The 122,280-nt window shown below is 42.7% G+C and overlaps 2 protein-coding genes, 1 long non-coding RNA gene and 1 pseudogene across 4 annotated transcripts; 2 read left to right on the forward strand and 2 right to left on the reverse strand.

Moving 5' to 3' along the window:
• Positions 1-3,983: 3,983 nt before the first annotated feature.
• LOC134478336 (uncharacterized) lies at positions 3,984-9,410 on the reverse strand. The gene is made up of 3 exons (XR_010050931.1): positions 8,398-9,410; positions 6,439-6,573; positions 3,984-4,956 (listed from the first exon to the last, which is right to left on the reverse strand). It is a non-coding gene; the product is annotated as an uncharacterized LOC134478336 (long non-coding RNA).
• Gls (glutaminase) lies at positions 7,368-77,499 on the forward strand. 2 transcript variants are annotated; one of them, XM_063259454.1, is made up of 18 exons: positions 7,368-7,946; positions 21,016-21,112; positions 21,438-21,559; positions 25,648-25,777; positions 26,912-26,991; positions 29,279-29,442; positions 32,963-33,021; positions 40,671-40,703; positions 40,786-40,844; positions 43,218-43,284; positions 44,048-44,098; positions 46,521-46,697; positions 48,538-48,669; positions 49,585-49,677; positions 71,587-71,648; positions 72,358-72,434; positions 72,520-72,583; positions 75,005-77,499. In XM_063259454.1, exons 1-18 carry the CDS (start codon positions 7,564-7,566, stop codon positions 75,159-75,161), a joined length of 2,007 nt encoding a protein of 668 aa, XP_063115524.1. In that variant the 5' UTR covers positions 7,368-7,563; the 3' UTR covers positions 75,162-77,499. The 2 variants fall into 2 exon arrangements, with proteins under 2 accessions (XP_063115524.1, XP_063115525.1); XM_063259455.1 differs by lacking the exons at positions 71,587-71,648; positions 72,358-72,434; positions 72,520-72,583; positions 75,005-77,499 and adding an exon at positions 50,670-53,268.
• LOC111754234 (U6 spliceosomal RNA) lies at positions 24,699-24,786 on the forward strand (annotated as a pseudogene).
• Positions 77,500-80,673: 3,174 nt separating the features above from the next.
• Positions 80,674-115,007, reverse strand: Stat1 (signal transducer and activator of transcription 1). The gene is made up of 24 exons (XM_003478777.5): positions 114,743-115,007; positions 111,883-112,011; positions 111,033-111,177; positions 109,422-109,520; positions 105,314-105,403; positions 103,691-103,769; positions 102,600-102,691; positions 102,240-102,391; positions 99,528-99,686; positions 98,074-98,166; positions 96,634-96,693; positions 95,341-95,370; positions 95,164-95,257; positions 94,326-94,367; positions 93,251-93,334; positions 92,968-93,066; positions 92,149-92,284; positions 90,536-90,585; positions 89,930-90,024; positions 88,970-89,115; positions 87,464-87,649; positions 86,593-86,668; positions 85,637-85,739; positions 80,674-82,366 (listed from the first exon to the last, which is right to left on the reverse strand). The coding sequence occupies exons 2-24, from the start codon at positions 112,008-112,010 to the stop codon at positions 82,352-82,354; spliced, it is 2,253 nt and encodes a 750-aa protein (XP_003478825.4). The 5' UTR covers position 112,011; positions 114,743-115,007; the 3' UTR covers positions 80,674-82,351.
• Between the last annotated feature and the right edge of the window lie 7,273 nt (positions 115,008-122,280).

A 122,280-nucleotide genomic window follows, 5' to 3' on the forward strand; every position in this document is an offset into this window, starting at 1 on the left:
GAGTTTCATTTGCATAGATGTTGGATTTGAGAAGGCTAATGTGACTGATTTGTAAATTTAATTGCTCTATGCTAGGATGTTCATGTATGACTAGTACACAAAGCCTGCTTCCCTACCAGAGTCATCATTGTTTAGTGTATTTTTATTTTCACTTATGTATTGATTTTCTATGAGTACACGGCGGCAGCATCTAATCTTTACATCCTTAGTGTGGAGCTGGCACATGTACATCACATATCTTCGTTCCTTTTCTAATCTCCCCCCTTTTTCCTCCATCTCTTGATCGCCTTCCCATTTAAGAAAGATCTACTTTCTTTTACTTTGCTCTTTATTTATAATTTGCGTTTCTCATATAAGAGAAACCATGGGCTGTGTAAGCTTGTGTGTCTGATTTACTTCACTTGGCATTATGGTTTTAAGGGGCATGCATTTTCCTACAGATGACTCAAGTTTATCATTCTTTCTGGTAGAGGAGTACTCCATCATATATAAATGCCAGTTTTCTTAATCCATTCTCTGTTAATGGGCACACAGGCCACTTACAAGATTCAATTATTATGAATTGTGTTGCTATAAACAGAGGAATACATGTATCAGTGTAACATGATGTCTTGAGCTATTTCTGGGATGAAACCTAAAACATAAATAATTGGGTCAAATGGAATTTCTGGTCATGATACTGATTTTCGTAGTGTTTGAACTAGTTTACACTCCCACCAACAATGTAGAAAGGTGTCTTTTTCCCTGCGTGCTAACCAGCTTTTGTTATTATTTGATTTCTTGATGATGACTATTCTTCTTGGAGTCAGATGGAATCTGTCTGTCTTAATTTGCATTTCTCAAATGACCAGCAATGTTGAGCATTTTTTCATGTATTTATTGGTCATTTATTTATACTCCTTCTTCTGTGAAGCGTCTATTAATTTCAGTTGCCTTGTTTTTTGAACGATCCTTTTTTGAGGGGAGATCTAATTTTTTGAGTTCTTTGTATATTCTGGATACTAGTCCTATGTCTGAGGCATAGTTGTAAAAACATTTTTTCCAGTTCTGTAGGGTTTTTTTTTTCACTCTCTTGGTTGTTTCTTTTTCTATACAGAAGCTTTTTAATTTGATATGACCCAATTTGTTGATCTTAGGTACTATTTCCTGTACAGTTGGGGTTCTGTTAGAAAGCCCTTGCCTACCCCTAGGATTTCAAATGTTTTATCTATTTTATCTTTCAGTTGGCTAAGCATTTGTTTTAACATTTATTCTTTGACCCATTGTGATTTTAGTTTAGTACATGGTGAAATATATGGATCTAGATTCAATCTTCTTCATGTGATAAGTTTTTCCACCACCATTTATTAAAAGGCTACCTTTCCACCAGTGGAGTTTTTCAGCCCCATTTTTCAACCAAGATCAAATGGTTGGGGGGTTGGGGATTTAGCTCAGTGGCATAAGCACCTGCCTTGTAAGCAGACGGTCGTGAGTTCGATCCCTGGTACCGATAAAAATGAAAGACAAAAAAAAAAAAAAAAAAAGATCAAATGGTTGAATGTGTTTTGGGGGTTCCCTACATCATCTATTCTGTTACATTGATCCTCAAGTCTGTTTTTGTGCCAGTACCATGCTGTTTTTATCACTATGGCTTTGTAACATAACTTGAAGTCTGGGATTGTGATGTCACCTTCTTTGCTTTTGTTACCAAGATTGCTCATGCTATTCTGGGTCTCTTCTGGTTCTATATAAATTTTAGGATTATTTTGTCCAGTTCTGTGAAGAATGGAGTTGGTATTTTAACCTCAGCTGCAATAAATCTGCATATTGATTTTGGAAATACAGTCATTTTTTACTACATTGGTTCTGTCTATCCAGAAATAGGAACTGTTCTCCATTTTCTGATGTTGCTTCAATTTCTTTTTTCAGAGTACTGTAGTTTTTGTTGTTGAAATCTTTTACTTGCTGAGTTACGCTAATTTGTAAGTATTTACTTTTCCTTGGTGCTATTGTGAATGGCATTTTTTCCTCAGTGGCTTTCTCATTAGCATATTGGTTTTTGTGCTATTGGTTTTTGTATGCTGACCTTGTATACTGCTACATTACAATCTTTTGGTGTTAATAATAATTTTGAAACAAAATAATACTCATTTGTTCATTAATTCTAAGAATCATTTGGTGGATATTTCTGGTCCTTTGAGTATTTGATGGATATTTCTGGGTCCTGCAAATGATGGCTATTTGACTTGTGCCTTTCCTGCACATATCCCCTTTTTTCTTGCCTGTTTTTGCTAATATTTTGAGGACTATGGAAAACAGAAGTGGTGATAATGGACATCCTCATCTTGAGCCTGATTTGAGAGGTAGTTTCAGATGTTCTCCATTTAATATGGTGTTGGCAGTAGGTTTGTCATAAATGGCTTTTATCAGACTGACATCAGGTCCTTCTATATCTATTTTCTTCAGTGTTTTATCATGAAAGCATCTTGGATTTTTCCTATTGAGATGATCATGTGATTTTTGTCATTTCTCTGTTTATGTTGATTTGCATTTGTTGAACTATCCTTGCATCCCTCAAATAAAGCCTACTTAGTCATGATGTATGATATTCTTGATGACTTATTACATTGCGTTTGCTATTATCTTGTTGAGGATTTTTGCATGTATATTAATTAAAGCAATTGGTCTGTATTTCTCTTTTTTGGTTGGGTCTTTGTCTGGTTTGGAAATCAGGAATATGGTAGCTTTCAGGAATAACTGTGAGCACTCTTTCAATTACATTGAAGAGTTGAAGCAATACTGATATTAGATCTTCCTGCAGTTTTTGTGGGATTCAGCATTGAATCTATCCTGACCTGGCATTTTCTTAGTTGGTAGGATTTTTATTACTGCTTCAATTTCATTCCTGTAATTGGATAATTCAGAGTTTTGAAATCATCTTGGTTCAGTTTTGGTACTTCATATGTATCTAGGAATCTATCCATTTCTTCAGAATTCTCCCATTTATTGGCATACCATTTTGTGAAAGTAGTTAATAATCATTTTGAAAAAATAATAATCATTTTTATTTTTGTAGAGTCCACTGTTACCTCACCTTCTCTAACTGCATTGATCTGGGTCCTTTCTTTCCTCTTCTTGATTACATTGGCTAAAGTTCTATTTTGTTTATGCTGATGAAGAACTCTTTGATTCTTGAGTCTATATTTTTTGTCTAAATTTCATTGATTTATGCTGTGAGATTTATAATCTTCTTCCTTACACTAGCTTTGGGTTTGAATCAATCTTGTTTTTATGAGATCCAGAGATGCATCTTTAGATTTGTTACTCTGTCTCGCATTGTGTTTATGAACGTGGGCATACACAGCTGTAAACTTTCCATTTAGGACTGCTTTCATTCTATCCCATAAGTTCTGGTGTGTTGTATTGTGTTGGTACTATAATGTAGTTCAAGAAACTGTTTCATTTTTTCCTTGATTTCTTCTGTAACTCATTGTTTAAGTATGTATTGTTTACTTTCTCTGCATATGTGTAATTTCTGTGATGAGTAACAGAATACAAAACTATAGTAGTGCTCTGTGCATTATAATCAGCAAAAATGATGTATAAATAAGGCATGCGGTACAAAAAAAAAAGGCTTTGAGGCTCTATAGACAGGTCTGCTTCAGGCTTGCCTGCCCACATTGGGGAGGGACCCTAGGGACATGGACTTGCTCCAGGTGGGGAAGAGGTAGAGTACTTTTAAAAAGTTAAACAGCTGACACTTGGGGCATTGAGTGTGTTTGCCATCTGACTTTGCCACAGTCCCTTTCTATTTTACAAAGCTTTTGAAATTATCACATTGTTTTCTAAAAATGCAGTAAATAATCTCACTTGGGTTCCTAGCTACTTTTTGCATGGTTTTGGGTAACGGGATAGTTTAAAATATTTCCCAACTTGGCTTTTGAATAATGGTCACTGTATTACTTACTTTCCTCATTGCTGAGACAAATACCTGACACCTAAGGTTAAAGGAGAAAAGGTTTATTGTGGCTTATGGTTTGCAGAGGTTTCAGTCCAAGATAGTGTATCATGACAGAGAGGCACCACAAATTAGAAGACAAGCAGCAGCAGAAATATGCCACAGGCCACAGTAGCAGCTTCTTCCTGCTCCTTTTATAGTCTACGCCACCTGTTTTAGGGTGGGTATTACACTAATCAATGGACTAACTTAGTAATCACACACCCTTCATCCCAGCATCATATGTTCTAGATCCAGCCACCTCTGAAAAAGCCCCAGCTATAAGTGTATGAGGCTTGGGGGGAGACATCGAACCATAAGTCATAATGATTTGATAACTACTGCCAATTGTTTTGACCACAAAATTCATTTTCCCATGAGACAGTAATAATAGGTAGCACTCTTCTAAGGGCTTGCCTGTATCACTAATCCTCAAAATAACCTTATGAATTAGGCACCGGTATTATCCCATTTTCTAGATGACCATTATATATATATGGCATTATATATGTATTAAACTATTTGTATATATATATTTTTGACACAGGTTCTCAATATGTACTTAGGCTGACCTTAACACCCTATATGACTGAAGCCAGTCTTGAACACATGGTGATCTTGCTGCCTGGGCCGCCCCAGTACTGAGGTTACCACCATGTGTCACCATGTCTAGCTACAAGTGATTTATACATGCTTGCTTTAACATAATCTAAATTCAGCGTTGGAAAAATAACATGTTTTGCAGGCTTTATCAGTAAGGCTCAAGTTAGCTAGTTAAAAGCAGGAAGTGATCAGAAGAAAAGGAAGTAGTAGCAGAAGCCTTTTTTAGAGGTTTCCTGAATCTTGTGAGTCTCTCAATAAATGAATTTCAAATGAAAAAAGGCTTAGGCAATTATTTTAAACTACTGGTCAAAGGAGAACTACTTTCCGTTTACCTCCAAGTCAACAAATAATCTTCCAGTTCTTGCAAGAAGCCAGACCTGAAATGTATATAGGGGTCATGTTATGATCTTAAAACATCAGCCTTTTCTAATTTCCAAAAGAATGTAGATGCTCAAGAACCATTTTTCAAGTCGGAAAAGAAACAAAATGTACAAATCCCAGTATTTCCTCTTGGTGGCTGACTGCCTCACATTAGCTATGGGGCTAGGATAGCTACCCCAATAGTCACCAACAGGAAGCCTAAGAAAGCAGCTCTGACAACACAGCCCCATGTTTAACTGGAAAGTCTTACCCTCTTGTAAGTATTTTGGTGGATTAGTGTATATGTAGAAGATGTCTTGATAGTGATAATTTCTTTCATATCATATGATTAAATTTAACACACTTAAATTCAGGTTCATAGTTCCAAAATTGTATAATTAAAATATCATTAAAAAGTTACATAAGAAAAAAAAAGAATCACGTGAAAGCTTTGAGTCACTTTTTAAATTCTATTTGATAGTTTCAATTTGCTGTAACTTTTTCACTAGCCTTCTTCAAAAAAGGGTCCAAAAAAAAAAAATCAGTGGACTCGTCCTTTCTCTAAATTTAAAAGAGTAACATTTGTCCCTTCTCACCTGTTCACCTTTCAAAATAGAAACTAGAAAATAATCTATTACTGTTTTCTTTCTATATCTGTTAAGTATACTACAGGGCATTAAACATCAGAAGAATTTTATAGGAAAATTAGAAATTAAGAAAACTGGAAGGGAAACCATAACTAGATTACTAGTAGTTATGGTCAAGAATGAGGAGTTAATCAGAATAATAATTAGCTGTGTCCAAGAGACTGAATAAAATCCAGGTGTGTCATCGGTAAGTCAGATGGAAAGGTTATGCAGTAGTATTTACCTCCCTCCCTTCTAAAACTTTATATTCTTTTTCCTGAATATACCATTACTTTCAGCATTTTCGTGCTGAATACCATTAAGCAGTAATAAAAGCCATCCAAGTAATTTTGTAATGATCTAAACTGCCTTTTTAAAAGAAAGGTGATTAAGTGCTTCACACATGATCACTTTTTCCATGTTCTTCCGGTTAAAGAACATAGAAAAAAAAATCTAAACATGGCATGGGTGCCACGTGCCAAAGGTCACACAAACTGTAGGCAGAGCCAGGTTCCCTAGTTACTAATGTAGTGCAATATTTTAAGATTCATTAGGTTACTGAATCTAGCGATAAATCAGTGACTCATTTCCACACACCCTTTCAGCTTCATAAAAGTCATCTTATTAACTTCTGTGCATGAATGCGTTTAAACCTAATTATTTCAAGAAATCATCTGTAAACATTTTCATATTGTAGTGGAATATATGTGTAGGTTCAGGGAATAACTCGAGTTTACACGATCCTTGGTTCTTTTTCTACAGGTGCAAAAATAATAGACCAGTGACATCGGATTGAAAGGATTTAGAGAACCAGTACTTTGATGCTTCTATTTTAAAACGATAGAAGAACTTTCAAATCAGAAAAGCACCTACAATTTTGTTTTCATGGAACCGCTGCTGTTCAAAGACATTTCCAAAGCATCGGTGTATATTCGAAGAGTATTACAAATAAAGGGTAGATGGTAGGAATCGGCAATACTGTAGATCTTTTGCAAATGGCAAGGTGACCTAGAGATGGAGGACAGAGAAATAAAAAGAATTAGGATGTTATGTATGTATACTAATTTCGCACGATGGATGTAATCATTGTATGCTACAAACATGTACTACTAAAAACATTTTAAGTCATTTTTCCTCCGTTTTCTCTTTTCGTCCTCCACAAACGCCAACCCTCTAAATGGCTTAAGTCGCATAGCTGAAAGGATTTTGATCATTTTTTCCAAAACACTTCATATCTGGGTAGCAGCCAGCCATGGAAAGTTTCGAGCACATTTTGAAGAGGGCTGAAGCTGGCCTTCGTGGGGCCCCGATGGGGATCGGAACCCTGGGGAGCAGCTGCGAGCCTCGACCTCGGGTTCGCGACAGCCGGCAACGCGTTAAAGCCGCCACGCGCCGCCCGCCCCAGGCCGCAGGGGCTCGAGCCTGCGCCTGCTCTACACAACGCGAGGCCCCGCAGTTCCCAGGGGACCCTCCTGCATCCCGAAAGGCGAGGATTTCCGAGCCCAAATCCCCGGCCCGCACCTCCGGAAGGACCCAGGGAATGAGGGGGGGGCGCTCGGCTGGCTCCCAAGACTCACGCCTCACACCCGCTGCGTCGCCTGCTGCAGGCCCCAGAGCCCCCGGCACGGAGAGAGAGTTGACTGCTCCCCTAGCCAATCAGAAGCGAGGTAGAGGGTTTGAGCCAATCGGCGCTGGCAGAGGGGACGGGCCGCCGGCGTGTGCCCGCCCTGTAGGGCGAGCGCGGAATGTCTCCAGCCCTCCCCTGCGCTCGGCCTCAGTGCAGAGCCGTCCGCGGTCGGCGTGAGGAGGAGCAGCTGCGGAGTGCGGCCCCAGAGCTGCGGCGGGTGTCGTAGTCGGGACCACCCCCGCGTCGCCGGCCTCTCTTTTCCTTTCCTCTCCTCTCGCCGCATCGCCGGAGACCGCGTTCCGGAGCCAGCGCCGCCTACGCCGAGCATCCTGTGGTTCGGTCCGGCCCGGCGGGCGCGCGGCCTCAGCGGCATGATGCGGCTGCGGGGCGCGGCGGTGCTGTGCGAGCTGCTACGGCGGCCGCCCGTCGCCGTCGGCGCGGCCCTGCGGCGGGCGCAGCCCTTCTTCACGCTGTGCCGGCGCCCCCGGCTCGGGGCCCGGCCGGCTGCGGGCCCGGGGGCCGCGCGGCTGCACCCGTGGTGGGGCGGAGGCGGCGGGCGGCCGGCGGTGCCGCGCGCGGGGGCCCTATCCAGCTCACCCTCGGAGATCCTGCAGGAGCTGGGGGGCAAAGGGGGCACGCAGCCCGGGGCGTCGCCGCCCACCGCCCCGCAGGCGCCCGGCCCCAAGGACGGCCCCGGGGACGCGGACGCGCTGGGCCACGGCGAGGGCAAGGAGCTGGTGGTCGCCGGCGACAAGTGAGTGTCCGCGAGGCGGCGGGGGCCGAACGTGTGCGGGGAGGCTGTGGTCGGGCGGCAGGAGCTGGGTTCCAGAAAGAGAAAGGAAGATGCCGCTGCCTGCGCCGCCCGCGCCACGTGACGAGGCCCCACCCGCTCGCGCGCGCCCGCGGTCCGCACCCTCTTCCCCACCCCGCCGTGCGCGGGGCGCAGGGTGGCGCTCGGGGACCCCCGGAACTACCGTGGGCCCACCCCGACCCCCGATATCCGACGGCGGAACCCTCCGCCTCTCCCTTGCCGCAGCCCCTCCCGGGCCGCCTGGCCCTCTGTGGGTGATGCCACGCGCACGTTGCCAGCGGTGACATTTGGGAGTCTGGCGGGGAGCGAAGCCTAGAGTCTTCGTGACTTGTCGGCGTTCCAGGCTTGAGTTTCGGCCCCGCCCGCCCGCCCTCGGTCCCTGCTTTCGTCTCACTGGAAGTTGCATGTGGCAGGCCGATCTTCGTTAGGGCTTCCAGGGTAGCTCCTCCAGGCGATCGAGTCGGAGAGCGGTCTGCGCCTCCGGAAATAGTGTTTCAGAAATGAGATTAAGAGCAGTAGAAGTCATGTGGCCCAGAAAGAGGAGGCACGCAGCACTGAGCACCTGTGCGGCGTGCCAGGCCTGCCTGCCTGATGTCTTCGCGACAAGGACAGATGTGTCAAAGTCTCGTCGCCGAGATGAGATGTAACACGAAACATAGGGTTTTATTTTTTTTGTTTTTTCACTTGTGATACAACGTTGAATCATCTTGTATGTATGTGTGTAGCACAGTAATCGGTTTGGGCTCCAGATTGATTTTTCTTAAAACTAGAGATAGCTTCATTGCATATACATGAGTGTAAAGCTTTTTTGTTTAAACCGACGCTGGTCTGTCTTTATGCCCTACTACTTTTCTGAGTTTACATTGACACAGTATGACCTGTTTTTGCTTCCTTTGCACTTATCACTGTGTCCAGCCCTAGGGTACTTCAAACTGAAAGTATGAGTTTTATGACATTCTCAGGCCTATTTGATATTTCCTGTAATGGAAGTTGAGACCTTCCTAAAACGTTTCTAAAGTTGTTTTCCCACATTCAAGAACGTCATTGTAAAAAACAAAAATCAGTTGGTAATAGGCAAAATTTGTGATATTCTTTGATACGTGGATGGTTTACGGTGCAAGTTGCCTCACGACCACGGGCATCTTATTTATATGTGGGGTTAGATGGCTCATGTCTCCTTAAGTCTAAGATCCTAGACTTTGGCTAAATTTGCACCTCTTCCTAATGTTTTAGAGACTAGAATTTGAGCTTGATTTCTTCTGGGACTCGTTGCTACCGAAAAGTCATGTGGTTTAACAACCACGTAGTGCGTTTAAGTACACGTACCCAGAGTTAACAGATGCAATTAGAACCACTTGAAAGTTATGGATAAGTGCTGTAGGATGAGACCTACGTCCTATTACAATGTGTGCTTTGGTGGCTGTAGCCCCCCCTCCCCCCCATGTCAACGTGATTTACTTCCAGTTTTTGGTTTTATTGCCTTCTTTAGGCAGTAGCTTTGAAATGCTATTTTTGGCTGATGTCTCATCTTGTTCTCCCTCCTTCCCTGCCCTGCACCCCAAAAAACACCCAATAAAGGTCTAGGGAGGTCATTCTAGATCTCAGATGCCCTGAATTTAAATGGCAATAAGATAACTTTGTTTACCTTAATTCACGGGAGACGTTTAGGGTGTGTGCACATGTGTGTGTCATCAAACTTTGAAGTACAAATAGGTTGAGAATTCAAATAGATGGTAACCCACAGCTGTCACTGGCTAGAAGGAACCCCACAGCTGTCGGTAGCCTACACGCAGTGAATGAGGAGCACTGCCCTCAAGGGTGTGAAGAAGACATTTAAGTGTGGTTAAAGTTTCTGTTTCCCCGACTCACCTGGTTTCTAAATGCAGCTTTCCTCCTGTGACTCCGTCCATTTTGCCATGTGTGACCAGTGTGTCCCCTACGCTGGGAGATAAGCTTCCGCTTGATCCTGTTGTCCTCCCCACGCACAGGTCATCATCGGTCAGTGCCGCCTGCAGGACCCTCCTCACCCTGCGCTCTGACAGCGATGAGCGAATTACTGAAAGAAGTGGGTGTGGGGCAAATTCAGTGCGATGCTCTTTTGTAAAGACCTTGGGACAATGTTTGGCATGTGTTAAAAGCTCTTTATTCCTTAAGTCAGAGTAAAAGGTCTTCATTTATCAAAGCCTGTCAAGGACGTTGGCCTTTGAATTTCGGGCTCATAGACAAGAGCTTTTTAGTCCCCAAGAAAAATTTCTCTTGAGAAATCAGTGTACATTTGTCTTGTGTGAAATTGATTCCTCCTGTTTCCGTTTTTGCTCTGCTGAAAGGTAAGATCAGAGTGAATTTAATGCCCAACCACAACTTCATTAGTTCATGCGCTGAGATGTTCCTGTTTGTTTGCCTTTTCGTGGTGCTGGCTTTATCTCATTTGTAGGAGTCAGAGTATAAATCAGTTAGCTTCCCACGAGCTCTTGGGACCCTTGTCACTCTAGGCTGCACCATCTCCTTTGTGCACCTGCAATCTGATTGACAGACGGATTAGATGATTAACGTCTTAGAGAAGGCATGATGATCTTTCCTCATTTTTCTTTCTAGTAGTCTAATTGAATTTTACCACCGTTCATTCCATCACTTCCTGAAAAACCAACCTTCTTGGCTTTCTTCATTTTGTTTCTGCTTTTCTGGACCCCTTGGGGCTGGCTGTCCTCACTGGGTACACCCTGATGCTGAGGCCTCTGCTTCTTTGCCTTTTAACCTTTCTCGCTTCCCAAGGAAACAACCCTTCTTTTAGCCTCTCTCACCTTAGTGTAGGTAAAATACCTCAACTCTGAATCTGAGCTCTGTTCCATATTCATCTCTCCCAATCTGATGACCTCAAATTTAAAATTTGTGACTCTGTATCTAGCTTTTCTAATTCAGTCTGTTTTATATACTATTATAAGATTGTGGTTTAGAATTTCAATTTAAAGTATCATTCTCTTTGCAGAAAAGAACACAAACTGGGGCAATAACATAGCCATTTCACCAGCTGTTACAGCAGTCAGGAGCCTTGCTTAACTTGACTGCTAATGCTTGCCTGAGTGGACGTTTTTATCTGACCTTTACCTTTTCTGTCAGGCATGCCAAGCTTACTGTATGTCCTGAGTGACGGATCCTAGGGAAAGGGCAGAGGGAGAGGGTCGCAGAAGCATTGTGAAATTACCTTTGTTTGCACATTTTATTTATTTAGAAAGGAAAGATCATATATAACAGGATGCAAGCTGAAAAACACCAGGTTACATATAATCCTTACAAAATAGGTAATTCTATAGGGTACAGTACTAAAAGGATTCTGTTACAAAAGCATTTTTACTTGTGGGATGGGTAGGAGTTAGTATCAGGTAATAGAAAAGAGAGAAAAAGCCAGTATCAATTAGCTCAGCCACTTGGAAGGGCAGTTTAGTAGGATCTGTTGAAAGCTCCCTTCTGTCCCTGACACGATGGTACATGTGTCTCATCCCAGCTACTATGGAGACTTAAGCACGGCAGGAGGATTGAACTTGGAGGCCAGCCTGGGTGACCGTGATGGACACTGTCTCAAAAAAAGAGAGGCCCTGGGTTGATTCTCAGTACGACAAAATAAAGCAGCCTGCCCATTATGCATTATGTATTTGCACGTCAAGGTCAGGAAGCATAATTTAGAATATATTAAAATTTAAAAATGCAAGCTGAATAATTCTGGCTAGCTTCAGATAGTGTGCCTTGATATTTTGGTGGTGAAGGGCAAAGCAAATCATACGTGTTTCAGCAGGCATTGGATTGGGTCCACAGATCAGTATTGATAATGAAGTCAAGACTTTATTTTGGCAGATACAGATAATATATTTTGGGATTGAAAGACACAACCTGTTTGGAAATAGGTGGCAAATGCTTTCATTGTATTCATTCATTATCCTTCTGTATTGTATTGGCCTTAATATTTTAAAGTATATATTTCACTAAAGTCAACATTGAAAGAACATCTAATTTTTTACTTATGCTTCTTAACGCCTCAGTTATCTTATTCGTGTTTACCTCAGTATTAAAACTTTCCTAGATCATGTTTATCAGTGAGATGACTTTTATTGTTTTTTGTAATACTGAGGATCTAACCTAGGTGTAGGGCCTTATACAAGCAAAAACATGCTCTACCACTAATCTCTAGCTCATTAGCTTTGGTAGGGCAAATGACAATACCAATGATTATCATTATAGTTTTTGTAGTCTAATTGCATTGAACCACATGCATTTATTAGCCATTGACACATGCACATGATCTAGAATTAGCAGTGCTACTTTATTACTAAAACAGTGCTATTTTATTAATATTTAGATGAAAGATCAAAAATTTAGTCTTGAGTTTTAGCTTGTTTCCAGACTTTACTGTTTATAGCAATGTTTGCCTTAAAATTAGGTGAGGAAATGACTGCCACATAGAATTTAATGGTTTTTTATGGGGCAACAATATGTAGGCAAAAGAGGAAGCAATACTCTTAATTTGAAAAAGGTAAATGTCACCTTGAAGAGAAAATTTCAGGAGATATTTGTGTGTTTTGAAAAATTGTTTGAAAGAAACCAGGAAAAAGCTGTACTGCTCTTCCATTTGAAGTGAAGAAAAATCATGCCTGTAGAAACTGAAAGTCTAATTATAGTATTTCCATTCTTTAAGGAGCTCATATTAAATCCTATATAACTCCGAGTTCTGTTTTATAGTTACTTGTACCTAATCACCATTTAAGTCACTTGCTTTTAAGAAAAATACTTAAGAAAGTTGAGGGGCCAGATAATATTTATAAAGGTCGTTACTAGTTTCTTGGTATCTCTCAGTGAGGTCCACATAATTTGCACGTAAAGACACTGCTCTTTTGGTTTCACTCTCGAATCACATTTTTAAAATTTAAATTGCTTCAGTTACAAAACAGTGCCTGTGGCTGACCCTGTGCATGGCAATTTTCTGACCTCCAGCAAGGTGGAAGTAAAATGTCCACGTGTGCCTTAGGGTCTTTTGAGAAGTATCTTCTGCTCCCCTCGGCTTGGTGTGTGACACTCACTGCTTACTGAATTCTACAGAAATGTTTATAACCAAAGAGCTACTCTCACAATAGTGCTGCTGGCTTTACATAATGGATAAAAAGTGGAGCGCAGTCAGGATTTGGAAATAGTTTTTTGTCAACTCATGCTAGTGCTGGCTTCTAAGGAACATTTGAAATGTCATAGTGATATTTTGAGTGACAGGTGCTTTGATTTTTGGTAGGAGTTATTAAAAGTACAAATTTCCTGAAGGCCAATTTTTTTAAGTTGCATGAAGTCATAAATTAGTCATACTTTGCTAGGAATCTAGGTTAGCAAAATAAGCTAAAAGTATAGAAAGATTTATTCACTAATATTTTTGGTACAATGTTCCACACATTAGAGAAAAATGGAAAAAAGTGTGTTGAACTTCAGTAGGATGGTTAAGTCAATTATGGTACATTCACATGTGACTCTCTTATTTAGATATTTCAAGTGATACGGTTACTTTTTAGGCATAGAAAAAAGTGGAATGTCAGGCCAAAGGTTAGAATACAAAATTCCGTATGACATATGCTGTCAAGTAATCTTAGGCTTTTCAACAAAGTTTAGAGAAAGTAACAGAAGAAAGCAGGCCAGGATGACAGGAGCAGAAGTGGTTTATGGGAGTGGGTATTGTTTTTCCTGCTTCTCCTTGCATTTCTGATTCCCCATTATAAGTAGCAAACTTGCAAAGCAGTGGAAAATATGTAACTTCTGAAGTCAAAGGAATCTCCTCTGTTAAATTTTCAACTTGCACTTGCTGCTTAGGCTATTACCCTAATACCCAGTTTCTGGTTGTATGAGACTATAATCACTATTAAATTGAAAAATTATGCAAGAAGATCCGGAATCTTTTATAATTCCTATTGTCACTGTTATCCTTAAAGATCAAACTGCTAAAATTCTGCACTATTATTGGTAGAATTCTTCTTAGAAGATGCTGCATGTTTCTCTGCCATAGGAAAATACTATATGATGAAAATTTACATTTTTTGTTTAACTTCTGTTCACCATCAGGAAGTATTACCAAATACGATGCTATAATACAGTAATGCTCTAAGCAGGTGCTGGCAAACTATCTGTGAAAGGCCAAATAATATGCTCAGCTGTTTTTTTTTTTTTTTTTTTTAATCTTTTACCTTTCTTTAAATAGCTATTGAGGTGAGCTGTGGTGCAGAGTGGCCATTAGCCGTAGGTAAGTGAATGCGCCTGTCTTCCAGTGAAACTCCTCTTGGAGAAAGAGGTTGGCCCCTGCCATATAGTTTACTTACCTCTGTGTTAAAGTATATTTCGTTGTGAGTGGTTTTCTTGTACCCTGATGGGTTTAGCTCTTTGAATGAGTTTCTTACATAGATTTTTGTATCTTGCATTAGTTGCTGTATCTTTCTTGTTCCTGGCTTTCATGTGTCTGCTCCAGCAATCCTTTTACCTTGCCTGCTTGCTGTTCCTGACTCTTCTTAGCTTTGTAAAAACAGAGTGGTAAAATTTACATAACATAAAATATACCATTGTAACCTTTTTGTTTGGGATTCAACCAAGGGTTTTGCACATGCTAGGCAAATGCTGTACCACTGGGCCCCATTTTTTAAAAAACACATTTTTTAAGTGTATAGTTCATTCAGCACCATTCCGTAATTGCCTCAGTTTTTGAGTGAAGACTACAGATGACTACTTCTCTGTGAAAAGAAGTATGTAAGTCCTTAGTAAAGTTTACGATCTGGTTATATTGTAGGAATCTGGGAAGACGTTATTTTTAGCAATTCAGAAGAACCAATAATTAGTTGAAAGTGGCTTTTATTAAAAAAATTTACAGCCATCTCCTTTTACATATTTTATAAATGCACAATGATATTAAATTAGTGAAGTTCGTACTTGAAATAGAACTTAATTTTTCTTCTTTACTTATTATTGCCAGTTTAATAAATCACTGTTAGGTTCAGGATTGGAAGAGAACTTAGAAACGTATCTTCCCGCTGCTGTTTTTCCCTCTTGTAATGGTTCCAGTAGGTTTCCTGACAAAAGTTTACTCCTGTAGAAGGCGGCTTGTGTGACTTTCAGAGATGTATCTTTTTTCCAATGTCCAGCTGAAAGCTGCCCTTTTTTGTTGTGGGGTGGTACTGGGAATCGAATTCACAACTTTGTGCTTGCTGCACAGGGGCTTGTGCCTCTGAGCTAAATCCCCAGCCAAACTGCCTTTTATTAACTCGTATGTATATATTTAGTTATTTAAGTCATCTGTGGTGGTATCAAAGTGATTGCAGTGGCAGAATTTCCGTCACACCTATATTTTTCCAATGTAGATGGTTTATTAAAGGGTACATGACTGAGGAACTTTGGTTTTTTGTATTTGGTTTTGTTTTTTTGCTTTTGAGGCACAGTCTCGCTGTGGAGTTCATGCTGGCCTTGATCTCTGCTTGTAGCGCCCAGGCTGGCCTCAAACTTGAGGCGATCCTCTTGCCTTGGCCCCCCAAGTGCTGGGCTGATAGTGGTATGCCACCACGCCCAACCTGTGGACTTTGACATTGGAAAGCCCAGACAGAATTGAACATTGTGGATTTGGTCTGTCAAGGCTCTGGTCCTCCTGCCTGAGACAGGTAGACTGCTCCTGTGTGACACACATCTGGATGTCACATCTGGATGAACTGCCAGCAGCTGATAGGGACATCCGGACAGTTCCCTCACTGGAAAGCTGGCTTCTGTGCTCGCAGCTGTGGCCTGATGATGAATAAATTTCTGCAGTAAAGTCCCACCCTAACAACAGCCTTTGTTTTAAACACATCTTATCTTGCTTTGAACAAGATGAGTTTTCAATAAGGAAGAGTAGGGGCTGGGGATTTAGCTCAGTGGCATAAGTGCCTGCCTTGCAAGCAGGCAGTCGTGAGTTCGATCCCTGGTACCGATAAAAACGAAAAAACCACAAAAAAAAAATAAAAATAAAAATAAGGAAGAGTAGCCGTCTATTTAGTCATGTAACATAAGTAATTCTAGTTTGGATTTTCTTGATGTTTTGGGATAGACATTCTTCACATAGGTGAGGAACCTGTTCTTTCATTATTTTTAATGAACAGGTATTTCTCCCCAGATACAGTGCTTCCAGCTGAGCACAGTTGTGCAGCAGCGCTTGTGGCATTTGGGGCCAGGAACAGAAGACCTGCGCTGAAGCTGCACTTGTGGTCCAGCAGTCTGCTCAGCTGGTCAGCTGCGTGCCACTGACTCATCGTCCTTTGACCGTGAGGCTCCTCCATCTGTACATTAAGGACAGTTAACCTAGCTTAATTGATTTTTGAAGACAATAAATACAAAGTTCTTTTTTTTAAAGTTAAAACTTCAAATGATTTTTAAAAAAAATTCCAAGAGTGATTAGCTCAGGTTAAAGTGATTTAGTAGAATTTGTCACTTTGTCACACTTACATTTATTCTAATATAGTATTCATGATATAGTCAGCCACCATCAATTCAGCTTTAAACCTGACAGGTTTAATTGCTACTTTGGTAGATGTTGATGGTTTTGTTACTAATCAAATCATTCTAAATGATACAAATGATTTTAAAACTACCTCAGAGGCTTTTTAAGAACCACATTTTTATTTATTTTTTAAATTTTATGTTACTAATATTTTTGAGACTGAGTCTCAGCTGACCTTGAACTTGCCTTGAGCCTGGCCCAGGCTGGCTTCAAATTTGAGATCTTCCTGCATTTTCCTGCATCAGCGTCATTATTGCTAGGATTATAGGTGTGGGCTATCAAGTGTAGCCGGTATTATAATCTTAAAATGAAGACAAATAAAAAGATCCAGCACATTCTTTTGTCTTCTTTTGGTAGATGTAATTTTAAAATTCTAGTTGGGAAAAAAAAAGTTTTTTGCTTACATGCAAATTATGTATTTTAAGAGTTACACAGGCCAAAAAAAAAAAGGTAAAGTACCCTTGAAGATTTATAGTACAGTTGATCTCAACTTTTTACCTTTGTTCCTTTTGTAGTTTTTAGGAAAGATTCATTTTTCATTTTCCTTCTTTCATTGATTTTTTTTAATTTATGAGATCTCAAATTGATGGTGAATTAGCAGTATTGTTCCTAATTATAAATGAGGAACTTTCTAGACAGTCCCCTCCCATTAAGTCAGAATTCAGTGCTTCACCTGCACTTTCTGATCCTTTTACAACATTCCTACCACAGTATTTGTCACATCATTGTAGTCTTTTTCTCTAGACAGCAGCCTTTATTCATGTTTATATCCCCAGTCTTTAGCACATAATAAACTATGTAATAAAAGTACAGTACTTTTTGAAATCAAGGACTGAATGCAAAGAGTATTGAGACTCTAGTTAGGGTAAGTCCTGTGAAACAATTGGAGTGATGATTAACACCTGAAAGGGTTAGAGAGCGGAAAGTTGTAAACAGAAGACTTTTCAGATTGAGGGGAAAAAACCCTAAATGAGACGGCAGAACTTATTTTCAGGTCAATAGGTCTGGTCACTTGCATTGAGAAATTCTAAGTGGGGAGATAGATAGTCTGGAGCTGAATGACAGAGAACAGTACCAGCCCGAGAGTGAATTCTTCTTTGTAATTGGGAAGTGGTGAGTGGTAGTAACAGCAGCGTCTGCATGCTGCAGAAGTTGGCCTTGAATTTACACTCCTATGCCTATCTAGCATCTTATCAGCCCTTCTAGAAAGCTTATAGGTAAACATCGGCACTTTCACTGGCACATCTGGTGATTCACTGTTCTTGGTGGACACCTCTATGTGGGGGTCCCCTTTACCTGGAGTCCTGCACCCCACTGTAGTGTTTCCAGTGCCCAGCTTTCAGTTCTAGCTCAAGTGTCACCCCTTCTGAAAGGGCCAGAGGGAAGTGATCTTCCAGGGGTTGGGTCTCGCCTCTCCTTTCTTGTAATTTCCCATCACGTCAGTAGCTATCTCTTACTCCCTGCTAGACTGTGAACAGTGCCTGCTGTGGTGCGCTGCACATACCAGAGTTAAATAAACGGGACTTCTCACTTCCTTTTTTTGCAAAAAGAGATTTTTAGGAAAGTTTTTATGTGAAGCTAATGAAGATGAAAGTGTTGTTAAAAAAATAAAATGGTAGGATCTTAAAAGAAATTAGAAAGCAAGGAAGAACCAACATTAGGAAAGGGGTAAAAAGGTGAAACACGGATTTCTTTGGGTTATCTTCTGTGAATGTCCTATTTTAGCAGCTGAGTGACCCATTTTATGCTATGAAAAATGGAGTCCTGTGGGCGTATTTGAATTTGTCAGTGATTAGTGATAGTGTAGTTTGGGACTGCTATAATCTTTTTTGACACTGAAATTTAAATGTCTCAGATTTCCTATTGTACAGTATTTGAGAACTGTAGCTTTTAGCTTTTGAATTTTTGTAGCAAAATTCTTAATTGTGAAGACAAAGACATTAAACTAGGGGAGAGGCACAAGGCTGAGATTAAAAAGATCTTGGGAGTAATTTGTGCCTCTTTGAAAGGTCGGGTGAATATTTGTATTCTACTTACCAGACTGTTGAAGCTGACTCTCAGATCAGTGTTGACTTTTAAATGATGAGATGGGTAATTTTTTTTTTTTTATGAATTTGACAGTTGGTGAGCATACTTTCAAAGCACAGCTTAAATTCTTTTTCCTGTGGATAAAAATTAGTTACTTGTCCAAAGGCAAGTAAATATTTACCCTTTTGCTAGCTATGGCAATAGCACAGCCATTTTAATTTTTTTGCACTGTGTACCATAAGCTAAAGATGTGTATATTTTGTTATTTACATAGCTTTTAGGCAAAGCAAATACCATTTAATGGAGTGATAAATATGTAGAAAGCTTATTCTGCAGTTTTTAACAAGATAAACTACTATCTGAAGTTTACCTGGTAAATCATCTTCTGTAAATAATTGCTGTGTTATTACCCACTCACTGATTTTTTTTTTTTTTTTTTGGACACCTGGCTCAATTTTTCTTTAAAAATTGGGTCAACAGTGTTACTAAGCTCGGCTCACTGGTATCAGATCAGAGTAAGACCCAGATAACTTGTTTGTACCTTGTGAAAGTAACAGTAAGTTAGAGGACCAGTGTACTGTAGGCGTAGTTTGGACTCTGGATTTAGATTTGTCCCTCCCGACTTTGGGAAGTTTTCTAACCTGCCTGAGCTGCTGATTGCCTGTCTTTGAAATGGAAATAAAATTATTCACTTTATTAAGTTTAACATACAGGAGCTGGACTGGATTTGTGTAATAAATAGTATGTCTGTTATAAGCTGATTGGAGGATCTTAAAGATGAATTAGAAATAAAAGAGAAAGGTGAGAAATATGGGTTTATATAGTCACATATTTGAAAAAGCTGGAAGTTGGTAAATGTAAATATCAATGCCAGTATTGGGGTTTTTTTAGGAGAAATTATATATGCATGTGTGTGTGAGCATACATGCTTTATGAGCCAACCCTGTATCCCGTTATCTTTGAAGACAAATGCATGGCCCACTAATAGTAGTTTGAGAAGTGCTTGTGTTAGAAAATATTTACATACGGCATTATTAATGTGTGGAGCTCTTATATAATTTTTAAATAATCCAGGAAATTTTTAGGTATCTAGAAAATCTCTTCAAAAACACACTATTAAACAGACTTACACTTGTGACTTTTAAACAAAAGCAGTATACATAATTTCCCAATGAAATTTGCTGGTATACCTATGAGTAGCCCAGAATTGATTGTATTAATTTGAAAATTTAAGAAAACATGGTATTCTCTCAATCCTTTTTTTCTTAAAATATAGGTCTAGTCCTTTCTTGAATGTTTCATATATTTCTACATGTATACATCCAAATAATGCATGCTTACTGTTCTCTTAGACATTTAAAAAAATAACAATACATGAGATTGGTGTACTTTAGACCTATTATCCTTATAATATTACTGTGAGATTTTTGATGGTTGTTGGTGTTCAGAGTAATGAAATAGTTTCCCATTTTTGAGCCAAGAAGAGTCATTACTAAGGTATATTAGATTTATTTTTCCTTAAAGCTTTATAGGAAATAAGAAAAATTGCTTTGCTGTTTAAAAGTTTGGTTAGTCTTAGCATTTTACGCAAGTTTAAGATTTTAGTGGTGACATATCTGCAATCCTACCACTCAGGAAGCTGAGGCAGGAAGATTGTCATGAATTCAAGGCCAGCCTGAACTACAGGTGAGACATTGTCTCAAAAGTAAAAATAAAAAAAGGATTTTAATGGTAGAATTTTTGTTCTGAGACTCTCATGTGATTGGTGGAATTGCTCTATATATGTAAAACACACTGCTTTAGGAAAACAGCTGCAGCTGTCGTCAGTTGGAGTACTCACTCTGCCGGGAATGTCCAAAAGATATTGAATATAGTGAGTCAACTGATACTTTAGTTGATATGGGCACTGTTATCCCCTTTCTCAGATGAGGAAACTGAGTCACAGAAAAGTTAACTTAAGGCTACACAGTTAGTGTTAGCCAAACGTCAACAATTTGTGTATTTGATTTTTGTGTGTGTGTGTGTTTTAACTGATGTCCAGTAATTACTGTCGCTCCCAGATTTTATAATCAGTTACACTATTTGAATAATACATAGATATAGTTATCATATCACAAGAAAATACTGTATAAATCCCAGTAACCAAAATTGGCTCCTACCTGGACACTTACTGAATTTTGTACTAAGTGTAATAGTTCTGTGTAGCAAGTGTCTTTAACAGATGCTTAGTGTTAACATACTAGAGTTTGTGATGAAAATTTTGTAGCCTGGGATTAAAATCGTCTGTGTTAATGAAACATTATTTAGTTGTTTTCAACATGGTTTGCGGCTTTTAGTACATTGGTGATGGCTGTGGTCCAGCTCATAGATTATTTAACAGTGGGTTGAGTTAGCGGCCATTGGAATGTACTTACAAGGATTAATTTTGTATTTTTTCCTCTCCTCTAGTAAAATAAAACAGGGTCTGTTGCCTAGCTTGGAAGATTTGCTGTTTTATACCATTGCAGAAGGACAAGAAAAAATACCTGTTCATAAATTTATTACAGTAAGTTTTGTATTTTCCTAACTTAACTCTTAAGAAGTTAGTTCTACTAAATCAGTAGTATTGTCAAAATGTAGTCTTAAAAGTTATCTGACATGTAGATTCTGACTGACACTGTGTTTTCAGAATTTTATCATGCTCATTTCAAGGTAAACAGTGAAAGAAACAGGGTGCAGCGTACCCCAGAAAGTGGGTCATAGAGACACAATGCCACATGTTCAGGTTTCGGGTAGAAGTGTTTATATACAGGAATGAAAACTTGTAGTTGGAATAAGCATATACATTATTTGCACTATATATTTACAGACTCTTATTTTTTTAAAAACAGGCACTCAAATCTACAGGATTGCGAACGTCTGACCCCAGGTTGAAAGAGTGTATGGATATGTTAAGATTAACTCTTCAAACAACGTCAGATGGTGTCACGCTAGACAAAGATCTTTTTAAAAAGTAAAAAATTTCTGCCAAACCTTTAATGGTGATTTGCTCTGCTATATGATGATTTGCTTTTAAAACAAAATTGCATCTTTGAAGCCCAGTGCTTCCTATGTAAATGAAAAAAGGGATTTAAAGCATCATTTGAATAACGATGATGTACTTCAATGATGATACACACTGACTTAAGCGTGCTTTAAATCTGTTATAAGGAAATTTAGCTCTGGATGTTTCTCAAGTTTCTCTTACCCAGAAATTGCATTGGGTTTGAATAGAGCAGATCTTTTGTTCTGAGCACACCTTTGTTCTGTCCTTGCTTTTATTGATCTCCAGTCTGCCTGTCTTTCAGGCCTTCTCAGCAGTGTCACCTTTCTCTCAGGTGATTTGAATGACATGTGAGTGGACCAAGGCAGCCCTGTGTCCCTTAGATTTGCATTTGTGCATTGTCCCCTTCTCTCCACTCCCCAGACATATTAATGCCTAGGTTCTGGGCTATTTTCATTTCTCTTAGAGCAGTTTTGAACTGAAGAGAACCTTAGAGAATAAAAAGGCTTCATTTGTTTGAAAAAGGGATGTTTTGACTTCCTTATATTTATGTATCTGTTTACCATTTATCTTCATTATTGTGTTCCAATTAGCTTGATTAATTAAAAATATGGATGACATGTTTGTAATGGAACTCAAAAGACTCAAGTAGGTGTTTTGTTTTCTATGGTAGTAGGGGGTGGATCCAGGGCCCTCTTACTGATCTGTATCCCCAGCCTTCTTTTTAATTTTGAGACAGTCTTGCTGATTTGTCCAGGCTGGGCTTGAATTAGTGATCCTCCTGCGTTAGCCTCCCAGAGTGCTGGGGTTAGCTTACCTGGATCAAATAGTATTTTAAACTACTAATAGTTAAGTGAAAACTAGCATAAAACTATAATACCTGTTCATAAATTTATTACAGTAAGTTTTGTATTTTCCTAACTTAACTCTTAAGAAGTTAGTTCTACTAACTAAGTTAAGTTAGTTTTCCTAACTTAACTCTTAAGAAGTTAGTTCTACTAAATCAGTAGTATTGTCAAAATGTAGTCTTAAAAGTTATCTGACATGTGAAGATCTGCGGCTGGTAGCAGCTGTGGGGGCTGGTTTGGAGCTCTAGCTGGAAGCAGAGTTACAGACATGTGTTACACCATTCAGGGGGGTTTTGGTGCTTCGTGAACATGTTGTTATGCTTAAATGTGAGATTAAAAGCATTTTACTCTGATTTTTAAGCTAGAGAATCACAATCATAAACTTTTCTATGTGTAAATATGAGATAATTACCACTAATCCAGGTTTTTAAAAAATCTGTAATATAGGCAGTTTCCCGACTTGACAAATGCTTAGTGGTCTGTATGATCAGACTGTAGACAGATTTTTCGTTTCATTCCTAGAATGAATTTAGAATCTTATTTTCTTATTTGTGAAGTGGGGACTCAGAACCTTGGATTATTAAAGCCATCTGTAAAGTGGATTACTGCACAGAAATTCCTTCTCTGTTTTTTAAGTGTAAGGAATTGTGTGTTAATACTGCCAGGAGTACACTCACCTCCAAGCATCTCCAGGAGGTGATAAAACCCATGAAAGCTGGTAGGTTTAGTTGAAGTCAGTGTGTTGGTATTGTACATAAAACGCATTCTTAATGTGTTTAGCCCTCGAAGGTCACCTGAGAAACAGGTGTTGTATATGATTCCCCAGCCCACAGTGGGAAAATGAGTTCTGATCTACCTGTTAGAGAATAACCTATTTGAAAGTTGGAGACTGCCTGTACTCATTAGTCAGTTGTTTTTAGTGCTAGTAATTCTTAAAACTACTAGAAGTAGAAATAATTGTGTTAAAATTAATCCTTTATTTATTCATACATATTTTAATCTTACAGGTATTAGAAATGTTTTTATGTGTGATCATAGTTTCTTGGTCTTTTTTGGTCTTGAAGAAAGTGAATGGTTTTTTATGTTTGTATATTTCTTGAGTTTTCTTAAAAATTCTTACCTATTATGTTGTTTTACTAATGAAAATTATGTGTGTGAAATATTTTGTAAAACCCTGATGAACATTACAATTGTTTGACTTAAGCATTTAAGAAGGAAGGAAAAGGATTTTTCCCAGTTTACAGATAAGAAAAATTGAACAGAGCACAGAGAAAGATGATACTTGCTGAAAAGTGTAAGCACTTCTTCGGTGTTCATTTTATCTGACTTAAAAGTTAGACTGATATTTATATTAAAATAATTCTCAAGAAAGATTTCAGTATTTGGAATACATGCCTGTATGCTGTTAGACACACTTTAGGATGATAAAAATGATGTTGTCCATTGTAGTAATTTACCAGTAAAAGCCCTTGCCATGATTTTGCCAGGAAGTTGCACTAAAGAAAAGCAAAACAGAAACTCAGGAGTTTTCCTTTGTTTTTTCTTTTGAGTCAATAAATGCCATATTTACTTATTGAAGTTTCCACAAATCTCTTCATGTTGGACATAATTAACTCTGAGAGGAAACCCTCTCTAATGCCCAAAGTTGTTCTGACTACACAATTGTAAGTCCTAATTGGTTTATAATAATAGGTTAATAATTTAAATTTGCTTAGTACATTTCATTTTATTTGTAACTTACAGGAAAATGAAGTATATTTGAACTAATAAAGGGGTAAATATTAATGATAGATAATTACCTTTTTATTTTACCATGAACTTAGAAAATAAATATTGGGAGTGTTACTTTTTCCATTTATGATTAGTGCATTATTTAACTTCTTAGAATCTCATTTTCTTATCTGTGAAGTGGGGAAATATTTAAGTACTTGTAAGTTGTTACTTTTTTTAAATGCCTGTTTTTTTCTCCTTCAAAGAAGCTGCTAATGTACTATATCACATCATTTACCTGTGAAGAACCCAGTTATACAAATAACTTATCATAGTCTTTGACTTTAATATTTCAACTGTAGCATTTGATTTTTTAATTTATTAAGGGTCACCCTGAAGATTTATTATAGTTGGAATTAGCTTGATGCCTGTGCATCTGCTGTCTATAAATTAGATAATCCATTACTGAGGTTTTGAGACTCAGAAAATTTGTCTTAAGCTTGAAGTATAAAGTTGCTTATAATCTACTACAAAACTGTAGTAGATTATGCTCGCTTAGGCAGCGCACATACTAAAATGGAAACGATACAGAGAAGACTGTACAAGGATGACACGCAAATAAATTCATTCCATATTTTAAAAAGTATTCTTTAAAGTTACATTACTACACTGATTTCTTGTTCTAACTTTTCTAAACAAAGCAGACTATTCAGATCACTAGATTTTATTGCCTCTCACCTACATGGTTTACCATATCCTTAAAGTAGTTTTTGACAGTGAAACATTTTTATTGTATAATACATGTATCAAGTTGAATAACACAATTTAATGTTTTTAGTGATTCAAAATACTGTAACATAAAATTACTATGAAGTTTTACTTACATGCATTGTTTTTACAAGTATTTTAAATATTTCATGTTTGAAAATTCATTCATTATTCAGACTAAACTGTTGGTGTAGCTCCCCAAGTTTTAAAGTTAGAAATACAAATTTTTGATATGTAGTTCAGAAAACGTTAAGATGCAACATGTTTATTTTAAAAAATATAAGCATAGTTAGGTGGGAGTGAAGGTAAATGTCTGAAGTGCTTAACGTTAGGAAATCACGGCTGTCCTGTAGCATACTTTAAAGTCTGATTTATTGTTCAGCAGATGTCATCGTGAGTGTTTTATCAGTGTTTGTAGGACAGGGAACGTGTTTCAGATGGCCTTATTATTTCCACTGGGTGGAATGCTCTATTATTTTAATCTCTGATACAGTTTAGTCATATTTTAATTTATTTCTAACCTATTCAGCTTACAGGCCACTACATGAAAGACTACTGGAAGGAAAGAAAATAATGTACAAAGTGTAACTTTGAGAATTTACTTGTGTAAAATGATGCACTGGTTTCTTGTTCACATGTGGGGTCAGTGTTCTCCTAGCTGTAGCGCTGTTATTACTAGGTGCCAATCGTTGGAAAGTACCCAGTCTACTAATTGTTTTCTCACATCCACAGATGTGTTCAAAGCAACATTGTTTTGCTGACACAAGCCTTTAGAAGAAAGTTTGTCATTCCTGACTTTATGTCCTTTACCTCACACATCGATGAGTTATATGAAAGTGCTAAAAAGCAGTCTGGAGGAAAGGTAACGTTTTTGATGTGCGCTATTTTCCTAGCCCGGTCACTTCACCACTTCTAGTCTAGTCACTTAGACACATGAAGACCCACTTGCATATTGGTTTTCTTTACTTTTTGTAGGGTTATAACAGGAAATATAAAAATGACAGTTTTGTCAAATTTATTCAAGAACTGGCTGGTCAGAGTGACCCCTGACTGCGTGGCTCTCACCCTGATGGGTTGCCTGAGTGGAGCTCGGGCTAGACTGTTCAGTGGTTCATAATTCAGCTCAGTATGCGGTATAGTAAGTCAAGTTGTGTAGTTTTATTTAATTGAGCTAACTAAATTTAAATGAAGCAACTGGATTTAGTGGTTTTAAAATGTTTAACTTTGATATTTTGACTCAAAAAGGAAATTAAATTTGAGTTCTTTTTTTAAGTTTTCAAATGATTGTGATGGCTTTTAGCTTTTTATTTAATAAAAAGACGTTATTGGGAATTTTTGCAGATCTAATGTCCTTGAACATAAGATGAACGGTTTCTGGTTTTAACAAACCCTCAGGGTGGGGTGTAACTCAGTGGCAGAGCCCCGGCTGTGATGAGCAAGGCTTGGGTTCAGACTCCCAGGGCACTTCCCCAAGTCCTCCAAATAATGGCAGGGCTCCTCTATTTCATCTTCACAATCAATGCTGTTATTTAATCTCCACTTGGAGAGCTTTGGTTTTCTTTTGTGTCTGGGTAGCTGTATAATACAACCTCTTGGTAATTTCATTGTAAACACATTCTTTTCAGGTATTCAGTTCCTAATGTTTTAGGTGGTGAAAGTACAAGCATCCGTGGCTTGGAGGGAAGTTCTGTGTATTTTTCTTTAGGAAAAATCAAGTTAAGTCTTTCTTAGATTCTCTGCTATATTAAAAAGAAAAAACACATTGGGAAGCTAGAAATAATAGAGGCTAGGAGAAGTCAGTTAATGTCTCCCTAGTCTTGAAGTGTGTTGTGCCCTTAGTTTTCACAAATCTCGTATAAAAGGTGGACTGCAAAGCTCTGGAGTGTTGTAGCTGTTCAGTTATAGAAACTTAAGTTGAAGTGAGACCTTTTCTGGTAGAAGGAAGTGTTATTTGTCTGTATTGTGACTGGTAATTTCTTTCCAATATCTTGGGTAGGTTGCAGATTATATCCCTCAGCTGGCCAAGTTCAGTCCTGACTTGTGGGGTGTGTCTGTCTGTACCGTGGATGGACAGAGGTAAGTTTCTTTTGATCTTTGCCAGCCAACTTTAAGCCCTGTTTTTCATCACAGTAAGTGTGCAGTAGAGAGGACCGTCATTTATAATGGAAGTGACTCAACATCATTGCAAGAAGGTTCAACACATCTCATTTTTAACGTAATTTAAGAAATTGAAGTGATAATTTTATAGGGTTTTTTGAGATACTTTATGCATAGTTGTAGTCTTATTTTATTCACGTCTGAGTGGTTACTTATTTAAGAAAAGCAGTCTTGTCAAAACATGACATTCTCTACAACAAACTGATTACTAATAAAATTAGTTTGCATGTCGCAGCTTATCATTGCTTATTTGCCCTGTCATCTTTATTCTTCATGTTCTTGATATGATTAGCATAAGAGTCAAATCCACATAGGATAACATGTCCATCGATCATTCACAAAGTAAAAAGTAAAAGTCTTATTTGGGAAATGTGTGTACAGTCGGCACATTTGCTGACAAATAAGGAACTTTGTAGAATTACAAGGATAGTGATATAATGAAGACAGTCTAAAGACAGTGATTTAATTTTAAAATTCAGAGACTCTTGGAAAACTGGTGACATTCTAAAATATTTTCTCAAGAATGACCCTTTTTATTTTTCTGAAAGTCAGACATAAAGGGTTATTATCAAGTTATAATTTGGTTTTGTCAGAAAAATTATGTCATAAGAGCCAAATTAATCTTTTTCTTTTTAAAGACTAAGCTCAGAACTATGATCTTTTTGTATTTTGCTTTTTAAATAAAATAATTCTTTTAGACTTAGAGATGTACAGTTTTAAAAAAATAAAACTATTGATGCAAAAATTTGCATACTACACAAATTTGTAAGCTTAAATGTAAAATTCAGTAGACCCCAGCACAAAGTTGTATACAGTTGATAAGTACAGTTTGATGAATTTATATCAGAGGTGTAATTTTAACCTAAATTTTGCTAAGACATCAACTCATGTCACCTTAGAGAGTTTTTCATGATAGTGTCCCAATTGAAGCCTTTTCCCTCTACTTAAGAAACATTGATTTCCTCAGCGTTTTACTTTTCAGTAATTATCTTTAAGTACTTAGAGAGCACATCCATTTATTTTGAAGGAGGGACCCTAAGGCCCACGGTTAAGATAATAATGGGAAAAGGGAAGCAGGTACCGAGGTCTCATAACTGCTAGCCCTCTGTTCTTTCCATTGTTACACACACTTTCCCACTCTTGGACTCATGAAATGTATGAGATACTCACTGTATATTGCATTAAATGTTGAGTGCTTCAGAGGACACAAATAAGATGACATGGCCTTATCCCCTGGAGCAAATTCCAGTAGGAAGTTTTCTATATTACAGAAATAGTTTGTCATATAATGAAAAAGTTTTAGAGGAGATTACTGTCATGTAATTTCTTACAAAGTCTCGGTCGTTTCATAGAAAAATATTATCTACCTCTTATTTATGTGTATGTATTTTTATTCTGTCATAAACCTAGAAGTGAGGAGGTCAGGTGTTCCTGCCTGAAGTTTTGATTCACCTCTGCTTGGAGTGGTTACTAATGATGCCCGTTTCACGATGCATAAGTTGCACTGTTAACGCATGAGTCCCGTGGTGTTCCGGGCATTTGTGTATGGACCAAGGAGTTGAGATGCTGTGCCCTTATGAAGCTTATATTATAATGGAGTTGGCCAGAACTTTATCCTTGCCAAGTCCACTTTTTCATGTATTTCTTAAGTTGGAACATCCAGATCTTTCTTCTCATTCTTTGGTTTAGCTACATGGTTGGTAGTGACTGCCTACTTTAATTTAGTGTTAGCCGAATAAAGGTGGTGAAACTTCTAATGGAGCTGGCATTAAGAAGCGGTTCACGGGGCTGGGATATAACTTAGTGGTACAAGTGCTTGCCTGGTGTTGCAAGCTCCTGCGTTTGATTCCTGGTACCAAAAAAAAGGGTTCCCAGATGAGACCTTTGTAGACCAAGTGCAGAGCGTATACTGAATCTAAGCTCTGTTGAGCTCTTCACTGACCTGGGATAGCTTGGCTGACCCCTTGAACAAAAATTTTCATGTTACTTGACTAATATAGAACTGTTCTGTTACCTTTAAGTACTTTTAAGCTTTTGCTTTTTAAAGAATACTATCTCTTAAACATTTATGCTTTAATATTGAAGTGAATTTTTGTGGTTGAATTATGGGAAAATCTTGGTAAATTGGAATTAACATGTAAAAATAAAAATTCACAATTGCGCAGTTGTTTTGATTGATGTTGTTTTGCGAACCTGTTTTTCCTAGGCATTCTATTGGAGACACCAAAGTTCCCTTCTGTCTTCAGTCCTGTGTGAAACCTCTGAAATATGCCATTGCTGTGAATGATCTCGGAACTGAGTATGTTCATCGCTATGTCGGGAAAGAGCCCAGTGGCTTAAGATTCAACAAACTATTTCTAAACGAAGACGGTAAGAGCCATCTGAAAGTTGCTTGGAGGGGGGAGAAAAGCACATTTTTCAATGTCTATTTAGTTTTAAAGTATTTATTTTTTTGGATTTTTTTGAGATAGTCTTCCTATGTAGTTCAGGCTGGTCTTGAACTCACTGTGTATGTAGATCAGGCTGGCCTTGAACTCATGGCGATCCTTGTGCTTTAGCCTCCTGAATGCTGGAATTAAAGGTGGCTACCATCATGCCTGGCTAAAATGTTTGGGTTTTTTTGTTTGTTTGTTTGTTGGTTGGTACTGGGGATTGAACTCTCGACCTCATGCTTGCCAGGCAGGCACTTATGCTGCTGAGCTAAAAACCCAGCCTAAACATGTATTTTTGAATCAAATGAGAACTGTTCCACTTTTTAATAATTTTCATGAGATTTCTGCAAAATCTATTGCGATAATCACTTTTAAAAATGATTATTTTGGGCATCTCTGACAACTAGGTATAGAGGAGAGGGCAAGGAATAAGAAGTTTACTCTGTAGCCACCAGTAAGGAAGCATCTTGTAAATCTCAGGATGTTTGGCATTTACCGCCATGCAGGAAGGCAGGTGTGAGTTGGGTGCCATGATTAGTATGCTGGTAACATTGCTACTAAATGATTCTCTTTGGCAAAGGTGAAGCAAGCACTTAGTCTTTTCTAGTTATTTTCTTTGCATTGTTACAGGCTCTTATCCTCATTTGGGCCCATAAAAATGTATGCAGATGTGTTGAATTAAATGTTTGGTACTGTGAAAGAAGGCAGAGAAATGGATGACATGTTTTTGTCTGATGGAACAGATTCTAGTAGGAAGTGGTATTTCTACTTCAGCACATTTATAATTTACATGTGTGTTCTGTGCAGCCACTGGGGACCAGGGCTGTCCAGCAGGATACATAAATTAGTATCCTTAGCTTTTTGTAAGCTTGAGACAATACTATCCATCCTGAAGCTACTGGAAAAATGAAGATACCACTATACCTCTCCTGCCTAGATTCTGAACCAACTGTGTACTTTTGAGCCTTGGTTTGGACCAAACCCAGCAGAAAATGGTGTGAAGATCATTTTCACATTTTAAATTTCAAGGGTAGATTTTTGATGAAACTATATACCCTGTAGATGTAGCTGTGTCATTACAGAATTTTTAAAAATAAATTTGTTAATATTACCCTACCTTAAGTCTATAATGATAAATTAAAATTAACATGAGTATAATGAATAAATATAGAAATTATTGCAGTTATGCTCAGTAACAGTAGTTTGATGCTATGATGGATGTGACTGATACTTCCTATTACAAATGAGTAGACACAGTGTTTTATGGAGATGTCAGTTTTGGAAACCATCATCTACCATACAGTGGTTAGATTAATCAGTAAGTAATATCTTTGGTATCTGTTTTTACCAGATGTGGAGGGTAGAGAGCATTGGTCATCCAGAGTTTCTTACCTAGCTGATACAACAGAATAGAGAGGACAGTCCTCTGAAACACAATAGAGAAGACGAGTTAAGCATTGCATTCTGCTTAATGACATCGTCTTACAAGTGTGTGATCGACAGGTGCCAAAGGGTATTTGTCGGTTGTAGATTGTAGATGGCTGAGGAGGAGTGGGGTTAATCCATGTGAGGAAGACGGGACTGACCTTGTTTAGAAAGGATAACATTTCTAAACTTACAAGAGTTGGAGAACATACTGCACACATGTCACTGTGGGGGTAATTAAATGTGGACACTTAAAATTGTTTCCTGGCAGTTTTAACCCTTATAATACACTGGTAACTAATGTACAGTGCTTGGCTCACCCAGTAGGTGCTTATTCCTCTTGTTGAAGTGAAATTTCATACCCTTTGACCACCCTCCCCTCCCCACAGGCCTGGGGAGTGCAGTGTTTTATATTCCTCATGGGAAGTCAACAGATAGGGTTTTTAAATGTGCTGGCTTATTTCACATAGCATAATGTCCTCCTGGCTTGTCTAGATTGTTTTTGTTTGTTTGTTTTTGTCCAGATTATTATAAAATGACATTATTTCCTTGTTCTTCAAGGCTGAGGAGTATTCTCCATTGTATCTGGTAACACTTTTCATTCATCCATTGATGGACACTTAGGTTGATTTCCTCTCTCACCTGTTGTGAATAATGGTTGTAATGCAGGTGAGAATATGGATCCCACCCCAATACTATTCAGTAATTTCATTTCCAGAAGTAGGATTGTTGAATCCAATATAAACAGTTTTAAACCATAGGCTTTAAGTTACATTGTTGGTCTTCCCTTGAAGGAAGCTGGTAGACTAGTTTACCCAGCCAGTTTTTTTGAGTGTCTAAATTATCTTTTTAATTGCAAGGAAATTTTAGCAGCTTTAATGACACATAGTTCACATTCCATATGACTAACCCACTTAAAGGGTACAGCTCAGTACTTTTTACTACATTCAGGTAGGCAGCCGTCACCATGCTGCAACTTAGAACACCTTCACCCCCTTGCAAGACCTCCCGTGCCCATCGACGGCTCCTCTGCGCTCCTCCAATCCCTGAACACTGCTAATGCACTTTCTGTCTCTAGAGATTTGTCTGTTGGGGGAAAATTTCATGTTTCTGGAATAATACAATACTCGACTTTTTTTTTGTACCAGGGATTGAACTCACAATCTCGCACTTATTTGGCCTTTTTGATGGCTTTATATTTACTACTTCATGGTTTTAAGGGTTTGTCCATGTAGTGTTACTCATTTTTGTATTAGTTTGTTGATACCATGGCTTACCTACTTTGCAGCTTAAGGGACAGTAGAATTATTTCCATTTTTAGGCTTTTATCAGCAATGGTGCTGTGCACATTTGTGTGCAAGTGTTTGTGTGAGTGTGTTTTTCTTCTGGTTCTATCCCTAGGAGTGGAATTGCTGGGTTACATGATAATGCTGTTTAATGTTTTGAGGAGCTGCTCCTGTTTTCTAGTGCATGGGGTTGTTAGATACAAGCCTGTCTCAGTATAGGACACAGGTAGAATTTTTGATGAGTTTAAATTGTAAGTTGTGAAATTATATAATTGGCAATAAATATAGAAAGCACAGGATATATGCATATCACTGGTCAGTGTTTTCTTGTATGTTTATACATAAGCATAAAAATAATAAAACATTATTTAAAAAGCAAAAATGCGGTCACATCAGATAGGGGTGTCCAATATTATTTCTAAGATGGTAGCGTTACTTGAACAGTTGAGTAGTGGAGAGCGCATTGGCTGCTGCTGCACAGGCAGCTCTCCTGCCCTGCACAGAAGCGGTACAGCAAAGCTCAGTGGCTCCAGGGGCCCAGCTACCCTAGGAAACTTAACATTGTTTCACTCACACCCTAATGCTAGCTTAGTAACTAATTTACTTCAAAAAGAGTTAAAAAGCTACCATGATAATGGCTTACATTTTTTTAACAGCTCATGTTTATGAGAAGTATTTCTGCATCCAAAAAAAAAAAAAAATGGTACCAAGTATTTGAAGCAATTCTGTTGCTTTTATATTTTACAGATAAACCACACAACCCTATGGTAAATGCTGGAGCCATTGTTGTAACTTCGTTAATAAAGGTAAAATATTGGCATTTTCTTTAACCTAGTGAAGTTTTTATAATACCAAAGACAAAAATGAATCTTGCCTTGTTTATGTAGGATTGTGAAATGCTTTATCTTGATTTAAAAAAAACTAATTTTGGTGTATAGATTTAGGATTTTTATGTATTACAAAATAAAATGTCAATAGTTTCAAGGCCAAATTTTAAAACCAATGACTCCATTCAGTGTAAATCCCAACAGTAAATGTCAGTCTCTTTCTTGACAAAGATTTAAGAAGTCTGCCAAACAGTAGGTTAAGGAGATTAAAGTTTTAAGTTTTTTTCTATTTAAATTTTTCATATATTTTTGTTTCTCTTCCTGTTGGCTTTTGTGCAATGAGCAGATGTTAACAGAATTAAAAGCATTTTACTCTATATTGTTATTTACATATGTAGCAATAAATATTAAAAGTAGTTCATGTTTAAGGTAAAGTACATTTACTGTTATCTGTCTCAAGTCTTTTATACTTTCATGACTCAAACCACAATTTTAATTTGAACTTGTTTCATACGCTTTACTTAAACCATGCCATAATTAAGTAAGGCTTATTCCAATTGAGTTGTATTTCCCATGTTTTGTTGTTTACATTGTATGTTGTTGATTTTTTTTGTTGTTGTTAGCGTTTGGTTTACCTTGTCAGCTCTGATGCTGTTTCATGTTTTCTAAAATGATTCTGTCGTGATAAATTTCAGTATCACACAGTTTCAGACTTCATAATTTTTAATTTATATTTTAAATTCTTAATTATGTTTTGTTTGTATTAAAATAAATGTCATTTGTATTTAGAACATTCAGTGATTTGTTCCTGTCTATTCCAAGTTAGACTGAAACCTAACTCATAGCATTGAAAATGCATGACTAGATTTTCAGTACTGGTTACACAAAGGATATTCACAAATTAATGACCCTGTTGGCCCAATTCACCAAGATTCATGTAGTTTAAATACAGAAATCCTGCCTTAACTTTTACAAGCTTTATATCCTCATGAGAAAAAGCTTTTAACATGAGGAATACTACCTTAAGAATATGTTTGGTTGTTATTTTGGGGCGTAAAGCTGTGGCCCAAATTCTTAGTGTAATGAAGTATATATTTACACAAGTATTTGAAAATATAACTTAATTTTAATAAGCAGTGGAGATTTTCACTTTCTTCACTGTAACATCTAGTTAGTTGTGGCTATTTTACCAAGGAGAAGCTATTCTGAGGTGAAAGAAACCTACAAAAAAATGACAATGCATTTATGTGCAAACTACAGTTCTGCCTTTAGGTAATTATGTAGTATAGCATATTATATAGTATAGTAAACGTGCCCTTATAATTAAATTGAATAAGTGATGTGCTGAAAGTTTCATTAATAATTAAGATCTGAACAAGTAACAATTTAGAAAGAAAGTTACTATATAGTGTGTAAGTGCTTGATTTTAAAAATACTAGAATGATTCAGTACCGTTTTGGGGTTTTCCAGAACAATCCACATACCATGATTTTAAATTTTAAGGGGTTCATAGGCCATTTAAAAATTCCAGCACAGGAACTTTTATGCTGGAAAGATAACATCAGCAGTGTTTTCAGGAAGAGGCCTATCTGAGTGTTAGTGGGAGACTTCCTTACAGTCACATATTAGGTATCATTTTGTCTAATGATTTGTGGGTTTAATCAACTGCATTGAAATGCCACATGTGGGAATTACATGTCTGGTCATCACACATCACTTCATTAGTTTCATTTACCATTTTTGGTCATAGTGCATAACTACATTGAACCACATTAGTGTGAGTATTTAGAAACAGAATTTTAAAACAGGTACCTTGTAAGTGTGGCTCAGTGCCCAATAGTGCAAAAATTTAACTGAGCCCTATCAGCAGATTTGACCAGTAGTTTTAAATTTACAAAAATTTCATATTCAGTAGCAAACTTGGAAATGAGACTTTGGGGATATGACTTATATTTAAGGTCACTTTCTTTGAATTCTTGTTTTGTTTTTTACAAGCAGTATTTTGCAAGTGTTGTTTACAAGTGATTTTTTTTTTAAACTTGTTTGTACAAGTCTTGGAGGGGGAAGCCTGACACAACCCTCATTAAATTGACTCCCCAGAATGTAAAACTTCTTAGAATCTTTCAAAGAAAGAAAGAAAAACTCGTATAGATATCTGATGCAGTCTTTGCAAATTGTGTGATAACAATATTCATGAATGTTTGATGGTTTCAAATTGAATGAAACTAGCCAGAAGGAGTCACAGAAGTTGCTAAACGTGGTCCTCTTACTCTTGTATGCCATAGGGAATGAGACTGAGTAGGCTGTTGTAACAGCAGCAGAATTGGGCTTTGAGCAAATTCTCCTGGTATTTTGTGTTCTGGAATTAACTGTGCCGCATTTAACCTAGTGTTTACTATTTCACTTGATGACATCTTCAACTTAACTAGCATAGTTAAGTTGTCCAGAAAAAGCAAAATAGTACTTCCAAATTTTTAACTTGTACAAAACATACTGATTTATTGGCTTAAAAATTGGAACCATTTTTCAGTGCACTTATGTAGACATTCTTGGACATCAGTTGGTGTTCGTGACCTGGAAGGGAACAGGTCCTTTTTCCAAGGAGCTTGTGTTTGAGTGGCCAAAGCGTGGCTATTTTCTCATAGCAACTAGATGGATATGAGTTCTGTTGTTTAGGTTTTCTTTTGACCTTAAGGCTGTTTGTAATTTTTTTTTATTAAAGATGCAGGGCCTATTACGATATCTTTTAAACAAATTTCCTCATGTTATTCCCCTCCCAAAAAAATTGAGTAGAGTCTTTAGTAAGACTCTTTATTTCATAATTTTGTAGTATTGATATTTTTTCCTTGTAGGATTGGTGGTGATCCTCAGGAAATGGGGGAAGAGGCAGAGCAAGTATTCAAAAGGATTAGCAGATTGTGGAAAAAGGAGGATTTGGACAGAAGGAACCTGTTGCATAAATTCTTAACTACTAAGCTTATAGGAAAACTTCAATATTTAAAATTTTAAACAAAGCTATATAGGTAAATACCTTTTTAAAAACAAATGTCGTTGTATACTAAAATTGCACATAATTAAAAAAACATAAGGGTTACTATACTTCCTCACTTTCTAAATGATGGCTACTAACTTTAAAGGAATATTTTTTGTTGCAGTCTGTTTTGTGATGGTAATGTGTAATTGTTTGATTTAAAGGAAAGAATAAAAGCATATTTGAAAGGAACTCAGTTATGATTAGATGAAATAGTAATCTTTATGTACATTTTTTCTTTTCAAAGGTAAAAGTTTCACCTAGTTTTAATTTTAAAATTGGGAGTCTGATGATTTAAAGTTAGAGGTAGGAAAATGGGGCAACATACTGCAAAATAATCGCGACTTCTGCTTTTTTTGTTTTAGAAGTAGAGCAAGCTACATGACCTTTTATGCTTTATGCCTTTTTAGTGTAGTGATAGTTTCCAGCTTATCATTTGAAGATTTTTTTTTTATGTCACAAGTAGTTTTGAATTTTAAAAAAATGAAGGTTTCTTTTTTCTTAAAACAATTAAATCATGGTCCATTAAAATCCAAGATAAATTTAGTTAATGTATATGTAATGCTCCACTGGGTCACGTAAGCAGTAGCCTGTTAAATCTTTTAAGACATGTTTTCAAGGCAGTTTGTTACTCTGGAGGGACTTTGGATTGAAGATTATATAGTGTTGTGCATTTATGTTTAGTGATACATTTGAGTTTTTTTTAATGATAAGTTTTTGCCAACTGAATTCACTGTTGTGTTTATTTCTAGGGTTAACCTTTGAAAAAAACTAGATTCAGAACATTACTTTTTACCTGTAATATCTGTTTCTAATTGCCCTACCACTGTTTAGCTTTAAAATATCTTCTGTGGCAAGATTAAAACAAGACTTCCTGGGGCTGGAGATTTGGCTCAGCGGCATAAGTGCCTGCTTTGCAAGCTCACGGTCATGAGTTTGATCCTCCATACTGATTAAAAAAAAGACTACCTACTTTTATAAAATCATTTTAGTTACCTCTTTTTGCCTCTTTGCTCTGTGGTCTCTAACTTTGATTGGCTGTAGCTCTGTATTTCTTAAAGGAATCCAGTAGGTTCCAAGATAGCTGAGTCATGTATCAACTTTTTTTTTTGTCTTTTTTTTTTTTTTTTTTTTTCCGGTACCAGGGATCGAACTCAGGACTGCCTGCTTGCAAGGCAGGCGCTTATGCCGCTGAGCTAAATCCCCAGCCCTGTCATGTATTAACTTTAAATGAGCCATTTTTATATTAAAAATTTTGACAGATGTCATTAACAGTGATGGGAATAATTTATGAGTGTTGTAAAAGCAGCAAAGACAGTGCAACGTAGATGCGTGATTTCTTTTAATAGGCAGTGTTGTGACTCAGCGCCTCTATTTTCATTCATAGCTCTTTTCAAAGAATGTAAATTCTGAAACTTAATAGTCATGCTTATAGAATGAAAAATTAGTATAATTTTCTAGCATCAGAACCTGGCTACCTTTTCAAACAAATCACATGATTTGCTTTTTAAAGTCATTTGGTGAATGAATTAAAATTTTTGGTAAATACATTTTGCCTAGTTCAGTTTCTTTCAAAAATATCCCTTCTGTGTTTACTTCAAAAAACTGTTCCAAAATTTAAAGTAATACAGTATTTAATAATGCTTGTACCGTGACCGTCAAACTGGACCAGACCTGTTCTGAGTATATGAAGAGTTAGAGGGACGCTGATGAGAGTTTAAGACACTTTTCAGATGTTTCCCTATGGGCCCTTCTCAGAATACATCTGCCCTTGGGTCTAGTGTCTCTCCATCTTCCCAAAGAAAGGAGTACTTCTTGTGTGTCCCAAAATTTATTACAGTGTATGGTTTAGGTAATAAAAACTACTTGGGCACCCGCAAAAGAGAACATTCTCAAGTACATAGTCAGTAATAGTGAGGGTGCGAATCAGCAACTACTGGTCGTTAAGCCCTGTTGTATTTCAGTCTTTGGTTTCAGCAGATTTGAAAGGATCAGTGTGCTGTCATTCATAAGAGCATTGTCGTTTTTGAGGATAGATTACTGTGACTTTTGACATGTAATGAGGTTGAGAGGAACGTAAAGAACTGCATGACCTTGATGTAGTAAGATTTTTTGCTATATGTCTCTGTTTTTGTATTATAAAGCAGGATTTCATAGCTCACATGTCTGTAAAAATTAAAAGTAGGAAGACAAGTAGTTGCTATTTCATTCTGTCAGTAGAAAATACTCACTGATGCATGAACTAAAAATCAGTCTACAAGGGAAAGAATAAAGGGAACAGTCTCGTAAACGAGCATGGACAATATTAATGTCACTATTTTTCCTTTAACTTTACGGTGAAAAAATTCAGACATATATCCAGTAAATGGAATGACTAGCCCCATTTTAACTTCAGTTTTAGTTTTTGTAAACATTTACCCATCATGAGGTAATGATAAGTTTTTATTTTCAGTTTAGCTTTCCTGGATAAAGAGGATTTATGCTGTCACTTACTTTGTATATGTGTGTGTGTGTGTTTTCCTAAGAGTTGTGCAGAGGAGCTTTTTACTGTAACTTTTTCAAAATTAAAATAACATCTTAATAGTCAATTCCATATATTCCCAAGGTTCATGTAATCTTTCTAAGAGATAGAGGTGAATATGTGTTATTGAATTCAGTGACATTTCCAGGGTAGATAATAAAAACAGGCATTAATGTAATGCCTTTACATTGAAATGGGAGCATTTGAGATGAGACATTCTCTAGTCTACGTTTTTGTCCTATTTATATACTCTGCCTAGGGCATTTTGAGCAGCTTACCCAAAATAGGTTATATTGATAGATATTGATAAATATCAGTTGTTTCTTAAAAACAACATAAGAGCATAATTTAAGCGTTTTAATTTTGTAAAGCCACAAAAAGACCAGATAAGCAACCACAGTCTAGAATTGAAATGGTTTTTATTTTAAACATGATAGCTCAGTAAGAAAAACTGGTATTAGTTTTACAGTATGCAGTCTAGGTCAGAGAATAAAAGTTCAGTATTACTTGTATATTTTACATTGATTAATTGTATAACCAGTACTTATTTATGTGACATCCAGTGCAAATACTGCCATCCTTTTCCAAAAGGTTTTTTTTTTTTTTTTTTTTTTAATGCTTTTTCCAAGGTTGAAAAGGTTTTTGTGGCTTAAATGTTGTTACATATTTTACAGCATTAGGATCTATGGAATATTTTGACAACTGCAACAGTTCAATGAAGTTGGTAATTTCTTCTTTTAATTATTTTTCATTGAACAGCTTTGGAGTTACATTTCTACATTTTGATTTTTAATATAAGAAAACAAAACTTAAAGTATGTCAAAGGATGCTTTAGTGAAATATATAGAAATTGCAATCTGGCTGGTACTAAATTACCTTATTTTTGTTAATTCCTCATTTTGATGAAATAGTGTGGTGGCCTCCAGTTACTGATTTTCATCTGGGCCTGCACTTGTTAAATAAGTTAATTTGTAAGGTTTCACCTGATACCACCCATACCCTGATCTTCTCATAAGTGGAGAACAAACCTAGCTTTATTCAGTTAAGTAATAATCTGGAACAAGTTCCCCTTCCCCCTATGCCTGCACCTATAGTAACATTTTAAATTGGAACATTTTAGATTTTTTTTAAGGTAAATTACTGTTTTTAAAGACTAGTTATCAAAATTATTTTAAGCCTGTTTTTAGAAATTAGAGATGTATTGTTTCTGTTGGGTGCATATCACCAATTAATACGTTTGATTTCAGATCTACAACTTTACTGCTTTGTAAACTTCGCCGAGGTAAAATGAAACCATTTGGCTACTTGAACTGATCTACATACATTACATAGGTTTTTTTCCTAATGACATTTGAAGTAGATAACATGTCAGAAATAGAAGTGATGAAACAATACATCGTCTGCACTCTGAATTGGCATAATGCTAAATGTAATTATAGTTAATTTCTTAGAGACTATGAAATACAACATTTTTTAGTTGAAGCCTTGTTGTACAAGGAGAGATATTAAGGGTAGAGCTTTCTCCACACTAAAATGTATCCAGAATGCTTGCCTATTGTAAAATTACAAAAAATTAGTCAATTTTGCATTGTAACTCATTTTTCTAACTCGATTAATATTGGCTTATGAGTTTTCTAAAAACTATAGATTGTTGAGAATCATGGCACATATATATATAATTTTTTAAGGGTGAAACTTTATTTTAAGTTTTTATAATACGAACTAAATACCATTCGTATTAGCAGATTATGTGCTGGCATGAATCATACGAGGATTTCGGGGTTACTTATATTTAAAATTATGTCATTTTGGGTTGAGTAAAATTTTACTTAAAATAAAGCATTCCCTTTGTAATTTTGATTTTTTTTTTTTGTCCCTCAATATGTGGATGTTAAACAACATGTAAAAAAGTTTAAATAGTAAATTAAATAGTAATAGTAAATAGTAAATACTGCCTAGATTTAAAAGTACTAATGCAATAATGGTAGCAGTTTGAGATCTTGTTATTATATTAGCTTTAAACTTAACTGTGATAGCATATACATTAACATATTTATGTCTCTGATTTCTTTGCAGCAAGGAGTAAATAATGCTGAGAAATTTGACTATGTAAGTGCAGCACAGATTTCTGTTTTGCTGTTGCTTCTGTATTTGCTTTATGTGTACTAATGTGCCCTTTTTTGGCTCATAGGTGATGCAGTTTCTGAATAAGATGGCTGGTAATGAGTATGTCGGATTCAGTAATGCCACGTGAGTCTTGTTTATAACAGCCTTTTTCAGTTGGTCAAAACTCTTCACAAGAATTTTAGATCGTACAATTTTGTTTTCACTCTTGATTTTTTACTTCTCATGTGTATACATGTGTATACGTACTGCTTTTAGAATTAATGTACTCTCCCTTGTTGGTCCTAACACTGACTTCTGTGAATAAATAATTACCTCAAATCTGGTCCTTAGAGAAAAATGATTTCTTAGTTACCCAACAGGAACATTTAAAAATGTTAGTTTTAATAAATTATTCAAAGAAATCCCAAGTTTGCCTCAAATCACAGGGGCTCAGTTTTCTAGCCTGTCGTATACTTCTCTTGTCTCTGTCCCTGGCTAAAACGATTTTTGCCCCTGGTCTTAATTTTGAAATTTGCAAACTACAGAAAATTTGAAAGACTAAACAATGAATATGTGGTATCTTCCGTTTAGGTTATTTTCTGGTTAATATTTTGTGTTATTTGTTTTTTCTCAGTCTTCCTTTTTAGATAAAAATGTATGTGTATGTTTTTCCATGCACATACTGTACTCTGCATGTATTTAGATGAATTTTTTGCTGAGTCATTTGAAGCTCAGTTTTAGATACCATGACACTTCCCTCGAATCACCAACATGCATGTCCTGGGAATGAGGTCATCACCCACATAACCCAGTACCAGGGGCACATCTAAGAATGATAATTTTAAAATATGGTAAATGTTTGTAAATGTGGTAGAAGTATGTAAATGTTCCCAGCTGTCTGCTTATTTAGTGGGTTTTGCAGCTTTTGTTTGTCTTTAATTCATGAAGTAATGAAGATTTATGCTTTACGTTTGTTATTGTGTAGTAATTCCCCCTTAGATCTTTGCTGTTGAGAAATTCTGTTAAAGGGGTTCTTGTTTGGTTTTGGTTTAAGAGTACAGGTCACTTGTTTCACAGAGCAAGATTGACTTGGCTTTTCTTCGTGGGACCACAGTAAATATTTTAGACCTGTGGGCCACCTGGTCTTTGTTGGAACTGCATAGCTCCGCTTATCGCCTTGAGTGTCTGAGTGTTTTCAGGAATCTGTGCAGCTTTCTGTGCTCTCAGTAAGATAAATTCTGTATTTTATTGAGCTTATTTTGCCCTGTCCCCATCAGTTCCTTGAGAATGGGGTCATATCTCCCACTCACTCCCATGTCCCTGTTACCTGGCACATAACTGGCACCTGAACTAGTGTTGGATGAGCTGAACTGTGCACAAAGCACTGCTAATTGTGAGTAGTTAATCCTCTGAATGCACGAGGCTGATGCTTCTTAGAGCCTGGCGAGTCAGCAGGACTTTTTCCACACCCACTGTACCCTGTCCTATCGTCAGAGTGTCCAAGTGCAGGTAGAAGGGGCTGTGCGTGTCACTAATGCAGAGCGTCCTCCTCCAGTCCCCTGCTGCCCGCAGTCTTTGGACTCGTGTAATCTGTCTGCATCCAAGTACCCCTCTTCGTGCACTGCTGCTTGCTGCAGGGATCCCGTATCAACTCTGGATCCTCTCAGTAAGCCGTGCTGGGAGCCAGGCGTGGTCCCAAACCGTACCCTGCCTCTCAGCCCGGACCACTGAGCCAGCCGCTTGCTTGTTTGCTTGTCCCCCTTCCCTGCCTGTCACCTCCGCCTGTTTCCAGCTTCTGCAGCACTCATTTCTGTAGTAGCATCCAAATGGAACACGCATTTTTCCTTTTTCCACTTTCAAAACTGATGTCAGTGTTGCTCTTCTAAAATGTAGATCTGGCAAGTAACTTTGTGCAGTCAGGCTGTTTTTTTGGCATTCACTGGCCTTGACTGGGTCCCAGTCTTCTTTGCCAGTTTGATGTTTCTCCCTTCTTCTCTGTGGACTTTTCCCAGATAGCTCAGATCGTGTACCATCTTACAGTGAAATTCTCTCTTCTTCCTTTCGTAACTTTGTTCTTGATGCATGGAACCTGCCACTGCAGGTTTCCCCAAAAATTTCTTCATCTAGTGAGTCGCCAATATCTAAGATGCGGGTCCCTGCCCCCGAAAGTTCCACAGGGTCCCTGAATTTAAATTAACTGTTTAGTGTACTTTTGGGGAGGCCAGAGGGTTCCATAAATATTCAGTGTATTTTAATGGCGAAATACTTGAGAATTTTAAAATTGGCTACTTGGTTTATAAAATGTGACTTGGTTTCACTTTATTCCTTCTGTAGCTGAGAAAATTCATACTGGGGAACTAACATTGAAATGACTTACCCAAGAGCACGCGAGCGGCCCAGTGACAGAGCAGCGTGTAGCACTCTGCAGTCCGTACTCCGCGTACTGCCCTGTGCTGTACAAGTTAAGGAAACATGCTGCTTCTGCAGAAAGTAACCGGCACGTGTTGTTTCTTCCAGGTTTCAGTCTGAAAGAGAAAGCGGAGATCGAAATTTTGCAATAGGATACTACTTGAAAGAAAAGAAGGTCTTTCAGTTTTTGTTTCTATTTCAAATTATTCCTTGTTTAATAAAATACAATGGTATACACAGTGATACCTCATGTCAAACAGCTCAAAGCTCAAACTTTCCACTACTTAGACAGCAGAGTTAAACTCTGCTCCTCATTGTAACTGTGCTCCAAAGTCGGGCGAGAATCCAACTGGCAGCTCTGCACAGCCGGCCTCACCCTGATCCCGCCTCCGACCCCCAGAGGGGCACCTGTGGATTTTGGGCCTCAGAATCAGTTATCTGATTATTCATTATTCCTTATGGGAAAAAGACATTCAGTTCTCAAATTCTCCAGTGTTTAAACCCAAATTTGGAGTGAATTGCATCTGACAACTGAGGTATCACTGAGAATTCAACAATGGTTTCAGGTAGTTAAGTGGCTAATCCAGGCTAGGGATTTAGCTCAGCGGCATAAGCGCCTGCCTTGCAAGCAGGCAGTCGTGAGTTCGATCCTCGGTACCGATAAAAAAGAAAAAGACAAAAAATAAAATAAAGTGGCTAATCCAGTAATTTGATTTATGAGTTATGAATTAGTTTATCATATTCACTTAAATTAGTATTGGGAAAGGCAAATAAATAATGTGATGTAATTTTACTTATTTAATTTCATGTTAGCACTCTTACACATTAAACTGTTATAAACTGAAATGCTGTATACTTTCAAAACTTAATCTTATTCTTCTGTTTATGAATTTTTTTCCTATGTGCTTATATTTTAAATCGCTTTTGTACTTTTTCAGTGTTTTCCGGAAGGCACAGACATGGTGGGCATCCTAGACTTCTATTTCCAGGTAATTTACTTTAATTGTCTGAGCTGTGCATAACTCAATGCATCACATTTGCAAAATATCAATGTCTCTCAAATTTTGACCCTAAGCAATTGATTTTTTAAAAAAAAAGTTTTGAAGGCTGTTTCATGTCTGTATTTTCTGAAAATTGAAGCCTCAGAATAGAATAGGAAAAGTTTTCTGAAAAATATGGGAAGTGATGTACAGTACCAGAAACACTCTTTTCCTGATTATAAACCGAACTGTTGTAGACTATTTGGGAGAAGCCGCTTCTTTATCAGAGTGGTCATCGTCAGCACTTTGAAGTGTCAGTTTCTTGGCTGACTTGCTGTCTTCTGTAATCTTTGTGACTGTTGTATCCTGGCTTCATTGGTGGTAGGAGAATAATTGCTTGCAGTGTATTTCCATCTGTGTTAAGAGTAGTTGTTAGTGTACCATGGAGCATGGGACAGACTGTGCCTAAGCTCTTGTGTATACACCACCATTCGGAGACCAGGGCCAACCCCGTATTTTCAATTTGGTTTCTTTGTACATATTTAATACCTTTGGTGCCGTTGCTTGCACTGTAATAAGAAGCTGCATAGTAGGCTACTTATTTTTCAATACCTGGTTCACCATAGATTTTCCTGCCTTTTCTTTTGAATTTAATTTTAAACTTTTAGTAACTCTATAGAATATACAAGAGATGTTGATAGTGGCATAGTTCATGGTGCAGTACTACACGGGTCTTCTGCCTAGTGTGCGTTAAGAATCCAGACAGACTGTCAGGCCTGGCCTGCAGTTCTTGTTTACCAGCCATGCGATCTCGTTTTTTAGCTGCAGAGCCCCAGCTTCCTTAGCTAGCATTAGCTTCCCCTTGGCTTGCTTTATCATGCTGAAGATCACTGAGACGGTATGTGTGCAATTCCTTTGCAATGTATGAAGTCTCACATAAATTGTACCATTTTTGTTTTTATCAGTAACCTTTTTTTCTTCCTAACCTATATATAGTTCTTTTCCTCAACTGTCAATTACATTTAGATGTTACTAATCTGTGAAATTTCTGTACTTCAGGACAAAAACCAGGAGAGTCATTTTGGAGAAGGGTTGCATCTAATCAGTGACTGTCCACCGTGTTGTTGGGAGAGTATTCCCAAGATGGCATTTGTCAGATTTGAACAGTGTTGCTTTAGGATAAACAAAATTTCAGTTACTCCTACATGTGAATTTGAAATGGTCACTGAAATTTTAATTTTTAGGGGGCTGGGGTTTTAGCTCAGCAGCATAAGCTGGTACCAAAAAAAAAAACCAAAACAATGTTCTTTCTTTTGGAAAGCTTTTCATTTTAAAGCTTTTGCTTGCCATACTGAACAGTGTAACAAGTAGATTCCATGGTTCTGGAGAAATAGGGAAGAGCTTTTTTTTTTTTTTCCAAGACCGGGGATTGAACTCATGGCCTCACACTTGCCCGGCAAGCGCGTACGCCATTGAGCTAAATCCCGGCGCCTTTTTTTTTTAAGTATCAAAAGGGAAAAGGGAAAAGTAATCAGAAATGACTCCCAATCAGTTATAAATTATACTGTTATAATTCACAGTAAGTTCCTTTGTAGATCTAGAAGTATGACAGGAAAGTGCACAATTTGAGGACCTAGTTTTCTCTTCCTTCTTCCTCTCCCTCCCTGATTTTTTGTTTACTGTTAATTAAAAATGAAACATGAAACAATTTATTTCTTGAGTTTTATGGGTAAATTCGGGTTTGGTGTGATAAAACTATATCTGTTAGTTAAATGCAAAAATTTCATCCTAGTGTACCTGGGCTTTCTCTGTTTTCATTCAAAATGGTTTAGCCAGTCATAGTAAATATCAAATAAATATAAGTAAAGGTCTGAAAGGTAACACAGTTTGGGCTGACCAAGCAAGCATCCTTGGTAGAGCTGTCTTAGATTTTCCTTCTTCTCCTTGTGTGTTGTTAAATAAACATGGATGCTGAGCTTTGTTATGAGTGAAATGCTAGGAATTTTAGCATTTTTTCCCCTAAGGTGGTGATTTCTCATGGAGATGTTTATAATGATGCTGATGTATGTTGCTCTGAAAAATATGTCATGGCTTTTTCCTGGTGTGTTAAAAATAATTATGCTTATGCATTTCAAGAAAGCATTAGGCAGTAACAAGTCCTAGTACTTAAGAGCTGGTTCATGCTAACCCAGTTCTCATTAAAACACCAAATAACTTGAAACAAATCATAATAAATCCTAACGAGGCAAAGAACTTTGGTCTCTTAAAGTGGTTGGCATACTATCAAATTACAGTGAAATCATCCCTGTGGAAGAAATCTTTCATAGCTGTATGAAATACCAGATAAAATAAATGATCTTTGAAGCTGTCTGTAACTTGAAAAGGATGTGAGCCCAGTCTCAGTGCTGACTGACTGTTTTCCCCACCTCAGCTCTGCTCCATCGAGGTGACCTGCGAATCTGCCAGCGTGATGGCGGCAACCCTGGCCAATGGTGGCTTCTGCCCCATCACCGGCGAGAGAGTGCTGAGCCCTGAAGCCGTGCGGAACACGCTGAGTCTGATGCATTCCTGTGGCATGTATGACTTCTCAGGGCAGTTTGCTTTCCACGTAAGTGCTGACCAGTCTTAACTTTCTCCAGCACGAAACTAGTCTGGACCAGTTCTTTTCAAAATGCAGTTTGAACTTGAACTTTGCTCTTCAAGCTGTTATGAATTCTTGAAAGAGAGGCTTATTTTAAAGTTAATTTGTTACAAATTGGTAGGAATAGAGTTAAATTGTCTATCAGATGTCCGTGAGAACTTGGAAGTCTGAATTATATGGAAACTGTTGTTGAGGCTTTCAGCGTTCAAGATGAGTATAGACTGCTTTTACAAAGTGTGAATATTCAGCATTATGGGGGTTGCATACTTCAAAAATCCTTCTGGATCTGAAAGAGGGCATAGTTTCAAAAGACTGTAAAGTTTAGTTAATACTTAAAAAGGTACATCTAGTTCGGGCATGCATTTGTGGCTTGTTGCGTGAACAATCTCGGTCTGTTTTCCTTTTAGCCTGTTCGTGCCGTATCATGATGCCCCTTAAAACTTGTCTCACGTTAGAAATTTTCAAGCATAGTGAACTTGGAAATAATTACAGATTTATGACAAACCTTGTTTTGTCTGTGTACACACTTAACAGTGTACCATTGTTATATAAAACTGACATAAAACACTTGAATTTTTGTTTTATTTAAAACACTAATCATTAATATCAGCATTACATTTAATATCAACATATTTAACATATCTCCTGGATTATTTTATAAATTATGGTTATTTTATAGCTTTATGATTCAGGGTGCTATAAAAACGTACATTGTGATTGGTGTCTCTTTTAATCTCCAACTCTTCCCTCAACCTATTTTTCTTCCTGAAAACACTATGACTTCTATCTCGTTTAATTTCTTTTGCTGATTACATAGGATTTTGTTGTTCTTTGAATTTTTCCTGTAAATTGTTAGATCCAAATCAAGTGGGATTTTTTTGTTTGTTTGCTTACGAAGTTTTGTGCAATACTGCATCATTGGCTTACATTTGTCAGGAAGTACCTCAGAGCCATGCTGAGTTGGTGCATACCTGTAATCTCAGCACTCCAGAAGGCTGAGGCAGGAGGATTGCAAATTTGAGCCCTATCTAGGCTGTTTAGCAAGATACTGCCTCAAAATTTAAAAAAGGGAGGGAGGGAGAGAGAGAGAGAGAGAGAGAGCGCACACGAGAGCGAGAGCGAGCAAGCACGCGCGTGCTCATGTCTGAATGTCAGCCACTAATGAACACCAGCCATCCCGAGGGTACTGACTGCCTTTCATCATAGTTGCCAAGGTCTGCATAATGTAATCTCGTTTAAAGCGTGTTGACTTGAATTACTATTTGTCTTACTGCTGAGAGCCTTTTCAGATAGTACAGTATGCCTAGGAAATCTTTTAAGAACATGTAGTTTCTCATTGTTTACTAGTTGGAAATATTTTTGAAAAATCACTTTATATATAAAAGCAGTACTTTGGTGTAAGTACCTGCCTGGCACGCACAAGGTCATGAGTTCTATCCCTGGTCCCCCAGCCCCACCCCAAAAAAAGGCAATACGTGCATATTTTTAGAACAGTTAGAAAATTATTCAAGAATAAGATGATAAAAATCCACAGCCACACAGTTTAAATGTAACTACTTTAACAGCTTAAGACTGTGTCTTTCAAACTTTTTTTCTATATTCTAATATATCCAAAAACTGTTTTATAGCTTGTCCTTTGTGTTTATATTAAAAACAAGTTGATAAATATTTACCTACTTTTTTTTTTGGCTGAAATTCTCTTGTATATATTGTCATGATCTTTTTAGCCAATTCTCTGATGATTGAACGTGACAGTCTGTATTTTAAAATGTTGACACGAATCTCCATTTTACCGAATTATTTTTAGGTTGGTCTTCCTGCAAAATCTGGAGTTGCTGGAGGCATTCTTTTAGTTGTCCCCAATGTCATGGGCATGATGTGCTGGTCTCCTCCCCTGGACAAGATGGGCAACAGTGTTAAAGGAATTCACTTCTGTCATGTAAGCATACGATCTTAATGACAGTAAGGACCATAGAAACTGAGGCAGCCACTGATTCTTTGTCACCTATTTTCTGTAGTTCACTGACTTGGTGCTCCCTCTGCCTACAGTGTGCTAGTTACTGGATACCAGGGAGAACCTCACAGAGGAACTATAGGCAGTTCCCGTTTAATTGTTCTCACAAAGTATTCCATTTGCTTGATGTTTATATTTTAATTTTCATGGTTGCAATTAATTTGGTTTTCAAAACCAACAAAAAATAGAGAAATAATATAAAATCAAAGCATTTTAAGAATTATAGTTTATTATATCATCTTTAATATGAATATTTTAATATATTTACTACCTTTAAAAATCTTTAAGGAAATATGCAAATAAAATTTAAAAATTTGTTACTTTTGATTAATTCAGTTGTCATCCCAGTTCTTTAGTATTTCAGCTTCTGATTTTTTTTACATTTATTGCTTCCCAGTGTCTATATTAAGTAGTGCCATAATGTTTCCTGCAGACTTTTTCAATTAAAATTCTGATTTTTTTTTTAATCTTTCGTATTTTACAAAAGTTAGAGAATGACATTGGCTTGTATATAAAGGAAATCATGAAAGATCATAACCACCTTACTTACGTTTTACAGTACTATTTATTTCATAGATGAATTCCGCCATGTAGCTTGTTACTGTAGAGAATTTGAGTGGCTGCGCCTGGAGTCTTGCTCATCAGAAATGTTCTGACAGCTTGCATTTGTACCTTACTCAGATTTCAGTCCTGATGCAGTGTGAGCTTGATGAGCATGCAGTGGTGGTTTCTGTGAGATAATAATTAATCTGGATAGTAATTAGCTTAGTTTATTAAAATGTAAGCACATTGTAACTGAATAGCTAATATCTTACACCTGTTCCCTATAACTTTTTATAGGATCTTGTTTCTTTGTGTAATTTCCATAACTATGATAATTTGAGACACTTTGCAAAAAAACTTGATCCTCGAAGAGAAGGTGGTGATCAAAGGGTAAGCCAAATTCTTTCTTAGTTTATTCTGCAGCTTTCTTTTAAGAGAGTGTTGGGTGTTTAAGTAAAATTTAAGTTTGTTAGTCATCTCATGTTTTTGCCTGTCATGAAAAAGTGTAAACAAACTGATACTTTAATTCTGGATCACTAACACAAAGGTATTAGATACTGTTTTGTTATTTAAATTGGCAATAGATAGCCTAAGGGCAGCAGCTGTTTTCTGCTGCTTTAAGCAAGTTTTAGAATTGATTCTGTTGAAAGAATACATTAGAAAGTGCTACATGTTAAATTACAAAGAAAGCCTTATTTTTACTCATAATATTTGTAGTGACAGTTTTTACTTGAAATGTGTTTAAACATATTGCCACTTCGTAGATGGATGAGTATATAAATGGGAAGGTATTCCCATATTAACGACAAACTTTATGAAGCCCCCAAAGAAGTTTTATAGGCTATTGAAGATGAAATACGTTTTCTAAATAAGTGTCTAATGCAACATTCCTCATACTCTTAAAATACTCTATTATATTATCCCTGTGTTTGGCTTCATATTATTATACCTACATATGCATACATTTATATGTATTTTGGGAGCTATTTTCACCGGACCAGGGGGCTTGTGTTAAGAATGTTAATTCCTTTCTATCCATGTGGAAACTTTTTATACTAAGATTACTTGTTTAAGCTCTGATGCACTTGTAAGTAGTGAATACTTTGAATACATACTGAGTAAATTTTTGTTAGTGCCAAACTAAAAGTTTTATGTTTGGTCAATGAAAGTAACTCATGGTAACATCAGAGGATTTTGCAAAGCTAGCAGAGTAGAAACTGTGGTGGGCATCAGCCTGAGTAACGCGGAGCAAGATACCAGACCACAGTGGGTGAAAATGTTACCGGATTGTAATAACGTTCATTGACAAATACCATGTTGTAGCTTGGACCTTTCTTCACACAAGTGCACTAATAAATTGTGTATGTTGCTTGAACAACTAGCATTCCTTTGGACCATTGGACTATGAAAGTCTCCAACAAGAACTTGCTTTAAAAGAGACAGTATGGAAAAAAGTGTCACCTGAGTCAAACGAGGACATCTCTACAACTGTAGTGTATAGAATGGAAAGTCTGGGAGAAAAAAGCTAAAGAAATGGCCCTAGTTTCAGATGCTCTTCATTTAACCTTCCAGCAATCATCTGAGCTTTTTTGAAGTATTTATTTGATTTTTTGTGTGTGTGTACGCGTGTGTTTTCAACTGCAGGTGCTGGAACCACAAAACTTTTTTTTCCCTTATAATTTTGTATGAAGATAATAGATTTAAAATGGATTTGTTGGTATTTAAAAGAGTATTTACAAGTTATGACACAAGTTTATTTTTTAAAAATGCTAAAAGAAAAATCAGAAAAATTTCTTCATGTAATTAAAATTTTAAGTGTATAGTCACATAATCCCATCGCCAAAACTTCTTCACAAATTGAATTTATAAGTTTTGTTGCAATTTTTTTCCACTTTTAACACCAACATGATGTTGATAGTGACAATAGACAGTGCTTATATGCTAAATACAGAACTAGAAAGGGGCAAAATACAGTGGTTCCTTGGTTCATGAACGCTTTTGTTTGCAAACGGTTTGGTTCTCAAACAAGTGTTGAGTGCTGCAGTTTGGGTTTTGTTTGGGAACTTCAGGTCAGGTGACATATACAGATGGCCATCTTTCCCAGGACCATGGGACAGATTAAGTTCATCCACCAAGGTACCACTGCATTGAATCTCAAATTATTTTATTTAAAATAGCTGATTATAAGTTTAGCTTAAGTTAACATGTATGTCATTTTTAGTGATAGAATGGCTTTAAATGTTTAAAAATTTATTTAAAATGTTATCAAACTTTGAAGTAGGTCTTCTTGCTTCTTCATGGTGCACCTCTAGTTCTGTTGGAATTACTGTGCACAGGAATATCAACGTGACTGAAACATTCCAGCCAGAGAGTTTCAGGTGCGAGACAATGGAACGTCTCCTTGTTAAACAGCTATCATGGTTAGTTAACCATTGGTTAGGAGAGACAGGGAGTATCTGAAGTATGGGTTTTCTTTTCATATTACCCACATGGCTTTTTCTGTTATATTTAAGTATGAATGGGAAATTTTGATTTTTTTTTAGGTTTTAATAATTTTATTACCCTAATAATTTCATAAATACTAATGAATATTTCTTTTGTGATAAATTATAACAACATTTCTTCTATTTAAACTTAATAGAGAATTTAGGAAATGAGTTTAGTATACTCCCTAAAATATCTGTTAGATCTGATTCCTTTTGCTTGGTTATAAAAATGCAATATTGAGAATCAAAACTTGTTTTTAAAAGGAGAACCATAGGTTCTACATAATCTTATTTCAAGTAATTATGCACAGTATTTTGAAAATCTGTCTTGGCAAAGTGATTGTAAAGTCCTGTAGGACCTATTCACACTTCTTCCTCCATGTGGCCCCTCCTGGGGTCTGGCCCCCCCCCCCATACTGGTGTGTATGTGGGAGGCCACTTCTGTAGGGGAAAGGCCAGAGTGGCAGGGGAGACCTTGCGGCCTGTGTTCTAGGCCAGTGCAGATGGAGATGGGAGAACCTTATTCACGTGCTGTCTTGAGTTGGTGGACTATTAAGGAAAAGTTCCCTCCCACAGGTGCGGGTCAGCCGCCTCTGGGGCTGACTCTTGTGTTAAATTTAAATACTTAAGCCATTAACTTTTAGAAGATTTTACCAGGGACCTTATTTTTATCAGCCATCCCTGATGGTCAGTTGCATGTCCTACCCTCGTGGTCTCAAGGATTTGCCACCTCTGCACCTGTGAATGGTGTCACTTTCCCTTGGTTCCTCCAGAGCCATTTGCCAATCACTTACTTGAATGCCTTGAGAAAAGACCTTATCTCCCCCATGCTCACACTTGTTGTATTTTGCTATTTCATTCAGAGATGGGACTGTCTTTATAAAATAAAGATTTTCACATTGTGTGCGTATTAGTACAGATTTCAAAAGTAGATTACTTGTGACACTTCATGTCATACACAGCTGTGACAGCTGAGTTGCACACTTGGAAGGAAGGGTGGTTACCAGCTGCTGTGTTTAGAGAATGTTGTTAAGAACAAGCATCTAGAAATTTCTATAGAAAGGTGTAAACAGGAGGAGAGGTAAGATTGTGAATAGGCCTGCAACAAGAAAAAACTTTGCCACTTTTAAGGACATATTTTGATTCCGTCAGTATTCCTAACTCTTTTCAAATAAAGTTATTGAAAAGTACCCAGTATTGTTGGGTTTGATGTTGTGTGCCATTACTGATTCTTGATATTCAAGCATTTACAAGATAGCATATTTGTTTTTCTTTTTTTTCTTTTTTTCCCACATCATTAACATTTCATTTGAAATGCATATTCTTCCTAAAATACTTCGTTTCTAGCATAAATGTTGTGCATTTTATCTTAGTGTTTGCATTGAAACATTGTGTTGTTTAGCTTTCTTTCATTTGCTTTGTATATTTAATAATGTACCTTTATTTTCCAGTTTGCCTACTTTTTGTATTGTACAATAAATTTATTTTAAGCTGATTTCATTGTTTTTTGTTTTTATAAAAGCAACTCTAGCCTTTTAAGTATGTAGTTGAGATTTTAACTTAGAAATTTATTTTTCTTGAAGATACTTTTCAGTGTTTTATTTGTAGGTTTTCTCAAAGCGAAACTAGAAATACTGGAAAGGGATTCATTTGATTGATTGTTTGTTTGTTGTATTTATTTATTTATTTTGGCATGGTGCAGCATTGGTGGATTTTTTAGGGGGAAAGTTGTTTCCTATCGGTTATAGCATTATTTGAATAAAAAGACTTTTTCCAATTATTAGTTTTCTACTTGATAACTTACAAAAAGGCAGTTCTGTTTTGTGAGGGAGAATATGATTGATATTCACTGTGTGACTCTTAACTGTTGTTGCCCTAACAGTAGGAAAACATGATTAAATTGAATGTCATAGCAATGATTTAGCATAAAATTTTCTCAATTTATATTGAGTGGAACGATAAAAAGTCACCTTCATTGCTTTCTTAAGGGATTTAATTTTCAGAAGAAACTTGGTTTTTTTTTCCTGCAACCTTGTCCTACAGTTCTCTATTTGATTAAATCTACCATTCGCATTCTAGAGATTTCTCAAATATACTGTTTTAAACTTTGAAAGGGGAAATACTATTATGTAGATTACTAGGGAGTGTCAGCATATATTCTGAAATATTTCAGCACATGTATAACAGTGTGTGATCACTTACGTTTTTCTTAAAACGTCTTGGAAGCAAAGAGAAAGCCTTAAGTGCTTGGTGCTCTGTATCTGACAGTGGCATTTCACAGACGTGTGTGTATGGGAACTGCGGACACACTGATGGCTGTGTAATGCATGTGAAGGTGCCTGCATATTTATTTTACCCCTCTACTAAATCTAGCCATGCTTTCCGCATAGTATATTATGTGCAGGTGGTTCCAGGCTTTGCCGTAAAGAACTTGAAAATTTTTTTGCTGTCCCAAAATACATATTAAAAAATTCTACTTAAACTTGACTTAGAGGATTCGTTGTTGCTGTTCCCGTTCCTTTTTTTTTTTTTTTTTTGCTACTGGGGATCAAACTCAAAAACCTTACTCTTGCTGGGCAGGCGAGGCAGGCACTCGTGCTGCTGAGCTAAATCCCAGCCCTCCCATTTTACTCTTGCAGCACTGTCAGGGTAAAAAAGTACTTAGTGTTACAGAGGAGCGCCCAAAAAGAAAAGACAGTGATACCTGGTTGCATGTAAGGCCTGATTTTAAAACATTTCCCAGTATTTATTATAAAGAATTATGTTCAGTTTAAAGCAAGTAATGTATTTCTCAGATTGGGAATTTACTTTGTGGAATGTTTTCCCCACAGTGCTAGGGATTGCCGCCAACACCTTTGCACTGAGTAACATCCTCAGCAACACCTGTGTTTATTTTTCATGTTGAGCGGAGGTCTCCCTGTGTTGCCTAGACTGGGCTCAAACTTGGAATCTCCTGTCTCAGCCTACCAGAGTGCCATCAGGCCGGCTGTAGAATGGTTTCATTTTGTTCACTGTGTACAATGTAGTTCATGGAGTCTGCTTTACTATTGTAAGAATTTTTTTCCCTGGATGACTTCAAAGATACCAGAATATATAAAGTTTCTGATCAGCCTGTTTCGCACGTGATTTCATCTTTCTTTACTATTTTATATTAAATGTTATATTTGCATTGTGTAATAAAACCAAAACTAGATGTAGAAGGTGCAGTAAAAATGTCGATTATCACCATTTATCATGACTAGACACCTAGATTTTCATTTAAATTTATTCAGAATGGGCTTTTCCTTAGTCTGTGCTCTGGCATGTAGTCCAAGAACAAAATCGTATGTGAACATTCCTTCAGGTATATCCAAGTTCATCCTCTTTCCTTTTATTTTAAATTATAATAGTTAAAAAATTTGTTTCTTACATTGCTGAGAAATGAAATTTAGTTGGTTTATGACAGGTTCTTTTTTAAGCCAGTAATTTATTAATATCGTAAAATGTATAAGACAAGTTTAGAAAACTACTATAAGAACATCTGAAGCAAAATACCTGAGCTGTAAAAATAATAAAACAAGATATAATGTTTCTTAAAATTCTTAGCAATAGAAAAGGAACTTATTTTTAAAACAGGAAGATTCCTGTTTTAACATTCTATTACTGTCCTCGCCAGACTGTCTTTTCAATTTACATTTCTGAGCATATAAAAGAAAGGAAATTTAAGATTGACTGTTTACTGTTTCTGGTTTAGAAATTATATTTCTACTTTAGTAATTTTTACAAGTTGTGGCAAAGGGAGATTTTAAAAGTACGGTGTGCCATGTATGTGAAGTGATTGAAACTTTTGTAATAACTTCTTAATTCGTTGACCTTGAACTGAAAGTAGACTCTAATTAGCACTGAGGTGTGATGCTTTTTGGGTGCTGTCTGGTATTTTTATATATATTACTTCCAATAGTAAGTTATAAACACTGAAAATGTCATAGTTAGTTAAATCATTGAGAAAACACACAAGCTCGGTGTATTTTCTAAATACACAGTTAAAATAATAGCCTTTTGTTATACTGGATGTTGATCTTGCTAAAGTACTTTAAGTCTACACACTGAGATGATTAAAATGATTTTTTTAGAAGGAAGAATTACCTGAAATAGTTTTGAGAATTCTGTTTTAACTTTGCATTTCTGGTGACTTTTTTGTTTACATGATGAAAATCTCTGTCCCAAATTTGTACTCTTATACTACAATTAATTAAATTTGTGTTCTGAAACTAAAGGGTTTAATTTGAAAACAGTGCAGCCTTTTTGAATCTTTGTTGATATACTTTTATTTGTCATAATCTTATATTTAAGCCCACAGAATGGAGCTCCCATCCTGTCTCTTTTCTGTTTTTCTTACCATGTTTACAGTTTTTTTTAAAATTTATTTATTTATGTATTCCCCCCCACCCCCCGTACCGGGGATTGAACTCAGGACCTTGCCTTGGCCAGGCAGGTGCTTATGCTACCGAGCTAAATGCCGGCCCGAGTTTTTTGTTTTTTGATGGGGTTGGTGAGTTACATGTTTTGTTGGGACAGATTTTTGGTTTATTTTTAGTAAGAAGTGTAATCGACAGTAATTAATATGACTGTAGGGTATTTGGCAGACTGGTTGTACCTTCAGCATTTATTAAATTACTTAATTATACTTTCTGGTAAGTGGTGGTGTGTTGTAGTTGATAAAGCTAGAAGTGAATGTTACAGTTACACAGTTGTTGAAAAGATAAAGCATTCCCCTAGAACCTTTGAAAGAAAGTAAAGTATAGTGAAAATGTGACATTAAAAATAAATGCTGTACCATTGGCTTTTTAAAATAGATTCCCCAGGAAAAGAAAAACCTGTCTATTTTAATGCTACACGTATTGAGATACCATGAGATTCATAGCAGTGCTGGCCATCAGCTTCTCGACCGTTATGAGTGTGACCTGCTGCTGCCTGGGTACCTTGGTCATTGAGGGTGCTAGACATGCGTTTTAAATCTCCCTTCTAAAGGCAGCAGTGGAGTGGGGTTTCTGTGATACACAGCATCCAGTGGGGTCCCCCAAGACTACCTGTTGAAGAAACACTATTTTTTTCCCCTGAAGTGTGTGTGCATTTTTTGGACACACTGTATGTAAGTAAAAAGACTTTAAAATAAGCAAAACTATTCAAGTTCTAAGGATGTTGATCAAAGAAAACAATACTCTTTTTTTTTGCATGTTGCATTGTAGACATATGCAAAATAGGTTTAGCTACTTCCCTTGTTTTTATTTTAGACAACTAGGTCCACTTAGAGACCTCAGAACAGAGCTGCTGGTTTGTTTATTATGTGTGTAGTATACTTTGTCTTTAAGTGTTAATCTCTATTTCATAGGTGAGGTTTTTATTTTTTATTTATGGGGGAAAACTATTACGTTCTTTTCTGACAATGCACTAATTTTTTAAAGTCTTGCTACTTGTAAACTGGTACTCTCCAAAGAGCTTTGGTTTCTGGATTAGGGTGGGTAGCATAGTGGTAGAAAGTTTGAACAGTCAGAATATATGAGACCCTGGGCCTAATACTCAGCACTTTAAAAAAAATTACTTTTTCCTCAAAATTTAGATTTGCCTGTTCAGGGCTTTTCTCCTTACAAGCTTGTAGAAGTGAGAATCTCAACTTTGAAGAGACACTTAATTTATTATAAATTGTGTGCTTTCAAAATGTACTTGTTAAAACATGATTGATGCTGAAATAGTAATACCAGTTTTGCAGGTGTAACTAAATACTCATAATTGAACCATACCTTTGTAAAAAAAAAAAAAATTTAAGTCAAAATCTTGATCTTGAGTCTCTTGCTAAACTTCTCTTTAATCCTAAATTAGAATGAATAGTTTTCATTATTTTGGATGTATCTTTCACAGATAATTATTAAAGACTAATGTATAAAATGGGTTTCATAGGAATAGCATGTAATCTTAATCCTAGATTTTGGCCAGATGTGGTGGCACACACTTGCAGTCCCAGCACTTGGGAGGCTGAGGCAGGGAGATCACTGAGTGTAAAGGCCACTTGGGCTATACGGTGAGTTCAAGGCCCGCCTGAACTACACAGAAAGAACCTGTCTCACAAAAAAGGGGGAAAAAATCCTAAATCTTGCCTTTCATTCATTAAATGAGAGTGATGTTATATAAAATCATGGTATAAATTACTAATTGAACTCCACCAAAGTTCTGTTGGTTCTTTTTTCCTAGTCACTCGGAATTAAAGATCCTAATTGCAAAACTTAAATTATATTCTCTGAAGTATTACACTTTTTCATCCTTTCATATCACCATATTTGGTAGAAAATAGGTAATTTTTACAATTACATCAGAATCACTCAGGGGTTTTCATTTCCAAATCTTCATGTTGTTTGTATTTTCACTTCCAAGTGTTTTTAGTATTGTCGACATCTACCATTCTAGTTTTCTTTCAAATAGAATTTTTAAAATACGCCACGCCACTCGTGGTGGCACATACCTGTAACCCCAGCCTTCTTGGAGGCTGAGGCGGCAAGAAGATTTCAAGTTCAAACTCAGCCTAGGACTTCATAGGGCCCTGTCTCAGAATTTTAAAGGAACAAAAACCTGGGACGCAGCTCAGGGCTGAGGGCCCTGGGTTCAGGCCCCAGCGTGGTAAGAGGCAGAGTTCTTCAACGTCACTGCTTATTTATTACACAGGGCCTTGAGTGTATGCATCTTGGGTCCAGATCTTTGCACGCAACTTATAATTTAAATAAAGAAATAAACCAAATCATACTGTTTGAAGTGTTTGTTTGAACTGAGGTGAACATTTTCTGTACAGTGTAATTCCATTGACATCTTAAAGAAATTACAGGACAGTTGATTTTGTTAAAATTCTGTGGGAACTGATACCATAAACCCTCTAGTAAGACGAAAGATCCGTGCCTCAGTATTTCTGCCTGAAAGAAGCTTCAACGGGTGGTCTTAGGAAGTGTGAGGCTGACTTACACTACTTACCTGTTTGTGAAGTGTTTCAGCTAAAACATTTCAACAGAACTTAAAGAGTTACTTTTTCCACTTGTAGAGTGATGGAGAAAAAAATGGTTGACTGTCTTCAGTAAAGTAATAAAACCTTGTGAAGTCGTCTTACTTGCTCTGCCATGCAGGTGTACTTTTCTGTCCATCACAGAATAAGCAGTGTGGTATACTTGGTGTCCCTTGCAGGTTGGGCTTTGTCATGTTGTCATGGGCTTACTCATGCATGTGTCAGTACATTGGCACTGTATTTGGGGACCCTGGATAGAGACTCACCAATCAGTTGCATATTGTGTTTTATAACGTTCTGCAAACCCCCCCCCCCCCCATGTAGTTCAGGCTGACCTTGAACTCACTGTGTAGCGCAGCCTGGCCTCAAACTCAGCGATCTCCTGCCTCAGCCTCCGGAGTGCCAGTATTACAGGCTCGTGCTAGCATGTCTAGCTGCAAAGTTTTACTGGGTGCCATGGTGAGGCATGGAGTGTTTTTGTTTAAAAATACATAAAGATAAATGGATTCCCTTAGCTTACCTTGTAGTCCAGTGACTTCTCTGGCGTCATTGAGTGCTCTGTGGGTATTTTAGGATCTCAGTGGGTATGATGTAGGCATGAACTTCCATGTATGGTTTCTACTGAAAAAAATGGATGTAAAGTTTGTTCTGTTTCACAGTACCTGATGTAGCATTCTTAAAGACTTCCTGGTTCTGTGAGTAATTGCCCCAGGCTCCATGAAGTGGGACCACCTTCATCATCATCATCCACACTGAGTTTCGGTCACAGGTTTGCAGGGACCCTATGTACCTAAAGTCTACAGCAATTTAAAGTGGAGGAAAGGTCCCTGCTGTGCCTAGAGGCTGTGGCACAGCCTTTGTCCAGCCCCTCCCAAGCTTAGCGTGTGCAGACTCGGTGCCCAGACCTAGCCCGAGTTTGTTTAGCCCAGTGGCCTGCCCTTGACATTTCACCATGCTATAGATTTTCTCTTTGTTTCTTGGACTAACAGTTTCACTGGAGAAAGAAGACGTGCATACATAACAGTACACAAACAATCCTGGTGATGTCAAATTTTGAATAGTGGCTTCTAGGATTATTGGTAGTAACTGACATTTATTGATCTACCACAGTGTGAAGCATGGTTTGAGAGTTCTTTAATCCTCATTAAAGCTATAAAGTATGTAAGTACTGTGAAGTGATATTTTATTACCCCTGTAGGTTGTGATAGGTTGTGTACAGTCCCTCGGGTCTCAACTTTTAGCTGTATAGAGTCAGGATCTGTACACTGATGGTGTTTCTTAAGCTGTAAAGTCCAATGAGAACTTTGCATGTCACCTTACTAATGAAATTGGGATATGTCATGGAAGTGGAAAGACAGTAATAGTTTCAAAGTTCCTTAGGGAAAATGAGGTTATCCTGTGAAGTTTGTTTTTCACTATGCTTCACATAAAGCAAGAAGTGTCTACATCCCATGTCACCAGTGTTCTTTGGTTTTAATGTACACACATATGTGCATTCAATTTACAGAAAAGAAATTCCCATCCCCAAAGATCCTTTTAATGAAAATTATCCCCACTGGGGAGTTTTGAGCAGATAGAATCAGACATGATCTGTTTTATGTTCTAAAGGTTTTAGCTCAGCCAAGTAAGCGCCTGCTTGGCAAACATGAGGTCAGGAGTTCAATCCTCAGTACAAAATAATAATAAAATAAAATAGGAAATTTCAGTCCAATAGTACTTGATTATAGAAGATTAAAAGTTCAGAATCTTAATGTTAGAATCATTCTTTAGCTTTATTATTGCTGTGAATGCTTTTCATGACTTAGAGTATATTCTTGTTACATACTCTACAGCATTCAATACAAATTAGTATGTTAGCATTGAAAATAGATGTTGGGGGCTGGGGATTTAGCTCAGTGGCATAAGCACCTGCCTTGCAAGCAGGCAGTCGTGAGTTCGATCCCTGGTACCGATAAAAGTGAAAAAGACAAAAAAAGAAAAGTAGAAGTTTGTTGAAACTCTCAAACTATTTTAGAAATACATTTGCCTTCTCTGAATGCCCATAAGAGTAAAAATCTTTTAGATCCAGTTTTTGAAGAAGGGACTAAGATTACAAGTCTGTCAGCAGTGGAATTTCTATGTTTTCTGCAAGCATTTATGATGGGCCTAATCTATGTATTTTAGTTTTAATGACTTAAATATAATCACAGTCTTCCTAAAGAGATATGCTGTATTTACTGTACCATGAGGTTATCCTGTGGTGAGCCTACTTTTGCAGTAGCTCTCACAGAAGTCCCAGCTGTCCCCCCACCTTTACTCGGTTGATGAGCCCACTTTCCATTTCGGCTGCTCTGTCCATACGGCTTTTGTAATAAGCACAGTGTATGGAGTGGTTGGGTAGCTCGCTGCCTTTGTGAAATGCCTTCTCCCCTGTGAGGCTACAGAGTGGCTCCAGGAGGCTGGGGCTCCTCCGTGTCCGGCTCAGGGTTCTGCATCCTCACTTTATTTATCACAGTTTCTCCTTCCTGTCTACCAGGAATGCTGTTTTGCTTTCATGTTCTCTTTTAAAGTACATACATGTCCCTCCCTAATGTCCAAAGTTAGATTCCTTAATATATAATGAAAATACTTCATCTTTAAATTCTTTTACTTCGTTTTTCTACCAAGTATGAACCAGAAGAGGATTGAGAGAGCGTTGTTATTCACCTGAACATTCTATTAGTTTTTGTTTATATCACCCTCAGACATAATTAGCCTAAGAGGCTTGGCTAATTTGATAGAGTAGTTCAGATCTATGTAAATCAACTGTTTTTCATTCATTCAGTGTTTACTGCTTGTCTGTTAAGTGCTAGAAACTGCAGGGTGCACAGGATATGCAGAGAGGAATTGAGTGGGACAGTCCAGCTACTGAAGTGTGTAATTTACAAGATACTGAATAATGACATAATCGAGATGGAAAGTGGTTGAATGCCAGTGCATGGAGATCTGCTTGATTTTAACTTGGGGAGCAGGCTGCAAAGTGGTACTTCCCATGTCCGTTAACACGCTTGATGAGACACGAGTAACAATACAGTTAGAAGTGTAAAAATAGGGACACTGATCTTCAAACAGCAATTTTCAGACAGCTTCTTAGAGGAAGAGGAGTCCATGCAGGGAAAAATAGCTACCTATAATTTTAATGATATTTCTTTAAAAAATGGCAATTTTTAAGTGAGTGGTAGGAAAACAAAGTGTGTGGGAGAGGTTATAACAGTATGTTGTTTAGTCTGGGTACTTCGGTGTAGGTGGTTTTCCCACTAATGGTAATGTTTAGAAGGAACCGGAGGGGAGGAGCTATAGGACCAAAGGGTACAATGGCTTGGAGGTCTCAGACTCCACGCCCAAACCCCACAAACCTTTCATGCTTTCAGAGTAGTGGTAGCTCCCAGACACTCCCCACCCCCAGCTGTCAGTGCACCTGCCTCTGCTCTTCACGCCCTCCTCTGTGAAGGAAGTGGGGGGTGCTTTGTGTTTTGTGTTGGGGCCCCAGAACCTGAAGGGGTGCAGCACAGCTGAGGAGGTAAGGGACAGCACTGAAAGCAGTGACGGGAACAGACAGTCGGCTGTGAGTGAGCTCGCCACCACGTTATGCAGCAAGAGTTCCAGACCTCACAATGCATCGTGGAATCTAAGCTTTTCTGAAGGAGGATGACGTAATTTGGGTTTTGAATGCTGCCTGTTCAGTGAGGTGGTGGGAAAGTGGCGGACAGGTGATGGCAGGGCTGGAGGTGAGGGGTAGGGGCAGGCAGGCAGATTGGGTAGGGATGCAAGCAGCATAGTACTTGGTGGGTGTAAAAGATGAGATAGGAGTTTGCCTACCGGGTTTTAAGAGTAACGAGTCTGGGCTGGGGATTTAGCTCAGTGGCATAAGCACCTGCCTTGCAAGTGAGATGGGGAGAACAGGAAGCAAACTTGGAGAGTATGGCAGGGGGCTGAATTTTAGCCTTGATAACAAAGATCAGGACAACCATAAAGGAGTTAAATGATAGTGGGATTTTCTTTCCTTTTTTTTTACTTTTTCAACAATAAGCTAAAGACCAGAACTAGTAACATCTTAAGATAAACAGTCACAGCTCCTGCCAGCCTAGGGATTGGCTGGTGCTGGTGCTGGTCCTAGGCCTCATAAACCATCACCAGATGTTGCGAGCTGGCTGTTTCCCTGTTAGCCCCACTCAATGACAAACATGGAAAAAGAAAGGAGAGAAAAGACCAGAACCTGCACCGGGGCAAAGCTTCTCCAGACACCTGTCTTCCACTGCTCTGACTGGCTACAGGACCGCAGTGCAGGGCTCTAACCTGGCAGAGATGCTGTTGGTGTGTGAGGGGAGGAGGGGTTGGCTCTCGGGAGCAGAAGCTAACTGGTGTGGAGGGTCCAGTTCTGAGCTGCCCGGTGGGGATAGGGAGCGGTGTGAGCAGAGATGCAGTCTGAGTGTCAGCGTGTGGAGATTGTGAGGCTGCCCAAGAGGCGGCTGGTCAGGGACAAGGGAAGAAGTCAAAGAGAACCCAGGGAACAGAATAGAAGGGCCTCGTGGGGCAGAGTACAGGGAGACAACCATGGAGCGTAGCGGTGCTGTGGGGAGTCAAGGGTAAGAGTATTTCAAGAAGTTTGGAATGTTGGACTGTACCAGATAGAGGAGGCATTGATGTGTTACTCTTCCTATTTTTTTATTTTGAAACTAAAATATGTTACTTGAAAATGTTTATATTATGTAGTTTGGTCATTTTTTATTGTTTGGTCACCTACCTCTCCCCTTTTCAAAAAAATCAGGTTTGGGTCCAGTAGCATAGAGCGTGTTTGACCCTGGAGATGGTCCAGTGAAGAAAGAGCTGGAAGTATACACCAAAAAGACACACCACACCTTACCCTTATTTTTAATTTGAGGACAGAAATGTCTTTCCCCTGAAGCTTTTTGCATAATGTGCTAGAGAAGGCAGGTGCTGTAAGTTGAATAATGACCAGATTAGTTTGGCCTAGAAAATGCTGTGAAAAGCACAAGAGAACACATTGTGATTACGCCTGTATGTGTGCGTGCGTGCATGTGCGTGTATGCAGCATCCATAAAGCACACATGGTGGACTTCTACAGTAGAACTGTGACATAAACATTAAAGTATAGAATTAAGCCAGGTGCAGTCCCAGCTACTCAGGAAGCTGGGGGAAGAGGGTCACAAGTTCAAGGCCAGCCTGGGCAACTTACACCCACTCCCAAAATTAAAAATGGGGGTTGGAGTATAGTGCTTGCCTGTCATGTGTATACAAGGCCTGGGGTCAATGCCTAGTACTGCCATAAGTATACATGGGTATGTGTTTATGTGTGTGTGCGCAACTACAAATACATAAACACATGTATGTATGCAGATACTCTGTATATTCAGAGAGAACACAGTGAAGTATGGTTACTTGGAGACCGATGCAAGTGTTTTTCCCCTAACAGGCAGTCGGTGAGGCCGTGTCGTATTTGGAACAGTGATAAAAGTCCATGTGCCTGCTTGGTTCCAATAGCTGGAACTAGGACAGTGGTGATGAACCCGCAGCACATGTGCTGCAGTGGGCTGTTTGCGTCATCGAAAGCTCTAGAAGGTGACCCTTGCTGGTCCGGTGCATGCTGGGAGGCAGAGGTCCTTAAACTCCAGACTGAGCTCACAGCTCCCATGTCCCTGCTGGAGGTTTGTTGTCTTTCTCAGCAGGACCAGAGCTTCAACTCTGTTTCGGGGCCTTGTGTGTGTGTTTTTCCCACTGGTTGGTTCGTCACTGCTCGTTTCTGATCTCCTGCTACAGCGTATCTTCATCAGTACTGTGCTGAGGAAGGCCAGGCGCCCAGAGGAAATCTGCTGCTGCAGTAGCTGGGCAGTGCTGTGGGTCCCTGCACTGGGCAGGCTGGGCCTGGGTCCCCTGCTGCCACTTAGCAGCCCAGAAACAAGGCCCGTTACTTAGCCGGCCTGGCTCCAGGCAGCTGTTGCTTTGCACCCTTTTGTCAAAAATAATATATACTCAGTTTTTTTGGTTTTGTTTTTTTTTTTTTTTGTCTTTTTGAGTTGTCGGACTGTTGGGATGCTCATGACTCCTTAGTTTACCAACAAATAAAATTATCTCTGATTAATGTTTGCTCACTGAGAGATGTTGGAAATGGTATGCTGAAGTGTATGTTAGCTACCTCAGAAGCAGACTGCAGTGTCTGCAAGTGCCATTTTGACCTTGTACTGTGAACATAAAATTCCTATAATCCCTAAATTTCCTTTAGTGTAAAACTATTGATTGACCTTTCTCTCTTGAAATTACCATATGAGAACTCCTGTAATTGTGTAGAAATGTGGAAATACGGCCTTTAGATTGCTGCTTTCCGCTTCCCAGAGAAGGGTGTTTCTAATCCCCTGATCTGGTCACTTTGGATTAGTTTTGTCTATATATAGCATATTAATTTCGGTGCCTGAATAAACCACTGGGAAGCTTAGAGCATGTGGCCTCGTCCTCAGCTTAGCTGTCTCATCAGAAAAGCCGGATAAAGCCAGCAGGAGGGTGCACACCTGTAATCCCTGTGCTCTGGGAAGCTGAGGCAGGAGGACTGTGAGCTTGAACCTAGCCTGGGCAACTTAGTGAGACCTCGTCTCAAGTGAAAAAAGCAGTAAGGGTGGGGGAAAGTAGTTCAGTACCAAAGCCCTGGGTTTAAAGCCCAGTTCTTGTGAGGGGAAGGGAAGAGAAAGAAAGAAGTATAATTTCATTGTATGCAGCCTTTCTAATGCTACACTCAGTAGCGAAGGAAAGAGGGAATACATTTGATTACACATGCCACGAACAGGTTTATTCTTCTACCCTTTGTCAGCAAGGAATTTGACTTACATAGTTGGGAACGGCAGTTTTTCTTTTATGCTACAATGAGTTCTGTGTTTTAACCTGCCTGTGAGGGAAACATTAGGAAGGAGTTTGAAACCTTGTTTTCATTTCAAAACCTCCAGCGGCCGCGTTGGAATGAAGCTTTTAGAACAACATTGGATCTGCAGTCACGATGGTTTATTTAGCAGATGCAGGGGAGGATCCTTTCCGTGACACAGATCCTGTAGCAACCTGGAAACGGGAGACGAGCGTGCGTCAGACTCCAGGGGACAGAAACAGAGGGGGCTCTTCAGTTCCTTGCTTTTATTGATCTTTTTTGCTTTAAAGCCATCACAAAAGAGCTGAATTAGTCTTTGTATGAGGACAGAAACTAAGGATGAAAAGCAAGGGACAGCTCAGCTTTGCAGTTGGTGGTACAGTGGGAAATAAAGTAGCTCAAACAAAACCAGTGACCCCTTTTCCACCTCCCCTCCCAGTATTTAGCAAAGGACTTGGAATTAGAGCCAGACTGCTACGTAATCTTTTGATTTCCTTCTGTCCTTTGGATAAGGTTGAGCTCTGTGAAGAACTCACATCATCAAGGTCAAATTCTACGGAAATAGGAATCCAGTTACCTGAGTTCCATCCCAGCGACATCACTAATTCATGTTTGTGACTTGAGCCAACACATTAATCTCAGTGGTAGAAACAAAATACATCCATCAGTATATTTTACCTGCAGCCTGCCAAGGATTTAAAACAAAAACAATTACAACTTTAGAATACTGGGTGGTGTAGGATCAGTCACTGTGTAAATACAAACTGATATAATGATACAGCTAATAAGTGCAAGTCACACAAGTCAGCATCTTACACAAGCTCCCCATAGGACTTGCAAAATTGGTAGGATCTCTGCCTGATTCTAGCTGGAGAAAAATGAGATTCCAGTACGGCAGGCATGCCAGTGCTAAATGAACTCTGCACTGTAATGTTTCTGTCCTACTGTTTTATGATTTGTACAAATAAACTAAGGTAAGGCTGTCTGGCTCCGGCAGGCTCTGACAAACAGATTTAGTAAGCAAAGCACAGTAGTACTGGAAAATCAGCAAAATGAAGGGAGAACTCTGGACGTTTAATTAATAACTGTTTGATGGCTAGCTACCCAAGTGGAGCTGCTCTTTCCTAGGGGCGGGCCTCCACTGGATGTCAGAGCCCTCCTAGAGGCCACATGAGCGCCCAGTGTGGCCGGCCTCTTGGTTATTGAGGAATGAGTCATCAGCACCCAGGCCTCCTGTGTTTACATGCCTGACGGTTGCTGTTAGCTATTATTTTTGGACCTTGGCTTTCTCTTGATGGATATTCTAAAACTAACTGAAGTAGCCAGCGGGGGCTCTGGTTAGCGTTTAGATTGTCACGGAGTGTCTCCAAGGTGGAGGAGTGGACTTGGGCAGGGGCCCCCCCTTGGGGTGTTGCCTTGACAGGCATTGCAGACTGTGTGTCCTCCTACTTGGGAATGTTTGCAGAATGCTTTCACAGAGCAGGAAGTGAACTGTCCCTGAAACAATTTACCACTCCATCTGTCACCTCCCAGCTGTTAATCCATTTCATTTTCTTCCTCAGCATTCTACCCATAGCTCCTTTCAAGACTTACACACTTTAGGATCTCAGTAGCTGCTTGCTGGCGTGAAGGGCATTTGCACCTTTGGTTTTAAATGCTGCCTTCTAGTGCTTTCCTGTCTGGAGAGAGGAACGCTTGTTTTGTGGAGGGTAGGAGACTGGTCACAAATGAGGGTTCTTCTTGCCCAGGTGGAAAAGTGCTGGGCGGCAGCTTTTGCTTCAGGAGTGGGGGAGTTGGGGCACACAGATGTTACAAGGCATTTGTGGTGGGTAGGTGAGTGTGGCAGGATCTCACTTGGAAAACCATCCACAGAACAGAACAGCATTTCAGTGAGAGGTGGGCGGAGTCAAGGTGCTCTCCAGAGGTGGGAATGCAGTGGCTGGAAGGTGCCAGGGTGGATTCAGGGTGGAGAGAGGAGGCATCTCAAGGATAGCTGTCCCTGGTACCTGGTACGGGCTGTCACAGGGCGCCGTGTGGGTGAAAGGCAGCAAGTAATGCCGATGAGGGATAGCTGGGGTGGCTTCCCTGTGGCAGTGTGGCAGCGAGGAAGCATTTCAGGCTGGCCTGGAGGCAGGGAAGGGTTGACCGGGAATCTGGGTTTCTGAGACACCAAACCAAACAAGAGCAGCAGAAAAGGCTCCTTTTTTCTTCTCGAGGTTGAGAGAGAAAAAATAAGGCAGACTGAAGAGCCTCAGAGGAAAGCTGAGGAATTTACGTTTATCACTGATGATTCTGGAGTTTCTCGACACCCTCACTTAGAAACTGTGATTGAAGCAGCATTTGGAGAAGATGATGAGGGGAGTGTGGCACATTCGGGGCCGCGGGGTGGAAGGAATCCAAGCAGGTGTAGCAGGCAGGAGAGTGAATAAAGCCAGACTCCAGCTCTGAAGGTGTAGACAGACGTGAAGGGAGGGAAAGCAACGAGTGGTGATTGTAATTGAATTCCCGAATGGCAGTGAAAATGGGGTATCTGACACTTGGGCAGAGAATAGTCAATAGCTCTTCAGTGGCTACCAATTACGTATGTTGTAGGCAGTCAGCTACAGAAGGGGAAGAAGGGACATGGGGCCTCTGCCTCATGAAATTCATATTTAATGCGACAAAGACAGTTTTGTAGACATGCATGCAGGTACATACATATGTGGGTGGTAATTATGAGCGACAATAGCCTGGAAAGAAAAAGCAAGGGAAGGGACGAGGAGTGCTGGAAGAGGAGTGTTTTAGTTTGGGTGATGACCTGTAAATAAACTCACGGAGCTGGCTGCACACAGGGCAAGTGAGACCAGCGTGACCGCTGCTGGGTATGGCTAGGGACAGGGTGGTGGGCCTGGGATATATAGGTGTCGGGAGGCTGAGGCAGGAGCATCCCTGAGTTCAAGACCAGCCTGAACTACACAGCGAGACCCTGTCTCAAAACTTAAAAAAAAGCACTGGGGTGAGAAATGCAGAGCTCTTGTCGAGGCATTAGGTGTGGATTGTGAGAGCACAGAATCAAGGATATGATCCCGTATGATGGGTTCCTGTGGATTAGTAACTCTGCTCCTGGGAAGATGCAGTTCCTGTCTGCACCTTTGGTGAAGAAGGTGCCTTCCTCCCAGCAGATGCACTAGCGCTAGGACACCTTCCCTTGGTGGGAAGAGGCTGGGCTGGGCTGGGTGCCCTTGTGGAGGACCCAAGCTGCTGGAGCAAACACAGCCACCCTGAGTGATGCTGCAGGTTGTAGGGTGAACAAGGGGAGCTGTCACATCATCCCCAGACCGGGAGAGCCAAGGCTGTCACTAGTTTGGACCTCGGTGTGAGATGCCTGATATGCCCCTGGAGGTGACATCTGGTAGGCAGGTGAACATGGACTTCAGGGTGGGCTCTCAGGGCCATTGCTGATTTTGAGTCTAAAATGCCAGGGTGACAGATAAGTGGAACCTCAGAGTTGGAGATTAGGAACAGTGACTTGGATGAAAGGTCTAGATTGGGAACCATTCAACCGAGAGGAGGACAGGAAACTGGGGGACGTCATGTTAAAAATCGAGGGCTGGTTGGCAACAGATGGGGTGATGCACCCACCAACCAGCCAACAGGGTGTTGGGGTTCTGGGATGAGGGGGTGGCAGTCAAGATGGGCTTGAGGAAGTATCGGGCAAGGTGGACTCGGGTACGGGAAGGCTGCTGGGCTTCTGAGTGCTTTAGAGGAGACTGTGGTGTGAAGGTGATTTTCACAGGATCCTTGGGAAAATAGGAAGGGGAGAAAAGTGGGGTCAAGCAGTTTTTCAAAATGGGACACATTTGTGACCGTGGTAGGCAGGCCTGGGGAGCCTGTGAAGGAGGGGGAAGCTGATGGTGGATCAGGAGAAGGACGTTTGGAGGGCTTAGGGGAAGAAGTGGGTCTTGGGAAGGAGGAGGGGGCTTTTGCATTCCAGGCGAGGTGGGAAGGAAAAAAAGTATTAGAAGCAAATATTTGTAGGAGAGAGGGGAGAGATGAGAACACCGTTTCCTCTTTCAGTAACATTTTGGTGAGTATAGTCTGTTTCAAGGGTCACTCTTGGTGTTAAAGGTGGAAAGAAAGTTTGAGGGGAGCAAGCACGGGAAGAGAAGTCGTCAGGCAGGGAGGAGACTGTGGGAATTCGAATATTCTCTAACAGCAAGTCAGTGTTCCTGGCATGAGGAGCACTGAGAATCTGGAAGTGATCCCGATAAAAAGGAAATAAATGGAAGGCATCTGGGGTAGAGGTCGCTCACCAAGGAACAAAAGAGTCACCTAGGGGCAAAAACGACAAACAAAAACCCCACATCTGCTTGTGTTTAGCTCCTTTGTCTAAAATGTGTAGGTTTGAGATGCAGGGGTCCAACAACTAGAAACAGGAGAGATGCTGACAAATGCTTTGGAACGTTCTGGGTGACACTGTCTCTCCTCTTGGACAGTGTTCTGGACTTGTTAGGAGGGGCTGGCTTCAGGGTGCATCCCCGGGTAGGAAGGGAAGCCAGTGGACCAGAGGGACAGAGGTCATGTGGTCTTGAAGAAATTTCTGACACGTAGAGTAAGTAGTGGCATTTTGTGGGTATACAGCTCTGCAAGTTAGACGGGCTCTCCCATGCTCATGGACTGCCAGGAAAGAGATTCTGCATCCAACAGGACACATCCAACCACAGAAGCCTTACTTTTGCAGAGCATCTTGTGACCCGTTTCTACAAAACACTTGAAAATGCTGAATTAGAGAAGCCCAGCAGTCATAAGTTCCAGTTAGTTTACCATTCTCCAGTTGTGAGAGAGGGAAATTGTCATGCAAAGGGAGGATCCTAGTTTTCAGATGTTTTTTCTTTTTTACAACACTAGAGATTGAAGCCAGGACCTTTGCACTGAGCTGCATTCTCAGCCCTTTTATTTTTGATTTTCGAGACAAAGTCTTACTAAGTTACCCAGGTGGGGCTTGAACTTGCAGTCCTTCTGAATCAGTCCTCCTCAGTGCTGGGATTACAGGCGTATACCAGTATACCCAGCTCTGGTTTCAGATGCTGAAGCCACAGCTTTCTTAGTGGGGAGTGAAGTTACTTTCTACCCCTCCAATTAATATTCTGCTTTCTACCAATGAGACCAGCATTAGTTTTGTGTGAATGCTGAAGTGCAGAGTGTGAGATGAAATTGGGATATGTAGAGTGGAATTTTTCATAAGCTGTCTTTATGACATCAAACCAAAAGTGAACGAATGACCTTGAAGATAAAGATACTCGCCATGAGTCGACGCACTGCGACAGTGACTGGATATTTTGAGCAGTGTCGTAGGCTCTGAGAAGGCTCTGGTTTGTACCATCTGGGCACAGAACTGGATTTTCTTCCCAAGAAAGCACAGTGCAGCCCCAGAGTCTTGTTTACAATGCTAAGCACTGAATTTTTCTCTTGAATTACAAGAAAGCCCATGATTGGTGAAGAAAGTGATGGCGGATGAGGTTATGCATGTATCTAGCATGATTTTGTTTTTAATAAGGGTGTGATGTGAACTTTATCAGAATACAGACTTGCTAAGACTCACCAAGCCAAACCTTGCTAAAGGAGAAGAGTTCTAAAGACTTTTCAGTACCCCAAGTACAGACACCTCCAGGCTGTGAGGACCCATTCTTCTGTCCCGCAGACACCATCGTTCCATCCCTTCCCCTGTGTACCATACCTTATTCCTGAATCTTCCCTCACCGTCCTGCTAAAAGAAAGACCAGGTGTGTTCTTTTCATTAGTGTGCACTTGGGATGACTTTATGGGCGATTGGCTAGAGCATTCAAAGTGCGTGGAAATACTTCCCAGGAAACCTGGACATTGTGTGTTTGCCCATGGAGCTCTGAGCTTTCTTTTCTTCACAGGTAAAGTCCGTGATAAACCTTCTGTTTGCTGCATACACTGGAGATGTGTCTGCCCTTCGAAGGTAAGTTAACAGAGGAGGTCAGCGTGCACTGCACCTGGTGCCCACCAAATCTTTCTAGGACAAGTACACAGTAAGGATTCACTGCCATTCCCTCCGGTAGAAATTATCTAACAGTGTACACTCAATCCTCGTCTGTAACGCGGAAGGCCTGCTAGCCAGTCTTACCTTTTTCTGTCTGCTAGAAAAGCCCAGATCTGTTTCCCCAGTGGGAAGTGGCCAACTCATAGTAATGGTTTGCTAACATTTCACTAACATAAGGTGCTCGCATAGGACTGCACCTCACCTTTCAAGTGGAAAGTGTCCAGGCTGTTTCCATGCTTCTTTCATATCTCCTTAGTACATGCAAACTGTAAAGTGTCTGTTACACAACAGAAGTCTTAGTGAAAATATCACTTAAGATGCTAGTTCTTTGCCCTTTGAGACACAGCCTCTAAACTTGGGCACAGCGGTGTCATGTTGAGTTTGAGTGTCATGTTTGAGATGGTTAGTATTTCATCTTACCCCAAAATAGCCAAGCTAAGGAAGAGGCAAAGTAGCCTTTGCCCAGGCAGGACATCTGTGTCCTAGGTGGGTTGGGCTTTTACCGTTACTGAATCAGGTGAGGATTGGCACCTCAGACGCCCTTAGCTGGACCCATCGGGTAAATGCTGTAGGTGTGAATTCAGCGTATTTCGTGCAGAACGAATAGCTACGCTTATGAATCTTTCAGGTTTGCGTTGTCAGCCATGGACATGGAGCAGCGGGACTACGATTCTAGAACAGCACTCCACGTAGCTGCTGCAGAGGGTAATACATGAGCCACTCCTCATTTCCCCCCAGACTTCATTTCTACCCCAAACTAAAATCTCGTTTCTGTTTTGGGTGGCTCTAGGTCACGTTGAAGTTGTTAAATTTTTGCTGGAAGCTTGCAAAGTGAACCCTTTCCCCAAAGACAGGTGAGCATATATGTTCCTGTCTAACGTGATTGGCAGGTCAGGTGTTTCTGGCGCAGGACTGGAGTGTTCTGGAATGGCATGCGCACCCCTGTGGCCTTCTTGAATCTATCTCGTTGTCTTGTACAGACAGCGTAATTATTCCCTCTCCTGTATCCTGTTTCATATCTTACCCTTTCTTAATTCAGTTGTAGCTCATTGAGAAATTTTCAGCTTTTCCTATCAGTCGATACAGTCTGAAGAGTTTTTTTGTGTTTGGAAAGGGAACGCAGGGTTTCTGTCCTCTTGGGGCTTTTAACTGCACACACGGCTGATAAGATGAGCATTTATAGAAACGTGTAGCGGTACCCGTGTAAGAAACCTAGTGGTACAGAGCTCAAAGTGAGTATCTTGGGTTTTGTTGAAATCCTGGATTTCAGTGGGATCTGTCTGAGGTGGCTTTGTGAAGGCTGTTTCAGTGAGGGCTTTGGGGAGCATGAGGCTGGAGGCGGGGAAGGTGGAGAAAGGCGTTCCGTCAGCAGGGGAATAGTCTGTGCCTTTCTCTCCCTCTCCTCGGGGCTCACCTGCAAACTGCTATTCCGGCGCAGCAAATACTGTCTGCCCAGGGGCTGGGCAGCGGTACTGGGGCCACTGAGGTCTGCACTGTCTGAGAGTGACCTCTGTCCTCATGTGCTTGGACATTGTGGAGTGGATGAACCAGCCAGGATGGGAACAGAGATTTTGAAGAATTTACAAGGAAAAAGTGTTTGGTGGAGAAATCTAGCTGGTGGCAGGCAGGCATTTGGGGTTGTGTTTGAGAAATGGGAGCTGTTTTAAGTTTGGGGCAGGGAGATTAGATCTGTTTACAGCTGTCACTGCTGAGGCCTGGGTCTTAATGGTTCACCTTACAACAACTAAGAAAAGGTACAACGCCAATGCCTAAAAACTTGTTAGGCATTTTGTAAGTGTGGTAACAATTCAATTATCTAGTAGTAGCCCTATATTATTAAAAAAGACCTGACTCCAAAGGCTCAGCAAGGTGTCATGCCACTTGTAATGCCCATCCCAGCTCTATCTAGAGCAAGAAAGTATAAAGTGTTTCTTTGTATTTTCAATTCTGATTGAAGCAGTATTTAATACTCCCTGGAGTATTAAATCTGCATTACTGTATTTTGGATACTTGAAATCCCCGTCCCCAAAAGTAGCCTCTATGATTGTGAAAGTAACAATACCATTTTACAGGCAAAGCTAGCTTAGTAGCTCACTGGTAGCTCACTGCACAGGGGAAGCTGGAAACCCAAGGTAATCCCTTTTCTTAATTCATGGAAAGGGTTAACTTGCACTTGGCACTGTTTACAAAAACTCACATGTATCACCTGCTGTTGAAAACGACTGCAAAGTTCCTGTGTAAAACCACTGACTCCCAAACTAATGCAGGCGTTAGGGAAGCAAAGCACCAGGGATTCTGCTCCGAGGAAGACGAAGACACACATAAAAAGTGCTACTTACCTGATTTTAAAAATTAAGGTTACCAAAAAGGTTAAGAATTTTAGCACCTGATGGTTGTACCCTGTGACCCCTCTGAGAGGCTAAAAGGTTGAGGAGATGGAAAAAGGAGGAGACAAAAAGGGGCTTCAGGGAAGAGTGCAGTGGGGGCGGGGATGAGCCCAGCCGCCACAGGGAGGAGCAGAAAGCGGGTGTCACCCTTAGCAAAGTGTGAGGGCACCTGGGCTGCACCCTCCTTTCCTGAAGCCCCGCGCTGTGCGGTGCTGTCTGCGAAAGGCTTAGCTGGAGCCACCGCTGATGACTCTTTCTTCTCCGCACTCTGCTTCCTCCCTCAGCTGCTCTGCTGAGCACACTGAGGCCTGAGGGCAAGTTAGTCCTCCAGTCAGCTGGGGTCCAGGCCGGGCCTCCTTCCCATCCAGGCTGGAGCCGATGAAGACCTCACTTTCAGTGGGCCAGTCCTGCCCCTCCGCTGTGTATTTTAAACTCTCATGAATGATCATCGCCAGACTTCTGAGATTTAATGTGATCTTTGAATTGATGCGATCATCAACTTTTTGTCAAAGGCTAGGATGGTGCATGATATTTACCTGAAAAAAATTTTTTTACCATTTTTTTTTCAAAGGAGATCTATTGGGCTTTCCATGAAGCTGTAATTCCAGAAATCTAGGTGTGTCTATTTTATCTGTCAACAATAGGACTTCGCTCACAGAGATCCCCAATAAACAGCTGGGTGTGCAAACGGGATCCTTTTCCTCACATCCCAGCTTGTTTCTGAGACCACTTTTTGGATTATAAATCCCTTTCTACGTCTCCCTATTAATTTATACTTGAGTAGGAAGTTTGAATGGTGAGGTAGCCTGCCCTGAGAAGGTCAGAATTCGGGGTGGTCACCTTTATATAGAACCCCCTCCCACCTGTCATCTGTGTCACTTGTTCTAGATGGAATAACACTCCCATGGATGAAGCACTGCACTTTGGACACCACGACGTATTTAAAATCCTCCAGGAATACCAAACCCAGTACACGCCTCAAGGAGATTCTGACAATGGGAAGGAAAATCAAACGGTCCACAAGAATCTTGATGGACTATTATAATGGTCCTCAACCCCAAGGTTTAAGTCACTTACCTATTTAATTGTGGAAAATGATTATGAAGAACGTGTGTATTTCTACCTGGTAGTGATGTATATTTTTACAACATTTGTTCATTTCAGTGTTACTGGAGTTTCCTTCATTGTGCGCACAAGACAAATCTGATCTTTTTGGGGAAAAAATAGAAATAAAATAGTCTCCCTCCATAATGTGAGCAATATTTACCTCGTGCATTGTATAATTCGATGTAAAAGAAACAGTTACCACTGCTAGCTTAAACGTGTGGTCTTCATGATGTATGTGTGTGTGTGTGTGTGTTGTGAACCTGCCATTTACGGTGATGACCTGCTGGTGCACATTTACCACCTGAGCTCTGTTGTACAGTCTGTCCCACGGGGTTCAGGCTGTCTGTAGAAGCAAACCGTGTAATTTTCAAGACTTCAAATTTAGATTTAGTTCGAGTGTTTGAACATCAACATGCACTTACAGTTGAGTGTTATTGTCTCCTATCACCCTCAATTCATTATGTGACCCTTTAAAAACTGTAATAGTTAACAACTGTTGGTAGGATAGGGAAATTCAGATTAGACTTTATCAGGGAATTTGTTTAAGATATGTTTGGTGACCAAAATACATGTGAGAATATAGTTATACTTTTGAAAAAAAAAAAAAAAACAAAACCTTCCTTTTTCTACGTCCCCGTAGTCCAGCCTCTGCCCTCAGGCATTAGCTATCTGCCTCTTCCCTCTGGCTGGCTCAGGGAGTGCTGGCAAACTATGCAGTTTTCGTGTTTCCACAGTCAGAAAACGCCTCGCATTTCTGGCATCAGAACCAGAACTTCACCATTTGTCTGTAGAGGTTGGACCGGAGACGACTCCGTATGTCTACAACGCAGGCATGTGCTTCTCCAGCTCTCAAAGACATCACAGACACATTTAGACATGTGTACACTCCCAAAGTCGTTCAGGTGATATGGGAACCACACACACCACTTGTTTCTAGGAACCTGTCATTAAAAGTCTGCACCAAGATATTTGTGCTCTTTAGGGAACCACTGGCCCCCCCCCCCCCGCCAGATGTCTTCTGATTTTCTATTGTATAATTTTCGGTGGGCTCTGTAGCTCAATAATAAGAAAAGGCCATTTCATTTTAAATCAAGATGCATCATGTCTCTAAGGGACGTAATTCATGATTTAAAAAGCAGGTAAAAGGGACCTTCGGAGTGGAAATAACTTTCTAGGAATTGCACATGCATTTTATCGTTACGCTTCAGAGAGCTACAGGGGTAAGTGAGGATTTCTGATCCTGAGCATGTGTTATCCCCTACCTCCCATAGACCTTTCTGAAGCTGTGTTTAGCAAAATGAACCAAATTCGCAACTACCCAAATCTAGCTGTTACCACACCGGCCACTGCCCTCCTCTGCATGACCTGCTGCTCTGAGATTTATCAGCCCGCCAGCACACACGCACTCACCCCAGCAGCCTCGTGCTCTGACCTCCGCTTCATTCCGGGACAGCACCTCTCCTAGGTGACACCTGGGCCTGGCGAGCCCTGCACGCGCACATGGCCACCCAGCTGTGGGCAAAAACCCATAACTGCACAGAGGGCGGCTCTGCCGGCCCAGCCTGCCTGAAAGGTGGTTCCACAGGGTGGTTTCAAAACTACCAGTGATTCTGAGGCTTTTCTCTAATAACAAGAGGTTCAGCTATCTGGGAACAAAGAGAGCTTTCATCTTTTTTTTCAGATCAAAACTGTTTTGTACAGTCTTTGTGATGTAGCCCAGTGTGCCCACATTAACCCTGTTATTTCTGACCACATGCCCGTCTGCTCTGGATTTTTGCTACTGGCTAGTAATAATAAGTACATTTGAGGTCAATGCTGTTTGAATGTGCTGTTAATTGCTGCCGTCAGTAAGCTCCAAAGAGTTTAGTTGTGGCTCCAGATCTCCTGGGCTTTTTGTGTATCATGAGAGCTTTACATGGTCCTGTTGATTTAAAGCTTTGTATACACTGCTGTTTTGGTTGGTCTCGGCTCTGATCAGTGCATCCCGTGGATCTGCTGTGTTTTCCCGCCCCACCCCTACTGCCCAGCAGGACTCACTGTTCACGAGGTTGTCTGTCCTGCAGGGGACCAGTGACCTACCTTGGCTGTTGGACTTAAGATTCTCCCCGGGGATTACACAGCTATGAATGTATTTGCTTCCAACTTCTCCCAAAGTGACTCTAATCTTGAAACTATAAATTGTAAGTATTCTGAAATTGGGAAACATTTATTTTAAATGAAATCAGGTAGTGTTGCTTTTTACAGCATAATAAATACATGTATCAAAAAATAGAAAACTTGTGTGGAAAATGAATCTTTTTAAAACAAACGTCTTCTCTTTGACACTGGGTTGGGAATCTGCTGAACACAGCTAGCATATACAGCTGGTTTGAATAATATTTTTTAATGACACAGAGGGTCAAACCCAGGGTCACTCAACCAAAGCTAGAGTGCCAGTCCTTTTAATTATTTTGAGGCAGGGTGCCACTGCATTGCAAAGGCTTGCCTGAAACTTGCAATCCTCCTGCTTCAGCCTTAAGAGTGGCTGGGATTGCAGCCCCGCACCCATCCCCACCTCTCAGATCCATTTGTTTACTGTGTCCCAGGCAGCATGCAAGGTGTTAGTTCATCCTAAAGAGAAGGGGATGGGAGATGTTTCCAGTCCTCTTTCCTCTTACAGTTTTGAGGTTTTTACAGAGTAGCTAAGTGCTTGTGAAGCCACTCCTGGGTATGTTCTTTAAAGAAACGAAAGGCAGTTTTCACCGAGCCTTGAAATCTGCATGGAGAGCTAAACCAGCTGCCACGCTGGGCCCTGTGCTGGGCCACGTGGTGTGCCCAAGCTCCTGCCTTGCTCCTGCATGGGAACCTCAGGTAACCTTTCAGGGGTGTGTGGGGGGTCTCCAACCTCAAAGAAGGGGTGAGCCCCGTCAACACCAGGCCCTCCATTATCAAGCTTCTCTGTCACAGACTGAGCTGCTCAGCTGTAGGAGCCACTGCTCTGCCATCCTTATAGGAAACAATTTGAGCGACTCCCCTTGAATGCAGAACAGCTGCTGTAACACTGGTTAAATGGAGATGTGCTTCCATATACTGGTATGTACAGCGCTGATACGGTATTTCCTTCTCTCTCCAATTGGCTCTAAGCATTGCAAATAAGGCTAGTGAGGTACTGGTACTGATGCCTAATCTCTAAAGCCATCACAGTCTCCTGTTTCCTCACACAGTGTTCTCTGTAAAAGATGAGCCCAGCATAGGGGTGGCAGAGCCACTCAGCTCTGGGAATGTCTGCTGGGTAGAGGCCTCAAACCAAAAGGCTATGACTTCCCAGGGCACAGAAGTTTACATGTCAGAAACTGAAGCAACAGCTTCCTAAAACCATTCAAGTGTCATCTTAATTGGATTACACAGGGTCTGCATATTGTAGGAATGGAAGAGATACCAGAATCCCTCACATCCCTGGCCCACTCACCATACAGAACTCTCAAGCCAGGCCTGACCCTGCCCATTGAATGCACAGTGACTTAGGCTTCTCCTCCACCAAGGTGGTTTTGATGCTTTTTCTTTTTTTTGTAATACTGAGAACCTAGAGCTTTTACACTGACCTAGTTCCTCAGCCCTTTTTAACAATTTTAAAATTTTAGGCTAAGGTCTTGCTGAATTGTTAAGCAGCTCAGGCTGGGCTCGAACTTGGCAGCCTCCTGCCTCGGGCTCCCGCATGCTGCGATTACAGGTGTGTGCCACTGAGCCTGGCTCTGCTGAGCTGCAGGGACAGGTGTAAGTCCTGCGACATTCCCTCCTGGTGCGTGATTAACTCCAGCTGAGTACGAAGACGCCCACCGAGGGTCACGGGAGGGCAGCCTGGAGAGCGGAGACCAGGTGACCTGGCCCTGAAGACTTGCATTTGCTGCTGTACAACATGATCATTTTATTTTTGCGGGACTTTCTGAGGGTGAGGATAAACTTCTTAGTTTTACTAATCCTCACAATAAAATTTGTAAGTCACAGTAGATGCATAAATCATAGAGCAGGGTTCAGGGAAGCAGCCCACTGCTGTATTAGGTAGCCATTAGAACATGGCTTTGGGGGAAAGGTGATTTTTACAGTTATGTCCCGAAAGGAAGTGATTTACCCAATTAGCTGAGGTATGTATGTTTTGGGATGAGATAACTTGGAAAATTAAGCAAGCTGTTTAAAACAGGAATGAGATCATGGGATGGGAGGCATGAAAGGGGTTCTATTTATGTTCCTAACCCTGAGCCCAGCTCCAGGACAGCGTGTGGGCAGCCAGACCCCTTGCTGCCTCTCTGAATGGTCAATGAAAAGCCCGCTCTGAGGTCAGTGAGGTGAGCCAGGCGAGCACCGCGATAATAATGCATCAAGAAACGGGAAAGGCTGTCGACAGATGCCACGGGAAGGTGTCACAGAGGCATCAGAAGAACCCAGTAGTGTGACGAGAGGTTCTCTACAGCACCCTACATTTCAGGCAGCCTTGGCTTCTTGTATATTCACATAACTATGGTTCCTTTTTGGACAATAAATCAAGAAAAGCATTTCTTAGTGACTATAATAAATATCACCTGAACTCAGCTCACCAAACCTTGGAAGGGATCAGGATGAGCTCAATTAACTTCTCTGAGAAGGCTCTAAAGACAATACTGATTTATCTTGAGCCTTCCAAAAATGGATTTAAGTGTCATTTCTTTGAAACAGTAATTTTTACATATTACATTTACCATATTTGTAATTTTTGGCTATGTTTGCATTAATAAGCAAGGTGACTGCACTAGAAGATCTGATGGAGGCTCTTATGGTATCTTAGGATTGTCACCAGCATTTCCCAAACATCTCACCAGTGCCTGGCTCATGGCAGCTCGATGTATGTATCTTTGATGGACTAATAAATTAATGAATCTTAACCAAAGAACACCACCACTCCGGTAAATAGGCTTTACTGTGCGAGCAGCACCCAAGTTTCAGTGACAGCTACAAGAATTTTTAAAACGTTCTCTAGTTTTTTCCTGTCCTTCCCTTGGGACAATTGGATGTCACCAAGAACTGCTTTGTTCCTTAAGACTTGCCTTCAGATTACGCTTTAGTTTGCAGGCAAATACATTTTGCTTAGTTGATGCCTCTCAGAAAATTCTTTGCTTAAAAATGAGAGGTTTATCCCAAGTGGTACATAGGTACTGTATGTGTCCCCTCTCCTGCCACGCACTTTTTTTTCTTAAAGGAAAAAGCAGCAAGGTTTTATTAAGGTGACAGCTTGCTTAGTGAGTGGGCTTGCATCCCCAGAAGGGAGAATGGCCTTAAATACCTTTCAGCCCTGTCACTGCACTCCAAGTACCATGCCAGCCAGTGTCGGAAAAGCAACCGCCCTGCGGCCAGGATCTGGCCAGTGGTTTACGGTGGTCAGTTATACAAGAATACAAACTCTTATTAGAAGCACGGCAAATAAGAATGACAAGTAGAAAAACAGCAGTATGCATCTTATTTTCAAACAAGGACTGATATATAAATGAGGTCAATATTAAACCAATTCACAAGGCCAGCAATTTTAAAAATCTTTGTACTAAATGCTCACAAAAGACTAACATTAAAATTTCAATACTTCTTTCAAGTAAACCAAGCCTCCGTCTTTGGCAGTGGAACAAAAGCATGCTGCATCATTCTCGCAGGATGAAAATACGGCAAACGATTAAATCCCAGCAATTAAAAAAAGTATTGCTTAAAATATAATGTTTCTTATTTCTGTTTAGAAAGTGAACCGAATTCCAGCCAGGTTCATGGTCTCTTAGGTAAAAACAGAGAGGAGGCCTTGATTCTGGTGTAGCTCTAAACGACGCACAGATTGTTTAATGCAATATGGATATTAGCTCAGCTCTTAAAACAGCTTTCAAGAACACTTTATCTCCACCCAAGAAACACAAAGCATTTCTACAACACTGCGGTTACAGAGCTGACGAGGGAGACACCAGGTATTCAGCTGTCGGCGGCGGATCCCTCTTGACAGCCCAGAAGCACTGGGTGTCAGAGGTGAGGAGGAAAGGAAGGGTACACTGCACACGCAGCATGCCACACGCCACCATGCATCCAGAGAGGCATGGAAGCGGCACAGGACTGATCACGGAGCCATTCGCAAGGGTGATGGTCAGGAAAACACATTTATCGCGGAAGAATATGCAGTTCTCAGTGCAGGTACATAGGACATGAATTTTCATTACTGGGTTCTTGCATTATTTCTCATTAATGATTCGAGTTGCCAGCTACTACTTTTCCTGCGCCATTCTCAACTGTATGGCTAAGAGATTACTGAAGAAACATGAGTTCAATTTGTGGGTTTGTCTACATCTATAAATAATTTTAAGTTTTTAAAAAAGGAGATTTCCCTCAAGGGAGATGTTGCTCATGGGCTGGCTCTTGCTAAAATGCCACAGTTTTACTCACTGGTGACCATGACAAAAGCAGAAAAGACTCAGCTTTGGATATTCAAGATTAAGCAGAAAGGAGTACTCATGGACTCTCTTCTACTGCTTATTAGCCAACTGCATTAGCCATAACTGACAAAAACCCTAATTTCCTCAAGACAGAATTTATCTTTAGTTCACAATCTCCTACCCAGACAGGAGACTGGTACCTCTATGATAAAGTGTTCATGTACCATTTAACTGGCTTTGACTTATTCCACAGATAAAATGATGCAAAACTTCTAGCCATACTTAAAGCAGAGAGATCGCATAGAACTTTCGAGAGCAGAAATTCCCCCTCCTACAGCAAGCTCCCCACCTAACCGTATCTATCTGTCTGGCGACTGTCACTCTCAGGCACTGACTTCAAAGCATTTTCAGATGCTGCCAAACTTCTCACCTTTCCCAGAGGACTCTCATTGGAGTCGTGAGATTTCAGGGTCTCTGGGTGTTTTTGCAAATCCCCTCTGTGGAGAGTCTTTCAATGTCACCATCAGCCAGATGCATGAAGTCCTCCAGGATGGCAGTTTTTGAATTAGAAGAATATTCACTGGCAACCACAGGTTGCAGTTTCTTGTCTTTTCTTTCATTTCCCTAGAAACATGGGACGTGAGGGGACAGAGGAGCGTGAGGGGATCGCAGGTGGGAAGGAAAAACGTCGCCAAAGATGAGAAAAATTCACGCTCTAGACTGCATTCATCTGTAAGAAAGATAAAACGTGGTTAAAATCAGGGCACCAATCCTGCAACCTGCAGGTTCACATATTTAACATTACTGTCCGCTCTGGAACAGGGCGGCAGGAGGACACTTCCAACAACAGCAAGCAAACACCCACCGTGGCATCAGAGGGCCCTCAGCACATCCTGTGCATTTTCCTGGAGTAATCAAGACCATTCATATCACCTAAGCCGGTGGATTATTACTCTATAGCCAGCTGGCTTAGCTCAGTGAATCCACCCAGACGGCAGAAAACTTTCTGCTGTTCTGCAAGTCTGGAGACAGAGCAGTGTGACAGACCTGCTCATGTAAAACAAGGGTGAAGAAATGCTGATCTGTATGCCAGAGGAGAGGGATGAGAGGGCAACGATGACTTTCACTTAAAGGTCACTCAGCGGGACAAATAAACAAATGTATCTGAGCCAGGGAAGCAGAATCCCTAAGACCCTCCACCCCCCACAGTGCCTCTGCCCAGCTGCCCCAAGAGGGTGACTTGTGGTCCATTTGCTGCCTCCAGTTCCCTGACTGCTGCACTCATCCTTCCCCAGACCAGAAGACCTCAGAGCCTATTCTGTCCCCTTTGATGTCAAAGACTCTGCTGTTTGTCATGACAGTGTGTGTGTGTGTGTGTGTGTGGGGGTGCTGCTGTCTATCACGTAGGCAGAGGCCAGGGACACCACTGAACAGACAATGCACAGAACAGCTCCCCAGCAAAGAACGCTCCAGCCCTGGTGCCAGGAGCACAAGACCGTCACCTCTGCAAGAGTCTCCCTGTTCCTAGGGCCCAGCCACGGGTGGCACGCAGTGGGTCTGAAGGCTGCCTGTATTGCAGCCTCTTCAACCATACAAAGCTGGAGTTGGGTGGTGGATTTCAGGTGTGGGGAGAGAAAAGGAAGGAGCCTAGATTCAGATCCTTCACTGCGTGACTGTAAGATGCTGCTTAACGTCTTGAAATTGCAAGGTCTTTGTCTATTAAGTGGGCTGCCAGGGCCTAGCAGGCAGAGTTGTGCTCCTGTGACCCCGAACTCTGCCCCAAGGACTGTCAGAAAGTAGCCTGGCTCTGATGCAGTCCAGAGGGAAAATCTGTTGTACTGAAATCTTGGCTAAGTGGACACTCAAGTCCCGCTGCAGAGAACACTGATGTTCTGCCCTCCTGAACAGCTTCCTAGGCGGCTTGTGGTCCTCTTGTGGCCAAGGCTGACTGGTGCCACCTTGACCCAGAGCTGTGACCTCCAGACTTAGGGTCTCTGGCACCCTCCTGTGGGAGGGCTGAAGATCACAAGGTCAGGGAAACCACAGTGGGAGGGGGAGTGTCACCCCGACTCAGAGGCCAATCTGGTTTTTATTTTGTCTAACGAAGACAGCTCCTGTGTGATAGCCTCTTTTTTTTTTTTTCATTTTCTTTTTTGTCTTTTTCGTTTCTATTGGTACCAGGGATCGAACTCACGACTGCCTGCTTGCAAGGCAGGCGCTTATGCCGTTGAGCTAAATCCCCAGCTCCTGTGATAGCCTCTTTTAGCTCTGTAGGTGGTCTGTGTGTGAGAGAAAGACGAGAGGGACACAGAGAGGGGGACAGAGAGGGCGGAGCTAACCCCCCTTCTCTTGGCAAGGTCACAGGGCATCAGGGAGATGACAGCTTTGGAACTCTGCTGCGAAATGCCACTGGCAGGCGTCTCAGCCAGCGGCCACACTGCCACCCTCTTCAGATGAGCATGAAACAGACAACAGGATGCAGATACGTCCATGAGGAGTTGGGAATGCAGCCACATCTGCAGTCCGTGGGCTTAGTAGGTGCCCTGTCCATTGGCGGCGGTGGTGGTGGTCATGACACAACTTCAAGTTTCTGTTCCACTGATGTAGCTTATGTTCTCCATTTTTTCTTTTTGCACCAGGCTTATAAAGCACTATCTACAGCAGTTGGGGTGCTGCCATACACTGAGAAGAGCTGCATTTGTCAACAGACCCCAACTAAGCATCTTTTTAAGTGACCTTTTCATCCTCAGGACTCAGCACAGTGTAAGAAAGTAGGCTTCTGGGGCTGGGGATTTAGCTCAGTGGCATAAGCGCCTGTCTTGCAAGCAGGCAGTCGTGAGTTCGATCCCTGGTACCGATAAAAATGAAAAAGACGAAAAAGACAAAAAAAAAAGTAGGCTTCCCAGGGGTTTTAGCCTGCACTGCGTAAGGCTAGGAAAGTGGATGGAGACAGCTGTGCAGGGGAAACTGAGTCGGAGCAGGTTTCACTGGGGCTGCACAAACACAGCCCCTGAGCACACCAGTAACAGCCCCGGGTCTGCGAAGACGTGGGAGACACCCTGGCCCTCTCTCCTCTACCCCCTCGCCCTCTCTCCCCCCTGTCCCTGACTTCCTTGTTCATTACTGAGCGCTTATTCTTGCCAGACACCAGGTAGGAAAGGTCAGTAGTGACTCGGAAAGGGCTTTTTTTTTTTTTTTCCATAAAGCATTAAATAAACTTAAAAAATGAACTGGAAGAGGTCCATGTGGAAAAGAGCTTTGAATTAAATAGCATCAGCAAATCTCCAGCCAACCCAACACAACCTTCAAGAGGAAGGATTTCAGGCTGAAAGGCAAACAGTACTGTTTGACATACTGAAAGCATTCCCCCAGAGGGAGAGCTCTGTTTTGCAAACAATCAGGTTCCCATTTCTACCTCAAAACTCGCTGACTCTTTCACTCTCTGAACTGTGTCCTGGGCAAGCCATAGGTTTTGCAGCCAGCACTCCAAGCTTGCTCTCAACAAATTATAATATACATATATATATATATATATATATCAAGTGAGTGTTTCACTCCTGCGAACTAAACGTATCTCGAATTGTTGTAGCCATCGGCCATCGCATTACAGCCTGCAAGAAGGCTCCTTCCTATGGATAACACACCTTCACTCAGACACCAGGATGAAATAACTGGCCAAATTAAAACATCACCTTCTCAGGAAAGGACACATCCCCTCACGTGTGACCTTCCGACAAGGACAGAACTTTCTACTTGAGGGGCGGCGGGCAGCGAAGTATCTGAAGTGTCACCTGCTTCCTCAGGGATGGCAGGAATCACGAGTGCTGCTGAGGAAAGAGGCTGCTGAAACAGCAGCTCCAACTTATCCCGGCTCATCTAGCAAATGCCCTTTCTGCGGCTCTGCCACAGTTGCTCCTGGCACGCTTGGGGTGTGCATGGGGTCTGCCGGCCTCTGAGAGCACCGGTCACAGCGGGTGGACGCCCCTGCTGCTGTACTCACCATGCTGTCAAATTCCACGGGAACCATGAACCGAGACACTTCATCGAACTCCTCGGGAGACATGGGGAGCAGGTTGTCCGTGGTCTGAAGTCTGGAAGGGTGACTGGAAAGGAGAGAGGAGAGGGGAGTGTCAACACTCGCACTGTGGAAGCGGGGTGCAGATCTAGACAGTTTTATCCTCTCTGGGATCGACCGCTTTGCACTTTTATGTAGGGAAGTCCACGCACTCTTGAGACACATCTGTGAGAGTAGAGATGGTGGGTGGGAGGTTAGTGTCCCCAGCCCGGCCCCTTGGGAGTATGCGGAACAAGAGCCAGAGGGATCTGTGCACTTCTGCCTGGTGACGCCTCCTGTGAGCGCCACCCTGGGTGATAGCATCTTGTAGCTGCCCCTGGACAGAGAGCACCTGAGAAGTGCCCAGGGAGTCCCTCGTCCCTACCTTGAGGTCTGCATGCAGATAAAGCGGATCCACAGAGGGTTTTTACATGAAGGCTACATCCATTCACCCCAAGACAGTGCTGCGGGCCAAATAACTGACAATGACTTCCCAAAACTCTACCTTTTATGAAATGAAACGACAAAATAAAAGCAAGTGGAGAAAATGGATCTCAATCATTCTCTGGCCTTTCTTCAATTGAAAAGAACTACTTTCCCACTGAAAAACAGTTTATTTTTATTTTGACTTTTTCCAAGTTTCAGATTGGGGAGAATTTATATATCTTACAATACAACTTTGGCTTTTGGTTGTGTTTTGCGTTTTGCTTTTTTAAAGGCAGTAAAATGCTGGCAGGCAGGGACACCAGACCCTAATTGGGCTCTCTCCTGGAAGTCCGGCTGTGACAGCTGAGCGGTTACAAGGGGGAAAGCAAAATGCAAATACAAAATACAGTGGAGAGGCCCCTGCCAGGCGAGAGGCGGCTGAGGCTCTGAACATGCATTCTTCTGTGTTCACTTACACTTCGGACACCGAAATCAGCTCGGTCTTGATGTATCCAGTTCCCTTCGGGCCGTCGAGCTCCATGGGCTCCGGGGCTGGAAGGAAGCACAGGGCACACATGTGCTGTTAGCAGAAACCACAAGTGACAGCTCAGTCACGCTGGGGATGAAGCTTCTCCGGTTGCCCCTGACAGCTTAGGAGTCCTGCGACTCTGAAGAGGTCCAAACCCTGCTCTCTGCCCGGGACACCTGACATTCCTGCGGGGATACAGAAGTGATGAGGTGGGGAGAGGTGACTGCAGCAGGTGTCTGGCTGGGCACCTTCTCCTGCACAGTCTGCGAGGTGCTCTCTGTGTGCTGATGGTGACACACAGTAGGCTGAGGGCCTCTCCACACCAGTGTCACCATCCTCCTAGTGAGGCTTCTGGCGTGAAAAGCAATCAGCTGTGCTGGTGTTGGTGTGTTCCGGGCACAGATGGTTGTAAGCTGAACTTTTTAAAATGAGGCTCAGGGACAAGCCAGAAGGAGAAAGACCCAGAAAGACTCACATTCTAAGACGAGGCCTCCTCCTGTAATAAATCACTAATAACATGTGCTCTAACGTGGGTGGGGGCTCCCTTCTCCTGGCCTCAGTTTCCCAGTTTTAACATGAGCTGCCTGGCAGACACTGGGCAGCCATGGTTCTTAACCCTGGCCCCTTTCCTGGGGAATAAGTGATACTGTAATGAGACCAGAAGTGGAGTGTCCAGGCTGCTAACCTCCGAATTAGGTTTCACTGCAGCCCAGACCCCTGGATGGGAAGCCCATGGCTGGTTACCAGCCAGGCGCACCTGTGTCACCACCCCCAGCGCTGTCTCATCCCTGCGGGGGCCGTGCCCACTCCCCACTCACCCTCCTTCGGCCTGGAGTAGTACTTTCCGAACGCGTGGTCTTTGTCAATGTTTGGGTAGAGGTACTTGAGGGGGTTCTCTGGAATGTTCTCCGCTGCCATGACTTTGTAATTGCGGATGATGTCAGGGAAAGTGACGGCGGAAAGCTCCTTCTTGGTATAGGGCTCAACCGAGTGGAACTCAGGTTCTACAGGGCGGAAAAGCTGGGTGAGCCCCACAGAACGGCCTGAGGCGACACCCTGCAGAGGTTAGGGATGCCAGGAGCCCAGGAGGAGGAGGTCTGACATGGAGGAGAAGCAGCCATCCACAGGGCAGGCCGCCTCATTCCTAATTCTAATCCAGCCTTAGGAAGAGGGGCAGAGAGGAAGCCTCCACCCTCACAAAAATGCACCTGTCATTCGCTACTTAAGATTTATAGATCTGGCCCCAAGTAGCTGAGGAATCCCTTAAATGCCCACATCTTCACCAAGCAGAGCAGTAACGAACTACAACCTGGGTCATGGTACTCCAGGCGTAAACAGGGTTACTGAGAGACGACCTCATTTTCTTTTCATATTGAACAACACAGTTCTTAATTAAAACAAGTGATACTAAATACAGAAAACAACTTTTGAGATAAGAAAACCCCACATCTTGCTTTTCCTTCTAACCTTCAATGTCGTAAGTTTAATTCCCTGATGTTCTTATTCCCAGACCTAAACCAGAGCTGTTTCTGAACAGACCCAGAATCTAGTGCTCCAGAGCTCAGGACAACTGCTGACCACACTGTGCGCCCACTTCGTAGCTGGTGCCTCCCGCCCCCAAACTCTCCTGGTTGCCAAGTGCTTTCCTCTCTTGGTTTGCTAACTCCGCCTCTCAGTGGGCTCAGGAAATGGCCTTCCAGGAAAAGGGGGAAGTGGGCAGGCTCACAGCGACTGCCAGTCCCAGGCTCGGACTCAGCCCGCCTGCTTTTTCAACAGAAGAAAAACAAACAAGAAAGCATCCCATCCTTTTGCAGCTCCCTCCTGAAATTTGGGGAAAATCAGCTTTTCCTCCAGTCCTCTAAGCAAACTGTGAGCATCCCTCTAAAGCAATCGGCTTGCCACGATCACCTCCTCATCTGCACCATGCAACAGTCTGTGAGCCGTGGAGTACAACACAAATGCCTAACAGAGAAACCTGTGGCTGCTCTGAAAAGGGGGTGCTGGTGGAGGAAACCCACAGGAGTCCTCAGCTGTGCCCAGGCACTGTGGGAAGTGGGACCCCATCCAAGATCTGCAAGGACACTCACTCACATCCTTGATTCGCAGTAACAGGGTGGACACAAAGGAAACAGGTTGGCCTTGTCTTTCAAAGTCACTGTGTCCACAACGCGCTCCAGGCAGCGACTCCCAACATCAGTGATGCCTCCCCAAGCCCTACCTAGGGGCTCAGCTAGGGCAAGGACGGGCGCCTCGAGCGCATGACCAAAGCTCCCAGTGCCACACGAGGTGGGAGGGCTGCACGTGTGCCCCGGTCGGCCACTCACCGCCTCCGTTCTGTGACCGCTCCACCCAGGTGAAGGTGATGGCACCCTCGCGGGAGCTCTCGCTGAACCGCAGCAGGAAGGTGCCGGGCTGCTGGTCCTTGAGCAGTATGCGCTCCCGTTCCTTGCTGATGAAGCCCATGATGCACCTGGGCGGGGACAGGACGTAGGGTTTCAGTCTCCGTAGCCCCTTACAATGCAGGGGCCTCAGCGCGGACTGCAGGGTGAGGACCTGCACACTGTTTTAAAGTATATTTAACGGGCACTTAAGGACGCCTTCTACTTAGGTGTGGGTGTGCTAACATTAAGGGAAAACACACACACACACACACACACACACACACACACACACACGAGTATGGGGTCCACAGGACGGCACAGAGACTCAGGAAGCACGTGCAGCATTCCAAGCCCCGTGCGGGCCATGAAAATGGCTGGAAGTGTGCATTTCTTCTACTGAACTCCAAAACTCGGACAATGTATTTTCATATTCATGCACTTCTAGTCAATTTAAAAGCCTCTTAGGGGCTGGGGATTTAGCTCTGCGGCATAAACACCTGGCAAGTGCGAGGTCGTCAGTTCCATTCCCTGTACCAAAAATGAATAAATAAATAAATAAAAGCCTCTGCTAAAATATAAGTTGATCTGGAGACGAGCCAGGCATAATTTACAAGGCAGAAAGGGCTTTTGATTCTTTCCTAGGGACCATGTAAGAGCTCAAGAAACTTCTGTTGAATGAAAGCATGCTTGGGTGGCACCCAGAATCTGTTTTTAAAGCTCAGCTTTATATTAGAAAGTGTTCGTTTAACCTGATGTGCTGCTGTGGAACCTGAACTGCTCCAGGCAGCGTGTCTCTGGGAAGGGACAAAATGATGCGCCTGCGGGCTTTTTCTGGGTTTTGCAGCAAGAGAGGGGCACCAAAAATGTTTCAGAAATACAATCGTCAGTGGCTTTTGCTCTTACCCATCATTCCAGAGAGACAGCAGGTGTTTTTTAATGAGTTCTAAGATGCTTTCGATCCAAAGCCAGAAGGAAAAATTTTTATCGCTAATATTTTCCTGAAATACACAAATGCACACATTAGGAACAGTGACTTCTCACACTGTGCCCTCCCATCAGAGTTTCACTTGCGAAGCACCCCACTATCACAGACAGAAGTCTCCAACACACAGCAGCAGACCGGCCTGGGTCCTCCCAGTGATCCCTCGAGCCAGGCTCTGCTTCCCTCTCCAAACAGCAATGGCAGCCAGGGGACACCTCAGGGTGACACCACCCCGGCCCTCTGGTCAGGCAGAGCTTGAGGTTCACACAGACAGAGCCAAACACTGCCGGGCCAGGGGCCGGGATGGGCAAGGGAAAGAATCTTATCACTCAGCAGGTGCTTCCTGTCAGCCTCTGGCCTGGAGACCCAACTTCTGCGTTAAGGAAAGAAAACAGCTGACCCTCGGGGAAAGAAAGCCATGCCAAAACAAGCAAGCAGCTCCCTGCCGCAGCCAGAGGAGCAGGCGGGAGCCCTGAAGCCAGGCGGCAAGAAGAGCTCAGCGGCTCCCACGCCCGGGCAGGACCCACCTTACAAAACCTAGTCCAGGGGATGAGGCCGTCCTGGGCAGCATTGGGACCTAGATAGACACAAGAACACTTTGTTGGCAGACAGCAGTCGCTCTGATGCTTTTGTGGATAAATTTGCTCTCAAAGAAAGACTCCCTATTCGAGAAAGGAAGATCCTGTCTGTGTGGCCCACTTAGCAAGGATCAAATATGCTACGAAAGGACGTAGGTGAAAGAGTCTGCAAGTGTACACATTGGGTTTATTTCCATGGCACGAAGGGGTGGATGGCAGATCCTGGGCACCAGGACCCTGAGGGTTTTTAGAGCACAGGAGCACCACAGAGCCTACCATCAGTCCCCTCTCTCCCTCTCCTCGGGAAAGGGGAGCGATCCCTTAAATCCTGCTCTCCGTACCTCGCCTGCCTGCTGACACTGACTGGGGTTGAACCTGAGCCTCCCCGTGGGCTCTAAGGGTGCTGCGTTTGGGCCTCCCTGCCTGGCACCAGCACTGGCACCAGCACCAGCATGCTCTCCCACTGCTTCATCATCTTCCAAAGATGCCACAGACCTTTTAAAAAGTTCAAATTAAGACCAAGGGCAAGGGATTTAGCTCAGCGGCATAAGCACCTGCCTGGCAAGTGTGAGGTTGTGAGTTCAATCCCTGGTACAAAAAAAAAAAATCTCAGTCTCCTCCAAACTAAGACCAAGATCATGCCCAGGAGATCAACTAAATGGACACTTGAGTCCACCAGCGCATTTCAGAGGTCTGTTCTTCCCATTCCATGGTCCTCCAAATGGTACGTGAGTTCAGGGAGGCTGCAGTCACCGTCAGCCGACAACTTCAGGCACGGCTAGGCACAAGGGGGTGAAGCCTGTGGCCCTTTTGAGAGAACCCTGAAGATCACCTACTGACTCCAAAGGGAGGACTAGGAGAACAGGGATCTTAGACATTGTATTAAGTAGCATAAAAGCCTGCTGAGCCCACAGCGGAGGGCCACCAAGTCAGGAGTGAAATTAATCCAGACGAGAGCTGCCTGTGAAATATTAAGGAAGGATTCAGTTTTGCTCATTCATTCAAGCTGACTTCAACATGAGTGAGTCTTGGATCCATTTAGTATGTAAGACTGGTCAGCCACTGGCCTTGGCCACTGACAGCTGATGACCTGGTGTGCCTCGACTCTGTAATGCGCCGGACAGTGGTCAACGTACGTCCTGTGTGTGGACAGTGACCCCACCACCAGGGCCACCTGAGGCACCGGCCTGGAGACTGAGATGAAAACCCTCACCCATGCATGTCTGGGACTTTTATTTTCCTCCCTCAGAATAATAAGAACTATCTTTCTCATTGAAAACTCATTTCCTCCACAGAAAATGTATTGTACAAAATCCAAAAACCTTCCCCTAGGGCCCTTCTCAGAAGTGTCAGCAGGAAATGAGGGAGGGGTCAGGGAAGCCTCTCCCTGGGTCTCCTTCTTTGCAAAGTAGGGTCTGATTGTCTTTGAGTCCCAAGAAGTGGCAGCTGGGTTTTTATTCTCCTCTACTCTGCCCAAAACAGAGAACAAACAGAGCTGAGAGAACAAACAGAGAGGTTTTGGATTCGATTGACGCAGGCACATGAAGTCCATCTGCTCCTACCTAGAAGCTTCTCTCCCAGCATGCTCAGCTGGTCTACGTTGAGGCCTCTCTTGGTGACAGAGGAAAACTGCCAGCTCAGCACCTCAGAGAGCTGGGCCCAGCGCGCACACGGAGGGTTCAGGAAGAAGGACAGATTCTGGAGACAAAACACACGGGAGCTGGGGGTCACCAGGATGTCCCGACCCACCCCAAAGCTCAGCTCGGCTTCACGTGACACTTCCACTTGTTCACCATCAGGGATGCAAATGTGCATCACTCCCAGATTTGCAGTTGTGAATTCATTTGCATTTACATAAGACTCTGAGGGCGCCTCTGAGGTCACTGAGGATGGGACTGTACACAGAGTGACAAGCAAACAGTCACTCAACACTCCTGCTCTAACCAAGACGGACAACTCAGGGCTGGAGCTCCGTGTTCCAGCATTCATACACACTAGCGTGCTGCAGGGACCAGAGTCGCCCAGGAACCCAACCTGCTTTTCTCCGGGAAGCAGTCCTCAGGGTTGCTGGTGTCTCTGAATAATTAGAATCCACTGGAACTGGGCAGCAGTGAGCAGCCACGCTCTAAGAATGCAGCTTGCTTTTTAGACGTGCACATTTAAAGACAGTGACAGCAAAGGCAGGACCATTGTCCTCACCTCCAGTACACGTACACTGTCACTTTCCCATGGCCACTCTAGTTGGGCAGTGGCCCCACATGAGCCATCACTTCCCTCTCCACACCTGGCTACTGCTCGCTGCTCTGGAGACACAGCACCTAGGACAGGGGCCCCTGGCCACCTCCCTCAGCCCCCATACAAAAGCACTCGTGTTTCCATACCCTGGGTTCCGTCACCAGCATGTTGTACCACAGGATGGAGGCCCAGCCGCTGGGGAGCTGGCTGACGTTGGAGATCACCACAACAGGCAGCGAGGTCGTCTGCAAGGTGACAAAGGCCTTGAGATCCTCCTAACCAGACCACCGCGTACTCTCAGAGGGGAGCAGGGGACTCACTGTAAGTCTGCACAGAGTTACTCTTGAGCAAAGTAACCCTAGGACAGAACTACTCGGAAGAGTTAGACGGAAACACAGACAGGACTCCCAGGGACCCCAGAAGTCTCACCTCGAGGTCAATGACCAAGCCAGGCTGGCACAGCTGGGTTTCAAAGCTTAGGGAGTGAAGCTCTTCAGTAACAACAAGCGGGCCCTTGGAGAGAAGAGAAGAGAAGAACGTAAGGACTCACTTGCGGATCCTGAGACTTTCAGAAGCTAAATAAACAAGGGGCAGAGATCCGGACCACACAGTTACAACTTGGAAAACACCACTGCGTAATAACTGACCCCAGATTTATTTATTCCAAGTGTCCCGGAGCTCTCTCTGAGATAAAAAGTGAACAGTTCAGAGAAAGAAACGCAAGTAGGGAAGCAGTAATACCCGTGAGATTTGCACACAACCCAAGACTTCCTGGTGTAGATGCAGCTCGGGTCTGATTATCCACAGGGAGCTCTGACTCCCAACGCCTAGCAGGTCAGTGCTTCACTTTGGAAAGAAAGGGGTGGCTTTCAAAATGCCTTCGTGCAAACTGCTTCCCATAGGCATCACGACCACTAGAATGAGGGAGGAGGTGCAGCTGCTAGATCATGGGTCACACAGCAGTGACCGCGCAGGCCAGGGCTGCGAGACCAGCAAGTCTGTCTCATTGTTCCAGCGCCCTCCACTGGTTGTGGTGGGAATGACAGTATGCCTTGTGTGCACAGAGGGAAAAAAAAACCTTCCAAACCCAAACTCTAGGCCTTTGTCTTTGCACATTGCTAAATGCATCACAATGCAACTCTTCAAGGGTCTGGATGTGAAAAGGAAGCTGAAAAAAAAAGATAATGCCACTAGGCAGGAGCGCCCGGACCATCTTGTCCTCAGCATGCAGTCACAGACGGGCTCTGTTCCACTGAACGGCAACTGTGCCTAGGGAAGTCCTGCAAACATCCTGGGACTCTGATCCCCCACTCACAAGGTGTGCAGGACACAAAAGCCCACCAGCCCCTCCTCTGAGCTGCCTGTGTAGGGCCAACGAGGCTGTGAGCAGGGCTGCCCAACAACCAGAAAGCAAGCAGCAGAGGGTTTTTCCCATTTGCACGGACACTCCTAGCCCTCCCCAAGGAGATCTGCCTGCCCCCCACCATGGCCCAGGGGCCCTCACCTCATTGGTTCTGTTGCCAGCATTCTTCTGTTCTTTCAGTTGCTAAAAAACAGGAAGTCATCTTAGTAGACCACATGGGAGCTGTCAACTCTGACTCTTACAACCCAGACCACCCTCAGGACCACAGAGAATGAAGACCTGCCATGGTCTCAGGGGTGGAGCAGGAGGCGTGCAGGCCTGCCGTGGGTCTCTGAACTGAGTGCCTCTTGCTCAGTAGGGTGGATGGTGCAGAGTCTGGGGGACCCACCTTCTGGGAACCTCATCCCAAGCTTCCCAGTGAGCACCATGGGGCCAGCTCGGGTCACCTGAGGCCTCCAGGATGGACCCAGATACTAGGTCTACTGGCTTGCAGGACAGTCACCATGGAGCATGGTACACGTGACCTCACTTCAGGCTCAGCACCAACACCCAGCAGCCCCTCTCCAGAGGCGGGAAGGACAGTCATTTAGAGTGGCCTGATAATCCTGCGGGGTAGGATTCCCCGGGAGAGAGACCAGCTGAAGGGTCAGGCCATGCAGGCCAGCAGGGTGGGGCAAGGAGTGTGGGAGCAGTGAGGGTCACCTTGTGGCATGGCGGATGCAGTGTATGTCCATGCAGGCCAGGGAAGCATTTTTATCAAGACCCCTGCAGCCACATAGGAGAGTGAGCTGGGCAACAGACAGAGTGAACAGCTCTGGGTTGTGGCAGGGGAGCTAGGGTGCCCCAGTGCAGTGACGAGAGGTCACCGGCCAGTCTAGAAGGTCTAAAGGGCACCTCTTGGCTTGACAAGTGCCACCCAGCATTGCAAGTCCTGGCAGACCACCCACAGGCAGCTCTAGCAGGGGACCGGCCTCCCTACCAAGTGTCGGAACTCAGCGGCCAGGCTGCCGTTGGTGGACTCCTCCATGTTCATGACCTTGGTGTGCGTGCCCAAGATGTTGAACTTCCGGAACCTGCATAATCACACACAGGCACTTAGTGGCTTCAAACTCAGACAGACAAGGTAGCCAAACATGGTGCAAAGTGTGTCACCTACCCTTTCACTGTATTTCTCTCATTCACATCCCTGCAAAAACAAAAGGATATATTTAACGTTTGCAGTTAACTTTAACAGAAACATAAAACATGTACACTAGTGAAAGATTAAAAAAAAATTCTACGATGCTGGTTTATAGAATGATTTTGGTGCTCTCGCAAAAGTGCCAAAGAGCCAGGTGACTTGGGGGTGGGAAAGATGAAGTCTGAGGCTGAGATCACACAGCGCTTGCCCTGTGCAGAGCCAGTGACTACTCTGTCAGGCTGCAGTCTGGCTATTTGGCTCCTACAGGTCACATGCTAGATACCTGGTCCCTGGTCCCAGGGGTGGGGGAGGGAAGGAGCTCATGCTGAGAGTGACAGGGACACACACCTGCCCAGCAGGCGAGGCTGCACTGGCTGCTCTAACAGCAGAAGGTTGTGACTTTCCAGAGGGCTCTCCTTGCTACTCCTACCCATGATTCCCAGTCAGGCCACAGGGCGCCCCCTACAGGATGTGACAGTGCATAGACACTGCCTCCCCACCCAGAACTTCCCTGCACCCCCCACCCTGAGCTGATTATTAAGTGCTTGGTTTGAAGTATTTTGTTACAGCAACACCAAAGACAGTCACATCAGGGCCTAGATATGGATCAGGGACCACTGCTCAACTAGGAAGGCTCTGTTTTGGGAATAACTGTAAGAGGGATCTATTTTCTCATTGAAAAACCACATTTACAGTAAAAGGAACAGTGTGACAGACGAAAGGCCAGAGCTGGAAGAGACAAAGGGGCACAAACAAACAGACAGCAGGACTGAGCTAAGGCAGCGTGGTAAATGGGCTGCGTGGCCCAGGAGAAATGGGTGACACAGCCCCCCCCCCCACCCCACAGCCCCTAAGCTCCTGGGGAAACCGCCCCGCAGCTGACGGCAGAGCTGCACACCCGACCTTCTGCTGGGCTGGCGCCAGGCCTCCCCTGGGAGCGGGCCTAGGAGTGCCAAGCCCAGCTGTGATCCTGGATGTTCCTCCCTTTGCTCTTTTCACCTGAACAGCCCCAGCTTTAGGGGAAGTTGCTAACATGCAGGCCGGGAGCCACCGCGTTCTACCTGCTGGGTCATTTGTGATGGTCCAGGTGGACCTGACCGGGAGCCGGGCCGGGAGCTGGGCTCAGCCCTGGCCCCAGGAAAGACAATTTCCTCCCTCCCAGGATGCAGCGCGGCCGAGCAACCGGAACACAAGAGTCCACGTCTGACGCACTCACAGAACCAGCATTTCGGGGGCACATTATCTTAGATGATATTAAAAGTATCTTACTTGTCAAATAAGACTTTTACTTTCAAATTATAATTCAGCTCTTGCAATTTCACCAACAGTCTAGAGAGAAAAATAAAAGTTACAACTTTAAAAAAACGATCTATTACAATGCATTTACTATGCCAAGTGTCCCTCTATGGGCGTGAATGGAAACCCTCACCCCTCTAGTTCTTGGTTCTTACAAGCAGTGAAACGCACACGCTAGTCACCTGCTTGGCTTTTTTCTCACTACATGGACCTGCAGGTTCTGTGAAACTGCTGGGGCAGAACCGCAGCATGGAGTTCTGGTGGAACCCAGCACTGACGTCTTGTTCCTACAGGGTCAGTGAGGGTGGCCGGTCCTATATAGGCTGCCAACAGAAAGCACTGTCAGAAGTTCCAGTTCTGGCCTTAGATGGATGGAAAGCGATGAACATTACCCGCTGCAGAACTCACAACTACTTTTCTGTCTTGGTGGGAGGAAAGCGAAACTGTCAACCGTAACTAGAAAAATGAGGCTTGCCGTCCTGCACACCCCGGCAGTGTGTAAGGAAGGGTGGAAGGTGGGGTGCCGGGCTCCTAGGGCTCTGGGTGCCCCTGTTCTGCTAGCTGCAAGGTGGGAGGAAGCCCCAAGTCGTAGGTCAGCAATGGATTCCATCTCCACTCTCCTGCAGCGCTGAGTTCTGGCTTCCACAGACCCTAGAGTTGGCGCTACTGATGGCCCAACAGGGAAGGAGCAGTGTGGACCTGAACCAGCAGCAGCCAGGGAGATAGGCTGTGGCCTTCCCTGGAAGCAAATCCTCCCCTTGGAGTGCAGTGCTCATCTCCAGGCGAGCAGATTCACCAGGACAGAGCAAGGCCGAAAATTCTCACCCAGAAACTTTGCCAACTACGAAGGAAAAAGTGGGCTACATCCTCGTCTAAAAGTGAAATACCTGTCGTATTTCACATGTGTGTGTCCACGTAAGGAATAAGCTGCACCCACGCAGCTTTGCACATCTGTATGGATGTGCATGACCCTATGGGAGGATTAGCACCAGGCCCTTTGGAAATCTCATAAAAGCTCCGGGCCCACCAGAAAAACTCACAGGTGTAACCTAGGTCAGCACATGCTGCTTCCTCCCCAGGGGGTCCTGAGACTGTCATTATGCACCTGCTCTCTGGAGTGGGGAGGCCGCTGGGACTCCTGTGCTCTCTTGCATTTGTGCAGGCAATGCTCAACAACTTTTCATGTAATACATTTGCAATCGGAGGAGAAACAGATGTGGGAACTTACATTTAGATTGGCTGTACTTCAACCAAAGAATCTTAGATATTATAAGAATTCATAAGAATTCTCTACTGGAAAATTATTTCCTCTTGCATCCCGATATAATAGCTTTGTATTACGAAATAAGAAAGGTAAACTCTGCAATGGGCAATGTACAAAGCTGCATTTTTTGTTTTTTGTTTTTAAATTACCTCAACTTTACAGTGAACTGTACTCCAGTCTTCAAGACCAGAGGCCTCTGTGGATGCGTCGGCATGCATGGCTGTCTTTCCACCACGAAAGAGCTGCAAATATCCAGCAAATGCAGACAAGTTAGTGTTTCCATCAAGATTGAGGCAGTGGGGCTGGGGATTTAGCTCAGCGGCATAAACGCCTGCCTTGCAAGTAGGCGGTCGTGAGTTGGATCCCCGGTACTGATAAAAAGGAAAAAAGACAAAAAAAAAAAAAAAAAAAAAAAAAAAAGATTGAGGCAGTAAAAAAAGTACATGACTTTCCCTAAAGAGGAAATGGAGTCAAGAGAGCAAAACCTGAAAACCACTGTGAAAGAGCCCGACAAACTAGATTAACAAAGCAGTGTTTATCAGTGAGTAAAGAAACCTCCACGTCTACTTTACACATAGCACACAGCCAGAAACTGTAACAACCTGTGACATTATACTGCAGTGAGCCCCTGACTTCAGTTCCTTTCATCTGTAAATCTCCATGAACAGTCAGATTTGCACAAAACACACAACCAACGGTCCTTAATTATTTCAAAACCCAGCATGGGAACAGTCATGTCTGTTCAGATGTGAGCCTCAGGGAAACAAAATATTTCTGTGTGTCTTTTCAACTCTGCTCTTCCACTTAGTGGCGTCTGCACACTGATTATGCTTGGGAGCTGCCTGCTGTTTGCATGGGACAGTGCTAGGTCCTGGTGGGGAAAGGACAATGGATGTGACAGGAACTGGTAACCGTGTAGCTAATGAAACGCAGAATGGGATAGAAATCAACGATGAATTGCAAAGTCTGGAAGGCAAAGAACGAGCGTGAACAAATGTCTGGGAACTTGGGGAGTATTCAGGAGGAAATGGAAACTGGATTGGACTGTCTGGACACAGGGGTACAAAGTGGGCCTAATATGGGAGAAACATACTCAGGCGAGGCATGGGGACATCACTGGCAGCCAGGACCTAGAAGACACCAGAGGCCCAGGCTGCCTGGAAGCCGAGGAGGTGTGAGGCGGAGCCGGGGTGGGCTGGCCACATCCAGCTGAGAGCACCCCAAGGCTGGCAGGGGGTGGGGCTGTGGGGCTGCCTGCTAGGAGCTCAGAAAAGACACCACAGCCTGAAATGGAGAGGACAAACATCCTGAGGTTGGCAGGACAGATTGTGTTAGGGGAAGGACAGGAGGAAGAATTAGTGCAGCTCCAGACCAGGGCGCAGAATGGATGACGGGCCGCTGGGATGAGAATGAAGCTAGAAAGAATCAAGTACCATTAAAAAAAACTTAAGCCAGCCTGCCTGCTAGGGATTTTGCTCAGTGGAATAAGCACCTGCCTGGCGAGCGCAAGGTAAGTTCAATCCCCGGTACCAAAAAACAAAATGAACAGAGCCCGCTTGACTCCTCTAATTAAAGAAAAATGCATGTAAGCCCGTGATGTTACCTCTGGATGAGCTGCTGGAACAGGGCCACGGTGCGGTCCCAGAGCCCCTGCTTGCTCTTGGTGATCGGATCGTGCTCATAGGTGAGTTTCTGCTCCAGCTCTTCCAGCTTCTTGAGTTGCTGCCGCACTTGCTGCAGACTCTCTGCGATGCCTGTGAACCTGGAGCGTGACACATGGGAGTCCCGGTGAGCGATCGTCCAGGAGCAGCTGGGGTGAGAGTCACAGGACCAACGCGCTCCCCGAGAGGAACTCAAGCCATTCCGCCAGCCAGCGTGTGGGCAACATAAGCCTTCCCAGCGGTATGGCCCCAGGCTGCAGGGCCCAGCGGGGAGGGGCGGGAGGATTGTGGTTTAAGAAGCTCAGTCATTTGGAAAAAAAGAATCAACCTGCACTGAGATTACAGCCCATATCGAAAGCCTCTGCGGGCACCTGAGACCTATGGGGGTTTCCAGGTCATCCGCACCTTCAGCCGACTTCCCCGAGACTGAGCCCAGGGTCACTCCACACAGAGCCATGTCCCCAGCCCTTTTTGTTATTTTGGGACAGGGTCTCCCTCAGCTGCATGGCTGCCTTGAACTTGTTATCCCCGGGGGCAATGACCAGAGGTTTGTATGAGATGGACAGACAGACAGCCCAAGCCCCACACCTCTGCAGTGCAAGTCACTGGGGTCAAACCCACTGCCTGGTGTAGTGCGTGCTCATCCTCCCCAAGACCCTTCATCATTAGCTAGTCCTGGAGTCTGTCACGTAACTGGCCATCACCACTGTCCCTGCCCCACACGTCTCTGTCCAGATGCCCTTCTTTTTCCTTTGATCCTTGCTTCTTTCAGTAAAAAGCCATAGAGGCTTCAGGTCAGGGCTGTCATTTAAGAGGGGTCTCGGTTCACGGCAGCCCCTCTGAGCCTTCTTGGAGCACAGATTGGAAACTGACCCTGAATAATCTTTCATCCTTTTGTACCCTGCTATAGTCAAGAATTGCAACAGTGACCCTCCTGCCTCAGTCTCCCATGTAACTAGAATTACAGAGATGTGCCACCATGCTAGGCTCAATAGAATTTTAAGGATTTCAAAAGGGCAGAGCATAGGGGTGGACAGAGATGGGAATCAGCAGGCAGATGCCTCGGTGATGGAACAGGCAGTGTGGAGCCGATGGTGTTTTACCCTAAGACAGAACTGAGCGCCAGCTGTGGGATGACATGGGGAGGGGAGAGGAGAGCAAAGCCTGCAGCTCCACTCAGCCTGGAGACGCAACGGGAGCCCTGAAGCCAGCAGTCACTTAGTTCTTCCTTCCTGAGAGTCGGTGCTAACAGCGACAGAGCCACAGCGTTAGGTGACCTGTGGAAGGGCACTCCAACGGCCTGGAGGACACCGGGAGTGTCCTCTCTTTGAGAACTCTTCTGCTTCATTTGGTAGCTGCACTCCCTGACCTTGGCCCCTGGCACTGAGAGGCTTTTGCAGGGGGAACACCAGAGAGCACTGTCCCTGGCACAGGCGCCTGTGGTGACCACTAGGGGTTCCAGTCCCCTGCCAGGGCTCCCGGCCCCCTGGAGGGCTGAGGGGGAGTTGGGGTAGGGGAGTCTTAGGGGTCAGCATCTCCAAGGTCCAAAGCCACATTGGGCCTGGAAACTGCTCTGATCCAAGTGAAACTGAGGTATATACAAGCAACTCCTGGGATGAAAGCAAGCGGCTGAACTGTGGTTTTTCAAAATTTAACAATGCAATCTGACAAATATGCCCTCTGTAGGGCCCTGGTGATCGGGCACTCTGCGATTGTCCCAGGCCACCACCCCTCGGTGACACACTGGAGCCACTTCCAGGCCCCTGGGCCTCTCCTGGCTCCATGAGCAGCCACTGTGTTCCTCGTCTCCACCTCAGCCCCCAGGCTGTGCCAGACCTGCTTTCCAAGCGAACCACAGAAACACACCCTGGCCAGGTCTATGCTGGCCTCTGTGCTCTAGTCCCTACCAGGTGACACATGGTACATATTCCTGCCCATGCCTCCCCGCTTCTCCAGCCACCTGTCCTGCAGCTGAGGTCTCTGCCCTGCTGGACAATGCCATTCCTGGTCGCAGGCCTTGCCAGGGTCACCTTGGGAGGGGAAGGCCACCTCTCTCTTGAAAGTTTTATGGTGATCCCCTTGCCCCATGGAAGCCAGCAGCACCCACCTTCTACCATGCAGCATTATTCCTGCATCTGTCTGTCCATCCACACTAGAATCCAGACAGGCAAGGCCCAAGAATCAACCCTCCCCTTTGCACCCAAGGCCCAGCAAGAGCCCGGCTAAGAGCATCTTTCCAGTAAGTTCTCTGGGTGGTGACTGAATGGTCGCCGTGACAAGCCAGTGCCAAAACCAGATGAGACCTCAAGATGTGCTGTTCTGAGTAAACCATCAAGACTCAGGCTGTAAAAAAAAAATTAAAAAAAAAATAAAAAATAAAAAAACAAAAAGACTCAGGCTGTAAAGCGTGTTGCACAGCAACCACACCCCTGGGGCCTGGGTGAGTATGGTGATGTTACCAGGTCTAAGAAGACTCTGAACCAACCAGACGTGGCTACAGGCATGAGCAACACTGAGCCCTGCTGGTGTCTCTAGGCCTCAAGAAGCCACACTGTGTCAAGCTACCATCGGAAGCCCTGGCAGGGCCAGCAGTGGTGCCCCAGTGCCCAGCACGGTTCCAGGGTGCCCAGCACGGTTCCAGGGCTGCACCTTACCAGCCCTGCAGCTGGTCCAGGCAGGCGTTGGGCGGCCCCCCGATGCAGGAGCTCTGCTGCCGCCGCTTCCACTCCACCAGCTCGTCGTTGATCAGCGTGTTCTGGGTCAGCTCCGTGGCGTTCAACAGCTCTCGGATTTTGTGAATTATTTCCTGAAGAAATAGGAAGAAGCAAGATGAAATCAATTCATTTTTCATTGCTGAATTTTTAAAGTCATTTTTTAAAAAAGCAAAGTAAGTGTCCCTTTACTCTCAACTAGGACATTAAGCCAAGAAAGTGGTTACAAAAATAATTCTCCCGCCGTCCCAAACTTCAAGTCTGCATCAAAAGCAACGTGCTCTTCTGGAAGGTAATCACTACCTTTCTCTTACTGTCAAGCATCAAATACATCTGATGGAGTAACAGCTGCTCTTGTTTCTGGTCATTCTTTGCCACACCATTGGTTTCATGTTCTGTGAATTAATAAGAGAGCATAAGAATAAAAATGTGTAAGAAGTGAAATCCAATGAAAACCAAGATTCACAAAAGTTTAGGAGCGATATGACACAAATGCAGTCCGTCCTTCAATCCTTACTGAACCATCAAGAAAAAAAATGTCCTAAGTAGAAAAACTGAACACGTTGAAACCAAGTACTAGTTTTCGGTGACCCGTGGAAACAGCAGGTACTACTGTTTACTGTTTAAATTGCTGCCAGACTTTTACTTAAATGAATACAAACGACCAAGTTCAGAACTTCAGGTAGAATGTATCCGAAACACATCCACGGCTCTGAAGGAGAAGCGGACAATGAGGAACCAGCAGCTGAGGTTCTTCTCTCTCGTACTTTTTATCCAAATCCTATCGATAACCCAGACACAGTGACCAAACGGTTACTAGGCTAAAAGCAGCCGCGCTGGCACTGACCGTGCAGGGTCCATTCTGCAGTGCTTAGTTGCTGCTGTCACTGAAAACGGGCAGCAACAACAAAACAGAGTGAAACTGCTTGGCAATGCGAGGAAAGTGCTGAGGGGACACGGAGCACACACACGCGGACTCGGGGCAGGGCGTGTCAGGTGCCAGGGCAGGGAAACCCCGCATACCTGGCACGAGAAACACAGACAGCACTGCCCAACCTGTGGTTACCACCCGGGGGTGGCTCAGCCCTCCCCCCAAGGTCATCGGGCAATGTTAGCTGACCCTCGGGTTGTCACCATGGGAGCAGAGAGGGCAGTGCCCCTGGCACCCAGCACTACCACCGAGAAGTCAGGGACACTGCTGAATATCCCACAAGGCATGCGACACAAGTGATCTGGTCCAAAATGTCAATGGAAGCGAGCTGATTGTCAGGGAGCCAAGCCTGGTAAATCAGCCATAAAATACTTGGCAAAGTATTGCCAAGCGACCGCCCTTGTTATTTTGCATAGATGGAAGAAACCTACCAGCTGACGGGCACTGCTTTGTTAACTCTTACCTCTGTTCTGTGAGGTTTTGCATTTGAAGTCATATTCGTCTTGTAAATCTTCTAGGGTTTTGATCTCCTGCTCTATACTCTATAGAGACAGAAACAGGTTTTTCACTGATCATCAGCTTCTGAAGACTTCAGGAAACAGACTATTGCTTCTACGGAACCCAGAAACAACTGGTAACAATTTAAGCTTGCTCAGAGACTGATCACACTTACAAAACTCTCTCATACACACAAAGTAATTTAATTTCTGTTTCATCAGTAAGTATGTAGTTAGATTTTGTAAGAAAAGAGAACATGTTATGTTAACACATGGGTTTGGGGCCTAAATTCTGACACTTCCTCATCATTTCTGGGACCACCTCAGGATCTAACCACTTCACTGTGATGTGTGCAGCGGGGAACACCAAGCCCGTGGAAAGTGCCCTTGGTCCCTGCAGTGAGGAGGGTGACCACACATTCCTGTCTACCTGCAACAGCCCTGCTTTAATGTCCACTGTCCCCGGTGTGACTTTAAACAGAATCCTTTCCCACACTCAGACAGAGCTGGACAACAAATGCTACGTGCACCCACAGGCAAGCCGCGTCTGTCTTGGATTTCATCACGTTTCTACATGTTTTTCTCTGGACTTCTCCGGCTATTTCCAGAGCAAGGGGACTTGGTGCTAATTTAATGGCGAGTCCTCCAAGGAGACCGCAGGACTAAGCTGCTCCGAGGAATCCAGGTCTGCAAAGACACCAGGAGTCCAGGCCATGCTGTCACCACCAGGCACGTGGCAGGACAAGGGCCGCAGCGATGCTCTGCTTCCATAGCCTGCCTACCAAGTTTTAGCTGAAAGCTGCTGTGGATCTCTTACTCTGATCAGAAAGGAATCAGAACTTCTGTTAATGAAATGTCTTTTGTTCCTCCTGCAAGTCTGAGATTAAAACAGGTAATTGAGGCAGATGGGCCATGCTTGGCTTGACCCCAGGAACACTCTGGGTTAAGGATTATGGAATTAAAGGGCCATTTAGAGAAGCGACAATGCCTTTGTTGGACAATGGGGGCAAGGTCAACAATGTACTGCGTGATCTTGGAAGGAAGAAAATGGTAAATTCAGTGTCTGGAAGTTACAACAAGGGTCATCGGAAGTCTAGCTGATCACTGGTTTCACCAATCTGTTTACTTCTGGTTTGGAACTGTAGCATAATTTTTCTTTTCAATGACTTAAAATACCAATCGCTAGGTTTACACTCGGGTAACTGAAACTGTTACGGTTTAGATTTCAAATGTTTCCCGTGTTGGGAAGGGGACTGCATCACACAGGAGCCATACTCTTCAGTAACTAAATGTGCTGCTAAGACCTGGGCTGGCTGGAGAAGGGTCACTGGGGGTGCCTTCTCATCCCAGCTCCCCGCTTCCCTCTCTGCTTCCTGGACGCCATGGTGCGGGCTTTCCTTTCCGTTCCCCCTTGACATTCTGTTTCTGCCTTGGAGCCAACCATGGACTCGATTCCTTGAAACCATGAGCCAAATAAAGAGGTGTGGGTGTCAGGTACTATGGGAAGCTGTGGGTTGCTAGCGATAGGGAAGCGACTATACAGGAGCCTTGTTCCCACTGTGGAAATTACAGAATAATTCCGTGCTCACCATGACTTGGTCCTTCACGTTTCTGACCTTGCAGTCAAGCTCCTTCTGCTTGTCCAGCATCACAGTGTTCTGAATACTCCCCGCCTGTGCCTGTCACGAGAGGTGCGTGGTTAACAGCCGTCCTCCTTCCCCGACACTACAAAGTCAAGTCTGTTCTTCGTGTCCTCCCTGCCTCTGAGAACTTCCAAAATTTCCTACAAGCTTCCCACAAACGTCAATAAAAAACAGCTTAGTCCCTGAAGCCCTGAAAAAATGCTGGCCAACTGGTAAAAGGCTGCAGACTCTCAGTTCAGTCCATGCCTGAAATGCATTTCTAGAACGTTTCACCATTCATTCACACAGCTGAAAGGTACCACACAGGTACTAGGTCAGAGTTCCTCAAACTGTACATGAACTGATGCACAGTAACTGCTATGGTCTGAATCAAGACTGTCCCCTAAGGCCTCATGAGCTCACAGGCAGGGTGTGCTGGGAAGGTCACTGAACCATGTAGACAGGACAGCTGGGTGCACAGTTAGGGTCCTGCAGGAATGGACGGGTCCCTGCGGGCATGACCTGGAAGGGTTCCTCAGCTCCTCCCTCTCTCTCTGTTTTTTGATCACTAAAACATGAGCAGCTTTTCTGCTATGTCCTTCGGCCAGCTGCCCATGCACTGTAACTGGGAGCCAAAATAAACCCCTCCATCTTTTAGGTGGTAGGTGTCAGGCATTTGCCCCAGGAAGGAGAAGACTTTGACACGGTAGTGTCTTATCACATTTGGGGGACCTTGACTTGGTCATTCAGTACCCACCTTCCCAAGACAGAAGACAAGGCAGACAACACCCCACAGCCAGGCATCAGAGACAAACAGGACAGTCCCTGTTTTCATAGAACTGAGCTCTAGATGGATGTTATCTTTTGCTTCGAATAATGCCCCCACCCAGCAAAATCTCTGTGCAGACCTTTCTTACTTTACTTAAGTAAAGGTGCTTCTTTCTTCAAAGTTCAGATTCTATGTGGGAGTCTGTAATGCCTTCAAACTTAGCAGTCTTCTATTTTTTTTATATCTAGATTTACCTTACAGTCTTTTCCTACTACAAGTTTGTGAGTGCATTTCTTCCCCAAGTCTTGTGAGATTTCCTTTTTTGCTTAATTTTTACACTTAGAAATAGTTCATTTTTAAAACAGATACATAAAAACTGTATATAAATAAAGAAGTTCTACATAGCGGTTTAATTTTTGTATACACCATATACGGTTCAGGGCCAGCATGTCTACCCCTTGAATCATCCGTCATTTCCACAGGGCGAACACTTGGACTACCTTTTCACCCAGCTGTGGAGACCCGGTACGTAATTGTTGTCTATAGTTAGCCTGCTGTGCGGTGCCACCCCAGGGCTTCCGTTTCACTTCTGCATCTCTGAAATATCTGCAGCTTACTCTTGTGTACAAGTCCAGTTTTAACTTCCTCTGCTTGCCATCCACCTGTCTTAATTACTGTCAGTGCCAGTGCTCTGGGTGGCAACCCCTTCTCACAGATTTCCACATGCATCTGGGTCTACCTGCGGAATACTTTTTTCTCCCTCTCGCTGTCTAGTCATAAACCTGAGCTGTTGAATCACGCTTACTATAGAAAATACACAGTGTAGCAAGTAGCATCCGTCTCCTTTCATTTTTCTACGGCTTCAGGACATGCCTTGCTATTCTTGCATATTTATTTTCCACATGAATTTTAGTATCAATTTATTCACACACAGAAAATGACTTGTTGCTATTTTTATTGGGATCACATTATAGTCATGAATTAACTCAGGGAGAGCTCATCCTTTAAAAATTTTAAATTCTCTTCTTTTTTTTTGGTACCAGGGATCAAACTCATGACCTTGCACTTGCCAGGCAGGTGCTTATGCCACTGAGCTAAATCCCCAGCCTAAAATTTTAAATTCTTATGCTTCTGATGGTTTTCTCTGGTCTAAATGCACTGACCAATAACTACCAATATACTAAGTAGCAGTGGAAGCGGTGGGCATCCTGGCCATGTTTTTCTGATTCGCCAGTTTCCCAGCTGAGTGAAATGCCCTCTCTAGAAGTGAGACATGTTATTTTAGCACACTAAAGAGATGCTCGTTAATTCCTATCTTATAGGATGTCTTTTCTGGTTTTAATCAGGAAATGAGTGAGGATCCTTTTAGTACCCATGAAGAGAAGTCAAAGCTTTTTCTCCTTGTATCTACTAAGACACTGATGACACTCACGCACTTCCCCGTTAGGGTCTACCCTGTAAACTGTAATAATAAATCCTACCTCTTCATAATATCTGATCCCTGATATTCTAGTAGGTTTTTTACACTGATAGTCCTAAGTAACCTGGCTTATAACTTGCTTTTCTGTTCTACCTTTATCAAACTTAGGTATTGTCTATGCACTGAAGGCTTTCCTTTGATACGCTGTGGAGTAGCAGAAGTTCAAAGCTTCTGAACTACAGATATCAGGATTAGGACTGGGTGACCATGGTTGGTGCAAATCCTCAGTCCCAGGCATCAGACAGCACCAAGGGATCAAAGGGGCTTCTCTGGCCACACAGAAAGGGCAGACCTACAAGACCTTCTGTCCGTGTAGGTGGATCACTGCTGGGTCCACTTCCGAGCCACCAGGCACCCAGCCAGGTCACAGTGGTCTCAGTCACAACAACTCGTGCCACACGGTTTCATAATCACCCGCCCCTGGGTTGTTCTCGCCACTTAATTGCTCAAGAAGGCAGCAGCAAATGCCACAATGACTTCAAAAAACTGCTGCTCCCTGTCAGGAAGGTGTGCAGCAGGGCGGGAAGACCAGGACAAAAACCCTCAGGGTCTTTGGTAAGAGCACAGTTTCGACTCCTTCACTGTTTGGAAACCTTGAATATTTAATAGGTGCCTCAACCTTGACGAAAACAAAGCCCCTGGCTCTCTTGTTTTCCTTTTCTATTAGAGTGTGTTTGCAGTAACGTTTACACTGCTTGTGTGGAGTTGGTACACACATAACACATTGCCATCCCTTTTGTCCTTCCCTTTCCCGTCCCTTCCTCTTCCCTCCGACCCTCCATCCCCTTCCCTTTTGCAAAAGATCAATTTCCCGTGTCCCATTATCGATCTGTTATTTCACTACTTATTTATACTTTTTGTATTCTCATTTAAAAGAAACCATACAATATTTAACCCTGTGTGTCCAATTTATTTCACTTAATGTTATGGTCTCAAGGTGCATGTACTTTCCTACAAATGACTCAAGTCTACTCTTTACGGCAGAGTAACAGTCCTGTGTGTAAATCCCATATACCAATCCACTCAGCTGTTAATGGACATACAGGCTGCTTCCAAGACTGAGCTGTTATGAGCTGTGCTGCTACAACGTGGGCATGCATGGACGGCTGTAACATGATGCCTCCAATTCTTTTGGGAAGACACCTAGAGGTGATAAAGCTTAGTCACACGGAATCTCTGAGTTGTCTGAGGAATCTCCCTGCTGGTCTCCATGGCAGTCATACTTGTTCACATTCCAATCACAGTGTAGAAGGACTCCCTTTCCCCTGCAGCCTCTCCAGCACTTGTTATGTGATTTCTTGATGGCAGTCATTCTTTCCAGGGTTAGATGGAATCTTGGGGTTGCTTTCTTTGCATTTCTCTAATGGCCAGCGTGCTCAGTACTCTTTCATATATTTTTCTGGTCACTTGTACTTTGGAGAAGTGTCTGTTCATCTCACTTGCCCACTCCAAAGCCCGTGGTTTTCCTGTCAACATCTCCCCAAAACTACTTCTTCCCCTGCTACTGACCCAGAAGAGATTCCCTGGATGGCTGCACAAACGCTCTCGCTGGCCTCCTGATTCCATTCCTGGGTCAGCAGCTCAGAGAAGTTCCCAACCCTGATCCAGTTCCTGCCTGCCCGCACTGCAGTTCTCATCAGAACTTAATGCCATTAGACAGGGCTCATTCTGAAAACCTGGTCATTAGGCTCTCCCTGCTTCTGATGCCTGTAACATCACATGGACACTCACCACTGCCATGGCCCAGGACTCGGTGCTATGCAGGGATGAACGAATGGATGAATTGTTGCTTTAACCTTTAGGGTTTGGTTATAAAAAAAAGGTACCTGATTGAATCTTCTGGCATTTTCCAGAATCTTCCGCTCCTCCTTTAGACAGTTAAAGATGATCATAGACATCTGTACTGGGTCTTCTTGGAAACTATCCTAGGTAGAAGAATTTAGTGGTCAGAACAAAATTGACTGGTTAGGTTAGATAATTGGGTAGTCAGAATAAAAACAAACTGAAGTTCAGAATGTTTAAGCTGCTGCCTATTATAAATAAATATGAACTTGTTTATATGTCCTGAGAAACCTTGTTTCTCATCTATCGAATTCCACATAAGCTGCTTCAGTTAAATCAAAACACACCTTCCTCAAACTGGGACAAAAACGGTTTTAACTTACCAGTGAAGTGCAGGTCTACAGTACTTCTTGATTTAAAAACAAAGTTTTTATATTTGTCCATATAAATATATTTTTCCAAATTGGGGATTTAAACAGAAGTGTGCTCTACCACTGAGCCACACCCCCAGCCCTTTCTAAACTATTTCCATTTTGATATTTTTTCTGTATTGACATTCCTCTGTTAGGATCCTGAGGCAACGAAAGTTATACAAGAATTATCTGTGATATGCCTCAAAGCATATTTTGACTTCTGCCTTGAATTACACAGAAGCTACCCCTCAGTCTTTCTGTTCCCACTGTCAAAGCCTGTTTGCCAAACAAAGGCAAGCGTGGCTCTTTATCATGGGTACATTCAGGTCAAGTCTAAGGAAGTAAAGTTCATCTGATTTCCCCACTCACTGCAGATACATTCATAAAGAAAAAAGCAAGCTTCCGATTATCTAAAGTGAAAGATTTTTGTTGTGCTCCATGAAAACAAGAAAACGATAGTTTTTGCCTCCCATAAAGCAGAAGTCCCATCAATAAAAAATAAATATGGACACTAGGCTCATGGCAGGCTGGGAAGATGATGAACCCCTAAAACACCGCAGCTTGCTCTCGGGTCTGGGTCACCCTTTGGTCTTTTCTTCTACCACTCTATTATATCTTTTCGAGGCAGGGTCTTTTTTTCCAAGTTGGTCTAAAAGTCAATGTGCAGCCTAGGCCAGTCTAGAACACACAGCAACCCTCCTGCCTCAGCCTCCCGAGCGCTGGGATGACAGTGTGCACTATCACGAGTGGTCTCACTTCCACTCTTCCAGGGGAGGCGACTCCATCAGACCCAAGGCAAGGTGGAGTCTGCTCCAAGTCACCAACGCACTAAGGGGCTCAGAGGAGTCACGCTTCCCTGACTTACTCCTCACCAGTGCCCAGAGGACTCACTAAGGTCCTCTGATCACCAAAGTCCCCTGAATGAGTTACTACAGCTCACCCTCCTAAAACCGAGGCCCTTCTCTGATTCAAATATCAACAATACTTGGTGAAACAAGGTTTTACATTTCTCCCGCTGTTACTGACACCTGACTGTGACCCAACTAACCCTGACAATTCCCGTGTGCTTCTACAACGAATGGGATTTGACGTAACTCGCGCTGTAGGAGGTGAGGGTTTAGGGACAGCTCTGAAACCTCCCTAATGTCGGGAAACAGCCATGAGCACAGGCTGAGAAAATGCTGATGGATGTGCTGGGCCAGAAGGGAACCCCACGAGGCAGTCACACACCCCGGGCCGTACCTGAAGATTGCGCTTGCTTTTCCTTATGTTGTGCTGCAACAAAAAGTTATTCTCCAAAGAAAAACGACTGTATTGATCATCCAGCTGTGACAGGAGGTCGTGGAAACGGATGGTGGCGAAGGACACATCGGCGGCTGCATGTTCCCTAGGAGACACCAAAGGCACCGTCTCGTCTTGAACGCTACTGAAACATCACAGCTTTCCTTATTGGGCTCACTACAAAGTGCTTTTCAAGCCTTTCTCAGGTTTGATTTTTTAAAAATGTTAATGCCTTTAGCAAATTTATGCAGTATTTTTAGTACATAAAACTGGCACAAAAAACTGTACAACACCTAAAAGATTGTGTGGGAAGTTATTCATAGTGATGAGAAAAAAAATTAACAGGGCCCATCATGTATGTCAAATGGTTTCACAATGTTTAGGAGGATTTTTCTGTCAGCAAAGAATACATTTTAAAGCAGAACACATACCAATTTTAAGAGACAATCCCTTAATTTTCTTACCTTATTTATATTTTTAATCGATGTTTTTATCACAATTTGCCTTTAACTATTTCTTTTAAACTAGTTCTTTCCATAATCTGGATGTCACGGTGGAAAATAACTGGTGTCAGTATTATCCAGCTTGTCCAAAGCATTGTGAACACACAGCACACTTCAGTTTAATAAAACTACTACATAAAGTACCCCGTGGCTAATGAATTTAGCTTCGCAGAGACAGTGCCCTTTCCTGAATCAACAAATTTTCTGCCACAGGCGTTCCCACTGGCTATGGAGAGACTCATCTTTGCTAATAAGTATTTTTAAAGCACAGATAAACTTTTCTCCCCTGTCCAGTGAGTTTTGCTTACCAGTCTTGCTTTTCGAGCCACTGGGCCAGGTACTGCCGGATTTCCATGGGGAAGCTGTCATCATAGAGCTGGTGAACCTGCTCCAGGAATTTGGAGTCCAACTGCTGCAGCTCATACCACTGAGACATCCTAAGGGAAGAAGAACACACTCCTGAACGAAGCCCCATCTCCAACGCGCGTCCCGAGGCGACTACTTTCCTCTCTCACTTAACCAGGGCTAGAACTGCCCTCTGAAATACATTATTTAAATGGAGCCTCTACCTGAATTGAATTTTTGGTCAATGGTTTTTTCTTCTCCAGGAAACACATTTTCAGATCTTTACCTAAATGTCCACATATCAGGCAGCCCCCCATCCGTCCACCTTCTATAGCTACAATCATGTTTCACCTTGGAAAACAGGATCCCTTTTCCCTGAACTGTTTTCAGTCACAGTATTTACACACTTATATTTTAAAATTCTGATTATTGTCTGTTTTAGCCTGATAAAGAGACGTTATTTGGGAGATTTCTGTTCATTGCTGTAGCCCCAGATTAATATCAAGCACAAAGTAACTGTTTAATAAAGATGATTTTGAAATAGCATTGTTCTTTTGTCAAATAAGTAAACAGAAAGCATTACTAAATTTAAGACAAGTCACAAGAACTCCTGAAAACTGATGTTTTACAAATTACAGTACATTTGGAATTTAATCCCAAATACTTTTACTGGTATTTTTATTTTATGATTCACGCGGTAAAGTTAATTATTTTTGAACTCACGACCTCATGCTTGCCAAGTAGGCGCTTAAGCCACTGAGCTAAATTCCCAGCCCAAGAGGTATATTTTTTTATGCCTATTACAAGCAATAAATCTGGCACAAAGAACTCTTAAATTTCCGTAATTATTTTTAAAGGTGAAAACAATGCAAGTGGAAACCTGCAAGGATAAAGTAATGCAACATATCTCTTTGGATAGCTATTAGGTCAGTTTTATATGGTGGTCTTCAAGATTGAACATTACAAATCCCTGATGGAAGAAAGTCCAAAAATCTGTTTGAAAACCGAAGCTCATGCCCATTGCCTGACTCAGGCTCTGTATCAGCGCGGGCCACGGTGTCTGGCTGGCAGCAGTCCTAGTGGCGCTGTGGATTGAGCCTCAGACATGAGGAGGATCTTCAGGTGGGGTGTGTAAGGGAGGGGATGCAAGGCTGTTTGCACACATAGGTGGGAAGTCACACCTACTCCACTAACATCCGTCCAAAGCCTGGAGTTGTGTAGACTCTAAAGCTGGTTACTACCGGGACACCAGTAAAGACGGATGCACCTGCACTGGCTGCCCTGGCACCTCTGCTACAGCAACCTCATTTTTCACTTCAAATTTATTTTATCTGAGAGAAAGCTCCAGATCAATGGTTGTCTCCCTCCTCTCTTCTAGGCACGACTGGCAGTAGAAGGCTACATCCCTACCTACGAGACACGGAAATTCAGTAACTCGCTCCCCTCCCAACACGTTGGGCAAGACTGCACAAGCTAATGCAAACAAGGTACCTGGCACATGCTACCTTGCTCGCTGAATCAATGCATTCCAGTTCACACAACCAGGATCAATCCCCCCTTCTCATTAACCCTGGTAGCAACCCAGCTGGGGGCTCAAACACCTTCCATCACCTCCAAATCAGCATTGACTCCTCTTTCTTCTGCCTTCAACCTCTAGCCTCCTCATCTGGCCTCTTTGAACCACACACCTGTGCAAAATGCCATGATCTGTCCATTCTGAGGCTGACTTCCACCCCACCCCATCTTCATTCAGCAGCCAGACTACTCTTCTCGTGTTTTTTGACAGGATCCAACATGTGTGCTTTTGCCAACTGTCACTAACTCTTGCAAAAACAGCCTTTGCACAAACTTCCGCCTCTCTCAATTTTACCAGCAATCAAAGTGAAGTATAAGGGTCAAAACTGACGTCCCTCACTGCAACCTGTACCTGCAACAATCTTGCTTGTAAAAGCTATGATGGTCTCACTCCAGAGCCCAAAGGGATCACTTTTCAATACATTTTGAGCCTTGCATAGAGGCTCCCTGCATAGAGTATGTGCTCAGTAACAGTGTGTTCAACTGAAATCTTGCATATTTCAAACAGCATCGTAAGCCACCGTGCAGGAGCCTCAAGAGTGGTACAAGTGGATTGTGGCGGCGACTCATGTTTTATTTCTTTTTAAAAAATTTTTTTTCTATCAGTACCGGGGATCGAACTCACCACCACCTGCTTGCAAGGCAGGTACTTATCCCGCTAAGCTAAATCCCCAGCCCCCTCATGTTTTATTTCTATCGCATCAAAATCAACTCCTTTAATCTACAGAAACAATATCCAAAGTACAAACAACTGCACTCTTTGGTACAGCTCCAGAATGTATTTTTAAAAGAGCAATTATACTACTAGTCCTATAGAAACTAAATCTTGCTTTTACATTCCTAGAGAAGAGCAAACTCTTCACCTCAAACAGAAACATAAAAATGGATGCACCTCCATAAAATTAAGTCAAATAAATCAGAAACACACACGCTTATACATCGCATGGCTTCTCTTATATGAGAAACCAAGAGTGTAAATGAACTAAAGAGCAAAACAGAAAATAGGTAACAGGAAACTGTGAGATTGATCCTTGGTGAATGGAACAGGCCCAAGAGATGGAGGAGACTGGGAGGGGAAGGGAGAGGATGAGAAAAGTATTAAGGTGTGTTTTATCCATGTACCAACTCTCCGCAAGACAGAGATGCAATCACTACGTACTGCAAATATGCACCAAAACAGAAAATTAAAATTAAAAATCACAGCAACAAAAGATTGTAAACGCATTGGTCTGCAGGACGCTCACTGACCTGCCGGGGTGCGCCTCTAGGGGCCGGGTTCGTGCAGTCGGACTCGCCCGGCCCGGCCGGGACAGCGAGCAAACTTTCCGCAAAAGGAAGCGGGCAGCGCCGCGAGGAAGGGCACAGACACCGGGAGGATGGATCCGTGGGGCGGGGCAGGCCGCGGGGAAGCTCGATCTCACCGGCGATCGAGAGGCCGGGTCTCGGTCAACGGCGGAAGCCAGGCGTCTGAAACAGGCAGCGCAGGTCACAGACCGGACGCAGGAAAACGAAAGCAGCAGCCCCAGAAAAGACCACGCCGCCGCCACGCCCCCTGTGCTTTCGCCTCCTCGGCCAATCGCCGGGCTCCATGGCCGGCCAATCAGATGCGGCTGTTCCGTGCCTATAGCGCGCCTCCCTCCGCAAACCCAATTGGGGGCGGGGCTCTGGCATCCGCGTGCTGAAGAAAGCGAGAAAGGATTTCTGCGCATGCGTCGGATGCAAAACCGACGTTTGTTGAGTGCCGAGCTGGCAGCCCTGCCCTGTGGTTCAGCACCGATTTCTGGGCTGGCTTTCCTGTTGCTAAACCCAGACCGAGGTCACATGGTGGTAGTCGCTTTATCTGATCGCCCTGAGGCCTTGGGCAGCCTGAGTCACCATGACAACCCACCCCCTCCTGGCTTGTCTGGGCTGCTTTCTGGGGCTGGCTGTTCCCACACTTCTCTTCTGCAGCTTCTGGATCCTTCTAGACAGAAGACTCCTAGATGTGAACCCTGGCCCGGCCCGTTCCACGCTGCACGGGATCTTACCAGGCTAATGTGACATCTGACAGCTAGTAATGGTCGGCAGGCACCAAGCCCTGGAAAAATGCTTAAAAACCACTCAGACTCCATCTTGCCTTGGAGAGAATGGGTCATCTAGAGATCAAATAACAAACGCTGGTGAGGCTGCAGGTGGAGGAGGAGGAAACCTTCATTTTGGATGAGGATGTAAACCAGTACAACCACTATGGAAATCAGTACAGAGACTCCTCAGAAAACTAGAGATAGAAATCTCATTCTCCCCAGCTAGTCCCTAGATATCTTCCCAAAAGAGTTAAAGGATACTACGACAGTCATACATACATACCCACGTTTACAGCTGCACATCCTGTACTTAATCTTGGAAGCAGCCTGTAGGTCCAACCGACTAATGGATAAAGATAATGTATTTATACACAGTGAAGTGCTACTCTCGTAAAGAAGGATAAACTTGAATGATTTGTAAGAAAATAATGTGAAATAGAATAAATCAGACATATGAGCTTGAATATCACATGGTTTCTCTTATACAAGAAATCCAATGTATAAATAATTCAAAGAGCAAGATAAAAATAGCCTATAGGAAAGAGGGAAATAGATCTTTTGTGAATGCTAAGGGGACTCTAGAGGTGAGAGAAAGAGAGGAGGAAGAGCGAAAGTAAAGAGAATCAAGATGTTGTGTGTGTTTCAACTCTCCACCATAAATGTACTGGAAGGCCTAGTGATAAAAAATACCAAAGCTGCCCTGTTTCTCCTTAGGCCCACTCAGTTCTGTTAATGGTACGTGCCCAAATCCTGGAAGTCACCCTCAACCTGTCCTTTTCCCCATCCCTTATACCTGAGACTCACGCCTCAGGGATTCTTTCTCCTAATTAGTTTCCAAGGCTCGATCATTCCCTTGTCTGCCCTCTGCCACCCTCTGCCCCCACCTGGGCTCCCAAATGCCTGCCTTACCTCAACCCTCAGGCCCCGCTCACTTCACTCCCCGCACATCAGTTGGAGTGACTATTTTCTTGCGTGCCGAGGCCAGATCCCAAGCCCTCGCCCATGCTAGGCAAGCAGTACGCTGAACTGCATCTTTGGCCCCAAGTGATATTTTTTAATTACAAATTAAAAAGTTTTTTCAAAATTGCAAAGCAGTTGTCACAGGCCAGCCTGAAAATGTTACAGTGATTTTTCTTGCTCTTCTAAAATTCGAACTTCTTCACGTGGCCTATGGAGCCCTGGTTCCCCTGTCACTCTGTCTCTCCCCATCTGTGTCACTGTCCTTTGCTGACTTAGCACTTCCTGGGATGTGCCAAGCTCTTTCCCACATGCAGTGCCTCCTTACCAGCAGTTCCCTCTTTGGAAAGCCCCATGAGCACCCTCTTCCCAGTCTTCTTCGCCAATCGTCTTTCACATCTTAGCATCAAACCTCAGCTTAAGTGTCACCGCCACAGGCAGGTAACACCAAGGCCCCTGCAACCAACCGCTCCCTTCAGGTGGATGGGATTTGAATAACAGCGACTTTGATGGGCGAAGGGTCTACAGAAACTCCCAGGGATGTGACCTTTGCGTGTATGTTAGAGCTTTTTACTCTTATTTTCTCATCACAAGCTCCTGAGTAGAGCCAGCAGTGAGCTGACTTCAGGTCCGGGTCCTCCACAAAGGTCCCTACCTTTCTCTCCAGGCTTGACCTTCATTGTCCAATGACCCCACCAGACTTCTCCGTGTCCTGCTCTCTCCTTAATGCCTTTAATGTTAATGCTTCCTTGTTACTGTGACTGCTGAAGCATTCAAGTCTTACTCCTGTATGACTCTAAATTATTGGGCAAACTGTGATTACTGAGTGTGTTGATTAAAATAAAATAATATAAAACGCTAGTGACCCATCAGCTGCAAAATCCAAGCTGATGATAGGCCTAGGCTTGAGAAGCTACATCTTTGTATGAACAGTGTCATAGTTGCATAAGACACAGGATCAGAAAAACAGCAGCTCATCCCCTGGCTGGTAAATTGTGTTAGTTCTGAAACTTGCCTTTCCCTTCCTACACGATCATGGGTTCACTGAGGTCAGAGCACCCCTGTCTGTGCTCCGAAGCCTTGCTCTGGCCAGAGGAAGGCCCCACATCTGATCTGGCACTGCGTGGGATCTTTAGGGACTGACTTGTCATTGTGTGCTCCCTGCCTGCGCAGGGAGAGAGTCTGCCCCTTGGTAGCTGCTCCTTGGCCGTGGGACACAGATGGCTGCAGCTGCCCCACAGGCCCCTGAGTGAGAAGTGTGTGTTTGCCATCATGTGTCATCAAGAGGCCCCACCTCTGCATACATAACTGTTTCTCTAATGACAAAAGGAAAACCTGAAATCATCTTAGCAGGCTAGAAAGCTGGAACCATCTGGCCATAATTTAAAGCAATAACTGCAAAGACTTGCATTGGATTTAAAAAGAGAAGAGCAACAAATGATAGACTCCTCTTTGTCACTAGCAGCCAATCAGAAGTAACATGAAATGCATAAGCTTTCATCTCCAGGCTGCAGTGTGGACAGAGGCAAGGGTGATCAGGAGCCTGGAAACCACGTCTTACCACGAGTGAGGCAGGCACATGATGTGTGTGCAGAGGCTCCTAGCAAGCATTGCAGCCCTCCCACTTGGAGGAGGTTTACTTTGCAACAGAAACTGGGCAGTATTACTCCTTTATTCAGCCCTTCTTGTACTCCCTGGTCACCCAGTGTGTTTATGGATTACAACTGCCGTGTTGCACAAAGCATTCTTTTCACTACTAGAAACTGAACCCAGGGTTGTCCTACAGAGCTACCACCCCAGCCTCTCTGTATCTTTTATTGTGAAACAGGGTGTTAGCAAGCTGCTAAAATGCTCCTACTGGGTTCCAACTTGTGATCTTGCTTGGTCAGATTCCCGGAATACAGGGATTACAGGCATGTGCCACCATGTCTGGTGTTGCATAAAGCATTTAAAGCAATTTATAACAGAAATATTTACAGCAACTAGAAATATAAAGACCACAAGCTTATAAGCCCCCGGCTGAAGATCCTATCACTGACACACTCCTCATCATACCAAATCAGGAAGGAGCTACTACTAGATTGTTCCAATGAGCCACATCATTCCCTGTCCCTTATATGATTCTCTTTGCAAAGTTCCTTCCAGCAGGAGTCTCCTTGACCCCTGGAACTGGACTGGCTCATAGCTGGATTTGACCAGCAGTGGACAGGAGATGTGACACTGGGTCATTTGGAGCTTAGGGCTCTCAGAGTCTTGCCCAGATGACAAGCCCAGCTGGCCCTCTGCCGGGTGAGGGGCCACAAGTCATGGCGGGCTCAGAGTCACTGCCCAAGCTTACGCTTTCGACACGGGACAGCCAGGCAGGACTGGACAGGCCAAGCCCCAGTCACTGACCAGCACCTCCCCTAGATTCAAAGCCATTATAAATGGTTGTCTCACCCCGCTCAGTGTGGGAACAGATTGGACTGTCTTGCAGTAGCATGGGCTGTGTATTAGATTGCTGAGAACAAAGCTGGCCACACTGACTCCTGAAATTCTCCAGGTAGGGTCCCTGCTGACCTGCCATCCCCAGTGCTTCTCCTGGGGCACCTCAACCTGCGTGTCTTTATCCCATCCTCACCAGTTCTTGCTTGTTGGGCTCTTTGCAGCCTTGACAAATCTGATGAACAAACCCAAAATCAGTGTTCGGAGATTTCCTTCTTTCCAGCCTCCACACTGTCTTTTAGCTGTGCTTTTGTGATGCCAGTGATGTTGCAGCAACTCAAATATCTAATACAGGAATTGCTAAAAATGCCAGTCAGCATCTCCTTTCCCTCTGGTTTTCTGGTTGTGAGCCTGGCTACCGTGCAAGCTGGAGGACATCTGTCAGGGAAACCTGGCTTTGTCCATCTGTAGTAAGATGGGATTGAAATAGAAGACTTCACATCCAAATTCTAATTCCTGTGGTTTGGATTCTGGATTTGGACTTTGTACAGTCCCTTCTTTGTCTTGGTTAATATATTCTCTTCTCAGCTAACAGGTGCAAATTCACAGGAAGTTATCTATGCAGCAGCTTACTAAATGTGGGGGTGCAAAGCAGGGTCGGACAAAGTTGCTGTGGGTGCCTGACATTTTATTTCAGTAGGGAAGAAAGCCCTGAGTATCTTAGGAACACAACACATGTAAACAACCGGTGTTTCAGCTAAGAACCCTATTGAACATTGTAATGCAGAGAACAGAAATCATTTTTTAGAAGTCTGGGACCTCCAGAAAATTGGCAAGGAAATGACCAGGTGTGAGTGACAGTTGTATCCAAAGGTGTGCGTGGCAGCTTCATTTATAATCGTGGAAACTTAGAGACAACCTAGGCTTGCGACTGACAAAGCACCACGTATAGACTATCAGAGCTGTGCTTTGAAAGACCTTTAATTACACTGGAAAATACTGAAAAAGATAAATGAAGGTTAGAAAACAGTGTCATCCTACTGAAATGTAAACACATGTAAAGGAAAGAATATTCTAAAATGGGCATGTTTCTGGGTAACTGATCACTTTTGCATAATCTTTTAAACGCCTCCAAGGACTCTGCGCCGCCCCGCCCCGCGGATTGGGGTGCCCCTGCAGAGCCTCCAGCCTCCGCGAGGGGGCGGTGCGATACGCCGTGTGGGCGCTGCGGCGGGAGGGGCGCTCGGCTTCGGAAGAGCCGCCCCACGTGGTTTCGGAGAAACAGACCAGGAGCGAGAAGCGGCCGTTTAATAGGAAACCGAAAAGCGAAAGCCAAGGCGGAGCGCAGTGCGCAGGCGCAGCCCTGGGATTTCCCCGTGACCTCTGGGCTAAAGGGAGCCAGCCGGCGGCGTGGGCATGACCTGTCTGGAGGGGCGTGACCGGGAGGCCATGAAGGGGCGTGGTGTGTCTGGAGGGGCGTGGTCTGGGCGGAGCATGACCCTGGCACGGCCGAAGGGAGTAGCCTCCAAGCGGACTGCCGGCTGGTGTTGGGCCACTGTGCAAAACGGATGCGGACCCTTTCGTGATTCCTGGGGTGCCGCACGTTGCAGGCCGCCGCCCCACCTAGCCTCCCTGCCGCGCCGTCTACACTGCCAGCGCCTTGCTGACTCCTATGGTCGCATGTTGTCGCTGGGTCCGCGGCAGCGTGGGCTGCGTGTGCTAGTCCGCCAGGAGTGGGAGCGGAGCCTAGAGGGCAGCTGGGTCACACGTGATTTCAGTGTGGCCGAGCAAAAGCCGCTGGGGCCTAGCCTGCTGAGTTTGTGATTCCCTGCGAGGCCTGAAGCAGATTTCGGGCGGGATCCTGCCTGCAGTGGGCAGGGGGCCTTCCTGCTGTCCTGCCCGACAGCGCCCCAAGGGTCTGCACGGCCTGCTAATGCACTTGCCTTAGCCCACAAAGCGTTTCACGTTTCTTTTCCTGTGTTCCGCGAAGCAGCATGTAAGATCAGTTAATGCAGTTTGCAAGGCCAGGAGCAAATTGAAAATGTGAAGCCTGTAGCAAGAACTTAGGAAAACGTTTAAGAAGGCAGCGGCTAGGGTGAGCTGGCGCGCCTAGGGTAGGCAACCCTCGAGGCGAGCTGGGGTCTGGCTTCTGTGGAAACCCTGTTTGTTGTTCCTTAAGCAACTACTGAGGGGTAAGGAGGACACGCCCTTTACAGCCCCGTGCCCCTACTCACAGTCCTGTGTGGCTTCTGTGACATTTGCTGTGAACTCCAGAGCCCTTAGCTGGGCCTGCGGGGCACTGCACAGCCTGCCTCTCCCTCTCGTTTTACCCCACTCTGCCCACTCCTGCTCTCCTTCGGTTCCTCAAACGTGCCATGTTTTTACCTGATGAGACCTGTACATAGGACTTCTGGGGCTTTGGGGGTACTGTTTTCCTGATAGTGCTTCTGGACGGGCTCTTTCCTGTGTTTTAGGTCTCAATTCACTCACCTCGGAGAGACTGTCACTGATGGCTCTTCTGGTGTCTCTGCATCATGTTTATCGAGAAGATTTTTGTTTTGTTTTGTTTTTTGGTACCAGAGATCAAACTCACGACCTTGCGCTTACCAGGCAAGCCTTTGAGCTGCTGAGTTCAATCCCCAGCCCTACTGCATCACATTTATAATCCTAATAGCCCTCAGCCTCTCCCTCTGAATTATTTTACTGTTTTTGTCTGTTCTCACCAGGACATAAAGTGAAACAGGCAAGATTTTGTGCTGTTCTGTGGGCTTTCTGATCCGGGGTTCTGTGAGCAGTAGATTAAATATAACACTGCAAGGCATCAGTGTGTGTGATGATTACCTTCTCTCCTATGTATTCAGAATGGCCTTTTGAGAACTTAGAAAATTGTCAAGAAAATCACTTCCTGGGGTCTGTGTTCAGATGAGAAAGGCGTGACTGGTTCAGAGTAGTCCTCAAGCATATTTTTGGAATGAACGAACACCACTGACCAACCACTGGTGTGTGAGTCATAGATTTCTCCATTCAGTCTTCGGCAGTGGCTCTGGGACCCATGAGTGAGGAAGAGGAGACTCGTGGGTGTTCTGAAAATCTTCCTTGAAGAGTTTTAACGAGAGTGAACTTGTGTACACCCTCTGCCCTTGCCCTCTCTCTACCCTTTCTGATGGCATCTGGATTTTAGATTTCTTTCCATCGGTAATACTCCAGGAGACATCTCAGGAGCACTCTGAAGCCTAACGTAAGAGCATGTTGTGTCAGGCTTTGTTCGTGACCGGAGCAGGAGAGGCCACAGGTTTAATGAAGGGAGAGTTAAGGTAAATTTCAGCAACATGTGGTTGCTGT

Source organism: Cavia porcellus, unplaced genomic scaffold, assembly GCF_034190915.1.
Source record: "Cavia porcellus strain 051 isolate PalLab524CR breed Dunkin Hartley unplaced genomic scaffold, mCavPor4.1 scaffold_12, whole genome shotgun sequence".
Classification (NCBI taxonomy): domain Eukaryota; kingdom Metazoa; phylum Chordata; class Mammalia; order Rodentia; family Caviidae; genus Cavia; species Cavia porcellus.

What these genes read in the sequence shown, in the direction of transcription:
- Gls (XM_063259454.1), top strand. Translation starts at nt 7,564, where the DNA reads ATGATGCGGCTGCGGGGCGCGGCGGTGCTGTGCGAGCTGCTACGGCGG. An exon ending in ATGCTGAGAAATTTGACTAT is followed by an intron (nt 40,704 to 40,785) that starts GTAAGTGCAGCA and finishes TTTGGCTCATAG; the next exon opens with GTGATGCAGTTTCTGAATAA. An exon ending in CCACGTAGCTGCTGCAGAGG is followed by an intron (nt 72,435 to 72,519) that starts GTAATACATGAG and finishes GGGTGGCTCTAG; the next exon opens with GTCACGTTGAAGTTGTTAAA.
- Stat1 (XM_003478777.5), bottom strand. Translation starts at nt 112,010, where the DNA reads ATGTCTCAGTGGTATGAGCTGCAGCAGTTGGACTCCAAATTCCTGGAG. An exon ending in TGCTTGACAGTAAGAGAAAG is followed by an intron (nt 102,392 to 102,599) that starts GTAGTGATTACC and finishes CTATTTCTTCAG; the next exon opens with GAAATAATTCACAAAATCCG. An exon ending in CTACTCCAGGCCGAAGGAGG is followed by an intron (nt 86,669 to 87,463) that starts GTGAGTGGGGAG and finishes GCTTCCTTCCAG; the next exon opens with CCCCGGAGCCCATGGAGCTC.